This window comes from Moschus berezovskii, chromosome 22 (assembly GCF_049115385.1).
Source record: "Moschus berezovskii isolate FMDL1 chromosome 22, NW_MosBer_1.0, whole genome shotgun sequence".
Lineage (NCBI taxonomy): Eukaryota > Metazoa > Chordata > Mammalia > Artiodactyla > Moschidae > Moschus > Moschus berezovskii.
In genome coordinates this window covers 9,290,343-9,397,870 of record NC_142481.1, presented here as the reverse complement: position 1 = coordinate 9,397,870, position 107,528 = coordinate 9,290,343, and the positions used below count along the sequence as shown (strand labels likewise).

Below are 107,528 nucleotides of genomic sequence, written 5' to 3'. Positions count from 1 at the left end.
GATTGTCGGGGGAGATTGGCTATTCTCCCGTGGATCCCCGGCCTCCTCCCCAAAACCGCTTCTCACGGCTGGGGGTGTCTGCTGCCCTCTCAAAAGAAAAGTCCGTCACCCCCCTTTTCCCCAAGTCATGCACCCTCCCACATCCCCCCTCCCCCAAACACACTATATACACACACAGGCCCCCTCCCCTCCAAGGCATGGCTGGGCTCTCAGAGGTAGTGGAGGCAAGTGGGGGCTCTGGAATGTGAGAAGTTACAGGTCCAAAGTGTGCCTCCTCCAGCTCTGAAACCCCAAACGTCTCCCCTTCCCTCCCTTCTCCAAGCCTCGAGAATTAGCGTCCTCCCAAGGGCCTGAGTGGAGAAATCGGAGGTGGGGGAGGAGGGAGGTATGTCCCTTCCCCTATGCACACACCCACCTGTCCCCCTACCCCCCAGGCCGACGGAGCTCCCTGAGGGTTGGGGGAAGGCCTGAGATCCGTGACATCCTAGGATGGATCGGCCTCCTTCAAGGGCCCCTCAGGGAAGGCTAAGTTCTGAGGTCCTGGGGCACCGGTTCCTGGAAGGAGGTGGGGGTGTTCCTCTTGAGGACCGGGGACTTATGGGATGGAGCAAGGCTGGCAGTCTCGGGAGAGAGATGGAGAGGGTCACAGATGGGGGAGGGTTCTCGGGGCCTCGAGGTGGAAATTTCTCCAGGAACACAGCCAGTAACTAACAGGGCCGAGGGCAGGAGTTGCAGGTAACTGCAGGAGCTGTTCTTTGCAGGAGGACCTGGGGAGGCTCCGGAGGGGAAGAGTGAAGGCTGTTACTGGGGACGGGGTGGGCGCGGTGTGGGGGGGCGATCACGTCCCTGGGGGACGCGAGGCCGAATCCCCGGAGGGGAGGTTGCATCTCCGGAGGACCAGGGAGATGCAATCCCTCACGGATGCAGCGGTCTCGAGGCTGGAGGCCGAGTCCCTGCGGAGGGCCCTAGAAGCCCCGGATGTGGCAGTAAGCCTCGAGGCTGGCGAAGAGGATGTAGAGGAACCAGAGGCCCAGGAAGAGCGCGGTGGTGGCGAGCTTGGGACCGCGCGGGCCGCCTAGCTCGCCGCCGATGTGAGGCCGGCGGCGGTAGAGCAGCACGGCGATGCCCACAAAGGCGAAGACGGTGAAGAGCGTGACGGAGAAGGCCAGCGTGCCGGTGCGCACCTCGAAGGGGCGGCCCTGCACCGCCCAGTACACGGCGGCCACCGACCAGGCCACGCCCAGGCCCAGGAACACGTTCACCGCGTTGGAGCCCGTCACGTTGCCGATGGACGCGTCGGCGCACTGGTCCTGCAGCGCCGCCACCTTGCTGGCGAACGTGTCTGCGGGACGGGGACACGGAGGGTCAGAGGGGGCTCAGCGGGTGACACCCTCCCCCCATCGTAAGCATCCATCAGTCACCTGGTTCCCAGATAGACCCACCAGCACCCCGCTGACCCCGAGGATCCAGCGTGGTCAGAGCTCCAGCAGAGGGTCCCATGGATTCAATATGTCAACTGAATCCTTGCCCCCAAAGCCACCAATGGGATGTCCCATAGAACTAAGGCGGTGGGAAATGGTAGAAACCAGACGATTTCCCTCTTCTGGAGCTTTGTGCCCTTGATCCCACCCGGGGGCAAAGTGAAAGTAATAGTCACTCAGTCGTGTGGGACTGTCTCTTTGCGACCCCCATGGACTGTAGCCCACCAGGCTCCTCTTGCCTGTGGGATTCTCCAGGTAAGAAAACTGGAGTAGGTTGCCATTTCCTTCTCCAGGGGATCTTCTCCACCCAGGGATTGAGCATGATCTCCCACACTGAGGGCAGATTGTTTACCATCTGAGGCACCAGGGAAGCCCAAAGTCAGTTGCTAGACCTGTGCCTGCCGGCTACAGGCCCAGTTGCCTGCTTTGTTATGGAAGGTGTCTGCATCCAATGGAATGCACTTCCTGCTCTCTGGAACTCATCACCTGTCTCTAGGGGACCCACTGCCTGCTTTCTGAGGGATTAATCTGCATGCAATGCACGATCCATGCATTGCATGCAATGTCTGGATCCACTACCCACTGTCTGGAACTCAGCACATCTGTGGGACCTGCTATGTGATTTCTATCAAGTCCTCACCTTAGTCTATGAAAACCCTCTCCCATCACCTGTCTCTTCAATGCCCTGCCACATTATTTGTATGGAATCTATCGTCTGGTTTTTACTATTTCCCACCACCTCTATGGGACATCTCATTATTTGCCTTGGGGAGAGAATTCAGTTGACATATTGAATCAATGGGGTCCCCTGCCTAGTTTCTATTATTCCCCGCCATAGTCTATATTTCTATGGGCTCTGCTGCTTGCTCTATATGGGACTTGCTGCCTGCTTTCTGTGGGATTCGTTGCCTGCCTTCTGTAGAACTCAGTCTACTTCGTGTGGGACACACTACAATATTGTTGTGGAAACCACTTTATTCTGTGGGGCCCGCTGCCTACTTTCTCTAAGACTCGCTGCCTGCTCTCGATGGGAATCATTACCAGTTTCCCATGAACCTCCTCCTGCCTGTTTCCACAGGCCCAGTCACCCCATTGCCACCTGCCTGGACAAATGTCAGGCCCCACCCACACGGCACCTCTTGCCCATCAGTTCCCTGCTTGGCTTCTGTCGAGCCAGGTGCAGCTGCTAAGTCACTTCAGTTGTGTCCGACTCTGTGTGACCCCTACAGCTTCACTTCTCTGGCCTCCAGCCATTTCTAGGTATCTTGCTAAGTTCGCAGGTCTCTAGAGTGGAGGGCAGGCTTCAAAACCGTTCACCGTGGTGGCTTTCTGCAGGCCCCACCACCTGCTTTCTGGGCCTACAGCGCCACCACCTGGCTGGTGAATGCATCTGATGATGAGAAAAAGAAAAGTGTCAGGCTCCGAGCTTAGTCTTCTCCCTCCTGTAGGAATTTCTGTCTGCACCACCTGGTTTCTCAGGGACCCTCCCTCAGACTTGGGGGTAAGTAGAGATTCCTGGCCATGGTGATTCAATAGAATATATGCTGTCGTCTCTGAGTCTTCTTTCTATGGCATTTCCTCCCATATCTGGTTTCTGCTGTGCCCCTTATCTTAGTTAAAGCTTTGATGGCTTTAACTGGCCTGGTTAAAGCCTGGGGGCCCGATTCTGATCAAGCCCAGGAGCAGAGGTCCTGGATTCTCCCATCTGGTTTCTTGGGAGGGGGAGGGGAGGTGAATATTAATATCTTGTTTCTATGGAACTCACTGCATGGTTTCTACGAAGTCCCCACCTTCTTTCTATGCCCCTCCCCTTTCAACATCCGTCTCTTCAACGTCCGGCCACTTTCTTCTGATAAAATCCATCATCTGGTTTCTACCATTTCCTACCACCTTACTTCTATGGGACATTCCACCTGGTTGCTTTTGGGGAGAATTCAAGTCACATGGCTCAGTGGTTAAAAAAAAGAAAAACCCACCTGCCAGTGCATGAGATGTGAATTCAATGGGCCAGGAAGATCCCTTGGAGATGGTAATGGCAACCCACTCCAGTATTCTTGCCTGGGAAATCCCATAGACAGAGGAGCCTGGCGGGCTACAGTCCATGGGGTCACAAAAAGTCAGACTCGACTTAGTGACTAAACAACAACAAATTGAATCCATGGGCTCCCCGCACCTAGATTCTATTATACCCACCTTCCTATTTCTAAGGGACCCACCGGACTTGGTTCTGTGCGATTCTACCACCTTATTTCTGCAGGACCTTTCTCCTAGGCTCCTCCACCTGCCTGGCTTCTCTGAGACCCTCCCCCAACAAGTGATCTCCCGAGAGGTTACCGGGGATGGAGGTGCCCAGGGCCACGAAGACAACAGCGTTGACAGAGTCCTTGAGGCCAACGGTGCAGCCGAAGTGGGAAGCGAGGTCCCCGATGAGGGCGGTGAGCAGCCCGATGACCAGGATGCAGACGCCGAAGCAGGCCCAGCCGTGGCAGTACTCGGTGGGGGGCACGCAGGCAAACAGAACCTTCCAGAACACCGTCAGGAAGTGCATGACGTAGTCAAAGCACGACGGCAGCCGCTCCTCCCGGGACCCGTCCTCCTCCTCCTCCTCGTCCCCTGTGGGCACACGACCCAGCTGGGGCACATGCCCGTGCCTCCTTCCTCGCCTGCAGAGCCCCCCTTCTGTTCAACTTCCAGGCGGTCTCGCTCCCAGGCGAATTACTTTCCCAGAATCCCTTGCGGCTAGGAGACTGTCTGGGCCCAGGTAAAAAATAATCACTTTCCCAGAATCATCTGAAGCTAGAGGAGGCCACGTGCCCAGCTAAAAATATCCAGTTTCCCAGGATCCCTTCTGCTAGGGGTGGCCAGATCCCTAGCTAAAGATATGGCTTTCCCCAGAAGCTTTTACGGTCACTGGCAGTCATGTTTGCACCTGGAAATATTCACTTCCTCTGATTCATCGCAGCTGATGGTAGCCACACGCTCAGCTAAAGGTGCTCACTTTCCCAGAATCCTCTGCACCTAGAGAGAACCCCATACCCCCCGCTAACATTAGTCACTTCCCCAGAATCCCTTGAGGCTATCAACAGTGCTGTCCTCAGATAAAAATATTCACGTTCCCAGAATTCCATGCAGCCAGCTGCAGTCATGTCCTCAGCTAAATACTTGCTTCCCAGAATCCCTTGCAGCAGGGGCCATGTGACCCAGTCTGGCCAAGAGACATAAACAGAGGGTTTTGGAAAGCTCTAGCTTTCCCTACAGGGGTACTTTATCATGAGTGTGTTTTCTGAGTTTTATAAAGAATGCCTCATCCTTAGAGTTGTTTGTGTTACCTATGGTGACCGAATTTAACCCACTTATGACCTGCAGTGATTTGTGTAATGGGAAAGTGCAAATGAAATGTTTTCCTACCCTCACCCGAAACAGATAAGCAGAAAGCAATGAATGAGAAAAAATGAACACATTTGAGTGTGCCAAGAATTACATCTGGAGGGGTACTGATAAGAAACACTGTAACCCCTGACCAGCGGCTCAGAGCAAGGGAATAAAAGACCAGCCACCAAATTATGAAGCCACTTTCCAAGGTCTCACCCACTGACTCCTTGGGATGTCAAGGAGCAGAGGACAGCTGATAGCCATGGAGGCAGAGAGAAACTGGTAGATTTGGGTCATATATCCCTTTCCTGCTTTTCCAGCTCACATAGCCACTTGGCTTAAATAAAATAAGTAAAATGGAATTGGAAATTAGAACTGGAAACTCAAATGCAACAGGCAGTCTGCTCCTTTCTGTTTCCTTGCTTTTTGTTTTTTCCCTGCCTGGAATATGGACTTGTTACCTGGAGTTACAGCAGCCATCTTGCAACCATGAGGGCAACAGCTGAGAATGGGAAAGAGAAATAAAGAAGGAGCCTGGGCCTTTAATGAACATTACTAGGCTGCTGCTAACTTTTTATTGCCTCCTGCAGATTTTTTTTTTGTTCCATGTGAGAGATAAACTAGTGTGCTTAAGCCACTTATGGTCAGGTTTTCTGTTGTCTGTCACTGAATGAATCCCTACCTGACCACATGGCTCAGGCTGGAGCAGGGAGGACACACTTTTAGGAAGGAGGGGGCTGCTATCATTGCATCTCTTGGGGCTTCCCTCTTCCCTGTTCCAGATCCTGCCTTAGCTCCCCATTGCTCTCAGACCCAGGCCCACACTCCCACACTTCCAGTACCCACAGGCTCTGGCCTCTGCTTACTTCTCCAGTACCTCTCATCTAGAGGGAGCTTTATGAGTATGCTGTGGTTCTGGATCTGACGTTTTGGTATCAAATGCTGGATCTGCTGTGTGATCTTGAATCAGTGTCCTAACCTCTCTGAGCCTCCAAATAGCTATTTGAGAAATGGAAGCAGTAATTGGACCTGCCTTGAGAAGGCTGTGATGACTGCATGAGTCAGGCCCTGTGATGTGGTCTCCGTGGGACCTGGCACATGTCCACTGCAACTGTTATTGTTCTGGCCATTGCTGTTGAAGGCCTTTTCCAGTGCCTAGGGGGACTCAAAGACGCTCAAAACCAAGTCTAGCCTGCAAAGAACATTCCACCGAGAATGGGAGGTAAAGGCAATACAAAAGCTCCTCTAAGCGCAAGGTGGGACATGATTCATCCCCTAAGGAAGCGAGAACCAGAAGGCTTTGTGTTCACATAAGGAACCAAAAGCCATTTGTGGAACAAAGTACAAAATGATCAAGCCCCAGCCCGGATACTCTGGGGACACTCATTAAACGAGCTCCCACAGGAAACGGACTTCAGAGCTGCCTGAGGCTCAGCCCGTCTTCCTCGCTATCATCATCATGGTGATCACTGTTACTGTTATTATTATCACTACTTCCTCTGATCTAATCACCCACTTTCTATAGACCTGTGGCCTCCATGACCACCATCTCGTGCCCACGGTTTCAGTTTTATGAACCTTCTTGTGTTCGTTACGTCCCTAGAGACATTGTTCTGGCATCCCACTGTTCTTGAAGCTCAAATTGCTTGCCACATCCTCTGAAACCTTGCCTGACCCATCTCCTGCCAGTTTTTTAATTTTATTTACTTATTTATTTGATCATGTGGCATATGGGATCTTAGTTCCCCAACCAGCGATGGAATCCGTGCCCCCTGCATTGGGAGCCCGGAGTCTTAACCACTGGACCACTAGGGAAGTCTCTCCTGCCAGTTTTGACAGCCTCAGCTCACACCCCCTCCCATCCTCTCCCACTTCCTTCCATAGGCTCTCTCTCTCTCTCCAGAAGCTTCTCTCATTTAAAACATTGCATGGCTCCCCATTGCATCTAAAATGACACCCAAGCCCCCCTCCTGTGGCCTCTAAGGCCTTTGGGGTCTGGACGCTGTTCACCTCCAACCTCACCCCAGTCCTCTTCTTCATGCCTGAAACCAGTCACCGTTCCCAGCTGTGCCGCGATCCCCCACACTTCCATACGCAACACTTCCCTCCACCTGCTACTCTCTTCCTGGCCAAGTTCGATTCTTATTTGAAAACTCAGATCAGAAGCCTCCTCCTTCAGGGCCCTCCTTGACCTTCAAGCTGAGTCAGACACCTGATCTGGGCTCCCCCAACCCAGGCATGCCCACTCTGGCTCATCATTCTCTTGTGACAGGTCTGTCTCCCCCATTGGACAGTGAGCTCTGTGAGACCAGGGCCCAAGCTGTCATGAGCATTTCTTTGTCTCCAGCAATGTCCCTACATCAGACTAGGGCCAGAGAATCCCTTCCCAGGTGGTGCTAGTAAAAAACCTGCCTGCCAGTGCAGGAGACTTAAGAGACACGGGTTCAATCCTTGAGTCAGGAAGATCCCCTGGGGAAGGAAATGGCAACCCGCTCCAGTATTCTTGCCCAGAAAACCCCATGGACAGAGGAGCCTGGTGGGCTACAGTCCATGAGGTTGCAAAAAGTTGGACACAACTTAGCGACTGAACAGCAACAACAAAAACAAGTGTACTATTTAGGTACTCAAAGCTGATTGATTCTAATGCAAATAAATGTACAATAAACTCATGGATGATATATATATATAAAAGAAACAGATGTTGAAAGAAGAATGTGGCTTCAGAGGGGATGCCCCTTCCCTTCTATTAGGCTTACAATCTGGTGTCTCTGGGCCCACTACCTGGTACTTTTCCATCCCTGATACCTGGCTTCTTCTGATCCCACCAACCAGTTTCTTTCCCACCACAGTTCCTTGTGTGTGTTCATTTTCCACCAGGGTTGGCCTCCCTGAAGAAAACCTGATGCTGTGCAAGGGGCAGAAGTCCTGAGTTCCACCCTGGCCCTTTCTGGATTCCCTGTGGGACTTCAGGCCAGTCCCTCCTATGTCTCTGGGCCTCAGTTTCCCCAATCTCTATCACAAAGGGTCTCCAAGATAGCCTGTGAATCCATGTCATCATACATCTGGCCACAGGGGGGCAGTGTGGGCCTTCTGAGGCCTAAGGGGTGAGACCCACTGGGGTGGGAGAGTTGGGTGCCCTGGTGACTGTCTCCATGGTAAAACAGGAGCCCAGGCCCAGTAGGGGAGGCTGCATCATTTAACCTGCTTCCACCCTCCAATTGCCTGAATGCCAGGAGAAAGCCCAGGCTGGGACCCCTCCTTCCCACAGCTCTCCACCTCTGATCCTGTCTCCGCCAACTTACTGCCTCTCTCTCTGGCCTTCTGCCTCCTCCTTCTCTAAATCTTTCATGCATCTGAAAGATGTCTCTGCATCTCTGTCTTTCCTCGGGATTCTGTGTGATTGTCTGTGTGTCTGTCTCTCCTGTTTGTATTCGTTCCCTATCTTTTCCTTTGTCTCTCTGTATCTTGGTCTTTTTCTTTGCGTTTCCCTGTGTCTCTCCTGTCTTCTCTCTGATCTTTTCTCCTTGTCCCTCTTCCCTTCTCCTTTTTATTTCTCTTTTTCTGTCTCTGTCTCTTCATCCCTCTCTTCTTCCTCTCTCCTCCCTCCCCACTTACCTGCGCTCACCGTAATTGCCTCTAAAAACTGCTCTCTCCACGAATGAGTCCCAATCACCAAAGCCAAGTTCGTTTTCTTGATGAGTTTATCCACCGTATTCTGGGGATGAGAGGGTGGGGAGAGACCATGGTCCATGACCACCTTAGTGCAGTTTCATGAGGGGTCCTGGGGATGGAGGCTCACACCCCATGCTCAGGGGTCCTCAACTTTCCGTAGCTGGGTTCTACTAACAAGAAGGGACAGGGAGGCGTGTGCTGCCCATGGTGCTAGCAGAGGGACGTGGAGGGTGCCCTCAGACCTTGGGTGCCCCTCCCTGTGACCCTCATAGTTGATCCCTTCTTGGACTCTCCCCAAGGAAATGATCCAGGTAAGACTCCAGAAAAGTGGGCCCTCAGAAAATCACCTTAAAATCATATGACTCCTCAATGATGACTTCCAGTCGACAGTTTTCACCAAGAACTGGCTTGCCCATTTCTGCTATCCTCCGAGCCTCTTCCTCCTCAGCCGTCAGTTTCCTGTCCCCGTCCCCTGCAGCATGAGAGATGGGAGTTAGACTCCAGGGCACCTGCGATGCCTTCACTACCTCTTCCCTTCCATAGAGAAAACACTGCTCTTCTCTGGGATGCCTCCTTGGTAAGGCTTCCTCAGCCTGTCCCTACCTCCCATCTGACTACCACTTTCCCCAACCAGAGGCCCAGCTCCCACATGCTGGTCCATGAAGTTTGGTTGGTGGACTCTGAGGTTCATATAGTAGAGGGGCTGTGTGACCATGGGCAATGCCTTAGTCTCACTGTGCCTCGGTGTTCATATCTACAAAATGGGTACAATAACTATCGACCTCATAAGGTGGTTATGAGAGTTAAAGTTAACTCATGTGAAGGGCTTAGAACAATGCCCAGCACACAATAATTTAAAAATGTTAGTTTATTATGATCACTGCCATCACCATTACCACCCTGTGGAAGAGGTTTTATATAATTATATATAATATAAAATATATTATCTATTTATATAAATTCATATTGATATATAAAATATATTTATATTGATTATATAGATTAAATAGATTACATATATATAAATAGATTATACTGACCCTTTGCTCCAAGCCCAGCACCGACCCAATCCTAGGTCTCAAAAGAAAGCCACCCACCAACCAAGACCACTCTCAAAACTATGCGTGAGTGAGAAATGACTTTGATTGTGTTAAGCTATTGGGATTTGTGGGCCTACTTCTTACAGCAGCTTGTATTCCTTACCCTGACTAATACAATCTTCAGCCTATCCCTAATCTTAACCCCCAACCTCAATTCTGATCTCAACTCCAAAACTACTTGGTCAGTATCTCCAAGCCCCTGGCCCTAGTCCCAACTCTCACCCCAAATTTCTGACCTTGACCCCAGCCCTACCCTCAAATCCTTCAAACTCACCTCAAATTCTAAACTTAGCTTTGACCTCAATCTGGACCCAGTTCTAATCAGATCCCATCACAAACCCAGAAGCCAATCTCCATCTTAATTTTAGCTCTGCTGTTGCTGCTGCTAAGTTGCTTCAGTCGTGTCCAACTCTGTGCGACCCCATAGATGGCAGCCTACCAGGCTCCCCCATCCCTGGGATTTGACCCAGTCCTAATACTGATCCCAGATCCCAACCCCAACACAATTCTATTTGACCCCAAACCTGATTCCCTCTGATGCCACCACAAACCCACATCAGATTCTGTGACGTACTTTCTTCCCATCTTAACTACAAACAAAACATGATCTTGGCCTTTAAGCCTCTGTCACCCCAATTTCACACTGGTCCCACCAAACTGATCGCACCTGCAATCTGTCTCAAATCTGATCTGGAGGGGAGCCTGAGGCCTGACCCACCCCCAAGACCCTACCTCCAGTGACCCCCGTCCCAAAGCCCAGAAGTAACTGCACTCACCTTGGTTGAGCAGCAGAGCTGGGGAGAGACAGAGACAGAGAAGGTGAGATCTTCTCTGGGAAGCTCAGATCCGTGAACTTGAAGGGTCCACACTGAACCTCCAAAGGTCCCCCCGCCCCGGACCCCTTCCCTCTCCCACAGCCCACCCATCACCCCTCACCTGAAATCCCGCGTTTAAGCCACTGTGGCTGACCCAGCTCGATGAAGAAATTATCCTTTTTCTCATATTCCTCGTCATCAACTATCTTCACCTGAAGAGTTTTCCTGAAGGGAGAGGCAGAATCCCCAGCATAAGGCCCCCTCCCCATAACTCACCAATAACTTGCCCATTAGCCAATCGGTTTCTTGGGCACTTGCTCCATCTCAGGCTCTGTAATCTCATTTCATTCTCTCAACCACCCTGGGGGGAAGGTTCTCTGCTTATCCTCATTTGACAGAGACAAGCTCAGAAGTATCTGAAGAAGCTGCTATTATTGTTCAGTTGCTCAGTCGGGTCCGACTCTGCGACCCACGGACTGCAGCACGCCAGGCTCCCCTGTCCGCCACTATCTGCCAGAGTTTGCCCAAACTCATGTCTGTTGAGTCGATGATGCCATCCGACCATCTCACCCTCTGTCGCCCCCCTTCTCCTGTCCTCAATCTTTCCAGCAACAGGGTATTTTTCAATGAGTCGGATATTGACCTGAGGACCTCCCTCGTGGTCCAGTGGTTAAGATTCTGCACTTCCAATGCAGGGGGCACGGGTTCAATCCCTCTTTGGGAACTAAGATCACACATGTGGTGTGGTGTGGCCAAAACTCAAAGTAAGTATCAACCTGAGGGATCCTGATAAAACTAAAGTTAGACTGGGTGCTTCCTCTGCTCAAAACATTCACACAGACTTCCCTCATGGTCCAATGGTTAAGAGTCCTCCTGCCAATGCAGGGAACACGGGTTCGATCCCTGGCCTGGGAGGATTCCACATGCCATGGGGAACTGAGCCTTTGTGCAACAACGAAGACCCAGCACCACCAAAAAAAACAACAACAAACCCCCCTAAAAAAAAAGACATTCACATGGTTTCCATCTCACAGAGAATAAAAGCCGAAGTCCCAAGAATGGCTCACAAGGCCCCCTGAAATCTGGCCTCATTCCCCTCCTGGCCTCCCACCCCTCTCCCCTCACACACTCACCCCAGCAACATCGGCCTCCTCAGTGCTCTGAGAATGTCATAACAAGCCTGCTCAGGGTCTTTGCACTGGCTGTTCCTTCCGCTGAGAACACTGTTCCCCCATGCTCGTTCCCTCAATTCCTCCGGTTCTCTGTTCAAACTTTACCTTCTTTCTCAGTGAGACCCACTCCCTCCACCTTCTTTAATACTGAAAAGCGTGCCTGGACCTAGCCGAGCACCCGTGGCCCCCTTCCCATGCTCCATGTCTTTGTTGCTCCAAATCACCTTCTAACACACCGCCAGATGGGGTTATCTTGTTTGTTCTTTGCCATTTGCCTCTTCACATTAAGATGTAAGTTTCTCCAAGGCAGCGATCTTTGTTCACTTATGTTCTTTGCTGTATCCCCAATGCCCAGAATAGTGCCTGGCATAGAGTGTGACCTTCATAGACAGCTGTTAACTCAAATTCTTCAGCCTGGAAGACCCTCAACTTCCTGCCCCTTGTTTTCATTTGGAGGGGTAACTGAGCACTAACTGATTTTCTCAGCATCCCGGCTGTCATAGTAACCAGGGAATGGGAGGGGAGAAACAGCCAGAAGTTATCCATCCCCTTCAGGTACACAACAGACCCCCCTCAATTATGAAGACCCACAACCCCACAATAACCCACAACTCTGCCACTAGCAGCTATCTCAGCTGTAGGAACCACGAGGCCTGGCCCCAGAACCCAGAAACACAAACACCCAGCCCACACAGTCACCCAGCAGAGGAAGCACAGCCAATCACACCGCCCACACCCACACACCATCATACCCCGCAGCCATTCCCTGTGCAGTGGCAAAATCGCACGGAACCAGATGCCAATTAGCACAACACCCCCACCACAGCCTGGGCAACAATGCCAACCTGTAAGACCCCTGCTGTGGTTCCATGTAGAGCCTCCTTCCTTATACCTCACTCTTTATGCCTCCGGGTGTCTCTGTTTATTCAATCTCTCCCCGGCTCTCTGCCTTTCTCACTGTGTTCTCCTCTCCCCATCTCCATCTCTCAGCGTCGGAGAGACTGAATGGAACAGAATGGAACAGTCAAACTCGACACAATCTAAGCAAAAGGATCTCAACCATACAGACATATCTCAACACATGAAGGCCCAGGACACAGCGACACCCAAAGATGGACACACAACAGTCACGAGGGAACACACACGCACTTCCACCTTCACCCACTCTCGGTTTCAAGACATTGAAAAGCTTCTGTTGGTTAAAAGAATGGCAGCCCCGCCCCCCCAAGGAGTGGGTTTGGAGCTGTCCATGGTGCTGAAACACTGCAGCCAGGTGGAGTCGTCTCCTGACACATGCTCCTCAGACTCTGACACACGTAGACAGCTGCTGACACACTGAGAAGGTGATACACACACATACACACACCTCTGACACTCATTCGCTTGCAGACGTGTCGTGGTCCACTGACACCCAGTGACAACGTGCACCAATTGGCACTCTGACAAGTGTGTCCTCCCGGGACCCAAAAGGAGGAGAAACCCAACCGGCAGGGGACAGCAAGAGGAACTGGAGCTAGAAGAGGGCAGGACTTCCTGAGGTCAAAGGAAGCAGCTTTAGGACTATGGAATTAACAGATACACACCATGATATAGAAAATAGATAAGCAACAAGGATTTACTGTAATGCACAGGGAACCATATTCAATATCTTGTAATAACCTATAATGGAAAAGAATCTGAAAAAGAATATATATATATATATGGCTGAACCACTTAGCTGCACATGTGACATAATCACAATATTGTAAATCAACTATAGTTCAGTTAAAATCGATCATTTTTTAAAAAGGAAACAGCCTTCCTCCCCAGCCTGACATTCTGTCATCCTCACGCCCTCCTTGTTTCCTGGAAACTCCACTTTCCCACTTCTCACAGGCTCTGATTTCACGCCCAGCCTCTTTCTCATCCTATCTCCCATTCTCTCATGCTGACCCGAACTCCTCTCTCTGCAGCACCAGCAGGACTTTTCCTTCCCTGAGTACCCCTGGGTTCCTCTCAGAGAGAAGAACGTCTCTCTTTACCTCCCCGTACTTCTATTCCTTTCAGTCTTCTTCCATCTCAGTCTCCAATCCCTATTTCCCTCTTTTTTTTTTTTTTGGCCTCACCAGGTGACAGGAGGGATCTTAGTTCCCCCACCAGGGATCGAACCTGTGGCCCCTGCGTTGGGAGCCAGAGCCTTAGCCACCGGACCGCCAGGGAAACCCCTCTTCCCCTCTCTTGATGGGCCCCTGTCGCTCAGCTGCCGCCTCTCGCAGCACCCGTCTCAGTCTGAGTCTCCCTGTCTCGCTCCCGCCCTCGCCTCTCTCTCTGACTCTCCACTGCTCGGGCTCTGCCTCTCCTTCACTAGGTCTCTCCTGTCTCCCTGTCTTTCACCCATCTGGTTGCCTCTCCGTCTCTCTCTTGCATCTCTCCCCTCTACCCCATATCTCTGGGCGTCTCTCTTCCATCTCCGTGTTGATCCTGCCTGGGCTCAGCCCTGCAGCCTGGCTGTTTCTCCAAACATCTCTAATTAGCGCCTGCCCATCAGAGAAAGGATGTGTTTCCCTGAACGCTAATCAGCCTCCTGCTCTCTGTCTCCCAAATCACAGCTGGAAGCCTGGGCGGGGGCGGAGGGCAGAGGGTGTCCCAGTCTGGGGAAGCCGTGGGGGCGGGGGGAGGAGAAGCCCCGTGGAAGCCCGCGGCCGCAGGTGAAGAGTTGATTGGAAGCCGTACTGGACAAGCAGAAAGACAACACCCTCCACGCCCTCTGCCTCTTGGGTGTGAGAGATGGGGCCTGGAATGGTGCTCTGGGCCCTCAACCCAAGTCAGAACAGAGAGAGATGGAAAGGTATGGAGAGTCTGTGACTGAAATATAACCCGAATCAGAGACCTGGATCCTGGGGAAAGAGATCCAGAGATGGACACAAACTCTCCCGAGGGCAAGAGACGCAGAGACGCAAAGGGAGAGGTGAAGAGGCAGGGTGAGCAGCGAGCAGCTGAGCTGGGAGGCCGAGCCACAGAGGCTGGGAGGGGGAGAGGGAGGGGGCGCGGTGGGGGCTCCGCTTGGTGTGGGGAGCGTGGGCGGCAGGAAGAGGGAGACAGACGGGCGTGCGGGGGCGGAAGGGAGCGGGCGGGAGCCGGGATGTGAGGCTGCCGGCACACGCACCGGGAGACTCGGGCATCTGCGCAAGGGGGTGGCCGGGTGTCTGGGCGTGAAAACAGTCCTGACTCTGTGTCCGTGACTTTGCGTGTCTGTATGTGCCCGGTGCGCCCGTTGGTTCTGTCTGTCTGTCTACATACGTACTTAGCCAGCTCCTCTCCGGAGACTCGGTCTCCCACATCCCAGTCCTCTGTTCCTGTATCTCTTCCTAGGCCCCCATATTCCTACTCCGACTTTCCCCAAAGCCTCGCCCACATTCCCCCTACCCAAGAGCTCCCCCCCTGCCCACCTCCTTTAGGGCACGCCCCATCTCCTTAGATCCCGCCCTCTTCCGCTGTCCTCAGCCTTTGCCTTGTGTCCTAGCCATGAAATTGAAGGACGCTTGCTCCTCAGAGGAAAAGCTATGACAAAGCTAGACAGCATATTAAAAACCAGAGACATCACTTTGGCTGACAAATGTCTGTATAGTCAGAGCTATGGTTTTCCCAATAGTCATGTACGGATGTGAGATTTGGACCATAAAGAAGACTGAGCGCTGAAGAACTGATGCTTTTGAACTGTGGTGTTGGAGAAGACACTTGAGAATCTCCTGGACTGCAAGGAGAGCCAACCAGTCAATCCTAAAGGAAATCAGTCCTGAATATTCATTGGAAGGACTGATGCTGAAGCTGAAACTCCAATACTCTGGCCACCTGATACAAAGAGCCAACTTATTGGAAAAGATGCTGATGCTGGGAAAGATTGAGGGCAGGAGGAGAAGGGGACAACAGAGAACGAGATGGTTGGATGGCATCACCGACTCAATGGACACGAGTTTGAGCAAACTCCAGGAGACAGTGAAGGACAGGGAAGCCTGGCAAGCCGCAGTCCATGGGGACGCAGAGTCAGACATGACTGAGCGACTGAACAACAACCACTCAGACTCCAGCGAGTTCCTTGGGCCCCTTCTCTGTTCCACAGGCTCGCCCTCCGCGTCCAAAGGGACCTGAGGTCTCAGGGGACACTCCTCCATTCTACCGGTTAAGCTCGCCACATCCCTCTCCCCAGGCCCCACCCTAACTCCTCTCCTCTCTCCTCACTTGGCCATTCTTCCTGGTGTCCCACTCTCTTCTCCCCACACCAGCCCAGTTCGCGCAGGACCCGCCCACGTCTCGTCCCAACATCTTGACCCCACTCCTCACTCCAGCCTCCTCCCTTCTCTCCTTCGTCTCGCCCCTTTTCTGGACCCTGTACCGCCTCCCCAGGCCTCCCCATTTCCAGGGCTCCATCAAAGCTCCACCCCTTTCCAAGACTGAGTGTGTGTTAGTCGCTCAGTCGTGTCCGACTCTTTGCGACCCCATGAACTCTAGCCCTCCAGGCTCCTCTCTCCATGGGATTCTCCAGGCAAGAATACTGGAGTGGGTTGCCATTCCCTTCTCTCAGGGATCGAACCCCGGTCTCCCTCATTGCGGGCAGATTCTTTACCATCTGAGCCACCGGGGAAGCCCTTTCCAAAACTACGCCTCTCCGAGATCCTCCCACTCGGAGGTCCCGCCCCCGTTCGGACCACGTCCCGCCCTGGCCCCGCCCCTCCCGCGGGCCCGCTGTCGCCTCCCGGGCCCGGGGCCGGCCGGCTCGCGCGCTCACATGGTCTCGTCGTCGCCGAACTCGAGCTCGCCGCACGCGTCCTCGTAGTGCACGCCGCCGCCGCGCGCCGTGCCGTCCACCGTGCGGTAGGGGAGGCGCACGGTGCCGCGCGCGCCCGAGCTGCGCACGACGCGCACGTCCACGGTGCCCATGCACTCGCTCACGTGCAGCAGGCGGTCCTGGAAGGAGAAGATGCCCGCGTGGTCGTCGTCCAGGATGGTGACGGTGGCCAGCAGCGGCGACACCAGCCGCCCCTTGGGCCGCCCGCCGCCGTCGGGCTCGAACATGCCCTGAGCGTCGCCCACGCGCAGGTTCAGCAGCCGCACGAAGAAGTGCTCATCCTCCTCGAAGATGTCGTCGTCGATGATGCCGATCCGCAGCTCCTTCTGCGTCTCGCCCGGCTTGAACACCAGCGTGCCCTCGCTGCGGTGGAGGAGCGGGGAGAGAGAGGGCTGAAGTCGCTCTCTGGGCTGTGGGCCGGGGCGGGGGTCGGGGGGCAGGGTTCAGGGTGGGCTTCCTGGAGGAGGGGGCCGCAGCACCGGAAGAACTTACAAGTATAATGGTGGACAGACGTGAAACAAACAATACCGAGGGTAAATGAAGGTGGGCTTTTCCCGAGCAGGAGATGCAGAGGGGGAACAAGAACCATGGAGGGGTTCCCTCCTACCATGGAACTCATCAGGAGTAGTGGCGGGGGAGGGGCATTAAACAGGTGATGAAGGGGAGATCAAGGCAGGCTTCATGGGAGAAGATTTACTGGGCAGGAGACCTCCTGGCAGAGGGAACAGTACATGCAAACTCTTAGGGTGGAGAGGGAGGTTGGAGTGTTTCACAGCCATGCTTCTTGAATCTCAGTGTCCACAGGAATTCCCTGGGACATCTTGTGACAATGCAGATTGTGGTTCAGTAGCTCCGGGGTTTCAAGGTCCTGCCCAAAGGACCCGAATGATTCTGCAACATGGACCATACTTGGAGTAACAGGGACGTAGGGCCCAAAATTGACATTGTCATACTTCCCGTAAAAACCATTCTGTGCTCCCAGATATCCCCAGGAGAAAATCCACAGCCTTTAACTTGACATCATTCAGTCATTCAACACATGCTTTCGGTGTGGGAACATGGGAACAGCAGTGCCGGGAACACGGGAAGAGCTGCATGGCACAGTCATGTCACGCTGGCACTTACGCATCTCGAGAGTTAATTACAGTCCATTCACTCAGGAGACAGACATTGAGCATCTGCTGTGTGCCAGGCACTGTTCTTAGTGTTGGGGAAACAGCAGCAAAACCAGGTCAGAGTAGAATCTTTGCCCTGGTGGAGCTTCTGTTCCAGGGCAGGAGACGAGTAATAAAGCATATAAAGTCAGGTGGTGATGATGCTACATGGAGAAATAAAGGAGCAAGGGTAGAGAGTGCAGAAGGAGCTGTGTGAAAGTGGTCAGGGAAAGCTTGTCTGGGGGCAGGGGTGCCATCTGAGCAGAGACCTGAGGGAGGGAGCCACGTGGAGGAGATCTGGGGAAGACTGTCCCTGTAAAGGGAACAGCTGGTGCAGATGTCCTGAGGCAGCAGTGGGCAGGAGTGCTTGAGGAAGATCAGGGGATCAGGGAGCAGGGAGCATCCAAGGGAGCAGGGAGGGAGAGGGTGGGAGATGGGGTGACTGGGGGAACAGGGGAAGATGCCGTGGGGCCTTGGTGAGCCACGGTGAAGACTTTGGCTTTCACTCCAGTGAGAGGAGAGCCATGGAGGCCTCCGAGGAGAGGAAGGACATCAGTTGGCTTAGGTTTAAAAGAGTGTCGGCTATGTAAGTTTCTGAAGCAAAGCAAGATGCTCTATAATGGGCTGGGGGAGGGAATGAGGCCAAGACAGTCATCAGGGTGAAACTTGGGCAAGACAGTGATGACTCTGGGGTGTTAACGAATGTCAAAAATCTGTCATTTACCCCTCCCTTCCTCTGTGGGGGAGGTAGAGAGACCCCAGGGTTCTGGCAGGGGTAGAACTGTATGACAAGACCTGGATGGAGGGAATAAGAGCTTCCCGTGGCTGCAGCCCTGGCTCAGAGGGCGCTGTCCATGGTGGCTAAGGCAGGCCAACCGGCTCCAAGCTGCCTCTGCCAGCTTTGTGATCTTGGGCAGTTAGGACTCAGCAGCCCTCTGAGCCTCGGTTTCCTCATCTGTAAAATGGAGTTGATAACCCTGTCTTCCTCATGGTAGTGTTGTAAGGATTGAGTTAATACAGGGGAACTGGACATTGTCCGTAATGGGACACACAGGCATCACCTGCCTTCTGGCATGATGCCCTGAGGACACTTGGATTCCTGCCAAAGTGCATCGCCTGAATCTAATCATGAGGAAACACTAGACAAAGCCACACTGAAGGCTGTTCGAGTAAGTGGCCTATCGTTTTCCAAAGTATCAGAGTGGGACTTCCCTGGCGGTCCAGTAGTTAAGACTCGGTGCTTCCAGTGCAGGGGGCGTGGGTTCGATCCCTGGTTGGGGAACTAAGATCCCACATGCCATGTGGCACAGCCAAAAGAAAAATTCAGACCAAAGTGTTGGTGTCACCAAAGTCACGGAAAGACCGAGGCAGTGATCCAGATTGAAGAAGGCGAAAGAGACATGACAAGCAAATATGCCAGGTGGCTTCTGGATCAGATGGGAAGAGAGGGAGGGAGCGAAAACACAGCTATAAAGGGTGAGACGAGGACAACTGGGGACATGCAAGCACGGACGGTAGATCGGGTCATAACACTGACTCAATCTTAAACCTCCTGAGTGTGGTCAGTGTGTTGGGACGATGTGGGAGTATGCCATTATTCTTAGAAGATGCATGCTTCTGTTGATGGGTGAATGGTCATGCTGTCGGCACCTCACTCTAATAAAGTGCCACCACTATTATTATTTTTTTTTCAAAAACAAATTTATGGTTACCAAAGGAGAAAGGTGGGGGGGCAGTGGAGGGATAAATTAGGAATTTGGGGTCAACGTAGACACACTACTATATATAAAAGAGATAATCAATAAGGACCTACTGTATAGCCCAGGGAACTCAATATTCTGTAATCACTTACATGGGAAAAGAATCTGAAAGAGAATGGATATACGCATATGTAGATCTGAATCACTTTGCTGTACAGCCACAACTAGCACAACAGTGTAAATCAACCATACTTATATCTAAACTAAAAATTTAAAAAGTAAAGTAGCACCTCAAAAAATCTATTATTATATATTGAAGAGTGTGAATGCCCACAGGACAAAATAGGCACAACTGGCAAATATCTGTGTGGAGGTTATATGATGGTTCGCCAGACTATATATTTGCAGCCCTTCTGTAGGTGTGAAATTTTTCAAAATAAAAAGCTGGGGAGAAAAAGGACATGGGGATTTTAGAAACCAGGTATCAGAATCATAGAAGGCTAGGTTCCCAGGACTCATATTCCAACACTGGATGCACAAAATCTGAGAAGCTGAAAATCTTAGAAACATCAGATCAGAGATGGGCTGGGGTACAGATTAGAATACTAAAACCTGGGAATCCTGGAATCTTAAAACCTTCGACCCTTAGTGTGGCAGGATTATAGAGGCTTAAATCTCAGAATCTTGGAAGAGCTGTGCCATTTGGGGGTCATAGAGGTCATTATTAATTTGGAGAAAGTAAAACCCCACAGGACCACCCTAGCCTAGTGATGCCTGCGGGCAAGTTAGGAAAAGGTATCCCTTCTTCAAGACACTTTTTCCGTGAATCTGGAACTGTCATCATAGACACAGAACTCTACAATGTCCACTATGTGAATAGCACTTAGGCACGTTGCCCTTTCGCAGTGCACAACCTCAACAACTGTACATGACAGCCCTACCTGTCCAGACTGAGGCGGGAACTTACCCAAGGAACAGGGGGCAGGGCTGAGCTTGGGCTGGAACTCAGGTGTCCTCCCTCCCAGTCCTAGACCTGAGCTGCCTTGATAAGTGATGCCACTGGGCCTGTGAATATCAACTGGGTTGGGAGAGCAGAGATATATGGAAAGGTGTCAACTCTTCCTAGCTCTGGCTCCACCACTGAGCAGCATTTACTCCTTCACTTCAAACATCTCCTTCCTGAGGTCATTTGCAGGTGAGAAGGCAGCCTCTGATCCCAGCAAGTGCTACCTGTACTCACTTCCTTTTGCAAAGGCTTGGGGTTTTGATGAGGGCAGTGTGGACCAGAGGTGCGGGCAGGAGTGGAAGGATGGAGAGGCTGACTGACGGCAGGCCCTCACGTGCTGAAAGCCTTTTCTTCAGTCGAAGGAGGCTAGAGATGCAGGATGAGGGGAAAGGATGGAGGGAGGAGGTTATGGGTGGCCAAAGGGGTCCCATGCTCCAGGATGACAGAACAAAGATACGTGAACAGTTCAGTTTCAACTTAGTAAGTGAAACCTATGAGAAGATCAGCCATCAGCACTCTATCCTGCATCCTGCTGTATTTTTTCTTCACTCTTCTCACCACTCTCTGATATTTTAATACATTGAATGTATACTTTCTAATGACCTGTCTTTTCCAAGAGAGCATCAGCTGTGTTAGAGCAGGCAGGGATTTCTACGTCTTTCATTTATTGCTGGTCTCCATTGTACAGGTTCATTTCTGACACAGAAAAGACACATAGTATGTGTTATTATTACAGGAAACCACAGGAGCTGGGCTGGATGAAGCACAAGCTGGAATCAAGATTGCTGGGAGAAATATCAATAACCTCAGATATGCAGATGACACCACCCTTATGGCAGAAAGTGAAGAAGAACTAAAGAGCCTCTTGATGAAAGTGGAAGAGGAGAGTGAAAAAGTTGGCTTAAAACTCAACATTCAGAAAACTAAGATCATGGCATCTGGTCCCATCACTTTATGGTGAATAGATGGGGAAACAATGGAAACAGTGAGGAACTTTATTTTTTTGGACTCCAAAATCATTGCAGATGGTGACTGCAGCCAGGAAATAAAAAGACACTTGCTCCCTGGAAGAAAAGTTATGACCAACCTAGATAGCATATTAAAAAGCAGAGACATTACTTTGCCAACAAAGGTCCATCTAGTCAAAGATATTGTTTTTCCAGTGGTCATGTATGGATGTGAGAGTTGGACCATAAAGAAAGCTGAGCACCAAAGAATTGATGCTTTTGAACTGTGGTGTTGGAGAAGATTCTTGAGAGTCCCTTGAACTGCAAGGAAATCAAACCAGTCAGTCCTAAAGGAAATCAACCCTGAATATTCATTGGAAGAACTGATGCTGAAATTGAAGCTCCAATACTTTGGCCACCTGATGGGAAGAACCGACTCATTGGAAAAGACCCTGATGCTGGGAAAGATTGAGGGAGGGAGGAGAAGGGGACGACAGAGGATGAGATGGTTGGATGGCATCACTGATTCAATGGACATGAGTTTGAGTAAACTCCGGGGGTTGGTGATGGACAGGGAGGCCTGGCGTGCTGCAGTACATGGGGTCGCAAAGAGTCGGATGTGACTGAGCAACTGAACTGAACTGAATGGGAGACTTGTACATCAGTTAACAAAACATACTGTAAACCTATAATTGTTGAAAGAGTGTGGTATAGACAGATCTATTGCACAAATACATAAAGAACTTTGTGGTCCCATGAGGACTCGGAAGTTATCTCCCTTGGTTATTCTTCTCTGTTGAACCCTTAAAAAGAATCTGGATGGCAGATGAATAAAAAACAAGGTCCTACTGTATAGCATAGGGACCTATATTCAATGTCCTGTGATAACCATAATGGAAAAGCATACGAAAAAGAATACATATATGGATAACTGAGTCACTTTGCTATACAGCAGAAATGAACACAATATTGTAAATCTACATTTCAGAAAAAAAGTTTTTAGAAACCTCTGGCACTTAGTAGGTGCACAGTAGGAATAGCTGGATAAGGTCACAGTTCTGCTCAAAGAGGGGTGAGTAGAGGGACTGGCAGTGACACACAGGAGGGTTCAGAAGGTGGGTGGTTTTATGATGGGAACCAAAGACCCAGAGACAAGGACACCATCTCTCTCCTCTTTATCCCACTTTGTTTTCTCCCATAGCACTCGCCGGCACCTGAGGTTTTTGGATGTTTCCTAGTTTATAACTTTGTTGCAACTTGAGGGCAGGGACCTTCGCCCTCTTGTTCATGGAGGTATATCCCTGGCACATGCAGTAGGTGATGGATAAACATTTTTAGGACTTCCCTGGTGGCGCAGCGGGTAAGAATGCACCTGCCAAGGTCGGGGACATGAGTTTCATCCCTGGTCCAGGAAGATTCCACACGCCCCAGAGCAACCAAGCCTATGTGCCACAAGTACTGAGCCTTCGAACTGCAACTACTGAACCCTGAGCGCCTAGAGCCTGAGCTCCACAAGAAGAGAAGCCACCCCAATGAGAAGCGCTGCAGTCAAGAGTAGCTCCTGCGAGCTGCGACTAGAGAAAGTGCGTGCAAAAGCAACAAAAACCAAGTGCAGGCAAAAAACACAAAACCCAACTCATGAAAAAATATACTTTTTGACTTTAATAGTGGCGTGGTGGGTGGGGCACTGGTTAGGGGCTGAAACACATCATGGAGCTATAATAAGGAACACAGAGCAGCGGCAAGCACAAGAAGGCACAGGTGTATCATGGACCTGGGAGCAGCAGCCCGCGGCCAGTGGACAGCCACGCTGTCCGTCTTGTCCAGCAGCCTGTGCCAAACGTCTAGAATAGTACCTGGGACAAAGTAGACTCTCAGGAATGAATCAAGAATGAATGAATCCAGCAAGTCTGACCATCGCAAAGTAAGGATAGGCACCAGACGCGGCCAGGAGACGGAGGAGCCTGGAGGCTGCTGGACGGCGGAGCCTGGGACCCGCGGCCGGCCAGCCCTCCCTGCCCGCCCGCCCCCAGACGACCCACCTGTACTCGTAGTCCGAGCCGGCCTTGGCGGAGCCGTCCTCCGTGCGGTAGTCCACGTAGAAGGTGCTGTTGCCCTCGCCGCCCTGGCAGGTGACGGACAGCAGCACGGAGCCGCAGTTCTCCAGGCAGTGGTAGAGGCTGGGCTCGAAGAAGATGCGGCTGGCGCCGTCGTCCTCGTCCTCGCCGGGGCCGTCGGCCGGGGCCGCCCTGCGCGAGGCGTCCGCCGCGTGCCGCCGCAGCACGTTGCCCGCGCCGGTCATCAGCCGCGTGGCCTGGATGCGGTAGAAGGCGCGGCTCTTCTGCTGGTGGAGCAGCGCGTAGTAGTTGGCGATGCCCACCAGCTGCTCCAGCTCCTTGTCCGGGTGCTTCTGCTTCAAGTCCTTGAGGATCTGGATGACCTCGCGCCGGCTGGCGTCCAGCTCGCGGGCCTCGGCGGGGCCCGGGCCCAGGCCGCCCACCTCGCCCGGCGCCTCGGCGCCCACGAACGTGCCGTCCAGCTCGATGCTCTTGGGGGGGTCGCCCTCGGCGCCGATGATGATGCCGCTGCGCGGGTCGGTGCGGTAGCGCTTGTACACGTACTTGTAGAAGAGCAGCCGCTTGTCGGCCATCCAGGCGAACACCACGCACACCGGGAAGAAGACCAGGGTCAGCAGCGCCTCCCACACCTGCGGGCGGCCGCGCGGGTCAGGACCGCCGCGCCGGCAGGGGGCGCGCTCGCCGCCCCCAGCGCCGGGGCCCTGCCCGCCCCCAGCCCCGTCCTCGGAATCTCTGCCCGTCCGGCCTCGCCGTCTCTGCCTCCTCGGTCTCGCTCCGTCTCTGCCTCTCCCAGTTTCTCTGTGTCTCCGGCTCTCCCTCTCTCTGGCTCTCGTCTCCGCTTCTCCCTGCCTTTCCGCATCTTTCTGGCTAGGTTGGCCCTTATCTCTTTTTCTCCCTACCTCCAGTCTCATTCTCTATGTCAGCTGGCTTGTTGTTTGTTTAAGCTGTAAAAGTATTTATTTATTTATAACTAATATTTATTTCTTTACTTGGCCGCACCGGGTCTTAGTTGCAGCATGCGGGATCTAGTTCCCTGACCAGGGATCAAACCCACGCCCCCTGCACTGCAGAGCTCCGCGTCTTGGCCATCGGACCGCCAGAGAAGTCCTTATGTCAGCTGGTTTTCTGTCTTTCCTGCTTCCTTTCCGGTGGCCCCTGTCTCCTTGTCTCCATTGTCCTTTGTGTCTTTTTTAGAGACCTGCCTCTCTCTCCTATGAGATTCTTCTCAGTCCCCCCTGCCTTCTCTCTTTATGTCTCTCCTTCCCTCACCGTTTTTGTCACTCCCTTGGTCACATCCATCCACCGTTTGTCACGCTAAGAACCACAGCCAGCTGCTCAAGTGCAAAAAAAAAAAAAATATCCTCAGCCACCACCAAGTCAGGGACACGCCCCACCCTGAGGCCCCAGCTCCTGTCCAGGGGCAGTGCTGGTCTCTCTCTGCCTTTTTTCTCCCACCTCATTTCCCCTCCGCCCCTCCTAACCCGAGATGCCTCCGCTTCTCCAACTCCACCCATCACCCAGGGTCTGCTCGCTGCTCACATCCCCAAACCCCCCTATTCCTTTCCCCCAACTCCTGCCCCCCCCCCCCCCAGTGAATACAGCCTTTGCCAGATTCTCCTTCCTTAGAATTTGTTTGGCCCTTAGGGATCGGACTCTGACTCTAAAAGAGGCACAAGTTTGGCTCACTGTCTGACAGCCTCATAAAGCAAGTTCTCATGTTTACATGCTACCTCCCCAGAGAGACAGGGCAAGGCTGAGTTTAGATCCCAGTTCTAGAAGAGGGATGCCTGGCCCAGGCTCTTGTGTGTAAAATGAGGACATCCCAAGACTGAAGGAGCTCATGAACCCCTAGCATTCAGCCCTGTCTGTTACTGATACATGGAAGGTTCGCCAAGTGTGAAATTAATGTGATCGTTATTACTAGTGGGCTTCCCAGGTGACTCGGTGGTGAAGAATCCGCCTGCCAATGCAGGAGACCTGGGTTCGATCCCTAGCTCAGGAAGATCCCCTGGAGGAGGCCATGGCAACCCACCCCAGTATTCTTGCCTGGAGAATCCCATGGACAGAGGAGCCTGGCTGGCTGCAATCCATAAGGTCACAAAGACTTGGACACGCCTGAGCCCACATGCACTGTGACTACTTTTATAGTGCTGTCACTATATTACTATTATCTTGAGCTCTTTGCACTCTGGGGCTCAGTCTGCCCATGGTCTGGCAGAAGGCACATACAGGAAACATCCACCAATACCCGACAGTTCTCCTTGAAATATTCATGTAAAGATGCATATGTTACCTTTCTCATTAAAGATAAGGAAGAAAAGATTAAAGAGCATTTACAAATCGGATGGCCCCAGAGGTATCTTTAAAATGAGCCTGGTAGGGAAAATATCTTTAAGCTCTCATTTCACAGCCCCTTGTCGCTGTCTTTACTGCTGGTTCAGAGAAAAATCAGGACTTGGAAATAGTACAACCACACAAAGCCACCGGCAGGTTTGTGAAAAGAAACTGAATTTTCCACGCAAGCTGTAAAATGAACTCTTGCTTTGCGCTCATTGAACTGGCCAGTGTCTACGCTGTGGGCGATTCTCTCTTAATCAGAAGCGAGATCTCCAACACCTGAGATCTGCTTTCTTCCCTGCAGGTAAACAAAAGGTGATTCTAATAGATTCACATCTGCTTTTGAGGGCCCCCACTGGTGTTCCAGGGGCTAAGACTGCACTCCCAATGCAGGGGCGGTCTGGGTTCAATTCCAGTTCAAGGAACTAGAGCCCATATGCCACAGCTAAGAGTTCGCATGCTGCGACTAAAGATCCCGAGTGCTGCAGTCAAATTAATTAATTAAAAAAAAGAGGACCTTGCTAAAATCAGAAATGAAAATAGAGGACCTCATTTAAAGAAGAAGGGCTTCCCTGCTGGCTCTGTGATAGAGAATCTGACTGCCAATGTAGGAGACATGGGTTCAATCCCTGGTCCAGGAAGATCCCACATACCTCACAGTGACTAAGCCCATGCACATCTGTTGAATCTGTGCTCTAGAGCCTGTGCTCTGCAACAAGAGAAGCCACCGTGCCGAGAAGCCCACCCACTGCAACTAGAGAGTAGCTACCATTTCTGTGCAATTAAAGAAAAGCCCTGGCAGCAATGAAGACCCAGTGCAGCCAACGCATAAAACTATTTAAAAGAAGAAGAACCGATGGTCTAGTCCAACCCCTTCTATAGTTCAGATGTGTAAACTGAGGCCCAGAGGGTATCGGCTTTGCCTGAGGTCACACAGCACTTCTGGAGAAAACCCTGAGCCAGACCTATCTCCTCCCTGCCCCTGTCAAAGCATCTAGGAGGGACTGGCATCATCTTGATCTCACGCCCATTCTTTCGGTTATTTCGTGAAAGCATTCCAGAAGTCTGGTCTCCGTGTTACTCCAGAAGGGATTGTCCAGAACCACTTCTGCACCCAGACCTGTGGTATTTCACACTGTCTTCCCTGTGATGGAGCCAGCTCCTTCTCAGGAGAAACCTCCCCGCTACCCGATCCCACCTCTTCCCCACAGTGTCTAAAATCCATTTCACAGTTTTGGTGTAAATCCTTGTCACGGACCACTTGGACAACCCAAGTCAGGATAACATCCTTTTTAAAATAGTGCCTGAGACCGTGTGAAGCATCGTCTGTACTTTTCACCTTGGCAGCCAGGAAACTCAGCACCACAGTCAGGAGTCAATCACAGTAGCCGTCTCCCTTCCTCCCTCATTTCTTCTGCTGCCCCACCTCCCTCTTTGCCTCACTGCGGTTTCTTCCTTCCTTCTGCCTAGAAAACATCTGCAAAGAATTTTTACACTTCTAACTGTAGATCTTTCCTGGAAAGAAACTATAGCTGGCAAAACTTGACAGATATGTCTGAGCAGATTATACACTTGTATAAAGGAATCCTGGGTAGCCTCAAATAAATTATGCATGTGTGTGAGCGAATTAAGCCAGGCCCGTGAATAAATTATGCAAATGTAGGCGGCAATCCTGGGCTGTGGGAAATAAATTAGGTGAACGTTTTAAAGGAAACGAAGCAATAGGCCCGTTAAGACACTGGATAAATGAGAGGCAAGTGGTTATGTGAATGCGGGTGTAAGTTATGCAGCTGTGGATCTAAATTTTTTCTCACTATTGGAATAAATTATGCAAAGTGGTCTTTTTAGTGGGCTGGGTTTACGCCTAGGTTGGACTGGATGGATTACAGTGAAGTGGTATAAATTATCTCAACATCAGAAATCAATTATTAATAATGAATGAACTATGCAAACCATGACTGCATATCTGGCAAATACAAAGCTAGATTATGCAGATGCAAAGTCCATGGGTAAACTATGCAAATTGCACCAAGTTACTCAAATCAATTAGCACTGTCAGAAAACACAGGGCTGGATTCTGCAACTGTAAAATGAATTATGTGAATGGGGGATGTCTAATTGCAAAAGTGGAAATAAATTATGCAAAAGGCAGGGAGTATAGGAAAACACGTGATCATACCTGGCAAATACCTGACTAGACTATCATATGCCTTACACGGATCACTAGGACTCTGTTAGCACACGTGGCACCCTTGTGAGAGTTCAAAGATGCCATTTCCAGATGGGCATATTACAAAATGGCATCTGGTTCTGCGTGGATGAGCTCTTTCCAGAGTTTGCAACGCCATCCAGACCTGGCTTGGGGAATACCCACCAGACTCTAGCCCCAATTTGCCCAATGCCTTTGTGCAGAGCTCGACTTGGACAACCATACCCGGCGGCCCTCTCAGATATGAGCATGGATTTCTGCAAACACAGGCATTGGCTCTCCAAGCCCAGGAGGCCACCCCTCTGGATTGTGCAGACACATGCACCCAGGAGATGTCCATGCATCCTTGCTCACCTGGACCACACCCGGGGAAAAGACGGCCAGGATGAGATAAAGCCAGACGTAGGCGAAGATGCTCCAAGAGGCGGTGACAAAGAAGACCCTCAGGTGCTTGATCTTGCGGCTCTCGCCAGCCGGGATGACGTAGATACACACGGCAATGACCACAAACATGTTGAAGGCAGCGCTGCCCACGATGGTGCCTGGGCCCAGTTCGCCCGCCTGGAAGTTGTGGCCGCAGACCTCAATGACGGACAGCAGGATCTCTGGGGCTGAGGAGCCGAGGGCCATGAGGGTGAGGTTGGACACTGTCTCGTTCCAGATGCGGACGGTGCCCACACTGGTCTCGCCGTTGGCCTTGGTGATGGTGATCTCCTTCTCCTTGGATGTGATGACCTCGATGGAGGCCATGAAGCGGTCGGCGATGATGGACACACCCAGAAACATATAGACCATGGCCACAAAGTAGACCACGGCCCGGGCTGCTTTGTCCCCCAGCGACGGGTCATCGGGCTCCCAGACGGGCAGCAGCACCCCAGGCTGGCAGCGGTTGGAGCCCTGGCAGCCCCCTGAACTGCTGGTGTCACTGTCGTTGGCTGGGGGAGGTGGCAGGGAGGGGGTCGGGGTGGCCGCCCCTGAGCATGGCGGAGTCCCCAGGAGGAGTGCAAACCCCACCAAGGCCAGGGGAGCCATGGAGGGGGGCAGGGTCCTGTGGGGAAGGAGGAGGAAGTCTGGGTGAGGGGAGCAAACCCCTCCTCCCTCTTGCTCAGGAGTCAGGGCTTGTTGCAGGTGGAGAATGGGGGAGAAGCTGGGGACTAACAGAGGGAGGAGAGAGATTCAGAGACAGGAACACAAAGAGACACTCTCTCTGTGCTAGGCAGAGACCAAGAAAGACATAGAAAGATAAAGGCATCATGTGCTGCTGATGGACATGTAGGCTCTATGAGAAACTACAGTTGACATCACGTATCCCAGGACTCAGCAATTCCACTCCCAGGAATGTACCCAGGGAAATAAGTGTTCAACGAAAGACCCAGACACAAGTGTTTAGAGTAGATTCACTGATGATAAAGCTTGAAACAAGCTGGATGCTTACTGGTAAAAACACAGAGAAATATGGGGCAGAAGAATCGCATGGTGGAATATTATACAGCACTGAAAAGGGAGCGGACAACTGATACCCCCAACATTGCAGACGCGCCTCCCAGACACATCCTGGAAGAGTGAAGCCGGGCACAGAAGGACGCAGAATGAAGCCTGTGGCTGCAGCAAGATGCTGGGGGGGGGGGCCCTCAACTGATTCGGTGATTCCTGAGCTTTCCAACTTGGTGCTCGGAGGGCTCCTGCTTGGGATTTGGGCTGTACAGGTGCTTCTTTGTTTTTCCTGTCTCGGGTAGGGCTGGGGCGGGGCTGCTGGCAGTCTCTCACTCACATTCTGCCCCTCAATGCTAGCACGCGTCTCTCTCCAGTATACCCGGTCCTCTGGGAAGTGGAAGATTCCTTAGAAGCTGTGACATTGTGGCCCCCAGTTTGGGTTTTTTGCCCCATTTGTGGATGTGGGGTCACTCCTTATCTTCCTGCCTCTGGTCCTGGGCTTGAGTGACTATGTTTCTGTGTCTAGGTGTCCTTTAAAAATGCAACTCATCTCACATCCTTCTATTTGATCAGAACCGCACCCCCCCCCACCCCGCATGGCTCCGGTCTCACTCCAAACATCAAAGTCCCTTCCCTGGTTCATAAGGTCTCGCACAATCTGGTCCCCTCGTTCTTTCTGGTCTCATTTCTCTCCCTCTCTCCCTCCCTCACTTGGCCTCAGCCACACTGCCTCTTCCCTGCTCTTTGGACAAGTTCTTGCCTCAGGGCCTTTGCACCTGCTGTTCCTCCTTCCTGGGACACTCTTCCCAGCATATCCTCTCCCCCTCCTCCTTCAGCTCTCCACTAAGATGTCACCGTCCCCGACCACTCTGTTTGAAATGACACCCCCCCAACTCTGGGGAGTCCCCAGCCATCTCACGGATGAGCCAACCAAGGCTCAGATAGGCTTAGTAACTTGTCCAGTGACTCCCAGCAGCCATTCTGTGGCTCCCAGTTTCTCTCTCCAAGAGTGGTCCTGACTTCCAACTACCCCGCCCCGCCTTGTGTTGCCGTGGTAACCCAGTAGCTTATAAAACAGGCCTCGGAAAGGAAGGGAGGGATCCTCAGGGCCGCTTGCTCCCTGACCCCTCTCCTGGCCACCAGTTCTCCCATAATATCCATTTCTGTCTGAAAAAGTTCTCAGAGTCTAGCCCACAGCCTACCCCCAATGTGCGCTGGTGTCCTCACGACTCAGAGCCGGGGGAGGGAGGCAGAATGTTGGCAGAACTTCCCTGAGAAGGAGTGAGTGAGTGTGTGTGTGTGTGCGTGTGCGTGTGTGTGTGTGTGTGTGTGTATGTTTGTGTGGGCTGGGTTGAGGGGTGATTCTTAAAGGGCCACCGCACAATTACCCCCTCAGCAAGGCCCCTAATGATATGTCTAATTAGCAGCCCCCTAATTAGCAACGACTTAGGCATAATTACAAACCCACCAGGATCCAAAGCAAAGACTCACGCTCTCTCCTCCCTCCCTCCTCCTCACCCCCTAGCTTCCAGGAGAATCCAGGGCCACCTGGGAGTCAAGAATTCACCCATAGCCTCTCACCCTGTCACTCATGGAAGGACCACGGCCTGGGAAGTTCTGCCTTGCATCCAAACACCTGTCCCTCCCGCCTCGGTCCTCAGGGGAAACCAGGGTCAGCCAACGGGTGTTCTGGCACTTGCCCTCCTTGCCCCAAAGCTGGGCAAAGCAGCCTGGTTCAATTGCTTTTTTTCCTGCAACACCTGGTTTCCTCTCCCTGCAGCCTTAGGAGAGGAGCGGTCAGGGAGAGAAAGCACTGGATAAATATTTGTGTGACGAGCCACCAAGAGGCCAGAGCCCTGGCACTGGGGACAGCTGGGCTGCTTCTGCTTGAGACTCTTGCCGCTGCCGCTCTCGTTTCCCCAGCTGCCCTGAAACCTAAGCTGGGTATCCAGGGGCAAAAGGATCAGGTGGAGGCCAGGGTGGGACTCTGGAGGGCAGATGGCGGGCATCGTCTGTCCCTGGGGCTGTCTCTCCCCTCCCTCCTGGGCCAGTGGCCAGCTGGGTCAGTGGGGAGCGCCCCAGTTCTGCCTTGCCCCCATCTTGGGGCCTCAGGGACCTCATCTGTAGGATGGAGGCTGCAAGCTTGAGCGGGGTGGGGAGGTCAGGCTGGTAGGCCAGGTAGGAGCCCCTCTTGTCAGTAAGCAGCGGGTGGTGGTCCCGAACTGCGCTCAGGGCAGGGGCAGGGGGTGTCTGCTGCCTGCCCCTCGGTGGGGACACGGACTTCTAAACATGCCTGCTTCCTGCCCCTGAGTGAGCCAGGTTCCCCCGGCCCCTGCTCCTGCACACGGTGTCCCCGCTGGGGGATCCCACACAGACACACGCGCAGTCTCGGTGTTCAGGCTGTGTGATACATCCATCGGTAAACTGACACCCGGAGAGGCAAAGGGCTTGGTCAAGTCGCGGAGCTTCAAGTCATGGGCAGGGCAGAGGCCCGGGGCTCCTAACCTGTGCTCGATTTAACCCACCCAGAGCCCCTCATGGGCAGGCCTCACCCCATCACAGTGTGGGCTACAGGCTCAGCCCCACACCTCTCATCTCGCCCACCTCCTCTGGGGCCCCCCTTCCCAACAGGAAAGAAAAGGATGTATCTATCGGCCAGGGACCTCAAGACTCAGAAGGGCCCTTTCCAGAGCCCCCAGGGGGCAGCGGAGAAGCTTCTGAGCCCCTGGAAGACAGGTCTGGGGCTGGCGCACTAGGAGAGGGAAGGAGGCAAGACTGCAGGAAGGACTGGCCCGGCCCGAGCCAGGACCTATTACTGCTCTGCCTGGAGCAGTGAAAGCGGCGCAGCAACTGTCCAAAGCATGAACGAGCCACGAAACGGACAGACGGCAAAAGAGACACGGAAGTGAGACGGCAAGAGGGACGGGGTCCAGTCAATATGAAGAGGAACGGGAGGGTAGGCTGAAGACAGGACCAGTTTGGTCTCCACCACAGAGGGCACGGTTAGACTGCGAGAATACCTCGGGATGCCAGAAATCAGGCAGGGGCGAGCAGAGGAGCTCTGTGCTCAGGGGCGGGATGGGCGGGTGCCTGCTGGGAGGATGGGGTGGGGGAGCTCGGCTGAGGAAGGGAGCGGAGTTTGGGGGACTCCGTGCCTCCCGGGCGAGCCCACTCTGAGGCGGTTGTCGGGGGGAGGTGGGGGATCTTCTTCCTCCAGGTCTCCCCTGGCCAGGGGCGGAGACAAAGGTGTGTAGGAGGCAGAGTCAACCAGGGAGAGGAAGAGGGGAGGAGAGAGGGAGGAACAGGGAGCAGGTGCCTGGAGACAGAGATGGAGATGAGAGAGGAAGGGGGCCAGGAAGACCCGCGCGTGGATGGAGAGACAGAGACCCGGGAGAGCTGAGCGCGCAGACAGACAGGAGAGCCAGGGAAACACACAGAGATGGCGAAAAGGAAGGCAGGGAGAGAGACCCAGGGCTGAAACAGAAAGCCGGACCAGACCCAGGCGTGGAGAGAGTGAGACGGAGAGTCAGGGACTCGGAGAGACAGGCAGACCCGGCGGGGCCGGGACCCCTGAGGGGTGTGGAGGCACAGAAAGGCGAGACCCAGACGCAGGAGGGCGGGGGCGGAGGCCGCGAGGTTGGGGGGGCTGCCCCAGACGGGGCGGGGGTGTGCGCACCCCCTCAGTGCCCAGGAGGCACCCCCTCCCCAGCCCGCCACGCTCCCCGAAGCGCAGGAGGGGCTGAGGATGTTGGCTGCTGGTGGTGGCCCCCGACTCCGCGTTCGGGCCCTGGTACCCGCAATCCAGGATATGCAGCCCCCTACTCTCCGCAACGGAGCCCAGGGAAAAGCGGCTCCTCGAACGCCCCCCTCCACCCACCTGGGGTAGCTCATCCTTCCCCCCAGCCCTCCCTCCCCTCACTGGGGGTCGCTTACCTGCAGTTGCAGCCTAGAGCAGGTTCCCCCGGCACTGGATTGGCAGTGGTGGGCGACTCCGCCCGACCGAGAGAGAGGGAGAGAGAGAAGAGCTGGAGACTGAGAGGGAGAGCTAGGGAGGAGGGGAGGGAGAGGGGACAGAGGGAGGAGAGGCGAGGAGGAGGGGGGAGGGACACGGGGGAGGGGGAGTCGGCTGGAGAGGGAGGAGGGGGGCCGGGGAGAGCGCCGGGAGGGCGGAGGAGGGGCCGGGGAAAGAGGGGAGGAGGAGGAGGCGGGGAGAGGGAGGCCGGCGCGGGAGGCAGGGGAGGGGCCTGCAGAGGGGAGGGGCGAGGGAGGGGGGGATGAGGCCGCCCAAGCCTCCCACCCACCCTCTGCGTTCAGCACCACAGGCAGTGGACAGCGGCGGAGGGCGCGCGCGCGTGTGTGTCTCTGGCGGGGGGCTTCTGGGGGTCATTCAGCAGCATCGTCCACGATGCCCCCGCCCCCCACCAACACAGTCTCTGATCCATACAAGGACCAAAGAGGCGAAAGAGCTACAAATAGTTCCAGGCTCCCAGAACTGGAGGGGGAGGGCAAGAATGTTTTTAGCCAGAGTAGAGATCCAAATTCACATGCCGGGCCTGCAGACAGAGCCCCACTGAGCCAGCCAGAAACAACCACAAAGGCAGCCATTAATAATAATAACAATGCAGCCCTTATTGCGTGCCAGGCATTGTTACAACATTTTTAGTAAGTGCTTGACACGTGTTGACATAACGGACCCGCCTGAAGACCCTGTGAAGGAAATGCTACTCGTCCCATTTTACAGATGGGGAAACTGAGGCACAAAATGGTAAAGTGCGCCTTCAGGTTCTACGCTTCACTTCTACACGACACGCGGTCTCAGACTCAGGGGCTGGCAGGAAGTCAGGAAGTGAGTTGCAAAAGATCGGGCAGCGCCCGGAACACAAACTCACAAATCCTGAGATGGAGAACAGACACAAACACACACATGTGCACACCCATGCACAGGCCTCACAAACCCACAACATCACTAGTTAAAAGCCCCCAATCCGACCTTAGGGTCCATTCCCGCCCAGGACAGGAGGTGACAGAGAATTTCTCCTCTGCAGACAGGCAGCAGGAAGCAGACCCTGCTCTGGCCAGTGGCCCATGCCCACCACCACCCGTCCTGGCTTGACACCCTCGGGCTCCCTGCCAGGAGGGAGAGAGACGACCCAGCTCCAGCTGCCTGTGATTTCCCACGCTTGGGCTTGGGCTCTGGGAGTTGAGGAGAAGTCTGGGGCGGCCAAGAATCGGTGGGCTCCAGCCTCCCGAAGACCCACCGCGGGGCACTGGTAGCCAGCCTGGTCTTCACTGGCGGTGCAGATGGTCAGACTGACGTGTGGACTTCCATGGCAGGAGGTGGACAGATGGCCAGAATGACCATGGTGCCTGCCCCTCCCCACCAGGAAGCAAGAGTCTCCCCTCCTCCCAAACTGCCAGGGACAAGCAGCACCCCATCCCCCAACCAACCTGGACCTCTCTGTCCCCTCCCCTGCCCAGGAATGGGTCCCCAACCCTCCTGACGGGGCTCTATTCCTGGCAATATTTCTCCTGTCACCCCCGCCCTCCTCTGGTCCCTGAGATGGAGGCCTGGGATTCCTTCTCTGGTGCCATGGAAGTGGCCACAGGAGGGACAGTTCCCCTGGGCTTTTCTTTGTTGTATGTTTTTGGCTATGCTGAGTCTTCACTGCGGTGCACAAACTCTCGTTGCCAAGCACGGGCTCTGGAGTGCACAAGCACAGTAGTTGTGGCTTGTGGCACGTGGGCATAGTTGTGGCATCTTAGTTCCTGGGCCAGGGATTGAACCCATGTCCCCTGGCAGGCAGATTCTTAACCACTGGGCCGCCAGGGGAGGTGCCCCACTCCCATTCTCGGACTTTTCAATTAGGACCACCCTTAGTCCTTTCCAGCACAGTATAGCCTGGGTCCTGTCTTCCTGGGGCTCATCTCAGGATTCCCCTATGGGGACCTAGATTCAATCACTTTCTGTAGGGTGTTAACTTTGACCCCTGGTGTAAGGTATGAAAGTAGTGAAAGTGTTAGCCACTCAGTAGTGTCCAACTCTTGTGACCCCATGGACTGTAACCCACCAGGCTCCTCTGCCCATAGGATTCTCCAGGCAAGAATACTGGAGTGGGCGACCATTCCCTTCTCCAGGGGAATCTTCCTGACCCAGGGCTCGAACCTGTATCTCCTGCACTGCAGGCAGATTCCTACTGTCTGAGCCACCAGGGAAGGTGTGAGGTCCAACCATAGTAACTTTTGCTAGTGTCCAACTCCAGCATTATTCACAGGGTTTCTGACCTCAGGCCCTCTGTTACAATTTGTGGCTTCCCCATGAGTCTTTTCTTTAAATATTTATTCATTTGGCTGGGCTGTCTTAGTTGCAGCATACGAGATCTTTTTAGTTACAGCATGTGGGATCTAGTTCCCTGACCAGGGATTGAACCTGGGTCCCCCCTGCATCAGAAGCATGGAGTCTTAGCCACTGGACCACCAGGGAAGTCTCCCACGACAGTCCTTTCCATCCACATCCTTTCCTCTGAGGCTCAATTTCCTTATCATCCCACTGAGCACTCACCCAAGCCCGAGTTTTCCACTGGGGTCTAACCTGAGCTCACGTGCAAACATCTAACCCTGAAGTCTTCCCATGGAGGAGGAACTTCAGTCTTCCTCGTAGGGCCTAACTTCCTTTCTTTCCTCTGAAATCTACACTGCGATTTCACTTCAGTCTCACTCCTGGGTCTGATTTTGGACCCTCAGTCCCCAGAGACCCCTCCCTCAGTTCTTCTAGGGAAATCCGGCTCCCAACATTCAGCCTGGCACATCGTGGGCCCTCGTCAAACGCTTGCTGAACAAAAGGATGGAGACGAATGTGAGTTTGGTTCCTCTGGATATAGAAATCATCGCCACTGACCAATTCACATGGAGGGTGAGATCGTCCCATTTTCAGACGGGAACACTGAGGCACAGAGAGGGCAGTGCAGGTCACAGGGCACGCGGGGGCAGGGCCAGAGCAGGACCCACGGCTCCATCACCCCAGGAATGGGTCTGGGGGGACCAGCCCCTCCTTCAGGATGTTTACCCCGCCGTGAAGGCGAGCGCCCCAAGGCACTACCGCAGACCTAGGGTAGGCAGCGAGTGGATGCTCAGGAAGCCGGGGTCTCGGCAGGCCCAGAACCCACCCTGTCCCCCAGCTTCTGTGGCTGACGTCTCCTCTGCTCCACTTGACGCCGAAGCCGGGTCAGGACCAGCTCCGAGGCCTGGATCAGGCTGTGCTGTGGGGAACGAGAGGAGGAGGAAGGAGGCAGGCAGAGCTGAAATGGAGCTGGAGAGGTGTGGGTCACACCGCCCCCCTCAAAGCTGGAAGCTTAGCCACGATCGGAGGTTGGAGAGAAGACCACCACACGGGGGGTGGGAACGGGTCTCCGTGATGTGGTGAAGGTCAGACTCAGGGGCATGGCCTTCCGTGAACTTCCAGCGGGAGGAACAGAGCCCAGCCCCAGATGTGCGGGTCTGAGGCTAGGACTTGGGTCGGGGGGAAGGCGATGAATCAGAACGAAGGGGCGCTCGAGTTACACGGGAGCAAGGACTGACCGTACAGAGGCTGAGGTCAGACCGCGGCAGATGGGCAACGGCGAGACCCTGGCAGCAAAGGCTAGGCCCAGAGGACCGAGAAGGGGCAGACCACAGTGGGCAGGAGAAGAATGTGTCACCACACAAGGGACGGGGCCAGACCCGGGCTGGAGGGTCTGAGGGTAGATCCTGAGACGAGGGACAGAGTGGGGAGGTCACTGTGCCACGGCTTGAAACAGCGCGGCAAGAGAGGCTAGTGTGTGCGAGCAAGGTGGAGGGGAAGCCCCTCCCACTCTGGTCCAACCTCAGACCCCGCCTCATTCGGGTTTACCCGGGGGTCCATCCTTCATCCCATGCACTGTGGTTCAACCTCACACCTTTCCCCTGGGGTCCGGCCTCTATCTCTATGTGGTTGAATCTGGACCATTCCCCTGATGGCCAGGCTGAAGGAAGAGGCCCCAGCAAAACCTTCAGAGGAGGCAGTAAGGTTAGACTCCAGTAGACAAGAGCTCAGGTGAGACCACATGGGGAAGCAGGCTGGAGTCAGACCAGAGAGAGGGGGAAGGCAAACAACAGATAAGGAGACAGAGATACCTCGTAGCTGAAGGGCAGGTGTCAGGCCATAGGGAGAAGGTCAGAGGTTATACCACACTGTGCTTAGTAGCTCAGTCATGTCCAACTCTTTGCGATCCCATGGACTGTAGCCTGCTAGGCTTTACCTGCTCAGCCATTGGGGAAATCTTGTCGACGTTAGTTGGAGATTAAAAAGAAAGGGATGGTTGTAGGCTGGACCTTGGATCATGGGAATGGGTTGGATGTTAAACCATAAGGGCAGTGAAGCTGATGTGGGAGGGTGAGAGGTCAAAGTACAGGAGAAGGCTGGCCATTTGACAGCAGGTCAAGGGCATGACCACAGTGGAAAGTTCAGAGGTTAGACTAGAGTGGAAGGGCTCGAGGTTAGACTGCAGCAGAAAGCTGGAGACAGGCTGGAAGTGAGACCCAGGGCAGAGTGAAGCGGGTCACATGTGAGGAAGAGGGGGTGTCTCCAGGGGGAGGGCCGAGGTCAGGGGCCAGTGGGAGGGTGCAAATAGCTCACGGGACGGATCCAGGCTGGAGAAGGAACAGAGTCAGACAGAGTGGGGGGACAGAAGGACAGAAGTGCGGGGGGCTGAGGGAGGTCAGGGGGATGGGGGTGATGGATGCCGCAGCCAAGCCCCCTTCACCCCTTGCTATGAGGCCCCACACCCCTTCTCCTGGACCAGCAGGGGCCACACCCCTCTGTCCACACCCAGGAGGAGGCCCGCAGCCAAGACTCCCTCCTTGCCCAAAGGTGGGCTCAGACCCCAGAGCTCCCTCTCCCCTGAGGACACGCCCTCACTAAGGCGGGTGAGAAGTGCTGCCTCAGGGCCCCCGGCTACCTGCAGGATGTGCACGCCCTTCAGGGATACTACAGCCAGCTCGCGCAGCCCGTCCCCGGTCAGGTCCACATGTGCCATGGCCAGCAGGGGGCTGGAGAAGCCCCGCCGCCACAGCAAGCGGAAGCCAGGCTGGTCCCCGGGAAGCCCATGCCCGGGGCCACAGTACTTGTAACAGAGCAGCTCCTGCAAGGGTGGGGGGGTCAGGGTCACACGGTGGGCATCGGGGTCACGGTGGGGGGTGGAACAGGGTCACACAGGGGGATTAGAGTCACACGGGGGATCACAGTTACATGGGGTTAAGGTCACATAGGGCAGTCAGGGTTCCACGGTGGGCTTTGGGGTCATGGGAGGATCAGGGTCACATGGGGGGATGGGGTCACACAGGGGGTTGGGGTCCCAGAGGGGAAGGCGAGGGGCACAGGGTATGGGCCGGGACAGTCCCACCCCATGGGTCCCACCTGTCCGTAGGTGGCCACCAGTACTTCCGGTCGCCCATCCAGATCGATGTCCGTGACCAGGCCACAGAGGACACTGTCAAACTGGTCACTGCCCGGCAGGAGAAGCTGGTCTTCGAGCCCCCGGCTCAGCAGGTCCCTGGGGGTCAGAACACAGCGGGAAGACTGGGGTCAAGTACAGTGCCTGCCACCCTGAGCACCAGATCCTCACGTGTCAGGTTTGGAGGTTCTGTTCCTGCTGAAGCCTGGACACCCTCGTCTCCAAGCTGGCTATCCTCCTATCCACCCAGAAGTGCTCAAGGCATCTCCGATCTGGACACTCACACGGTCCCCTGAAGGTGGGAGCATCTCATTCCCATGTGGAAACCCACACCATTCCTTCTGGTGACCCTGTCGCCTCCAGTCTGGACACCCGCGTAGTCCCCTGGAGTCTGAGAGCTTGGACCCACTACTGGACACCTGCACGGCCCACCAGGTACGCAGAGCTGGCTTGCACTGGCTCACAGGAGGAGACCAGGGCATTTCCAGAAACTCTGAGAGCGTGTTGGCATTGTATCAGTGACTCGAAATCCCACCATGGTGAGAGCATTGAAACGGGCAGATGCTACAAACCAGGACTTTGTCCCACACAGAGCCGGTGGTTAAATACCTGCCAACATGCTCTGTACCCCGGGGAGCTTTCCAGGTGGTGGCAGAGGTAAAAAAACCTACCTGCCAATGCAGGTTCGATCCCTGGGGTGGGAAGATTCCCTGAAAGAGGGCATGGCAACGCATTCCAATACTGTTGCCTGGAGAATCCCACGGACAGAGGAGCCTGGCAGGCTACAGTCTATGGGGATCGCAGAGTTGGACTGAATGACCTAGCACACACCCATTCCAGGGGGGCTGGACATCTCAGCTCCCACCCCGAGGTCTCAGCACACCTCCTATAAATTCTAGATTTAAACACTCGGTGCTTCTCCCCCTGGGACATGGACACCTTTACCCACCCAGCCCTGAACCACCACACCCAAAGCTTTACTTTCTGCGGAGAATGAGAAGGTTAGGCCATGGTGCAAAGGCATGGGGCCAGCCCGCCTCCACGTGCCCCTCACCGGTACACCACTGCTGGCTCCAACATGCTGGCCACCAGCACGCTGTATTCCTCCTGCTGTGGCCTGTTCTCTGTCTCTGGAGAAGGAACAGAGGTGGGGGAGGTGTGAGGGGATAGGTCCCAGGTCCCTCCTCCACACCCCCCCATACCTGAGAGGAACACAGGTTAGACTCCTGGTAGAAAGGCTTGATGATGGGTTGGTTACAGGTAGAGGGTTAGAGGTTAGACCACGAGAGGAGGATGGAGGTCAGAGGTCAGGAGGAGGAACAGGTGTTGGATAACAGTTTAAAAAAAAACAAAACCCAAGGTTAGGGGACTTCCCTGGTGGTCCAGGAATTAAGACTGTGCTTCCAGTGCAGTGGATGTAGGTTTGATCCCTGGTTGGGGAACTAAGAACTAAGGTCCCACATACCATGAGGTGCAAAGTCAAGACAAAATTCAAGGTTAGACCACCAGGTTAGATGAGAATAGGAAAGTCCTCAGATCACTGTAGGGGTATCAGGGGTAAACCACAGGAGGAGGGATGGAAGACAGACCACAGAGATCAGACCAAGAGAAACACCAAGGACTTCTCTGGTGGCCCTGTGGTTAAGAATCTGCCTTGCAATGCAGGAGACGCAAGTTGGGGAACTGAGATCCCACACGCCACAGAGCAACCAAGTCCGAACGCTGCAACTAGAGAGTTTGTGTGTAGCAAGGAAAGATCCTGCATGCCACAACTAAGACCCAACGCAGCCAAATAAAGAAAAAGAAAAACATGAGAGAAGGACAGACCAGAGTAAGAGGAACAGATCAACACGTGGGGGGAAAGGAGAGACTGCGAGTCCAGGGACAGTGCTGAGTCCATGAGAAGAATTTGGGTCTGAATGGCAGCAAGACACAGCGTGACAAGTCCTGAGGCCTGAGACGGGGCTCAGGGGAAGTCACTCAGTGAGGACTGAAGGTTAGAGACACCAAGGGGAAGGCGGAAGTTCAACTTCAGGGTAAAAGTTCAGGTTAAAGGTCAGACCACCACCGGGGCAAGTATCTGGGAGTGAAATTCAGGAGCGAGGCGGGAGGGAGGGGGCACAGTAGCTCCTGGGCCAGAGTGGGGCACCCAGGAGGAAGGGAGGAAGGAACGGTGGGGGCCAGACGTTTAGGGAGAGGGGTACAAACGTGGGTGTGGGGAGCCGAGCCCACGCGCGGAGCTCACCCTCGGGGGCCGAAAGGCTGAACACGATCACTCGGGAAATGGGGCCGTCCTGAAGGATGGTCCACGTCTGCAGGACCTCTGCGTGGAGGGCGAAGACTCAGGGCCCCACCCTCAGCACTGAGCGCCCCGGGCCCCGCCCAAGCCCCAACCCCAGCCCTGAGCGCCCGCCCCGCCCCGCCCCCAGTGGCCCGCCCCCCCTCCCCGTCCTGAGCCCACTCCACCCCAAGGCCCCGCCCCCAAGGCCCCGCCCCTAACCATGTCCGAGCCCCGCCCCGTCATCACCTCGACTCTGCTGGTCCACGTGGGCTACTCGGACGTAACCGCTCTGACACCCCAGAGCTGAGAGTCGCTGGGATGTGCCAGGCAGGTTGTGCACGTCAAGCCACAGGACGCTGGGGGTGGACAGGTGGACAGAGGGGCCCTCGGGCCGTCACCAGGTCCCAGCCCCCACCCCCCACCTCCGCCTCCCTACAAGCATCCACCCCAACCCTCCCCCCAGAAGAGCCTTGGGCCTCCGCTGGACTTGATTTCCCCTAGGCCTCAATTCCCACCACTAGGATTTCTCGGAGCCCGCTTGCTCCGGTCCCTGCTGGCCTGTCGGGGGCTCGCCTACCTACTGGTCAGGTTTGTGAGCTCTGGGAAGAGGTTTTCCACAGGCTGTTCTTCAAACTGATGCAGTCCCTCATTCTGGGAGAACCGAGACCCGCCACCCGCTTGGAGTCAGTGGCTAGTCTCACTCACCGCCCCCCCACCCCCAACCCCCGACCTCAGTCCACTGGTGGCCCCAGCAGGGCTCTGCCCACTACGCCTCCTCCGCCTCACCTCCTTGTACAGATGAATGGCCGGGTCATTCCCACTCAGGAGAAACACAGTCTCCAGTTGATTCCCGACCTGGACCCTGAAAGCAAGAAACGAACCCCAGTATGGTGGACCTTGAGTGTGGTAGAATTCATTTAAAACCCTCCTCTTGAAAAAACTCTTGCTTGCGAGAACACTGTCATCCTAGGCTTCAGACACTGGATCCACAGTGAAGATGTAGAACTGTAGAAACTGACCCTTGAAGAATCACAAGATTGTAGGCCTTTCCAATCTCAGAAACTCAGCACGTTAGAACCTTCTGTTTCTAGAGCCCTCACCTGCTAGAATCCTCATTCTGGATGTGGATTTAGGAATGAACATGGAGCTCTGAGAATGGGCTGCAGAACCTCAGAACACTAGCATCTCTTTACCCTAGAACCCCAGTGTTCTAGAAGTTGTTTTCTGTCTCCTTCCATACACTAGAACTTTTGGAAATTGCCATCATGATATTCAGACTCAGAATTCTGAGGCAGACTATCCAGATCATAGAACCCAGAACATTAGTGGGTTAGAAACTTCAGTTTCTCAAACTTTCATCTGATAGACCTCAGTTCAGGTTGGCCAATTATGACCTGCAGGCTAAATGTAACTCACTGCCTGTTTTGTTTGGCCATGCCACATGGCTTGCACGGTCTTAGCTCCCTGAGCAGGGATTGAACCCATGCCCCGTGTTGTGGGAGTGCAGTCTTAACCAAGGGACCACCAGGGAAGTCCCTCCCCTGTTTTTGTAAATAAAGTTTTATTGGAACACAGCCACACATATTCATTTGTACAGTGTCCATGGCTGCCTTCTTGTTACAGTGGCCAATCTGAGTAGCTGTGAGACAGATTAAATAGAAAATGTTTGGCAACTCCTGTGCTAGGACACTGGTGTTCCAGAATGGAATTCTTATACTTTGGGATCCTAGAACATCAGTACTCTACAGGGTCTGTATTCTGTCTCCTTGAGATGTGATAATGTTGCTGCTGCTGCTGCTAAGTCTCTAACCTTAATATTACAGAATCTCAGAATCATCAAACTGTAGATCTTTCAGATCTTGGAATCTCAGAGCTAATAACTCAAGAAGAAAAAAAAAAAAAGCATTTCTGGATCTTGGAATGCCCTAATCTAGAATATCAAAACTTGAGAGTTCTACACGTCTGGAAATGAGGCACTCAATTAACTCTCAAATTATCTAGTTCAGGGGCTTCCCTGGTGGCTCAGACAGTAAAGAATCTGCTTGCAATGCAAGAGATGCAGGTTCGATCTCTGAGTCAGGAAGGTCCCCTGGAGAAGAGAATCGCTACAACTCAAGTATTCTTGTCTGGAGAATTCCATGGACAGAGGAGCCTGGTGGGCTACAGTCCACGGGGTCGCAAAGAGTCGGACACGACTAACACCATCTAGTTTAGGGATTGTAAAATCGTAGCCCATAAGCTGAGTATGGTCCACGGCTACCTTAAATGCACAATGCTCTAAAAATCAAAACAAGTCTGATTGCCTATAGGTGGGCTTGTGGTCTTCAGTATGCTATATAGCCTCTGCCCTCTCAACACACACACACACACATGCACACACACACTCCTTACTGTATCAAGCCTGTGATTTACTTACTCTGCGTGGCATAGTTGGAAAGGAGTAAACTGGAGCTCCAGGTTCAGGCAGCTCTCTGCAGGGGGAGTGGAGGCAGTTAGGTACCGGGGATGGGACTGCATCCCCCACCCTTTCCCCATCCCTTCTTCCCTCCAGGCCACACTTACGGGCAATGGAGTCGAGGTTGTACTCAGAGCCAGGCTCGTAGTCACAGTAAATGTTAAGGAAGGGGCTGCCCTTGTCCCCAGAATCCTGGGAGAGGAGACTGGCTTCAGGGGAAGGTAGAGGCAGCAAGAGGGATTTGGGGAAGACTCAGTAAGGAGAAAATGGATAGATGGATGGGCTCTGGGTACCTTAATGAACGTGATCCCCACAACCAGACCCCGCTTTGGGGGTGACTTGTTGAAGGTGTCAATGGAGACAATCTCTGCATCCACTGGGAGAGGAGAGTTCAGAGTTCACATTTCAGGCAGGCTTGTGACCCCAATATTTCAAACCACGGTGACGGCTGACCTCTACGGCTCAGTCATCTCTGACCACCACAAATTACGACTGTTGGATCCCAGTGGGTCCTGCTCCCCATCACCAGGGTAGAAGTAATCCTGGTTTCTGAGTCATCCTGAACCCGAACTACTTCAGGCCCATATTATCCCTGTCTTCTGACCCCACTGCCTCCAGATTACCAGCTTCGACTCCTTTCAATCACCATCACCCTGATCACATTCGCCCATCACGGTGACCTGGTCCAAGACAGAGCCTCAGAAACCTTCTTAACACTACGTTCCGAGCCCCCAGCCCGACGGCGCCACGCACCGGGAATGTAATTGAACTGCAGCTCCTTGGCCACGGGCCGGATTTTCTGCCGGAGGTCTTGGTAGCGGAAGCCTAGCACCTTGCCTTTAAGAGTGGCGGCCAGCAGCTCCCCGCGCCCGCCCGCGCCGCCTGCCAGTCCATACACATTGCTCTGCGACGAGAAGCGTGTGAAGCTGTCCTCGCGCAGCGGGCAAGGCCCTGCGGCCACGGCCGCCTCCCCCATCATGTCCCTCAACCACTCCTTCCCAGAGCCCCCACAGCCGCCCGCTCTACCGTGGATCGTCGGGGGCCCGCGGGACGCGCAGACCGATTACGTAAAGAAGCTGCGGTCGTTGCCCTTTACAAAGATGGCCGCCAGCCGGGCTGCCCTCCAGACTTTGCTTCAATGCGCTTGCGCGCTGCTGCTTGGTCCTTTTCAGGGCCGAGGCGACTGCGATTTGCAGATCATGACCTAAAGCCTGGACGTGGTAACCCTTGCTCTGGGCTGTGCTGAAGGCAGAATAAGAAACGTAAAACTCAGTATAACCCTTACATGCCAGGAACTAAGTGCTTATTTATCAGTTTACTTAAAACTCACAAGTAGGCAGATGTAGATACTATGTTTGACCGATCAAGAAATTGAGGCGCAAAGTAATTTGTCTAAGATCAGTTAGAAGCCGAAGTCAGTATTGGAACCCAAACAAGATAGCGACATAGTTTATTGTTTTAATCACATCACTTTCAACTTTTTTGTTTGTTTTGCCTCATAGTGCTGCTTATGGGATCTTAGGTCCCCCATCAGGTATTAAACCAGACCCTAGGCAGTGAAAGTGCTAGTCCTAACCGCTGGACCACCAGGGGATTCTCTCCCATCACCTTTAAAGTGGTGAAATGCATTCTGCTTACCCCAAGGAAACAGTTCTAGCTATCTGTCCTGGCAAATAACCTTCACCTTATTTACTGAAGAAGCCTTGGTGGCTCAGATGATAAAGAATTTGTCTACAATGCCAGAGACCCGGGTTTGACCTCTTGGTCAAGAAGATCTCCTGGAGAAAGGAATGGCTACCCACTCCAGTATTCTTGCCTGGAGAATTCCACGGACAGAGGAGCCTGGCAGGCTACAGTCCATTGGGTCGCAGAGAGTCAGACAGGACTGAGCGACGAACATTTCATTTTTTCTTTCTTTACTGAAAGCTGACTTTATGCCAGTCATGTTGGCTGATGATCTCATTGAATCCTCACAGCTACCCTATTCTTGTTACCCTGCCTTCATTTATCATGTATTGGGCACTTACTCTGTGCCAAGATATCCTTTATGAATTTATCTCAATAAACTCTTGCAACAACCCTGGAAAGTTTATTATCCCAGTTTATAGAAAACGAAATGGAGGCTGGGGGAGAATAAATCCCTTGACTGACGTGATACTAAGCGCTGGAGAAAGGACAAGGCCTTCTGGAATTTACGTATATACATGTTTGTCCTTAGAAGAGCATCAGGGGTGTGGGGACTCTGTGTATATAGGTACGTTATTTCCAGAAGACATGAATTGGCCAGCTGTCCTGGCCACCTTGAATAATAGTCACCTGCTTCCAGGCAGAAAGAGAACATACACACATGCATGCACATGCAGACTGCAAGACCCATGAAGGCAGTGACTGGATCTCCTTTGTTCACAGTCAAATCCCCAGTACCTAGACCACAAGGCCTGACATGAAGTGAGCATTTAGTAAATATGTTAAGATCCCCGAACTATGTACCAGACCCTTTGCCAAGCACCTGGAACACTGTTGCATAAGAGGTATAAGAGAGATCTCCAAGGCAGATTCGATCTGGAAGGTGATGAAAAGGAGTTCGTGTCAAACGCAGGTCTAGCTATGTTGGTTAGTGCTGTAACCCCAGGGACTGCACCAGGGCATGGCACACACTAGGAGCTTAACAGATACTCGGGGATTAAATGGGGGGAGGGGAGTCTTCTTCCACTTCTAAACAATGTTCTCCTCAGGCTTTAATTTAAAAAATTAATTTATTTGGCTGTGCCAGGTCTTAATTGCAGCATGTGGGATCTAGTTCCCCGACCAGGGTTCTAACCTGTGTCTCCTGCTTTGGAAGGCAGACTCAACCATCGCACCACCAAGGAAGTCCCTTGAGCACTTTCAATATGATTTTAAAGCACAGCCAGGGTTGAGAATCACTACACTACTTAGCCTTCTCCAAGTGCCATGGCAGACACTGGTAATCAATCTGAGGTCTCAGGAGTCTTAACTGAGCTTGAGACAGCCATTATCAATTGATTAGAGCTGTGGAAGAAACCGGAGAAGGCAATGGCACCCCACTCCAGTACTTTTGCCTGGAAAATCCCATAGATGGAGGAGCCTGGTAGGCTGCAGTCCATGGGGTCGCTAAGAGTCGGACACGAATGGGCAGACTTCACTTTCACTTTTCCGTTTCACGCATTGGAGAAGGAAATGGCAACCCACTCCAGTGTTCTTGCCTGGAGAATCCCAGGGATGGGGGAGCCTGGTGGGCTGCTGTCTATGGGATTGCACAGAGCCGGACACGACTGAAGCGACTTAGCAGCAGTGGAAGAAGCGGAGGGGGACAGAGGAGCAGGGCAGAGCGTCACACAGAGGCCACTCTCTTGATACATGGCGAGTCTGAACCTCTCCAGAGCTCCTTCCAGGCTCAAGGCTGGAGCAGCTCTCCGGGAAGCCTGCCCTGATTTCCCAGGCAACCCCGGTTCACATACTGATGTCATACCAGTGACACCGAGTCCGCCTTCTGGCGCTGACCCTCCTCCTGCTGTCCTCCTACCCCCAGTGGGGGCGGACCTGGCCCAGGGCCGGCTGGAAGCATGAGCACACCAGACCGTCCACTGACAGAGAGGTCCACGTGCTGGATCAGGAGGTGGCTGGTCCCTGCCCTCCTTTCCTGGGCAAAGGCTTCCTGTTGTTTGCTCCCCTCTCCCCACGCCCACTTGTCCTTGTACTCCACCTGCCAAAGCTGCTCCCTCCCCCGCCTCTGACAGATGGAGGTGCCACTGGGGCTTTTGGCCTTCCCTCCAGGGAAGCGTGGACGTGGGGTGTGAGTCTGGGAGACTTGGTGTGCCTCCTCCACCATTTATTTTTTGGCCTCGGCTTCCCTGGTGGCTCAGGTGGTAAAGAATCTGTCTGCAATACGGGAGACCGGGGTTCGATCCCTGGGTTGGGAAGATCCCCTGGAGAAGGAAATGGCAACCCACTCCAAAATTGTTGCCTGGGAAATCCCATGGACAGAGGAGCCTGGGGGGCTACAGTCCATTGGGTTGCAAAGAGGCCCCGGTAGCGACTGAGTGACTCACACACACACACACACACCTCAAAGACTACAGGATCTTAGTTCCCCAACCAGGGACTGAACCCATGTTCTTTGCAATGAAAGCATGAATTGTAAGCAATGGACCACCTGGGAAGACCCTCCACTCCTCATTTTTAAAAAACATACGGCTGCATCAGATCTTAGTCATGCCACGCACGATCTTCGTTACAGCTCCTGGGCTTAGCTGCCCCACAACCTATGGGATCTTAGTTCCCCAACCAGGGATTGAACCAGTGCCCCCTGCACTGAAAGGTGGATTCTAACCACTGGGCCACAAGGGAAGTCCCGCCACCCCTCTGTATGTTGCACACGTCCTCCTGCAAGCTCGGGGTTGGAGGGGGGCACTGCCATCCATCATCCCAGCTGAGGAAGCCACGGTCCAGAGGGCCCAGGGCTCAAGACCCCAAGCCCATGGCCCCTCCCCAGACCCACCATGCCAGGCCTCCCCTCCAGGTGGCTCTGACCCAGCACATCCTGCCAGGCAAGCCTGCCCTCTTGCTGCCTGCAAAGGGTGCCCAGAGCCCAAGCGGGGTGACGGGGGTGGTCAGGAGGGCCAAGAAGACGGGACACAGGACTGAGGGCGAGGGGAAGAAAGGGGAGGAGGAGGAGGCTCGAGCACAAGTGTTGTCTTTTATTTCCTTCCTCGGGCAGCTGCGGCTTCCCACCAACAACACCTGGAAGCGCGGGGAGGAGACGGAAGGGTGGGTGTGGGGACGACCCTCGCAGCTCCAGGGCTGGGTCCATCCTGAGAGGTCGGGGCTGCAGGAGGCAGGGGGCTCCCGGTGCAGGGTGGGGGAAAGGAGCCACCCTCTCCCCAGCGGTGAGAGTGAATCACGGTGGCTACATGGGCCCAGAGCTTGGCCAGGGAGGAAGAGCTCCCTGGAGACGCTGTCTCCACGAGACGGTGTCTCGTCTCCACGACTCAGCTGGCTGGGAGAGGGGGGCCTGGATACTGACTCCGACCCCCGGCAGCACCCACAGCCAACAGGCCTGCGCCAGACAGCCTGTGTGTTGGGGTGTAGAACGGCAGCTCTGGGGGCTTAAATAAAGGGCAGGGGACAAGGGATGCAGCGAGAACAGAGGGTGACCGTCTGGCCAGCGGGCCTGGCCTCGGGGGCCCCCGAAGCAGTGCCGAGCCCGCGGGGTGGCTGCAGAGTCCTCAGTGGGAGGAGGGAAGGTCTCGCAGCTAGGGTCTTGGGCACCCCTCTCTCTGGACTCACACGGCGATCCTCGCTGGAGGGCCTGGCCAGGGGAGAGCGGACGGGGCGGGGAGACGGGCGCCGGGGGCCCCGCGGGGCTTAGCGCAGGTCCTCCTCGTCGCCCTGGATGGTCTTCTTGATGCGCAGCAGCATGGTGGTGAGCCACTGGTCCAGCCGGGAGATGGAGTCGTACTCCTTGACCTGCACGCCGGGCAGCGGGCTTAGGGTGAGCGGCCGCCCTGCTCCCGGCCTCACCTCCCACCCTGTCCCTGGTCCCAGCCCCATGGGCTCTGTTCAGGATCCTCGAGATGGTCCTGTCAGCCTCCAGTCCCTGAACAGGGGCGAGGGGATGCGTAGCCCTGACCCCGGCCAGAGCGTCTCCCTTCTGTGTCTTTACTGGCTGAGGCATGAGGGTTTCCGTGAGGGGAAAAAAGATTTTATAGCTGGAAAAATAAAAGCTCCAGCTTTCTTGTTTTATGGGTGGGAAACTGAGGCCTGGAAACGTGGCGAAGGCCTGTTCTGAGCACCGCAGCGGGTGGGAGAGGGGTGGGCAGAGAGAACCCCGCCTGGCAGCCCCTCTCCTATCTCCTGTCCTCTGCTGCACAGCTTCCTGCCAGCCGCCCCCGGCCAGCCGTCTGGGAAGGGATGGACCGGCCGAGCTTGGTCCCTGACATCATTCAGGGGTCCATGATTCGTGAGGGGCACCCAGGAAGAGTCACACTGCACAGATCCAGATCCACCTGGGCTGCATGTAACAATTCTAGAATGCTCGCAACAGGGTAAGGACAGGGAGAGCATCTTTGTGGAGAGATTTTTATCAGAGAAGCTGCTGGAAGGGGGCCTCCCAAGGCCACCTCTCCTGCACCCCTAGTGCCACCTGCCTCCAGCTTCCAGGAGGCGAGGGAAGGGGGATGACATGACTAATCCCTCCTTCCCTGCACCTCCAGGGACACCCAGAGTGCCTAAGACTCCCTCCATTGCTCACCCAGGGGGACTCTGAGGGGTGTAGAGACCTCGGCCTTCGGGAGCAGACAGACGTGGGTTTGAATCCCAGCTCATCTTTAAGATGGCGAGACCACTCCCTGCACCTCTTGGGGCTACTTGTGAGGACTCTGGGGTGACAGGAAAGAACAATCCACAGCCAGGGGCTGGGGCCAGAGACAAAACGGAGGAGATTCGCAGGACCATGTCTGACGAGGCAGCCACCCCCGCCGGCCACTCACCGCCTCAGTGTAGCTGTCCACATTCTGTTCCTCGTGGGCTTCTAGCAACTTCTGCGAAACAACAGGGGGTGGGGCTCAGGAGCCAGGCAGGCTGAGGCCCAAGGTCCCCCGCAACACACACTCACTTTCATCAGCTTGCACTCCCGAGAGTCGGAGAACGCGGGGAACAGCTCCTCGTACTTCTGAACAGCGAGCTGAGGGTCAGCGAGGACGGAGGGAAGGAAAAAGGGAACAAGTTGATGAAGATCCCCTGGCAGCTGCAGGGACCTGGGGCCGCTCCAGCCCTAAGTCAGCTGTCTGCACCCCCACCCAAGCCTCTAGAAACACGGGGCTCTGTGCCTGGTGGAGAGGCTCCCCAGAGCTGAGCTCAGTGCCAGCCTGGCTGCACAGACAGCTGTGGTGGGGGGTGGCGGGCAAGGGACAGGGGCCCGAGGAGGGAGGCGGCTTCCTCAGGCCGGCACTCGGGGCCTCTCCCTGCATCCAGCCCCGCCGGGGTAGGGGCACACACTCCGCGCCAGGCCTGACGCCTCATGTTTAGCCCTCATGAGGACCCAAGGAGGGTCAAACGATGGTGACTCCATTTTGCAAGTGGGAAACAGACCCAGAGACGGCGGTGACCCGTGCAGGGCTCAGGACACGTGTTGGGGATCTGAACTGGCCTGACCCCAAAGCCCAAGCTCTCACCTGCCCCAGCAGGTGCCCACAGAGTGAGTGAGGGTGGAGCTCAGGCGCACCACGTGGGTGAGGGCAGGCAGCTGGAGACCCCGAGAAACCCTGGATTCCAGCCGACCCCAGCTCCTCTCCGAGCCCTGACCTTGCTCGTGCTGAGAGGCCCTGGGGACAGGCAGGGCGGGCAGGCAGGCTCCGACTCAAACACCAGCAGTCAGAAAGGTCTGGCCTCCCGGGGCAGCTTACTGGCCGCGTGGCCTTGAATGAGAGACTCTGTCTCAGCCTCAGTATCTTCTTCTGTCAAGTGGGACGACCATGGTGCCAACCTCGTGGGGACTTCAAAAATGCTCCCCAAAAGAAAAAGCCTGGCACTAAGCGAGCCAGGAGTCAGAAACACAAAGGGTACAGAGGCGGAGTGAGTGACATCAAGGATAGAAACGCAGTGAGAACAAGCATTTCCTGCCCGAAAGCCAGCTGCCAGGGCCAGAGAGGAGCGAGGGACCTGCCCCTCCTGAGAGGTAGAGAGGTGACTTGGCATAGTGACACACACGGTGTTCCAGGGGTGCTCACCCTGTGTGTGGGAACTCTGGGGGGCCCCGGGGCCTGGGCTCACCTTGGCCTTTCACCCTGTGTGTATGTGGGGTAACTCTGGGGGGCCCTGGGGCCTGGTCTCACCTTGGCGTTGAGCATGTCAATGCAGAAGTGGCAGAGAGCAGCCTTGAAGAAATAGTCCTTGGCGCTGTACTTGAGGAGCGGGCTGTCCATGGCATTGGTCCCCACCTGTGGGCACGAGGCGACAGGCAGCCAGAGGGCCGGGTCACTGCCAGGCACTTGAGGGCAGCTGGGAACTAGGTCCATGCCCAGTGACGCCCTGAGAACCCAGAACTCTGAGGGCAGGGAAGCCAGAGACCAGGCCCAGGAAAGTCTGTGTCAGGTCTGAGATCCAAGACCGGGGCATGCCAGGGGTGGGCGTGTGGCCCCAGGGCCGAGGCCAGCTGTCCGTGGGCTCCCGGAGGTGCCCGGGCGGGTGATGGGGGTGGCATCCCCGCTGTCAGGCTGACAGGAGGCTGGCACACCGGTGGGCAGAGGGGCGGCAGGCTGCGGAACATGAGAGGCGGCGCCCGCCCCGTGCTCCTCCGAGGCCAGCTGCCTGCCTGTTTCCCGGCCAGGCTGAGCCCACCAGGAGGCTGGGTCCCACCCAGGAGGGAGCCTGCACATCCAGGGGACGCCTCCTCCTAGGCCCTCCCATCCCCTCTGCAAGCTCCTCAGCTGCCACTGGCCATCCCGGGCCTCACGATTCTTTCCGCTCTCTCCCCGTGTGGGAGTGGGCCTCGCTCTGCCCGGGAGGCCCTGGTGAGGAGCGGGGAAGGACTCGTCCAGGGAGAGCGTGACGACACCACACGGGGTTACGGGTGGAGGGTGCTCAGCCAGGCCGAGTCCAAGCTGAGGGGCGGGGGACGACCGAGGGCGCTGCAGAGAAGTCAAGGGGAGGGCAGGAGGCAGGAAGAAGGGGCGCCGGCCAGCAGGGTGGGGTGCAGTGCCCGCCCCAGGGAGCAGGGCTCGGGCCCTGCTGTCCCCACCTGCTCGTAGATGTCGATGGCCTTCGGGTACTGTTCCAGCTGCGCCGCGTAGCCGGCCACCTTCAGCAGACACTTGTTGGCCGAGCTGAGAGGGACAGACAGAGGGGCAGGGGTCAGTGGCGGCGGGGTCCGGGGCCCTAGCCGGGGGCGGGGGTGGGCAGGGGCGCCCGGGTACCTGTTGGACTCCTCGCCTTTGTAGTAGTCTGCAGACTGCTCGTAGTGGGCGATGGCCTGGGGGGACACGGGGCAGGGGGTTCAGGCGGCCTTCGTCACCCGCGGGCCCGGCAGCTCTGCCACGCCCCAGGCCCCCAGCCTGGTCCCAGAGGACTGGCCGCAGCAGCCCTCCCCACCACTGGCCAGGCTGGGGCCCCTGCTGCCCACCTTCTCAATGTCCACCAGCTCTGTCTCGTAGATCTCGGCGATGGAGATGTGGTGCTTGGCTGCGATGGTGAAGCGGCCCTGGGTGAGACGTGAGAAGGGGGCCGTCAAGGAGGTCCCGAGAGCTCCGCCCAGCTCAACCACACACCCTCTGCCTCAGCCCCTGGTCCCCTGAAACTGGACTCTCAGCCCTCGGCCATCTGTGGGAGGTGGGTCTGCCAAGGAGAGTCCCGAGAGGCATGAGGCTTACGAGGGAGAGTCTTGACTGACAGGCTTGGGTCTGAGTGCTGCCCCGACCAGGTGGCCATGGGCATGCCTCCCACACCCAGCCTCCATGGGGGCACAGCAGATGTGGTGACACCGGAAATACGGGCACCGGAACTGGCCAGAGGCCCTGGCCCGGGGCACATGTGACTCGTCCAGAGAGGCAGGAGGAACAGCCCTGGACTCTGGGCCAAACGTCAAGAGTCCCCGCTGCCCAAGAGAGAGCCTGCCTCCCGACCTCCCCTCCCGTGTGGTCAGATGGCCCTTCTCCCCACCCGCTCTCCAGCTTCCCCCGCAGGCGCCCAGGGAAGGTAGCCCGGCTCCCAGGGGGCTGATCACCTCCTGCCAGCCTCCACCCAGTGGCGGTCCCAGTGCCTGCCGCTCCGGAGACCGAACCGCCTAGTGCAGCGTCTCCTGCAGCACCCGGCGGGGATAACTACACGGTAACAGCGAAGCCAGGACCCGCCGGGGCAGGACAAGCGTCTGCTCGGGGTGGACGTGACGTGGATGGGGCGTGGCTTCGAGCTTCAGGCTGGCTCTCTGGGCTCGGACCAGCTGCCAGGCCTCATCTGTCGATGAGGATGCTCCCCGGGGCAGGCGGGGGCTGAGCTCACTCTGGGCCAGGGGAGGCTAGGGAAGGAGAAACTCCATGGACACGTGAGGGCTCCAAAAGTGGGAATGCCTCCAAGTGGGGACAATGATGGCTTATGGGGGGCTGGAGACAGGACCTGGGGAGGGGCCGTCCACCCCTCTCATGTGCTGGGAGCTGCCACCAGGAACTAGGCTGGCACAGATCTGTGAGGACCCAGCCAGCCCAGCCAGCTCCGGTGACAGTCCCGTCCCCCTCTGCCTCCCTGCCCAGTCTCTCACCTGCTCTCGGGGCCAGGGGATGGGAGGGAAGGGGAGGGGAGGCAATATGGCAGGACTTGAAGCAGGGTAAGGGGAGGGAGGGAGGCGGGACACGCGGTGACCCTTACCATGTCTGTGTAGATCTCAATCGCTCTCATCAGGCAGTTAATGGCCTCTGCAGAGAGAACAAGGGAGGGGAGGCGGAGAAATGAGAAGGTTAAGTCATTTCAGCAGCAGCCCCGGAGAGACGGGGGCTGCCGCGGAGGGATCAGTGGGCATGGGGGTGGGGCAGGCCAGCGATTCTGGGCACGGAGGGGAGACAGGGGACCCTTAGTCCCAGGAAACTCTATCTGACTCATTAATACTGCTGTGACCTGCTGGGCACGTGCTTTCAGGGGAGCCCTGCCCATATGGCTGCCCTCTGCCCCAGGGTCACCACGATGTCACCACCTTCCCAGCGACCATGGGACAGGGCGCAGCCAGCCTATCAGATTCCCTGGGGGTCTGAAGCCAGACCTGCCGAGGCCCTGCACTCGGGGATGAGCTGCTGGCAGACGCAGCCAAGCCTGACACTGGAGGGACACCCAGGTCCTTCTGCCACCATTCCATGGTGGGACCTTGAACCAGCCGTGTGCCCTGCCCCTGCCTGGCCTCCATCGTGGCAGGAGGTGGCGGGGTGCCGTGACCCCGAGGCCCCCGCTGTGGGGTCTCTGCTGTATCCCCATTAGCCCGGCACCGCCGCCCGCCAACTCCTCAGACCACAGGTGTTGCCGACAAAACACACCACCGGGGTGGTGCTCGGAAGGAGACCTGGGGTACCTCTGTTGTACTCTCTCACGCGACGTTTTAAATTTGGAACTTTGAGAAAGGTTGTTTTTTTTTTTTTGACAAGTTATTTAGAAGCGAGAGAAGCATGAGTGGGAGGCATTTTCTAGCAGATAGAGATGAGCTCTCGGGTGGATGTTTTTTTAAACGTCATTTTAATGCATCTCGGGAGGACAGGGCATCGGGGGAGGTGGGAGGAGGACAGAGCGCCTAGAGAGACCACGGCACGTGGGCTCTGAGCTGGGGCTCGGCTGAGCGTCCACCCGCAGTCCGGGGCATCAGGAAGGCTCCCGGCCTGCCGCTAGGGCTTCAGTGTCAGCAGGGCCCACGGGGCTGAGATGCCACCAGGAAGGCCCAGGCCCGGTGCCTGCCTTCAAGGGGGGATCAAGGTTTCATCGCCCAGGGAGATGCATCAACAGAGGCTCTTAGCCTCAGATCTGTGGTTCGTCCTTCAGGGAGTCCACAAGCCCCACCCTCACAACTCACAGGCCAAAAGGGGGTGTCTGAGAGCTATTCTTGGGGACAGAGGCTTGGGAGATTGGGTGCAAGGCCTTGGAGGACCCCCAAAACATTCAGAGAATGTACACCATGGGGTGAAGGTCGTGAGGCTGACAGGTGGAAGCCTGGGGCAGTAGGGAAGAGGAAAAAGGAACAGGAGAGGAGGAGAAAAAGGAGAGAACGCCACAGACAAATGCAGCCGGAGGAAGCAGTGTTACCGGCTCACACACACAGACACTCTCACACGCTCTGTGACAGAGCATTTCCCTAAGTGACTGACGAGCTACCAACGCAGCAGTAAGGATGCTAAACAGCCAGGCGGCAGGGCTGCAGCGTGCCCCATCTGCCCCGTCCTCCACCCTGGGGGGCTGGATGTGGCCAGTAGGGGCCTCCCTGTAAGCGACTCAGGGGCTCCCTCTCCTGGAACGCTGGGGCGCACAGCGTGGTCTCCACAGGCCACGGGGGCAAAGGCTTCCCTTGGTGAGGTTGGAGCCTTGGAGGCAGAGAGGCTGGAAGCCCCTGGGCAAGACAGGAACCCCCACCCTGCCACCACCACCGCCACCACAGCTGCCGCCCAGGGCCCACTGGCACAGGCCTGAGTGCTTTCAGCCAAAGGGCCCCTGCAGTGGGGGAGGACAGTGTATGAGCGGCTGGCAGTGTGGATTCACACAGGGTTGAGGCCCCTCGCTCCAGGACAGCTGTCCCTGGAAGCTCAGGCTGCCAGCTGACACCCCAGTTGGCATGCTAGCGGACAAGCTGCTGACACGCGGCTACAACCAGCTTATCTCCAGTCTCTGGGACCCCAGCGTGGACAGCCCCACACAGCCCTGGACAAGCATGGCAAACCCCAGCAACCTGACCCCCACCATCCACCTGCGGAAACTTGGAGCCCTGGGAGGCAGGTGGGGTGAGGGCGGTGCTCAGGCCCAGACAGGGGAAGGCACTGGCCTTAGGGGGAATGGACTTCTTAGTAAAACGGGGACAGATCGAAGAACCCCACGAAGCAGCGGATGGGTAAAAGGAAGATGCCGTGTGTCTGCTACACAGCAGACACCAGAGAATGGCAGTGAGGTTAGGGGAGCAGACAGGAGAGGTGAGGAGGGGTGCATACGCACACACCCCTGTGCCTGGCCACCCAGCAGGCAGGGTAAGGGGCCTCCCTGGCCTGAATCTACTCACAGTGGCCGCCAGAACCGGCTGGGCAACTCTGGGGAACCAATGACAGCTATGGCAGCACCTCCCCACCCCCAGCCCCCACGGGGGCGGCAGGCCACCCCCGGCCCACACTCAAGGCAGACTCTAGACTGAGAGCGAAGGCAGGCGCCAAATCCCGCCATCCGCCCTGGCAGCCCCGAGGTGCAGGCTCAGCTGCCTGTCTGGGGGCAGGTGGGGGGCTTCCGGGACTCCTGCAGGAAGCACTGGCACAGTGGAGGTGTCTGAGGCAGGTGAGGCCAGCAAGGCCCCGGGAGCCGGCCGCCTGCTTGGGGAAACCCGACAGGGCTCCACGTGGGCCCTCGGGCTCTGATTCCCAAGGCAGGTGGCCAGGCTGGGGGCCACCCCTTCCAGACATTTATCCCACGCTGATGTAGGCCCGTCTGTGCTTCAGCTCATATGTGATCTCTGCTTTCCCTGACCGGGAAGTGGAGACCCAAAAGATGTTGCTGACGGCCCCAGGTCACAGGGGAACAGGCTCCCACAGGCCTCGGAGACCAGTGAGCCCCACCCTCCTTGAGTTGGGGGGTGGTCAGTCATGACGCAGGGGTGCTGGGAGCCCCTTCAACATCACTCCCTGCTCAGCGACAAGAACCTCCAACCCCGGCCCTGTCCATGAGGCTCTCCCCTGTGCCACGGGGCCTTCCGTTCCCTGAGAGCTGCCCTCAGTGCCAAAGCTGCCCCCTCCCAGCCTCCGCATCCAAGGCAGAGAAGCGGGCTGGCTGACGCTGAGACAAACCAAATCAAGTCACCCTCTGAGCCCCACGATGGGCACGTCACACCCAACCACACCGCCTGTCCCCGACACCTCAGCCTTCCTCTGTGCTTCTGGAAGCCGGGCACGGGCCACACCCCGACCTGGGCCCAAGCGCCCCCACACAGGCTGCAGAGCCCGCTGCCAGCTGAAAAGCCTCAGCTCAAAAGCTGGGAAAGGATGCCACATGCTAGTACCCTGTGGCTCCTGTCCACCAGAAGCGCTGGGGCTTCTTTAAAGGGCAAATCTGCCCTATGCACTTGCTGAGAAGCCCAGCCTCAGCTTCCACCCCAGGAACCAGTCCTTCCAGTTACTCGGGGGCAGTGTCCCAACATCTGTCACGGGTGCCTGGGCAGCATTTCCAGGTTGACCAGTTCCCCAGAGAGAAGGCAGGCTGGGGGCAGGGGCGGGACCCTCTGAGGGGGATGCACAGACTTTCTGGGGTGATTCAAGCTGAAAACAAACCCACGGTCATCATCGTGTGACCCGAACCCTGGCTCATCACCCCATCACCACGTGGCCTGCTGCAGCTCAGTGCTAACCAGCCAGGTATGCTCAGCTTTCAGCAGAGTCACCAGGACACACCCGGTCATGAGTTTTCCCTCATGGGAACCAAAATGTCGCAGTGGTGATGACAAATTCGCCACCAATGTCCCCCGAGCTGGCATGTGAACTGGGGCTCACAGATCCTTGGAAAGACCCCGGGCACTGGTCCAAGACGAAGCATCTCCCCATTTTTTGTTTTAATTAATATTTGCGTGTTTCCCATTCTCTTGGGAGTGGACAGTGACAATAGACGGTCATTAAAAAAAAAAGCCTTTTGCTTGTTAAAATTAAAAGTTGGCAACCCATGTCTGGCACCAAGATTAAAAAAAAAACAACTAGAATTCCAGTTCCCCCCAAATCCAACAGTCTGGTACCCACTGGGCCGGGCATCTACTTTAGATGAGCCCAGCGGGGGACAAACATGGTTTCCTCACAGTGAGTCAGCCCCAAACTGGGCTTCGGTCCCCAACACGCTCTCATCTGAAGGAACTTACTCTCTGGCAACCACATCTCTGCTCGGTTCTCTCCGATCCCCCCACCCTGGGGGTAAGGGAAGCCAGGTTAGGATAATTTCCGCTCCTTTTTCAGCAGAGACTCCTACCTGGCTGGTCTCAGAACCCCCTCCCGCCCCCTCCGAGTGTTAATTCTGACAACAGAACAGATTTTCCTCTCTCCTGGGCATGCGGTGGGTCTGAAATGTAACTCCCACTCTCACATGCTCCCAGGCTCCGGGAGGGGCGCCATCAGCTGCAGGCACAGAGCAGGAGGGGGAGGCGGAGGCTGGGAGCCAGAGAGAGGCAGACGGACGCCAGGCGGAAGGGAGCCAATTCTCGAGTTAAAGTGCAAGCACCGCCTGGCGTGGTGTGGCGGAAAACCTGAGGCCTTCTCTGGATGGGCTCAGCTGGTGCTCGGGGTCCACTAGGCCCACCGGGGTCCGCAGAGGCCCTCACCTTGGGGGTCGGCTTTCTTGAACGCGTTGCCGGCGTCCACGAAGCAGGTGGCTGCGTCGTGCTTGCTCTGCAGTTGCAGGTGCAGCTGGGCCGCCTGGCAGAAAGCGCTTCCGGCAGCTGGAACAGAAGAGGGTGATCCCTGCCTTAGAGAGGGGCTCCAGGCTCTGGAAGCTGCTCAGACAACGCCTGCGGAGGAAGCTGAGCTCTTGTGAGTCCCTGAGAGAGGAAGAGACTGGCCTGGGGGAGCCGAGATGCAGGCCTGGACCTCAGGCCACCTGATCCCAGCGGGGCCCCCCACCCCCACCTGGAAGCTGTCCCCCAGCCCCGGGGAGCCTGGAACCAGCATTCCAGATTGCATCATGGGATGGGGCCAGGTGGGGGTGCTGGGGAAGAGAGGGGCAATCAAGACCCAGCTGCACCACACGCCCCACCACTTCCCCCTTTCCAAGTCTGACTTCACCTCCCCCAACGGCTCCCAGCCCTTCCGGTCTAACTCCCCAGCTCCTCTGGCCCCATTCCAGTCTCTCCTGGGGAGAACGCAGTGTCCAGTCCCCTAGGAGGTTCACATCCAGAAAGGGAAAGGGGATGTGGACGCCGTGAACTTGAGTGTGTACATGGGTTCTCAGTCCCTCAGTCGTGTCTAACTCTTTGCTATCCCATGGACAGTCGCCTGCCAGGTTCCTCTGTCCATGGGATTCTCCAGGCAAGAATACTGGAGTGGGTTGCCACTTCCTTCTCCAGGAGGCTCTTCCCGATCCAGAGATCGAACCCACGTATCCTGCGTCTCCTGTACTTAACCTCTTAACCTCTGAGCCACCTGGGAAGCCCCTATGAACTCGAGTGCGTGAAGACAATGCCCACGGATGGAGGGCAGCCGCAGCAACCACAACTGAAGCCTGGGCTGTCCTGTACTCAGCCGCCCCGTCACCTTCCACAGGTCTGTTCTCGCATCTCCATCTCCTAATTTGACTTGAGGGAGGCAGAGGGAGCCCTCCTCTTCCAGGGGTGGGAGTTGTGCTAACTGGGAGCTCCAATGGCCATGTCCAGCTCTGTCCTGAAGCCCCTGCCCTTCCTCCTCCTCCAGCTGACCCCGAATCACGGAATTCCTGAGTTGGAGGAGGCCAAGAGGGCCCGTACTGTACTCTACCTTTAGAGCAGGAAACTAAACTCAGCCACCCAGGTTTTCACTGTGTCTGATTTCTTTCCTATTTTTAAGGGCTCCAAACTTGAGTGCAGAATTTCCAGAAAGGTAGTATCATTGGGGAAAAAAAAGACTATCTGGGGGAGGGAGAGAGGTGACAAATTTTAGAAGTAAAGCAACATCCACGTGATTGAAAAAGAAATTTTTCTTTTAACAGTATTTTGTTTTTGGGGTGAGCATAAAAATACACACAGAATCTGGCTCCAGGCACAGTGTATGCTGTGAAAGCTCAGGAGAAACTCTTCTGATTTTCAGGAAACCAAAAATACTCTTGGAGGAGGAGAGTCCATTTTGCCCAGTGCCTCCACACCCGCCTCTGTAGCCCCGTCCCAGGTTCCATTTCTTTTGCAGTCTGAAGTCAGAAGTTCCTCCCTGGGTTTCAGCACTGTCTTTGCTTGCTTTTCTTGATGCGATCTTGCTATTTCTTTTTAAACTGGAGTATCACTGATTTACGATGTGCTGTTTTGTCAGTTTCAGGTGTACAGCGACGTGGATCAGTGATACCTATTACGCATACATGTTGTTTTCCAGGAGCTTAGTTGTGTCCGACTCTTTGCCACCCTGTGGACTTCAGTACGCGAGGCATCCCTGTCCTTCACTATCTCCTGAAGTCTATTCAAATTCACATCCATTGAATTGATGATGCTACTGAACCATCTCATTCTCTGTTGCCCCCTTCTCCTCCTGCCCACAATCTTTCCCAGCATCAGGGTCTTTTCCAATGAGTTGGCTCTTCACATCAGGTGGCCAAAGTATAGGAGTTTCAGCATATATACACACACATATAAAAACCCTCTTGATGAAAGTGAAAGAGGAAACTGAAAAGGCTGGCTTGAAGCTCAACATTCAGAAGACAAAGATCATGGCATCTGGTCCCATCACTTCATGGGAAATAGATGGGGAAACAGTGGAAGCAGTGTCAGACTTTATATTTCTGGGCTCCAAAATCACTGCAGATGCTGATTGCAGCCATGAAATTAAAAGACGCTTACTCCTTGGAAGGAAAGTTATGACCAACCTAGATAGCATATTAAAAAGCAGAGACATTACTTTGCCTACCAGGGTCTGTCTAGTCAAGGCTATGGTTTTTCCCGTGGTCATGTATGGATGTGAGAGTTGGACTGTGAAGAAAGCTGATGACCGAAGAATTGATGCTTTTGAACTGTGGTGCTGGAGAAGACTCTTGAGAGTCCCTTGGACTGCAAGGAGATCCAACCAGTCCATTCTAAAGGAGATCAATCCTTTAGATTGATTGGAAGGACTGATGCTAAAACTGAAACTCCAATACTTTGGCCACCTCATGCGACGAGCTGACTCACTGGAAAAGACTCTGATGCTGGGAGGGATTGGGGGCGGGAGGAGACGGGGACAACAGAGAATGAGATGGCTGGATGGCATCACCAACTCGATGGATGTGAGTTTGAGTGAACTCCGGGAGTTGGTGTCGGACAGGGAGGCCTGGCGTACTGTGATTCATGGGGTTGCAAAGAGTCAGACACGACTGAGCGACTGAACTGAACTGACTGATATACACACACACGTTTTTTTTAGATTCTTTTCCCATATAGACCATTACAGAGCATTGTGCAGAGTTCCCTGTGCTATACAGTAGGTCCTTACTAGTTACAATCCTGCCAATGTTTGAAGCCTTGTTATGAAATTAGCCCCAGAAGGGCTCAAGTATTGGCTTTCTGAACCTCTCCTCCAGGCCCTCAGGTAGTTCCCAAACAGATCTCTAGCCCCTCAGACCTCAAGGAGCCCCTCCCTGCCTGCCCACCTCTCCTCGGGGGACACGGCTCAAGCCACAGCCTTGCCAGGGTCTGACCATAAACTTCCTGGCCGAATCAGAAGGGCTACTCCACCCACCAAAACAGGCCTGAGAGTCTCTGGAGCCATGGGACCTGGGATGCGCTCTTCCGGTAGAGGCCCTTATGATGCTGTCCATGTGTGCGTGCGTCCTGCTCCAACTGGAATGAGCGTGCACAGATGGCCAGGGACCTGGTCAGCGCTCCTGCAGTTTGCCAATCTGCTGACCGGAGTCCTCAAAGGGCTTTCTCGCCCCCTCCAGAGGGAGGGGTGCTGCTGACACGAGTGGAGTGGAGCTGCCACCGTGCTGGGCCAACTGCCTTGCGTGGGGACGGCTGAGCCCACACCACGGCCCTGCGGGGTCAGGACTGTTACCTTCCCTGCTGTCCTCTGAGGAGAGGCCAGTAACTTCCCCAGGGTCACGTGGCCCCAGTCTGAGCTGGGACACAAATGCCAGTCACTTGGGATTCCAAAGGTCAGGAAGCCACAGGGAGCTGTTCAGGGTCCAGAGCCGGAGTTCTGGCTTCTGAATTCTGCTTCAGCCACTCACTCGTCGTGGCGTGCTGGGCAAAGGGCTGGGCCGTGCCTCAGTTTTCAAGTCTGTGAAATGGGGACATTAATGGTTCTGACCCTCATGGTGCTGCTGTGACGGTTTAATTAAACAACGCCTGCCTGGCGCTCAGGGGAGTGCTCAGTAAATGGAGCCGTGGTTAATGTTACTGCTGGACCCACCTGAATGTCCCTCAGCCCAGAATTCAGAGTCTGATGGAAGAATTACAGAATTGCTTCCGGGGAAACCTGAAACCCTTTCCTATTTTGTAAGTAGATGCGTGTGTAACTTATAACACTGTGTTTGTCTCAGCTGCACAGCAAGGCGGGTCACTTGTCTATGTGCCTCTCCTGACTCTTTTCCATTACGTGCTATTATGAGACAGGGAGCACAGATCCCTGTGCTGCCCAGTCCATCCTTGTTGGAAACCTGACATTCTGAACTTAAGCAGAAACCCCTTAAAGAGTTCACCAATCCACATGGGTCTATCTGAATTCAATAATCTACTATTGATCCTTATCATCTAAGTCCGCTCTCCCGGGCCCTGGGACCCAAGCTGTAAAATAACCCAGTGGGCTCAAAACAACTAGACGGCAGGCCAGAGGGTCTGCAGAGCCGGCGATGGCATTAGAGAACGGGGCCTGCAAGGCTGACCCCTCAGCCAGGCCTTTGGGACGGGGAGCCGAGGGGAAGGAGGAGACAAAGCCACGGAGGGGCTCTAACAGGGATCACGTACCACTCCAGTTTTTGGCCATTTTGAACATGTTCGCTGCTCTGGCATAGATTTCACATGCTTCTTCTATTTTGGATGAGCCTCTGGGAAAAGGAAAGGAAAAAAAGGTGAGGAGAAGATCTGACCTGGAACCAAAGAGGAAGCATGGCTTCTGCCCCAGCAACAGTGGATGTGCACCCTTATGTATCTGGACGGAGGCCCCCACTTCCCTGAGGAGCCAGCTGTGCGAGTCCAGCTGCAGCTCGGCCTCTGTGTGTGCTCAAGGGAGACAGAACCGGCTGCCCCCACCCGCTCCCGCAGTTTGTCCCGGCCCTCCATGGGCCGGTCTGGGCTGCACCCTCATGGCGGGGACCCTTCCTGACCACCCCCAGAAGCCCCACATCTGATAGTCTCCTCCACTTTCTGCAAATCCCTTTCCCCGTGAGATTGCAAAGCATTCTGGGAGACGAGTCCAGCCATGGATGCTTAGTCCCTTCCGCAATCTTAAACCTATGCCTTGCACCCTGCAGCTGCTCAGTGAAGGCCTCTCAACCCTAAAAGCGTGTCACCACCCATTCACGACTTGGCAGGTATGTAATAATACATACACAGAAAGAAATACTGTTTTTAAGTAAGTACACAGAAAACTCGCGCTTGTGTTAAAACAAAAAAGTGAGACCAGAAACATACATGTAAACAGCGTATTACTAGAAAAATACACACAGAAAACAGTTACCATATTTTTCTCTAAGGTGGGGTCTGTAGAACTGGGTACCAGGTGTGGGGGACAAACTTATATTCCATTTTAGTACTGTCTGAATTTTAAAAGCATCTACATATTTTACCTATTTGAGAAAAAAAAAGTGCATGTATTTAAGCATTAAGGTTTCCATTGGGTCCCATGGTCCAGGAGTGAATTACACTCCTAGCAATTTATCCTATAAAACTAAGGTACAAGGATGCTCAAAATAAGACTGTTTAAAGTGGCAAAACCATGGGGATTCCCTGGTGGTCCAGTGGTCGTGCTCGGTGCTCTCACTGCCATGGCTGGGATTCAGATTCTGGTTGGGGAACTAAGATCCTGCATGCCATGTGGCGAGATCATAAGTAAATAAATAAAATGGGAAAATAACCACTTTCATAAAACTTACTGTGAAACGGCAGGAACCTGGAAGGTTCAGGGGAAGTACATTTTTTTCAAAAGATAAAGCTCCCCGTGTGGGCAGCTTTACTCAGCTTTCCAACCTCCAAGCGGTACAGATGAACCTCCTCCTGAACCAGGGGGCCCTCTGTTAAGCACCTCATCCACAAGGCCCCTCCTTGTCCTTCTGTTGTCTCAGCTTCACTAATCCAGCCAGGCTGAACACACAAGGTGTGAGTGGCTGTGTTCCAACGCCCACCACCCATATAACTCAGGAGAATGAAACGCACAGGCTCAGGAGTCCCAACAAATGGATTTTACATTCTCTCCTCCCTGACATCAAGCAGTGTTCCGCTTTGAAGGGAAGAGGTGGGTATCTTCTGATGAGACAACACAAAATCGTCTTCACTCTCCCACCCCTCATCTCTGTCATCGACTGGCCCTGGAACCTTGCTGACCTCAGCTGCAGAGAGCGAGGGTGTCTGGGGTGATCCTGGGTGCTGTGCAGGGAGCATCCCTGCCCTCTGCATTGCTAGTGTGGGGTGGCTAGCCCGCCAATACTTTGGACTCATGTCAGATGTCTGCTGCAATAATCAAGCCGGAGCCACCCTCCCTGGAGACTCCACTCAGTAGGTCTGGGCTGGGACCTGGACTCAGGATTTGCAACGATGGTCCCAGATGACTCAGCCGATCAGGCGAGTCTGGGAAGAAAGAAGCTGACCCAGACTGATCACTTGGGAAGCAGTCACCAGTGACCTGTCCTGTCAGGTGATGTTGGAAGGCGATAGCTCCAGGGCCGGCTGGCCGGGACTGGTACCCTGGCCTCCTGGATCCAAGTCGCACCAGCTAAGGGTCTTCTTTAGCTGAAATGTCTCCCCTCTGCCCTGTGGTCCCCAGGACACACTCCCCCACATTCGTCCTGCTGGGTCCCACTGTCTTCCCCCGTCAGCTGCACAACACACTGTGGGCCTGGGCCCGTCTGGAGCGATGTCCTCAGAACCCACTTCTGGCCTTGGAGAGGCGATGAACTTTGACCAGCTTTGGGCAGAAGAGATTTCAGAAGGGTCTCCTGGGGGACCATCCCTGGCAGGTTCTCTTGGAAGAACCAGGTACATTCCCTGACCATGCTCTCAGGTCTGCCCCCCTCCCACGGATCCCTGAGGGCATTCTTCCCTTTTCGGTACAGTGAAGTCCCGTCCAGACCCCATTGTCCTTGGAGAAACCTCAGGCTCCCAGATGAGTAGGAGTGGCCCGTCCCAACGCAGTGAGGCCCGAAGCTGGTGATCAGCCACAAGCAGGGTCAGCCCCGGCCAGCTCCCCGCGGCTCAGTGGGACACAGCAGACTCAGACACAGAGCCTGCCGGCTGCCGGGCTGAAATCCTATGAGCCCAGGCTAAGCTGGGCCGACCCCTGCTGGGTCAGTCATTCTAACCGTGGGGTGGAAAAGCCAGAGGGATTAACATCTGCTCAGGCCTCCAGGCCGGCCTCCTCAATGCTTGGGTCCCGGCCAGGTCCCTGGCTAGGCGATGACAGGAGGCTCTCTGGAGTGCCAGCCTCTTGGAAGTGGAGACACTGAAGGCGAAAGTCCTTTGCCTCAGGTCCCTGGCAGAGCCCGGAGAATAAGTCACTCACACAGCATTTATTCACTGGGGGGACAAACATCTCTGCATTGAGGGTGTGCCAGGCACTGTGGGGAACAGCAACAACAAAGGGGAAGGACCTGACCTTGGCAAACAGGACACCAGCAAGACCCTCCCAGAGGGACCGAGGGGCAAGAGGCTTCTCTGAATGGGCAGGTCAGAGAAAGGCTCTGCGACTGTTGAGATTTTCAGCTTAGTCCTCAAAGATGACTCAGGAGCACCCATGTGAAGAGGGAAGTGCATGGCAGGCAGAAGTCACGGCATGTGCAAAGGCCCTGAGACACAACAACCCCGGCCAGGTCAAGGAAGAGAAGGAGGCCGTGATGCCTATGCTGCAGGCAGTGGCAGGCCACGAGGCTGAAGAGGCAGGCAGGGGACCCCAGGCTGGCATCCAGGAGAAGGGTCCGGGCCCTATAACAAGGAGGGTTCTGGAGAGGAAAGGAGGAACAGAAGAAGACCCCAGCTCCTCTGCTTTTCCAAGCTGTCTTCCCACGTGACAAATCTGTATGGCTCACTGTAGGACTCCTCTCCTCAAGGAGCTCGGCTGTCAAGAGTTAGGTCTGGCCACTTCATGTCACTTATCCAAGGGCGGCCTTCCTGACAAAACCCGCCAATTCCCTGAGGGAAGGAAAGCAGGCCTCCCTCAAACCCCTGCCCAACCACCAGAGAAGCTGGCCAGCCCAGCATCACGGACGAGCCCGGGGGGCGGCGCCTGTGACAGCTGGTTGTCTCTTCCCCTCCGATCCCCCCCAAGCTGCCTGTGCTCCGTGCTTCCCATCCCACGGCTCCTCTGAGCCACGCTGGGAATAGACAGAACCGGTTTGGGCCGGCCTGGAGCAGGGCGGTCTATAATTACCCCCTGCTCAGCTTTGCCTCCTCCCCCCTCCCAAGGCGGAGGAAGCGTCTCAGGTCTCCCAGGCACGGCCACCAGCCTCCAGCGACCGCCATATGGAGGGAGGGAACCATGCCAGGAATGCACAGACGGGCCAGTGGGACCCAGGCCAGGGGGTCTGCAGGGCAACATCTCAGCCTCCCTCCTTCCTTCCTCGGTCCCCTGGGCACTTCCTGGAGCCCAGAAACATGTCACACGTCACAATCCACCCACCCGCAGTCTCTGGGGTCCTCGGAAGGCAATGCAGATGGAGTCACTCCCACTTGAAGTCCTCAGTCACATCCGACTCTGTGACCCCATGGACTATAGAGTCCATGGAATTCTCCAGGGCAGAACACTGGAGTGGGTAGTTGTTCCCTCCTCTAGGGGATCTTCCTGACCCAAGGATCAAACCCATATCTTGCACACTGCAGGAGGGATCTTTACTAGCTGAGCCTCCAGGGAAGACCTGTCCTTCTGTGGTGCCCAAGCCACCTGCCCCGGGTCCTCTCCTCAGCCTGGAGGTCCCCACCTTGATTCTCAGCCACTGCCCGGGGGGTCAGTCTGGCCCTCCCCTCCTTCTCCAATGTCCATCCTCACGACTCCGTACAGTGGCCAGCTGGGCACTGCCTGAAACAGCACAGCGATCCCCACAGTCGCCCTCCAGGTCTGAGCCTGCAGACAGAGGCGGCGAGGGCTCGCTCAAGGTCCAAGTCTTTCGCTCACTCAGCGATCCGGGGGCCTCCTTTCCATGTCTGAGAGTCTTTTGGAAAAGCAGGGGGCAAGGCTCCTACCTGCTCTGGCCTTGCCTCTTGATTAAACAGCCAGCACTGCTCAAGCTCCCCTCACTTGAGGAGCAGATGCTGCTGTCGGCTGGGGTTGTTCAGTTGTGTCCAACTCTTTGCGACCCATGGACTGCAGCACACCAGGCTTTCCTGTCCACCACCAACTCCTAGAGTTTGCTCAAACGCATGTCTACTGAGTCAGGGATGCCATCCAACCACCTCATCCTGTTGCCCCCTTCTCCTCCTGCCTTCAATCTTTCCCAGCATCAGGGGCTTTTCCAGTGAGCCAGCTCTTCGCATCAGGTGTGGCCAAAGTATTGGGGCTTCAGCATCAGTTCTTCCAATGAATACTCAGGGTTGATTTCCTTTAGGACTGGCTGGTTTGATCTCTCTGCTGTCCAAGGGACTCTCAAGAGTCTTCTCCAGCACCACAGTTCAAGATCATCAATTCTTTGGCCTTCTTATGGTCCAACTCTCACATCCATACGTGACTACCAGAAAAACCACAGTTTTGACTATACGGACCTCTGTCAGCAAAGTGATATCTCTGCTTTTTAATGGGAAGGGATTCACTAAGCCAAACCCCTCCCCACGCCCTAGAGCCCGAGCCCTCCTTGAGGTGCAGCAGGTGAAGGAACATCAGACAACAGAGAAGGCACCCCCCTGGCCAAGGGAGCAGCAGGTGGTCCCCAGCCCTGCTCCGCTGCTGACTGCATAGGGCTGTCCAGAGCCAGAGCCAAAGGGTCTGTGGTCATCCCTCAGCATCTCCGTCCATGAGCCCTAAGCCCCTCGCTGGCTCTGCAGTGTGTAAAAGATCCCGCAGAGCAGGGCCTGGCCCCACCGTGATTGCACAGGTCCCAGGAGGAGGGAAAAATCCAGTGTCTTGCGCTAACCACCCAGCTCTGAAATGCCTGGCTGGGCAAGAGGGAGAGAGAGAATGGACTTGGGGGCCCAGACATCTGGGCTGAAATCAGCCCCGGGCACTCTGCAAGCGGCGTGACTTGGGCAAGCGACCCCTGCACCTCAGTTTCTTTATCTGTAAAATGAAAACAATGAGCCCGACCTGGGAGGTGTTTCTGTGAGGCTCAGAAATGACAGAGACGCAGTACCCGGCGCACAGCACAAAGCTCGGCTTGGAGCACGCACCGTTATAGAAAGGAGGAGAGAGATGCTCCAAGGGCTGCCGGAGGCAGCAGAAAGTCTAAAGTTGCTTGGGGTCGGTGGAAAATCTGGGGAGCGCAGTCAGGCAGGCCTGGATTCCAGGGCCAGCTTGTGGCGCCCCAGCCCCTGCTTCCTCATGGGGAAGTGGGGAGAAGACTCCACCCCTGCAGGCCTGCTGGAGGCAAGAGGAACCCCGCAGGCGGCACCCAGGAGAGTGCCCACGACACAGCAGGTGCTGAGCCAACGAGAGCGTCACTCTCACCAGGCTGGGGGAGAGAGCAGATTCCTACTGTTCACTTCCTACTGCATGTGGCATGGGTTTCATCTCCCCACCCCCAGCTAAGCCAAGGCGTACCCCTCCCCTGGTTTCCAGAGAGCCCGGGGCCTCCCACCTACTCCACCCCCAGCACATCCCAGCACCCTCCTGACCATGAGCTCAAAGGCAGGGGTTCTTACGCTGCCTGTGGTTCTTACGCTGATCCCCTCTGCACCCCAACAGGTTTCCTTCATCCCAGTCAGAGAGCCCAACAGTTCCTGTTCTTAAAAGATATTTCTGGGGCTTCCCTGGGGGCTCAGTGGTAAAGAGTCTGCCTGCCAATGCAGGAGATTCGGGTTTGACCCCTGATCCAGGAAGATCCCACATGCCGCAGAGCAAGCAACTCGGCCGTGGGTCAGACCAAGATAACTGAGCCTGTGCTCTAGGGCCCAGGAGCCACACCCACTGAGAGCTCGCCCTGTAACAGGTGAGTAGTCCCTGCTTGCTGCAACCAGAGAAAAGCCTGCACAGCAAGGAAGAACCCATAACTAATAAATATTTACTTAAAAAAAAACAAACATGTTTCTGAAAGAGCCTTGTCACTTAGTGAAGTGAAAGTTGCTCAGTCGTGTCCAACTCTTTGCAACCCCACAGACTATACAGTCCATGGAATTCTCCAGGCCAGAATACTAGAGTGGGTAGCCTTCCCTTCTCCAGGGGATCTTCCCAACCGAGGGATTGAACCCAGGTCTCCTGCACTGCAGGTGGATTCTTTACCAGCTGAGCCACAAGGGAGACCCTTGCCTCTTAGTAGCCCCAGCCGAACAGGAGCATCCATACCTCTGTGTGACCACCTCTACCAAGAAGGGCAGAACCCTCAGCCTGCAGAGACATGAGGGCCGGGTTCCTTGGAAACCCTGGGTCCCTTCAGGAAAGCCTCCACTCTGAACCTGGGCAAGAGCCGCTGAGTTCTGAGTGGGGGATCCTGGCAGTTGGCAGGGATCAGTGAGTCAGTGCCCAATTCACTGGCATCAGAGGTTCTGAATACTCTGCAGGCGGAGAGCAGTCTGGAAGCCATCACTCCCACCCCAGCCTCAGCCAAGGGCCCGGGGGACACCCACCTGGACCTTGGCCCCAGTCTCTGGTCAGGCAGGTCTCAGGAAAGCCAGCCTCTGGGGCTCCTGAAGGTTGCTAGTGCCCAAGGACAGTTCAAGCAGGAACCGTGTCACCATGATCTCCTGGCTGCTGTCCGTATACACAACACGGCACCCTGTTATCTCTAGCTCTTCAAGACTTCAGGCTCAACTTCTAAACACAATACCTAATATTAATAACAGCAGCAAGCACTTAATAAGCACTCACCAGGATTGCAGCACTTTACACGCATAACCTCAGTCTCTCCTTACAACAACCCTAGGGAGTATGTATCACTCTGACTTCCATTTCACACATGAAGAAACTTGCTAAACACATTGGTATCTGAGTGAAAGGAAATTTTTATTTTGGATGCGGGAGAGGGAGTCAGGGAGGGGAAAGCCCTGGGGTACAGAAGCACTGTCTGAAATCCCGAAGGGGCACAGCAAGGAAGTCTGGGTCCACTGGGAGCCGGAAGGAAGAAAAAGTGCATCTTGCTTTTTCCCTCTCCTCTCTCCTTTCCCACAATTACACTGCATTTGGGAAATTGCCACCTTTCTGCTTCCAGGGCAGAAGTCGGGGCTGCTCTCCCATCTCCTGAGCCCTGTCTGGGAGCTGAGGGAGGGGAAGGCAGCAGGAGGGAAGGAACAGAAGCAGCTTGGATCTGAGAGCTGGCTGGTACCGCCTCCCTCCCAGGCTGCTGGTGCGCCAAAGCCCCCTAGTGTCTGGCGGCCCTGAAACAACAAAGGGTAAAGGGCTTAACATCCCAGGCAACCAGGCTGCCCTGGATCCCAGGCAGACACGACCCTGCCTGGCCCTTTTGATCTGACCAGAGACCTCTCAAACTGGAATGCTTCCATCACTGAGGTTCCTGAAAGGGGAAGGGGGAGCTGGAGGGACGAGCTGAGCCCTGATACTCCCTCCTGGACAGGGGGGCCTTGAGAAAAGATGGCTTGTCAAATGTGGAAGCCAAGCAACCCTAGCTCCAGAGGGCAGGTGTCAGGAGTGGTTCCTGCCCGCAAGGCATGTCCTCCTGGGCTAGCCTTTAGGGCAGACAGGCTCTGGCATGTTGGTCTTGGTCTCCGTCTGCAACCCCGCCCTGCACCACTGCAAGTGCTCTTAGAGCTGAAAGCTCTGGGATGAACACACCTGCTCGTCTTTCTTTCAGACATTTGGAGAAAACTGCCATGTGGGTGGGGAAGATGGGGAAATCAGGGGAAGGAAACTAGACGCCTAGTTTGCCAACATCCTCCTAAATGGAATGCCCAGAAATGGGCCTGAGCCTCAAAGAAAAACTCTGGACGGCAGCAAGAGGGCTTTGGGATGAGACAGGCCTGGGTATGAACACCAATGCCCACTTAGCGGAAGACTGGGCACAAAGATCCACAACTCTAACCCCGACGCGTCCACCTCTAGAGGACGCTGTGAGGACCACATGAGAGGATGCACATCAAGAGCCTGGTCCAGGCCTGAGCCAGAGGCAGAGTGCGCCCCTAATAAATGTTATCACACGTCATCAGTCACTGTCTTCACTCTCCCCCACACCAGCCGCGGGAATCCATTCTAAACAGGTCTTCAGCACTGGCCCTCCTGTGTCCCCTGCCAAAACTCGGGTGTTGAAATCCTAAGCTTCATGGTGATGGTGTGAGGAAGTGGGGCCTTTGGGAGGTGACTAGGTCATGAGGGTGGGGCCCTCGTGACTGGGATTAGTGCCCTTACAAAAGACACCACGAAGAGCTAGTTCACCCCATCTCCAGCCCTTCCACAATGTGAGGACACAGTGAAATGACAGCTGTCTGTGAGGCAGCAGGCCCTCACCAGGAACCAGACCTGTAAGCACCACGATCTTGAACTTCTTGGCGTCCAAAGATGTGAGAAATAAATTTCTGATGGTTATAAGGCACTGAACTTATGGTATTTTGTTACAGCAGCCTGAACAGCCTGAACCAGGCCATTAAAACCCTCAGTGCTCTCCAGCACCTCCGCAAATCCAAGCCTTTTCTCAAAAAGCCCTCTGGGACAGGGCCTGGTTCTTGTTCAGTCTCATCCCCTTCTGCCCATTCTACCTTTACAGGCTGACAAAGAAGCCCCTGGAGTAAACCTTCAGACACTGACCTTCACACATCTGGGCCTTGTTCAAGCTGCCTCCTCTGTTGGAAGCAGTGCTCTCCCACCAGAGAGCACTCCTGGAACGCCTGCTCATCCTCCCAGATGGAGGCTTCTCCCTGCAGGGAGCCAGCTCTGGTCTCTCTGGATCTCAGTTCCCCATCATTTCTGGACAAACCTCCCCTCACCCTAGACCTCTGTTCACACAACTCCCACTGCCGGGAACACCCTCTCTAGCCCCCACTCCTGTGGCATGTCCCAGGGTCCCCGGGGGCCCAGCTCATTCCTCACCAGGGCGTTCCTTAAGCTCATGCAGCTTCCTCTCAGGTCAGGAACCTCCCACCAATGATAAAATGCAGCCCTTAATCACATGTGACAATTCTGCTTTACTAGTGTATTAGCAAATCTTCATCTTGCCTTCCCAGGCAGGTGACAAAGTGTTTCAGGCCCTGACTTGGCTGCTCCTTCCAAGCATGGTCCAACAGTACACTAATCCCCAGTCCAAAGGGACCAGACACCAAAAGCCACCCAGTAAAACCATGACCTGACCAAAAACTGAGCTCTTGGCCCCACCCCAAAACACCGCACTTGAATTTCTCCCCTTGTGAAGGAAGCAGAAACACAGACACACTCTTCCCACTCTCAGGCTCTAAAAGAAAACATTCCTCACCTAATCAATACAGTCCATCAGCCCCGGCTGTTTTTCTACACTAGGTAGGTCTCAGCCAGGTTACTCAAGTTCTTGCGGTGGATAAGTAAACATTATCCACCACTTGTAACAATGAGCAGTTCCCATCTCCTCTCCTGGGAAGAACCCTCCTCATTTCTTACCAACCTCCTAACACCCTCTCTCCTAAAACGCCAGAATCCCCCCCGAAAACCCCTTCCCCAGCCTCTGCCTCTCTGCTGCCAGGTTCCATGGCCCCTCCTCACAGTTCCTCCTAACTCGATACACCCGCCTGTTCCCCTGCAGCTCTCCTCCCAGTTTCAAGAGCAACACAACCTTCCTCAGTCCTCCCTGGCTCTCTCTCCACTGGAGGTCTCAAGCCCCCTCCCCTAACCCTATCAAGTCCCCATGGCCCGAGTTCCTTCCCCAAGAAGCTCCTTAACTCATCACACTGTCTCTCCCTGCTCTGACAGCCCCCCACCCCCACTTCTCCCATCAGACCCCCACCTTGACCCCCATCAGTCCCGAACAGGCTCCATACCTGTTTCCTTCCTGGAAATGACACTGATGGTAGCTAACACTACCATGATAGTGTTAACCACATCCCAGGCTCAATTCTACACCCTTTACATGTGCGCTACTTCAATGCTAGTGGCAAATGCCTGAGACAGGTTTCTCTAAGACACCGCCCCCCCCAATAATAAGGGAAGTTAAACAGCTTGCCCAAGGTCAAGAAATGGCAGAGCCTAGGCTTCTGACCTGAGCTTTTGACCCTCCTCAGCCACTAAAATTCCTCAAAGGACAGTCATCAGAACAACTTTTATGAGCCAGCATGAACTCATGTGAAATGTCTGCCACAAGCATTAGGTGTTGGTTCTGTTTCCCAGCCCCCTTCAGCCCTAACCTGGGCATGCCAGTTTCACCCTGCTCACACTGCACACCCCATCTTTACTCAAACATCACACAGCAGGCCTCTGGCCCCTTAGGTTTTCTTATCTCCCCCATCTCTCATTTTTATCCCACCAGTTCCTAAACCAAGCTTCACCCCCACTTAGTCTCCAGCCTCCCTGCCCTCTTCAGCCTTCACTCCATCACCCCAGAGATTCCTCTGTTCAGATCTCACTTGGCAGTCAGGTCTCCTAACACTAGTCACCTGAGACACCTCACGCAACTCAGACTGGGCTCATCTACCGTAGGATCATCTTAGCCCTGACGCCCAGGCCAGAGTTCACATAAATCCATCACCCCAGGTCTCGGAAAGGGGACGCCCTCGGGCGTAAGTCCTCAGGCTCAGGCCCCAAGACTCCCGTCTGGGATCTTTCAAATAGGCTCTCCTTGAGCTCCAAAAGGCTTCCTGGTCTGGCTTCCCTCCAGGCTCCCTGGGTCCCCGCAGGCCACATTCCCTTCAAGGCCTGAGACTGTATTCCCTCGGCCCTTTGGCCCGTCTTCAGCCTGGGGCCCCTTCCTGCCTCAAGATGGTTTCACCTCGGCCTAGGTGTCCTCAGCCCACGGCCCTGCCACAATCTCGGACGGTCTCTCCTCAAAGTACGCTGTCATTGCCACAGTCCGGCGTCCTGGCCATGGCGTGTGTCCCCTCTGCTGCCTTAGACGATATCCGTAAGCCCGCAATCCCCCGCGTCCTCTAGGCTCGAGCCCTTCGTCTCTACGGCCGCCCCAGAGCATGACTCCTCCGGCCTCTCAGCCGAGGTCCTGGCCGACCCCTGCGGGCGGTTCTTACCCAAAGAGACCCGAGAAGAAGGACTGCGAGTTCTTCACTTTGCGCTCAGCCTCGGCCAGCAAGGCCATCGCCTCCGCCTCCTTCCCGGAGTTGTCCATAGCGGCCGCGAAAGTATTCAGCAAACTGCCGGAGCCCGGCCCTCGGAGAACTCAGCTACGGCCGGGTCGCAGGAGACAGGTCCGGGGAGCTTAGTGGGCTGCGTTGACGTCGCACCGGCGCGCGCCTCCTGCGGCCAAGAACCACGTGATTCGAGCTGGCCAACCAACGGCCTCGTAGCGCGGCTTGCGCACTGCAGACCACGCCCTCTCCAGCCGTAGCACGCCGCCCCGTGATTCACCGCCTCCAATCAGCGACCCGATTTTTAACGCATGCGCATGTGTCTGCCTAGGGCGCCTGGTGCTCTGGTTGATAGCCCACGTGACTCCGCATAAGCCAATCGTAGCCCTCACCGCCAAGGACCCGCCTCGGGGGGCTAGCTTTCTGGCTCCTCCTCCACCAATCAACTTCAGCCTTTGGCTCCGTCTCTGACTTCCCTGCGGAATTTAGACCCTAGTCAGCTGATCACTGATCGTCACGTGATAGCTCCATGCCGGAAGACGCTGCCAATCTTCGCCTGGGTTTGACAGCTCTTTTGCGCAGAGCTTAGTCCCCGCCTCCTATCTTTATCTACTGAAGGTCTCTTTCACTTGGAAAGGCGTCAGTGGGTAAGAAGGAAGGCGGTCTCTGTTTTCTTGCGCCCTCTGTCGACCTATGCTGAAATTGGTTTGGGAAAGCGAGTGAAGGCAGCATTATCTCATTTTATTGTGCTTTGCTTTCATGCCCTTCCAAGATACAATTTTTTTTAAAAAACAAATTGAAGGTTTGTGGCAATCCTGCATTAAGCAGGTCTCTCAGAGCTGTGCGGTTTCCCAAACAGCATTGGCTCACTTAGTGTCTCAACGTCATGTTTAATAATTCTCACAGTATAAAGTTTTTTGTTACTCATTAGGATGAACTGTGATTGGTGACCTTTGATGTTATTATCAGGACTGGCTCAAATAATGACCAGAATTCTTTGGCAATAAGTTATTTTTAAATTATACATTTCTAAAGTAATGCTGCTGCACCTTTAATAGACTTAAGTATTCTTGCCTGGTGAGTTACATGGACAGAGGAGCCTGGCCGGCTAAAGTTCATGGGGTCTCAAAGAGTCGGATGCAACTGAGCGACTGACACACACACATAGTGTAAAGGTAACTTACATGCACTGGGAAACAAAGGGAAAGTCACGTGACTTGCTTTAATTATTTATGAACTGAACCTGCAATGTATTAGAGGTATGCTAGACGGGAGCAGAGGTTGTCTAACTCTCAGTTCAGTTCAGTCGCTCAGTCATGTCCAACTCTTTGTGACCCCATGAATCACAACACACCAGGCCTCCCTGTCCATCACCAACTCCAGGAGCTTACCCAAACTCATGTCCATCGAGTCGGTGATGCCATCCAACCATCTCATCCTCTGTCGTCCCCTTCTCCTCCTGCCCCCAATTCCTCCCAGCATCAGGGTTTTTTCCAATGAGTCAACTCTTCACATGAGGTGGCCAAAGTATTGGAGTTTCAGCTTTAGCATCAGTCCTTCCAATGAACACTCAGGACTGATCTCCTTTAGGATGGACTGGTTGGATCTCCTTGCAGTCCAAGGGACTCTCAAGAGTCTTCTCCAACACCACAGTTCAAAAGCATCAATTCTTCAGCACTCAGCTTTATTCACAGTCCAACTCTCACATCTATACGTGACCACTGGAAAAACCATAGACAGACCTTGACTAGACAGACCTTTGTTGGCAAAGTAATGTCTCTGCTTTTTAATATGCTATCTAGGTTGGTCATAGCTTTCCTTCCAAGGAGTAAGCGTCTTTTAATTTCCTGGCTGCAATCAGCATCTGCAGTGATTTTGGAGCCCCAAAAATAAAGTCTGACAATGTTTCCACTGTTTCCCCATCTATTTCCCATGAAGTGATGGGACCAGATGCCATGATCTTAGTTTTCGGAATGTTGAGCTTTGAGCCAACTTTTTCACTCTCCTCTTTCACTTTCATCAAGAGGCGTTTTAGTTCCTCTTCACTTTCTGCCATAAGGGTGGTGTCATCTGCATATCTGAGGTTATTGATATTTCTCCCAGCAATCTTGATTCCAGCTTGTGCTTCTTCCAGCCCAGTGTTTCTCATGATGTACTCTGCATATAAGTTAAATAAGCAGGGTGACAATATACAGCCTGGATGTACTCCTTTTCCTATTTGGAACCAGTCTGTTGTTCCATGTCCAGTTCTAACTGTTGTTCCTGACCTGCATATAGGTTTCTCAATAGGCAGGTCAGGTGGTCTGGTATTCCCATCTCTTTCAGAATTTTCCAGTTTATTGTGATCCACAGAGTCAAAGGCTTTGGCATAGTCAATGAAGCAGAAATAGATGTTTTTCTGGAACTCTCTTGCTTTTTCGATGATCCAGCTCAAACTACCACACAGTTGCATTCATCTCACACACTAGAAGGAAATGGCAACCCACTCCAGTGTTCTTGCCTGGAGAATCCCAGGGATGGGGGAGCCTAGTGGGCTTCTGTCTATGGGGTCACATAGAGTCGGACACGACTGAAGTGACTTAGCAGCAGCAGCAGCAGCACACACTAGTAGAGTAATGCTGAAAATTCTCCAAGCCAGGCTTCAGCAATGCATGAACCGTGAAATTCCAGATGTTCAAGCTGGTTTTAGAAAAGGCAGAGGAACCAGAGATCAAATTGTCTAACTCTGGTTTCATTAAAAAAAAAAAATAGCTGCTGAAACTTAAAAATTTAGGTCCAACCACATCTAGCGCCCAGATCTAGTTTTTAATACTCTTTGTTCTCCAATAAAAGGAATGAGAGCTCCTTGGATAAAAGGTTGGTTCTAGGACATTGCACAGGATGAACCTGGAGCATCTTGTAGTTCCAGAAGAGAAGTATCCTGGTCTCCATCTCTTTGTCTCTCTGCCTCCACCCCCCACACACACCCCCACACATACCATGGAATCTCCTTCTCTCTCCCTCCCTCCCTCCCTCTCTCTCTCACACACACACACACACACACACACACACACACACACAAGGTATATCAAAGAGACAAAAGCCAACTGAAAGAGCTCCCAGGGTCAAAGCTGGAACAATCTGAGCAACAAGCAGCACTGGATTATAACCCTGGCTATAAAATCTCCATGAGCTCAGAGCTCCCAATAGTCAAAGCTGCAACAATTTGAGCAACAAAGTAGCACCTGATTATAACCCAGCCTATAAAATCTCCATGAGCTCATGCTGATGTAAATGACTGAACAAATAAATGGTGGAGAATAAGCAAATATTCCGTGCATAATTCCAAGTAATTTATGTGGATATTCCATTCTCTAGATGGAATATGACTCTTCACTCCTTGCATGTAGACTGTGCACAGTGACTTTCCTCCACAGAGGACAGTGTTGGGGGTGGAGGTACTACATTTACGGTGTAGAAACCTGACAACACTGTCAATCAGGTGATGGAGGTTAACAGCAACAGTGCAAGTCACGCTGATACTACGTACTCAATAATGTGTGATGACAGTGGCCTCTCACCTCTGCGGTCTTCCTCAGGCTCCGATCAGGAGAAAAACATCAGACTAACCCTGGCTGCGGCACACTCTCCAAAATACCTGACCACGACTCCTTGTCACTGTCATCAAAAACAAGGGAAGTCTGAGAAGCTGTCACAACCGAGAGGAACCTAAATGTGGTGACCTGTCTAGGGAGGATCCTTGCACAGAAGAGGGACCTTAGGTAAAAACTAATGAAATCTGAATAAAGGATAGACTTTAGTTAATAAAAACATAGCAATACTGGCTCATTAACTGTAACAAACATACCATACTAATGTCAGATAATAGTAAGGGAGGACTTCTCTGGTGGTCCAGTGGTTAAGAACCCACCTGCCAGTGAAGGTGACCCGAGTTCAATCCCTGGTCTGGGAAAATTTCACATGCCGAGAGGCAACAAAGCCCTTGCACTGCAACTAGAGAAAGCCCTTGCAGCAATGAAGACCCAACACAGCCAAAAATCAATGAATAAATAAAAATTTTAAAGATAATAATAGGGGAAACTGGGTGTGGGGTATTTGACAATTCTGTGTAGCACTTTCCCAATGTTCGTGTAAATCTAAAACCTGCTCTACTAAGAAAGCGTCTTTAAAAAAATTTTAAGTCCCAGGGCCCTACCTCCAATGATTCAGATTATGAAAATCCGTGGTAGGGCACAAGAATGTGCATTTTTTACAGGACCCTCAAACGATCACGATGGATATAATTCAGGGTTGTTGAGAAGACCCTCTTTTCTGAGGGTGGAGTTTGGCTGAGGGGAGGTAATGCACAAGAAACCTTGCCTGGCTCTCTCCTTAAGTTCAGAGTCTCTTTGGGACCACCACTTGTGGTTGCCACTGCATTCTGACCACAGATAAGATTGGGGGGGAGCGAATCTGGATAACCACAAGCAGTTTGGGTTCCCTGCCCCTGTAAGCAGCACAACTGTAAAAGTTTCCATTTCTTTTAAGCCATTAAGTTTCAGTTTGTTACACAGCAGTGGATACCTAACATACCACCAGACCATGAAGCCAGACACTTTCATTTCTACAGTCAATGGGCCGCACTTGTGAGAGGGTGGGTCCCCACCCCCACCCCCACCCAGTGACAGCGACAGCATCTGCACCTGATGAGCAGCGGCTGCTCAGGTCACACCGGGGACCTGCTAATACCTGATTTCCATTTTCTCATCAACAGGTACGTGGGGGTGGGCATTTTCCAGTTACGGAGGGAGATGACTGAGACCCACACAGGGGAGCTGAAATTTGCCCAAGGTGGCAAAGAGGGACAGGGAGCCAGGCTGTCAATCCCGGATCATCCGATGCCGGGGTCCTTTCCCTTAACTGCTGTGTCTACACTGCTTCAAACTCAACTTCCTCCTCTGCTCTCCTCCCGCCCGCTTTGCACATTTACTGAGCTGAAATGGGGCCCCCCTGTGAAGTCTCCTTGTGTGTGTGTTAGTCACTAAGTCATGTTCGACTCTTTGTGATCCCACAGACTGTAGCCTGCCAGGCTCCTCTGCCCGTGAAACTCTCCAGGCAAGGATACTGGAATGGGTTGTCATTTCCTCCTCCAGAGGATCTTCCCTATCTAGGGACTGAACTCAGGTGTCCTGCACTGGGGGGCAGATTCTTTACCACTTGAGCCACCAGGGAAGTCTCCTGACACCACCCTGTACCCTGCTCCCCGAGCCAGTCCCTCAGAAGGCAGCAGACACAGTCATGCCTGAGGCCTTCAATCCTCTGATGGGTCCCTCTTCCCCATCTCAGTTAACAGCGTCTACTCAGCCGCTCCTTTTCTTTACCAGCTGTCTATGGGATGTGTGACCCGTCACCAAGTCTGAGTCTGCTTCTAACACGATCCTTAATGCCTGTGCTCCTGGCTCTCTTCACTGCAGCCTCAGACCAGGTCGTCATCTCACCCTAGAGCCTTCTGGCTTCCCGACTTGCCCGCCACAACCTCCACATGGCAGCTGGAGCTCTGAACCACCTGCCCTGGTTCCCGGGGCAGTCTGTGCCCCACGCTCTGGCCTGGAAGCCAGGTCTCAGCATCAGTGGCGTCCTTTCCATCCACCCACCAGCGCCCGCCACACCCTGCCACTCCCTCGGACTTGGCCCCCAGCTGTTCCTTTCCTTGTGTCACTTTGGGGTAGATACAAGGTCTGACTCCACAGGAGCCATTCCTGCTTCCTCTTCTTTTCCTGGCAAACGGGATTCCAGTTTTGATTGCGTGACAACAAACTTGAGGCAACACATTGTTTTTTCTACAGGCCCGGAGACAGATCCCCAGTGTCCAGGATAACGGCGGCCGTTTCCTTTCCTGCTGTCGGGGATCAGTTTAGAAAGATCACAGGCTACAGTTCTGGCCAAGGAGGTACGAGGCGAGTTCTGCTGGGCGCTGCTACAAGGGGTTTGTGTGTGTGTGTGTCTTCAGTCATGTCCGACTCTTTGTGACCCCATGGACTGTACCCCATGGACCCACCAGGCTCCTCTGTCCATGGGATTTCCCAGGTAAGAATACTGGAGTTGATCGCCATTTCCTTCTCCAGGGATCTTCCCAACTCAGGGATCAAAGTCACCTCTCCTGCGTCTTTGCGTTGGCAGGTGGGTTCTTTACCACTAGCGCCACCTACCTGAGAATGTCCTAATGTCCCTGGGAAGCCCCACTACAAGCTTCCCTCCCTCTAAGGAAGGGAAACAGGGCAGGGACCTGTACCCTCTGAAGGTTGGCGTGCTGGTGGAGGAAGCGGGGGTCCTTGCTCTTGCCAACACTGGTCACTGCTGGCAGGCCTGAACCTCACAAGAGAGCTGCTCGCATCACTGCCACATGTCCCGAGAGCTTAAACCTACGCTGTTACTCCTCTGTTACTATGGCCAAAACCACACCCACGATCGATATCCAAACTGGTCTCTTTGCTAACTTATCACTGCTGCCTTCCACTCCTAAAATGTGAGCTCTGTGAGGGGAGGGGCCCTGTCCCTCCGTGTCACCATGTCCCAATTGTATGGACTGGGCACTGTCTGGCCTAATAACAGCAGGTGCTTAATAAATGCTGGCAGGGGCTCAGCTTACTTGTCTCTGTGGTTCCTGCAGGGGCAGGGGCTCCAGCCTTCACGGGATCAACACATGAGGAAGCCGTAAGAGAGCTGCTTAAGAACCCAATTTAATAAGATTTACAAGTTGACACGTACAAAAAAAGAAAAACCAAACCTAACAATGTACAAGTCATGTCAAGACTAGGGGTGGAATCTAGAATGCAGAGAGACCCTCCGCAAGGGGCCCCGGCGCGGTGGAGATCTGATGGTAATTCCCACTGATTCTCTACCTCTCGGCCTATTGAATAAACGTAACCAAAGCCTGAAATGGAGGCTAAGATTGAAGAGCTACCCAGACCTAACCTGTTCCCTCCCAAGCCTTGCTACTCCAGGAAGAGTGGAACTGAAAGAAGGGGAGCAACTATGAACCTAAGAGAATGGAGCCTCCAATACAGCGGCAGGGCCTTCACAGCGGTCAGATGGCCGTGCGTCCTCTGCTCGTGACCCAGTGCCCGCCGTGTCTGCAAGCTGGGCTGGCCCCTGGAGACAGGGACAGGTGGGGGAGGCAGAGGGGCACCTTGGGGAGACTTGCTGCTTTGCCCCCGCTGCCAGCCCACCCTGAATCACCACTGCAGGGGCCCGATGTCTGCCCCCAGCTCCTCCTCCTCTTCCTCCTGCAGCTGGAAGGGCTTCACCGGCCACTTGACCCTGACGATGGGCTCCACGTGGTCCTGCAGCCGGTGCCGCTTCATGTGGGCATTTCGACTCTTGATCTTATCGAACACCCTGTGGAGGCACCAGAGGACATGGGGATCAGAGCAGGGGAGGCGGGCAGGGGGACCCTGAGAGGATGGAACGGGGCTGAGGGCAGGTGGTGCGGGTGCCTCCAGGGAGCCCAGTACCTCTCACACTCCCGGCAGGGAAAGGCGCCCTGGCCCTCCACGCTCCCTGGTGCCTCGGGGCTCCGCTTGGGGCCGGTGCTCAGGCTGGAGTTGAGGATGGACTCCCTCCTGTAACTCTTGGTCTTTATCTTTAGTTCGGGGGTTGGACGGTGGCTGGGTCTCTCCTGAGGGCTGCAAGTGACCTGCAGGGGTGGGCAGAGATAACAAAACGGTGCTGAGCCACCCCCTCACCCTGCTAAGGCACCAGCATGGATCCAGAGCCCATGGGAACATCGCCCTGGGAAGCCCCTCCCGCTGGGAGCACCCCTACCCCCGCCCAGCGCGATGGGCACCAGGCCTCCGGATCGGGCTGAACTCCAGACCCCCTGCCCCGAGACCCCCTACCTTGGCTTCCGCCCTGTCTACTTCATCTGGTTCCCTCCTGACCCTCTTTTCTGGCCCTGGGACTCGGCCACAGTCAAACTTGATCATTTTTTTCCAGATATAATAATACTCGACACACTGGGCTACAGTCTTTGTCTGGATCTGATGAGGGAAGACAGAAGCCGGCTGTGGACAGCGCCTCAGGAGCAGTAGTGAGTGTGCCTCAATGCCCTAAAGCCCCTCCCCATCAGGGGGCCAGCTGCCACTGTTTGAAAGCCCTCCTGAACTCTCTCCTGCTATGGCTTGGCAGGTCCCTTTGCTAAAGGGGCAGAGAATCACAGACTCCTTCCAAGGGGTGAGGGGCTCAGGGAGGAAACCACCAGAGCCCACACCAGCTAAGCCTGCATGCTCTGAGCAACACGGCTGGCCAAGGAACCCTTCCCTCCAGGGATATGCACACGGAGGTACACGTTCACTGTGACACAACGTGGAGCCACATGTCTAATGACCAAGACTAATTAAAGCAGAGCACCCTCACGCAGTGGGCACCTCCTGGCCTCTGCGACAGCTGGGCAGGGCCCGACAGTGAGTACTGAGGGAAAAGGCCCACAAGAGGACACACAATGGGACCTCCTTAGTGATCCAGTGGTTAAGAATCTGCCTGCCAATTCAGGGGATACAGGTTCGATCCCTGGTCCGGGGAGATTCCACATACTGGGGAGCAACTAAGCCCTCGCACCCTAGAGCCCGAGCTCTACAATGAGGAAAACCCCTGTAATGAGAAGCCTACAAACTGCAACTGGAGAAAGCCCACGCACAACAAGGAAGGCCTGGTGCAGCCCAAAGGGAACAGTTTTAAAAAGAGAAGGGGACACACAATGGAATACTCCTCAGCAATAAACTGAGGAATTACTGGCACACACGACAGCGTGGATGAAGCTCGAAACCGTTACGCTGAATGTGAGAAGTCAGACAAAGCAGAGCACACGCTGCGTGATTACTCCATTTCTATAAAGCTCTAGAAAATGCAAACTAATTTACAGTGGCAGGAAGCAGAGGTTACAAAGGCGCAGGAGGGAACCCAACAGGCTTCTCTGTCCATAGGATTTTTCAGGTAAGTATACTGGAGTGGTTGCTGTTCCCTTCTCCATGGGATTTTCCCGACCCAGGAATCGAACCCACGTTTCCTGTGTCTCCTGCACTGGCAGGCAGGTTCTTCACCTGCTGAGCCACCAGGGATAGGTACATCAAAACATCGAATCATACACTTTGATTATGTGCAGTTTTGTGGACAAGTTTTTTAAAAAAGAGCAAAATAATCAGGAGGATATCAAATATACAATCTCATCATTTTTTGAGAAAGTGTACATATGTGTGTAAACTGTATGGACAGTAAATGCCTGTCAGGTTACTGTCAGAAGTAGGACAGTGGGGTGGGGCCTGGAGGGCTTCATTTTGAACATGGGCTTCTTTTCTGTACTGTTTGGGGCTGTTCTCAGTGATGACTTTTTAAAGTTGTCAGTTGTTCACAGCAGGAGCAGAGGGTCGCTCCTGACAGGCCCTGAGGCTCGGTGAGGGTGAGGGAACCCTTGTCTATGCCAGCCTGCCGCGTGCGCCTTACCGTCTTGTGTATCAAGTTAAAGTCCTTCTTGTGGGCACAGAATGCCTTCTTAAAGAGCCTCTTCTCCATGGGGGTCCAGATGTCTGAACCTAGCAAGAAACAGCCAGGGGGCATTTCTTCCTCTGGGACCACAGTCCCGGCCCCTCCTTCTTCAGGCTGCCGTGACCTGGCACCGATTAGATGCCAGGATCTCTGCTAAGCCCCTTTCTTGCTTGGTCTCCTACAATCCTCACAAAACCTTAGCAGGTAGGGGTTATTACTATCCCCACTTGACAGATGCCACAACTGAGGCATCCCCTGGTTAAGTGACTCACCCAAGGGCAGGTGGACTCCAGGGCTGGAGTGCCTGCCCCCAGCCCTCCTTGGCACCCCCTTTCTGGCCAGGCAGAGCCCAGGAGAGAATGAGTGGACAGAGGGTAGGAAGCAGCTACAGAAGAGTGCCCGTGGAGTCCCCTGGAGAGAGGACAGGCCCTCCTGGGAAGGCAGCTGAGACCCTGAGACGACACCACTCTGCCGTGGAAACCGGCTGGCCCTCGGGGCCTCAGCTAGGCCCACGCCACGCCAGCAGTTGCGCTCCGCTCACCCGTGTAGCGGTAGTTGGCGAGAGGGTGAGTTCTCGGCTTCTGGGGTCCTCTGAGTAAGAGGGTCTCCAAGGCAACCTAGGACAGAGGAGTGGGGGGCGACTCTGAGCGAGGGCACGGGAGGTGGAGGCCCGCCTTCATCCTTTCATTCATTTGGAAACCCCGGGCAGCCTGCCCTAAAGCCACGCTCACCCCAGGGCCACGCCGAGCCAGCCCACCTGCTCACCTGCCCCGCGCCCGCGCCTCACCTGGACATCGCCCTGGGCTTCGTGCAGGCAGTGCAGCGCCAGCTCCAGGTTGGTGCCCCCGCCGGGCATCACGCTGGAGCAGGCCACGTTGCAGAGCTCCGTCACTGTTTGCAGGAGGGGAGGGAGTGGAGACACCGAGGGTCAGGAGGCCAGAGAGGAGGCCTCCCTGAGGGCACGGTTAGGGTGGGAGAGGCTCCTTGTCACCACCTCCCTCTAGCAAAGGCAGGCTGAGGCAAGGGAGGGACCTGGAGGAAGGACTGCAACCCTGCTCCTGGCACCTGCTCTGTGCAGCCTGCTGGCTACCCGGTGAGAGGTGAGGTGGGCCAGGTACCACAGGCGGGAGCAGTACTGTGCTGAAGGCCGCCTCTGTCCACCCCTCACCCCCCACCCCTGCACACTGCTTCTTGGTCAGGGTGGGAACTGGGAGGAGAAACTCCCTGGAGATAGAGGAGGGGCCCTGGGACCCTGGCCCCAAGGTCTCGGCCACCTCTGTCCTGTGTTTCCGGGTTGCTCATCACATCTCCCCACGGCTTCCAGACCAGAGAAGCGACATGCTCGTCAATCCCAGCCAGAGATCTGTCCTGGAGCTCTGGAATTTCAGCCTGAAACCGGCTTCCTATGTTGATGTGTCTGAAACGAGGCCACACCCACAGGTGTATAAGACTTGACCAAGATGGGAAGTAAAGGAGAGACGCTCCCAGAGCCCTGCTCTTGGGCCACGGCCCTGCTCTGTGGACACCCTCTGCCATCTTTCAGACACATGGAGTGTTCATTACCCCGACAGACACACGCAGGCGTTCCAGAAACCTCCTAAGGGACACTCAATTCCTTCCTCCGATTTTATCGCCAGGTTTCTGGCCTCAGCTGTCTGAGGTCTAGGACGGGGGAGGTGTGTGCTGATACCTGGCCTGCTTCTACATCCAAGGTCCCCTTCATCTAGCTACAGTCCACGGTTCTGCATGAGTGTCTCACTGTGTCACTGGCAATTCTACCCAGAACCCCAGGGTGCTGAGGCTTCTGTCCTAAGGGAGCCAACTATGCTTTGTCTGGACGGGCAGAATGCGGGGGGGCAGCCGGAGAAGTCCAGCATGTCTCCCCTGAAGAGGCGCGGCACCCAGACCCGGCTGCCCCGGGACGAAGGCACTGACAAAGCCACATGCGGGTGCACAGAGGCTGAGAGCGGCCCATTTTGGAGGGACCCTCAGGTTCTAAGTCTGTCCCAACTCACGGCTCAGTGCTGATCTTGGTGTCGTCCTTTACCACACAGACGCCCAAAGAGCCCTCCAGGGGACCTGGAAAACACGTAAAGAAGAGCCTCAAAAAGGCTGGCTACAACTGACCTGTGAGGCCCTTTCTGACTGCCTTTCCAGAGTAGCTAAAAGCAGCTTCTTTAACATTTCACGGTACAGAGCCACTGCTGTATATAAATAATCAACAAGGACCTACTGGACTTCCCTGGTGATCCAGTGGTTAAGGGTCCGCCTTGCAAACCAGGGGACACGGGTGCGACCCCTGATCTGGGAAGATCCCACACACCACGTGCGCCACAACTACAGAGTCAGCTTCTGCAGTGTGTGTACCCCGGGGCTGTGCTCCGCCCCAAGAGCAGCCACCGCAGTGAGGAGCCTGCACAGCACAGCTAGGGCGCAGACCCCGCGCCCCGAGAGAAAGCTGCACGCGGCGGCGAGGACCTGGCGCAGTGCAACAGACAGAACAGAAAGAAACCCAAGGGCCTACTGTGCAGCACAGAGAACCATACTCAGCAATCTGTAATGATAGCCACACTCAATGATCTTCTTTATGGGAGAAGATTCTGAAAAAGAATAGATAAGCGAAGACCTAAACCACCTTTGCTGGACACCTGAGACTAGCACAACATGGAAAATAATTATGCTCCAGTGTACACTCCAATAAAAACTACACTCCAATATAAAATGAAAAATTAGAAAAAAAACACTGCACGGAATGGAATTATCTCAAAAATGAAAACTAGAACTATCATATGGTCCAGCAATGCCACTTCTGGGTATTCATCCACAAGAATTGCAGCCAAGATCTCAAAAAGACATCTGAACTCCCATGTCCACTCCAGCAGTAGTCACAGTAGCCAAGATGTGAACACAACCTAAATGTCCCCTGATGGGTAACTACATACATAAAGGAAATGTGGTATGTACCTACGATGGGAGACTACTCAGTCTTAAAAAAGGAAGTTCTGCAGTGCGCAGCAGCACAATGAACTTTCATACGGTGCTCGTGGGAATGTAAAATGACCGTTCTGGAAACAGTCTGGCAGTTCCTTAAACAGACACCCTATGGACCAGCAATTCCACCCTAAGGCATACACCCAAGAGAAATCAGAACTCAGGTACAACAAAACTAATGCCTAAGGGTTCTTAACCAGCGCTCTCTGCAATAGCCAAGGGACAAAAACAGCCCAAATGCTCATCAACTGATGAGTGGATAAATTAATGGTCACCTGTCCAGACATTGCAGTATCATTCATTAATAAAAAGGATGAAGCCCTGATGCATGCGACAACAGGGGTGAGCCCTGTAAACATTACTCCAAGTCAATAAACCAGACACAAACTGTCACGTATCACAGGACACCAATTCTATGAAACATCTAGAGAAGGCAGACCCGTAGAGAGAGAAGGTAGACTGGCAGGTGAGTGGTGCCCAGGGCTGAGGAGCTGGGGCTACAGGGCCTGTGTGCAGCTGCTCATGGATACAGCACGTCTTCTGGGGAGATGAGCGTGCTTCAGATCAGACTGTGTGATGGGCGCACAACCCTAGGAATATTCTCACAAACACTGGACACTTTAAACGGGTGGTTCCTATGATCTGTAAATTATATCTCAGTAAAGCTGTTTAAAAATTATTCAAGAGACCGGGCAGAAGAAGAGTGGCTAGCTTAAATGGCCTCTGTTTTCTTTCTGCCTACAAAATTTCAAGCACCTAGAAGGCTGCTGGACCCAGATGGTTCTGGAATAGTTTTGAACAGCAACAGGACCGCCAGACCGATGCAGCCATAGGCCAGGGAGAATGGCTGGACCGCATGCTACCGGAGGGGTGGGTCTGGCCTGTTGGGGCCGCCGGAGGGGGTGGGGATCGGCCTCACTCACTGAGCACGGTGCTGATGAGCCTGTCGGGGTTGGCCTGAGCGGATGTGGAACAGTGGGTGTTGAAATAGAGCCCTGAGCCCTCCCGGATGGGGCTGAGCATGGGCGGCGGCGTGTAGGGCGAGCACTGGAACAGCCCCTTCAGGAGGCGGTCCACCAGGAACACGGGGGAGCGCAGGCGGCTCTGATGACACGCCCCCGGGCCCGGCTGCCCAAATGTGGAGGGCGGAGGAGGGACGAACAGCGCCTTGGGCTGCGGGCGCTTCTTCCGCTTTCGGTGCTGGACGTTTTCCTTGCTGTTAATCTCGTCCCCATCCTTCTCCTGTCCCTGGACAAGAAGAGGCTTCAGAATCCTGAGGGGTCACCTGAGGCCACCTGCCCCAAGCTCAGTCCTCAAGACGGCAGGAGAGCAGGACAGGTAGAGACCACAGAGACGTGTGCCCGGCCTGACCGTACCCACAGACCTCAGCAGAGGAGGCCGGGCAGGGTCACCACGCCTGTGCCAGACCCCAGACCCTGAGCTGGGCAGTGTGCGAAGCTGGAGCCTTCTCGTGCATCCACACCCCCAAGGAGAGGCTCTCCCTCAGACCATTCTGGAAACTCACTGATGGCGTGATTCAGTATGCTCTCTCTCACCTCCATGCAATCTGCCCCCCCACCCCCCATCTTACTTCTCTCACCTCCATGCAATCTGCCCCCCAGCCCCCATCTTACTCCTTCTCGTCTTCCAGACCTCAGCTCTAACACCCCCTCCTCCAGGAAGTCCTCCCTGGCCTGCTCAGGCTGGTCTCTGGTGCCCCTGTGGGGCTCCCACAGCTCCCTCGGCTCCCCTCCCAGCCCAGCCCAGCCCACTCTGGGCGTCACTGTCTGGGGATGGGGGCTCTCCACTCCGCTGGGCCGGGAGCCCCAGGAGACAGGCTGCTGTGGTTGCTGCAGTTCCCCCAGCACAGGGTCAGACACAGAGGAAGTCCAGTGGAGGGTGAATGAACGAATGGATTTGAAACTAAGCTCTTCCTGAGTCAGGAGTTTGGGGCTTTTCCCACGGCTCCCACTGGAGGTAGAAAGCGGCGAGATGGAGGTGAACTGATCAGCACCCACCTTGCTCCCTGGGGGGCGGTTTGCTGGGGCCACAGGCACTGATACAGGGACCCCCAAAGAGGCTTCGGTTGGGTTGTCCAGGTACTTTCTGGCTCCCAGGGGACTATGCCCAGCCCCCTCTGGCCTCAGCACCTGTCTTGAGGGCTTGCAAAACTCCATGCCAAACACCTGCACACAGAGAAGAGACAGTCCTTTAAGGGAAAGAGCATGTTGGGAGCAAGGGCCCCTCCAGAGGAGCACCGCCCTGGCTCCCAGCCCCCAGCCAGGCCCCCACCGCCCCCCAACTCCGGCAAGCTACATGCAGCCTCACGCCCCTTCACCTGTGGATCCTGCTTCCCTCGAGGTGATGGCCACTGGTCGCTGTGAAAACACATGTGGCTGTTCAGCCCCTTCTCTGTGTAGAACATCTGGCTGCAGTTCTTGCAGACGTGAGTGCTCCTTGGCTCTGCCCAGTCTGTGGGGCCCCTGTTGTGCTGGTGACTGTGGGGAGATGTGTCAGGAGGCAGGAAAGGGAGAACGGGGCTCCATCCCCAAGCCCGGCTACACTGACAACTCCGGGAGAACTGAAGGAACGGGGATGAGGCCCTGCTTCCCCACAGCCTGGTGCTCACCCCTTCAAGAGGGCAGCACCCACAGCCCACCCCCTGGGCCGGCAGGTCAAAGCCACCAGAGGACTCCCAGGGGTGCTGAGCTCCCCAGGCCAGGCAGGGAGGGGCTCCTGCACTTACCAGCCACTAGCCATGTTCTCCTCTTTCATCTGGTGGGGGAGCCGGTAGATATTTCCACCCTGGAGATGAAAACACCCCTGAGCCAACAGATCAGAAATGAGGTGCAGGAGTGAAAGCTGTAAGGCGCTTAGGAGAAAACAAGGGTGTAATTCTTAGTGACCCTGAAGTAGGCCACAGTTTCTTGGGTGACTCCAAAACCAAAGACAGAACAAATCAGCAAAACTTAAACCTTCTTTTTTTTTTAAAAAAAAAAAACAAACTTAAACCTTCTGTGCTTCAAAGGATACCATCAAGAATTGAACAGTCACAGGCTTTAAAAACAAACTTATGGTTACCAAAGGGGAAAGGTAGGGAGAGGGGGTTTGGGATTAACAGAAACACACAACTATATACAAAACAGGTAACCGACAAGGACCTACTGTACAGCACAGAGAACGCTACTCACCATTCTGTAATAACCTACAAGTGAAAAGAATCTGAAAAATAACGGATGTGTGTACATGTATGGCGGAATCACTTTGCTGTACACCTGAAATCAACACAACATTGTAAACCAACTATAATATAGACTAAAATTGTTTTAAAAAGTGAAAAGACAGAATGGGAGAAAAAGAGTTGCAAATCATGTATCTGGTAAGGGTCTTGTATCTGTAATACACAAGGAATTCTCACAGCTCAAGAGTAATAACGCAAACCAACTTAAAAATGGGCAGTCTCTGAGTAGAATTAACCAAAGAGGATGTATCAATAGCGAAAAAGCACATAAAAAGATGCTCAAGACTGTTAGCCATCAAGGAAATGCAAATCACACCATAATCAGGTTATTGCTTCCCATCCACTAAGGTGGCTGCATTAGAACGAGACAACTGGACAAAACAAGTGTTGGTTAGAAGCTGGAGCCCTCAGACTCTGCGTGGGAAGCTAAAACGGTTTTTGGAAAAGTCTGGCAGTTTCTGAAACAGAAAGGATTACCCTATAATCCAGCAATTCTGGTGTTATATCCCAAGAGAAATGAAAACAAACGTCTAAACAGTAACAACAGCAAACAATAGCAAAAATAGCAGTACTATGATAATGGCCAAGAAGTGAAAACAACCCAGATGTCCATCAGCTGATAAATGGACAAGCAACATACGGTGTATTCATACAATGGACGATTACTGAGCAATACAAAGGAAAGAAGTTCTGATCCATGCTACAGCACGGATGAACTCTGAAAACATTGTACTAAGTGGAAGAAGCAAATGACAGAAAAGGCCACATAGTGTATGATTCCAATCATAGGATGTGTCCAAGACAGGCGAATCCATGGAAACGGAAGATGGACTCATGATTGCCAGGGGCTGGGAGGAACGGAGAGGCTGTGGTAGACAAGTAAGGGTATGGTGTGTCTTTTGGGGGTGATGAAAGTGTTTAGGCAAAGAGCAGTGAAATACAAGGGTGCGCAATCTTGTAAACATACTCAAAAACCACTGGATGGTTCGTTTTTAAATGGTGAATTAGGGACTTGCTGGTGGTCCAGTGGTTAAGACAGCATGCTTCCAATGCAGGGGGCACGGATTCAACCCCTGGTCAGGGAGCTAACATCCCACATGACTCACGGCCAAAATAAAATAACCAAATATAAAACTGAAAACTTAATCTCAAAAAATAAACAAAATGGTGAGTAAGATAGCATGTAAATATTAAAGCTGTCAAAAAAAAAAAAAAGAGGATGAGATAGCTGTGGCCTGACAGGAAGGATGCTGGACCTCAGAACGTCAGCAGGAGGCGTGGCCAAGCCCTCTACTCCCGGGACCTCGTGGGCGCCACATGGGAGGACCTGAGCGCTCCATGAGGGCGGACCAGTGCAGGGCCAGCAGCGGGGGGCCAAGTCAGACCTGTGACCTGTGACTCACGACCAGAAAAGGCACGGCATTTCACACAGCAATGTCAAGGGCCGAGGAGCTCTACCTTTACATCCTCTGAAGACGTGAAGGAGGCAAATCCAAAAGGAAGCGAGAGGGAGAAAGGAAGCAAACAGAAAACGTGTCAAGAAGCAACGTGACGCCAAGTGTCTCTCCCAACTCGAAAGTCCTGTTTTGTGTGTGTGTGTGGTGGGGTCGGGATTGGGGGATGATGGGAGGGACCACCTCCTCTCTGAACCCTCCCTTCCTCTCTGTACAACTGCATCTGAGAATTCGCTGAGGTTAAATAAGGTGCCTGGATAAGTCAGAAACCCAGAAACGGGTAATGACAAGACTCTGCCTCCTGTATGATTAGGTCTGTGAGATGGCCCTGGTACCTGGATCCTGTTGAATATCGTCAGTTTGGACTTGGAGTCCCTGGAGGGGTCTGTTGGAGGCCCAGCTGACGAGAAGGAGGCCATGGCCACCTGGCTCGGGGAAGCCGCACAGCACATATCCATTTTCACCTTCTCCTTCCGGAAGCCTGAAAAGCGCTGTGCTCTGGAGTTGCCAGAGAAGAGCCTATAGCCTCCACCCCGGGAGCAGGCCGGGCCCTTTTCGGCTTTCGTGGCCCCGGAGGCCATGCCATTCTCGGCCTGGGTCTGCTTCCCTGGGAGGTGGGTTCCTGATGGCTCGTCCCTTCCTAACTGGGTCTGACGCAGGCCCCCAGGAGAGAAGATATCCCCCAGGTCCAAGGTCCCTTTTGAGGATCTCAGCTGCTTGGCCAGAGAAGAGATGTCTGGGTTCCCGGGAGGGTCCAGGGACGATACTGTGAGGGCTGGTGGAGCAGCAGCCACTTTTGGTCCACCCTTTGCATCCCGGCTCATACTGCCAGGTGAGGCCTCCCTGGGGAAAGTGGATGCGGATTTTCTCCGGCGGGCTGGGGAGCCCTCTGCCTCAGGGTTCATGGGGCCAGCATGGAGAGAGTCAACAGTGGGCGTCAGAGACGGGGGCTGCTGTGGCCATGGCCCCTGCAGTGGCTTCAGGGGGCCCTGCTTGCCACTGGGAGTGGGGAGCTGGGAGGAAGCAGTGGCCACCTGGGCATGGGAGAAGATCCGCTGGGACTTGGTGATCATCTGGAACACCTGCATCTGCTCGTGGCTCACCAGGGACTCCTGCGACTTCAGGAAGAGCTGCCGGAAGAGTGGCGTGGCATCCGATGAGAGGCTGCTGGGCCTCGAGCCAGAGTCCTGCGACCCAGGGTCCCCAGGTTTCGGCCACCGGAAGGAGTCACAGTCAAACTTGCTCTTCTTGGGAGCCCAGCAGTCATCATCCCCATTGGCACTGGCAAATCTGGGGTCCCCCGAGGCCTCCCCAGGACACTTCAGGAGCATGGCAGTGAAGGGCGGCACGTCCTCTGGGCTGGGCCCCAGGCCAGCCGAGGGCTCCCCCACTGGGGAGGCGCTGTTGAGCCCAGGACCAGGCTCAGAGCCCTCCCGGGACGGTGGCTTATGGATAACAAACATACTGTTCCCTTTGCTCTTGGGGCAGCCCGACAGGTTCTGGAGCCACTGGAAACTGTGGCCTGATGGCTGGGAACCAGTGCTGGGGACTGTCTGGCCACGGAACAGAGGCAGGCAGGAGGGCAGAGGGGCGCCCTCGGGCCAGCCCTCCAGGGAGGATGAGAGCTGGAGTGGCTCGAGCGGGGCTGGGTCGGGGCCGCTGCTGTCCGCCGCCCGCGAGTGGATGGCTGTGAACACGTCAGCGGCAGGCTCCTTCCGTGGGGGCCTCGGCTCCTCAAGAACATCAGGGCCCAGGGTCCCCGGGGCACTGGCTGGGCTGCAGCAGGAGGACCCCGAGGACGACGGGCAGGAGCAGGCCACGTTCCTCCCCTCACCGCTGTCCGCAGGCCCAGTCGGCCCCGGGGAAGGGATCTTGTGGTGGACGATGCTGTTCACGAGGCAGCGCAGGAGGTCTCGGTTGGGTAGGAGGGGACCGGGGGACCTCAGGCCGGATGGTGCGGGCTGGCCTGCCACCTCGTGCATGTGGGGCGAGTCCCCACAGGCCTCCTCCTCTGGGGGTACCTCCTTGAGGATGCACAGGCCGTGCTGGACCTCGTAGTGCCGGCGCAGCGAGCGGTAGTCGCAGTAGCTCTTGCTGCAGCCCTGCTCGATGCACACAAAGGGCTTGGTCTTCTGGTGGGTGAGCATGTGTCCGGTCCTGGAAGCACAAGGGGACAGGGTCATGGGGGGTCTTGGCGCGGGTCGCCCATCGCAGGAACCCAAGCACATCCCCAGGGGCCAGCAGGGCAGAAAATGGGCTCAGACCCCCTGAGGAAAGACCCCCAATAAGGTCAAAGTCATCCGGAATGGGGGCTCTTTCCCTCACCCTTAAGCAAACCCCTAATCAGAGAAAAAATCGTGGGAGCCAAGTCAGAGTTCCCCAGTCTCCAGAGCTGTTCCCTGCGGACTTGGGCTCAGCTGGCAAGTGAGTTTCGAAAAAACACTGTTTACTTCTTGGATGTTCATCGTAGCAAAGTGGAAAGCCACAGAATAGATAAAGTGAACCTGTTTAACTTTCCATGTCTCTCCAAGTTATTCGCCCACAGAATCACTTTTTTTCAAAGAGCCCCTTTTAGCATCCCTGAGAACCAGAGTTCAGAGAATGCACGCGAGGAAGCGTTAACTTGGGGGTGCTCCTTCTTTGAACAAAGGAGTCTCTGCCTTCCCATAGGATTCCTCTAGAGAGCCACCTGCCACCCCCATCGCAAAACAAAAAGAAAAAAATTACAGATGCCCAATCAGTAAAGCCTCTCTAGAAAATAGCCAAATTTGCCTATAATTTCTGCAAATATGAATGAATACAAATGTCTTATATTTATATCACGCTTGTATCTACATTAATTTATTATAGAAATAAGCAAATGGGTAAATCACCCTCTGGGTTACCAGCAGCCCTACTCTAGATGGTTCTAATAGATGTGGCACAAAAATAAAAAAATTCTCCCCCCAAAGGTGGACCCTTTGCTTCCATCTGAGGGAAGCAGCAGAGAAGGGATCAAGAGACCCACTTTCTAGCCCTGACTGTTACCATCCTGTGACATGAGCAAATTACTTCCCATCCCTGGCGGGGGAGGGGGCAGGGGGTTAGGAAGCAAGGACAGGATGAAAGTGGGATCCGCTGATGCTCTGCGAAGGCTGTGCTCCTCAGCTGCTCAGTCATGTCCGACTCTTTGCGACCCCATGGACTGTAGCCCGCCAGGCTCCTCTGTCCATAGGATTTTCCCAGCAAGAATACTGGAGTGGGGAGCCATTCCCTCCTCCAGGGGATCTTCCTGACCCAGGGATGGAACTTGCAGGTGGATTCTTTACTGCTGTCTCCTCTCCTGGCAAGCCTGGGCATGCTATCAAAAGGTGAAGGATCATCCTTCCCACTTACAAGTCTTTCCATTTGAAAGTCTGTCTTCCCTTTCTCAGTAGCAAGAAAACCTTATCATTTCTAAGGCATGAAGAACAAACATAATTCTGCTCTAACACTGGGCTTGCTTTTCAAAATCAAGAGTTAAAAAAAAAAAGGGACAGTGAACATTCCAAGCATTTCATAGCCTCTCAGAGCCTCTTATCCCAGCACATACCCCTCACGGAGCACAGATCCATTCTCTTCAGGCCCCTGCTCCAAATCTTTCTGCACAGAGTTAGCCCAATTCCCTCCAGGACAAAACTGCCCCTGGGGTGTGTCTTTAAACAATCGCAGCGGCAGTCTCCTCACTGGAGTGGATCTGGGGGCTGGGGCCGTGTGGGTCTGGCCCCAGGAACCCTGGCAGCTCAAGGAGACTAGTGTGTGCCTGAGCACAGGTTGCACAAAGCTGGGGACCTCGACAGGGCGGGGTGCAGGTTGACGGGAGGGGATGCCAGCCACCCGGGCGCGCCCCTGCCCCGAGCAGGCGCCCCCGGCCCTACGCACAGGTGGTCCTGCCGCTTGAAGGCCTTGCTGCAGACCCTGCACACGTGCTTCCTCTCCTGGCTGTGCGTCAGGTAGTGCTTGCTCAGCGAGCTGGCGCTGCTGAACACCTTCCCGCAGAGGCTGCAGTCCAGGAGCGTGTTCTGTGGGGAGCTGTGCTGCCGCCTGCCTTTCCGCGCACTCCCCGAGGTGGCCCGGCCTCCTTCATCCGCCTCTTTGGGCACCTTGAGGGCGCCCAGCCCCAGGTCTAGACGGAGGGAGAAGGCACAGGTTCTAGACCTCCAGTGTCCGCCACAGCCCACCAGGCCCGGGCCCCGGGGGCACGGCCTCACCTTGTAAGGAAGTCTGAGACTCGGGATCTACATACTCCTCCAGCAGCTTCATGGAGTCGCTGTCCTTCCCTGAGTACAGAGACAGGGTGTCCAGGTTGTCCTCCAGCGCCTCGCTGGGCGCGCTGGGCGCCGGGAAGCTGGGGTCCAGCTCCAGGCCTCTCAGGCCACCGTAGAGCAGGTCCCGCGTGCCAGGCCCCAGGTCCTGGTTGAGGGCGTCGCTGCAGGTGAGCGCCTGGCTCTCGGGAAACGAAGGGAGGTGCATCTCGGAGGGAAGGGCGCCCTCGTCCCCCAGGCTGTACTGCTCCATGGCTCCCCACCGCCAGGGCTCGGCCAAGAGCTGCTCTCCAGACAAGCAGGGCTGTGTGCCGAGTCAGGGAGGAGACAGCGGGTCCTGATGGTGTCTAACTTCTGAGAACGAACCAGGAAGAACCACAGTTACAAGAAGGCAACATGCACGGAGGACAGAGTGTGGACTTAGAATTCACACAGACACGTATTGGGGTCTTTTCTCCGCCACTCAGCAGCCACGTGACCTTGGGCCATCACTCAAGTACCATGAGCCCTAGTTTCCTCATCTGTAAGGTCAGCATAAGAGTACCTCCATCGTGAGACTGTTGTTAAGGAACAAATTAAAAAGGTTTTGGCGACATGGTGGACTGAACTGATCTCTCTCCAGCTATAAACTCACAACATACAATTTTTAGTAGAGAGCCAGGCTCAAGAGACAGGTGAGACCCCAGGTGCCAGCAACAATGAAGAAACCCAAAGCCAGAGGTGTGAGTCGGCCCACGAGTGGGCCCAAGGTGAAGTCAGTCTCCTATACGGGGCCTAGAGCTCTCCTCCAATATGGCGTCCACCAGTGAGTAACACGTGGTGATGAAGCACTTGAAAACGTGGCCCCAAACCGAGACCTGCCGTGACTGTAATTCACATACTGGATTTGGAAGACTCAGTACCAAAAATAACTCATTTTCATACTGATTACACATTGAAATGAAAGCATTTTGGATCTACTGGCTTAAATATATTAAAACTAACTTCACCTACCTATTTTTCTTTTCTAACATGGCTATGAGATTGCTTTAAATTACATTATCCGGCTCATATTATATTTCTGTTACAGAACACTATCCTGGAGGCTGTAACAGACAGATGAAAGAAGAAACAGGGCCTTGAGTTCACAGGGAAGAGCTGAGGCCCTGGAAGAGTCAAGCCATTCACAGGAAAAATAAATAAAAGAAAAACCCTACACACGAGTCTAGAGAGGCATTCCAAGGACTAGTTAATAACAGGATGAGTGACAACAAACCCAGTAGAGAAAAGAAGACACAGGGGCAGGGGCGCTTTTAAAAATGAAGAAAAGAAACTTCTAGAAATGCAGGTTCTAACTCAGAACTCGCTCAGAGCAGAGTGGACCTGGAGAAGGCGTCTGTCAACAACATTCAAGGCGAGGGACGAGCTACTGCAGCCGGGGGCAAAGGATACTCAGCTGAGACTGACCACAGACACCAGGGAGACCAGGGTAAAAGCTGGAGAGTGAGGTGCTCTGGGGAAAAGGGCTTCGAAAGACTTCTGTACTGGCGCGTGTGCTCAGCTACTTCAAGCATGCCTGACTCTGTGCGACCCCATGGGCTGTAACCCGCCAGGCTCCTCTGTCCATGGGACTCTCCAGGCAAGAATATTTGAGAGGGTTGGCACGTCCTTCTCCAGGGGATCTTCCTGACGCAGGGATCGAACCCACGTCTCCTGCGACTCCTGCACTGCAGGTGGATTCTTTATCGCTGAGCCACCAGGGAAGTCCTTCTGCACTGGTAGTTTCTTAGAGAGCTAAACATAAACATGTGTCTCACCATACGATCCAGCCATCCCATCCCTAGATATCCATCCCAATGAGCTAAAAACTTACAGCATCTTTATGACTGCCCCAAACAGGAAGTAACCAAGATGTCTCTCAATAGGGGTGTGGATAAACTGTGGTTAGTCATATAATGGGATATCATCCACCAATAAAAAGCCAGGAGCGAGTAAGCTACAAAAAGACATGGAAGAAAGAAGCTTAAATGTGTATCGCTAAGTGAAAGAAGCCAGTCTGAAGAGACAGTACATTTATAAGATTCCAACTACATGATATTCTGGAAAAGGCAAAACTATAGACATTAAAATGACCTATGGTGGCCAGGGTTCAGGGGTAGAAAAGAGGGATGAACAGATAAGCACGGGAGGGATTCTCAGAGGAGTAAAGTTATTCTGTATGGTATTGTAACGGGAGATACACGACATCATAGATTAAGTGAAAACCTACAGAGCTACACAACACAAGGAGTGGGTCCTAAGGCAAACCATGGACTTCTGCTGATTTAAAAAACCAAAACAAAACCTTTCACACATTCCATATTCCAGGGAATCTAGAAGGCTGCATGCCCAGGGCAGGCCAGTGCTCAGAAAAGGCCTGCGAAGGCTCTAGCTGTCACCTCTGGCTGACCTGGGTTCTGTGCAAGCAAGAAATGAAGGTGAAAGCAGAGTTGTGAACTGCCTGCTGAACATCAAAGGCCTGTCTCAACTCTCACCCAGAGGCCAGCTGCAAAGACTGCGAGTTGTCTGAGGTGGGGTTTGTTTGGTTGTATTCCCTTTGGACAACTGAAAGGAATCTCTGTCAAATCTCTTAACTAACAGAAGAGAGACTTCACTGACCACACACGACCAAAAATACAGTCTTTATAAAAATAGCCCAGAAAAGTCACTAAACAATTGCAACACACAGTGGACATCAGCACAGCCTGGAATGGGGAATCTGATTACCAGAGTCACCACATTATAATATTCAAAACGTCCAGTGTTTCAACAAAAAAAATTAGGACACATGCCAACAAAGTATGGAGAAGGCCATCTATTGCCTATGAATGGCATCAAATAATATGCAGCCTTTTCTTCCTGGCTTCTTTCACTAAGCAGAGCATTTCTGAGTTTGATCCCCCCCGGGGCACGAATCATCACTTTATTCCCGTTTATGAATGAACGCTATTCCACTGTCTGGATTTTCTCCATCCATTCATCTGTGGGTGGGTATTTGGGTTGTTCTGAGCTATCAAGAGCAATTCTGTCCATAGTGAGACATTTAATAAACACCTGATGACTCACTGATAACAGATGGAGTGGATCCTAGAAAAACTGGAGTTTGGGTCTAATTTCCTAGGCCATAAGTGTCTGTTGTTTTTAAACTTTTCATGATGCAATGTAACAGAACAGTTGCACCCTCGTCTGAGTGTCACACTACACGTCCACCTGTCTGTGTAAGTAGCCTACTGAGGGCCCTTGAATTAAGGCTCAGTGCAGGTCAGAAATCCTGCACCAGAACTCAGGGACCCAAGTGAGTCTCAGAATTCAGAATCTGGAGTGGGAGAGGTTAGAAAGGTAAATCAATGCATATGCCACATGGTGAGCAACCCCCGGGGGCCCAGGGCAGCACCTGGTGACCAAATCATTCTTTCCTCATCGATACCTTGACCACTCCGGCTTCCCTTGTAGCTCAGTTGGTAAAGAATCTGCCTGCAATGCAGGAGACCCGGGTTCGATCCCTGAGTTGGGAAGATCCCCTGGAGAAGGAAATGGCAACCCAGTCCAGTATTCTGCCTGGAGAATCTCATGAACAGAGGAGCCTGGCAGGCTACAGTCCATGGGGTCGCAAGAGTCGGATTTGACTTAGCGACTGAACTACCACCCGCACACCCTGATCACTCAGAGTAAATGAAATAAAGACAGCGAAGAGCAACGTGTGAGTTCAGGTATGGCCACCAAATGAGGTTGCAGCCACCTCAGCATTCTCAGAGCTTTTGGGGATTCTAAATTGCAGACAAGAGAATGTGGATTACAGAGGTTTATATTCCAGGACAAAGGGGATTTCTCTGCCAGTTCCAAAGTTGCTTCTTCAGGGCTGCTATAAAGTGTTCTCAGCACTCCAAGGAGGGGGGAAAAAACCCATTGCTTTCACCTCCCATCAATAAAAAATGAGCGAATAATACAAAACATAAACCATTATTTCAAAGAAACAGAAAGCAGTATCTTACAAAGTCAAATCATAAACGTTTTCTCCTTGTTAGACATCACACTAAGTGTTCTACGTTTATGAATTCACTCCCCACAACATCCCGGAGGTCGGTTCTATTATTACCCCCCCCACCTTTTTTTTCCACTTCCATTTAACAGAGAGGAAAAGGGACTCTGAGCAAGTAACTCATTTATCGGAAGTCACACACCTAACTGGGAGTTGAACCAGATCTTAAACCCAGATGTTTGGACTTTAGAGCTTGTGTTCTCAACTGCTACGCAATACTGATTCTCTGTCAGTTAAACTATGGATGGCACCGCACCACTTATACTGGAAAACACGACAGGTGCAGGATGTGGGTGGGCGGGAGACAGGCTACACCTCTGACTTCCCCAATGCCCGGCCGCCTGCCTTCCAACATACTGGTTCAGTCCATGCAATTAACTGGTCTGGTTGCAACCTTGGGCAGGCACGCCTGAAGTCCAAAGGCCATGCTTTGATATCTACATCCTTTTCCAGAGAGTAAAGCAACCCCCTACGCAACCAATATTGAACTTGCTCTTGTTCTGTCAACAGATAATTCAACAAGTTTTAGCATCTGCTAGGCAGAGAGCTCCCTCCTAGGCCCTGTAGGGCAGTGTGTCTTGTCCCTTGGAGACATTCCCAAACGTCCAACTACTCTTTCCAAGAGTTCAGTTATTTTGTGCTTTCATTTTGAGAACAACCTAAAAGAAAAACATCTTTATATATGGATTATTGCTTTATCACCTAGGGCGTGCGCAAGAGCGTGCTCAGTCACGTCCAACCCTTTGCAACCCCATGGACTGAAGCCTGCCAGGCTCCTCTGTCCATGGGATTTCCCAGGCAAGAATACTGGAGTGGGTTGCTGTTTCCTTCTCCAAGGGATCTTCCCGACCCAGGGATGGAACCCGGGTCTCCTGCACTGACAGATGGATCTTTATCACTGTGCCACTTGGGAAGCCCCTGATCACTGGTACTACTACCACTTGGTTTCAACGCCCCAGGATAGGTTTATAATTGCACTACCACCAGTAATGCCCAATGGGACAACTTTAATTGCTGCAGGCTAGAGAAGAGGACACAGGTGGATTGGGCTCATGATAACGCTTTGGGGCTCAACTAAAGCCAACAGACATCATGGTACAAGTGGAGGTTTCGCTGCTGTTGAAACTGAGAGAAGGGATAGGCGATCTGAGACACCACAGGGCATGCTAAACCCAAAAGGGCTCAGTGTGGCAGTCTGCAAAAGTCATTGTCTCAAGGAAGCAGTTAAGTTTTGGCAAAATAGCATCCCTCTCATTAAATTAACATTTGTAATATGAGTTACATTAGTTTGGTTGCTTTGTTTGTATTTGCAAGGTGACTTTGGCTCTACGGTGGCATAAGAGCTGTAAGCTTCAGAACTTGTACACTTTATCATCACATAAGCTTTGTTCATTAGTTTCAAAAAAAAGCAACTTAAAACAACACTGGGGATCCAAGGTAATTTTAATTTTTACCTTTTAAAAAGACCCATCATTCCACGACTGGTGGGGGTAAGAAGACAAAGGGAGTCTCCTGGGAAATACTACAACCTCTGGGGAAAGTAACCCACTATAAGATTCTAGACTGCAGCCATAAATCCACAACTAACTAGGTAAATAATATCCACAGCAGCTCTGTGTGGCAGGGAGGGAGGGAACAATCTGAACATCTACCTGGCTACAAAGATGTTTTATTTAGTCCACAGTCAATTTCATTATTTTTCAATTAGTTATCGGGTTGAAAAATCTGCAGGCGTTCTTTCGGACAGAGTGACAGTGAAATGTGAAATGTACTAGTGCTCAGTCCCGTCTGGCTCCGCGACCCCATGGGCTGTAGCCCGACCAGGCGCCTCTGTCCATGGGATTTCCCAGGCAAGAATACTGGAGCGGGCTGCTGTTTCCTCCTCAGGGGATCTTCCCGACCCAGGGATGGAACCTGCATCACTTGCGTCTCCTGCACTGACAGGCGGATTCTTTACCTCTGAGTCACCTAGGTTTCTCTTTGGGGCAGATATTCACGGTCTGAAAGAACCTTCTGCGCCGGGGGCGATGCTCTAAATCTGCACTGTCCAGTGACAAGCACTGGGCACGTGCAGCTAACAAGCAGCTGGAAACGGAGCTGGTGCAACTGAGATTAGGTTCCCTGCTTTATTTAATTTCAATTAAATTAGCTACAAGTGGCTAGTGAATGTCACATGGGAAACTGCATTAAGAGAATGTTTTCTAACTCCTACCTAAAAACCTGGGGAAAAAATCTGACGCTCTGTCAACGCTGAGTCTACAGAGCAACAACTGGCTGGAGCTGCCTTTCTTTATCTATTTATTTTCTATTTTTTTGGCTATGCCGTGCAGCATATGAGATTTTTAGTTTCCCTGAGCAGGGGTCAAACCCGTGCCCCCTGCAGTGGGAGTGCGGTCTTAACCACTGGACCACCAGGGAAGTCCTCACAGCTGCCTTTAGACGCAGTGCAGTTGTCAGTTTGCCAGAGTCCCTACCACTCCCTAGTAGCTCACAGCCCCCCACCCCACTCATTTACCTGACTGCCAGGCTCCTCCAAAGAGGGCCTGGCAAGACATCTGTACTTTTTTTATTTGTTTGGCTGCGCTGAGTCTTAGTTGCAGCATGCAGGATCTTTTCTTTTTAGTTGTGGCATTCAAACTCCTAGTTACGGCATGTGAGATCTAGTTCCCTGACCAGGGACCGAACCTGGGCCCCCTGCCCTGGGAGCGCAGAGTCTTAGCCACTGGACCATTCAGGTGTCCCAAGACACCTGAATTTATAATGGCTGACTTGTGCGGTTTCCCTTGACCACTTTCTCTCCACTCGACTTTACCAAATGAAACCCTTCAAAATCAGACCGAAACGGCCCCTCCACTTCGGAGAATACTCCCAACATAATTAAGTCAGAGATTATTTCTCCCTCATCAGAACTCTGATAAGCAATTGTCTGACAATCCAGTTAACACTTAACTCAAACTTAAGAGTTTAATTCTCTCTCAGGTTACCCCAGACAATAAGCTCCAGCATGACTTCCAACACTGCCTCATGTGCCTATACTTCTCACAGCATTTTGCCAGGCACAGAACTCTGATCAAAGGAGCTCTCAGCATCCCTTTCCTTGATGAGTGACAGGATTCCATTGTGCCACCTCTGGCCCTCTTTGAAAAGTCCTAACCTGCTAATGCGTCAGCCTTCCCCCTCTCCCCCTGCCCCGCCCAAGCACCACTTCCTCTTTCTCTCTCTGCATCAGGGTCACCAGGGTGAGAGTGAACATGTCTGGGTAACATCAGGTTGTTGGGAGCTGGAAGACAAGAGAGACTTCCAGCTTTTACCCTACCTACACCAATTCTTTCTTACTTTTCCACACCAAACACTGCTGTAAACTCTAGGCCTATTCTATTTGACCTACACAGTGTTTTAAAAAATTAGATCAGCAACATTTTTTTATGTTTCATGGGGAAGATCTCAACTAGATACGTGAATTTCTGGCTTCTCTTGAAAATGGTTAGATTTGATATTCCCTGCTAGTTAACAACAGGACAGAGTGAGGGACAAGAGGTTTCCCAGGTGACTCAGTGGTAAAAAAAATCCACCTACCAATGCAGGAGACACGGGTTAGATCTCTGGGTCAGGAAGATCCCCTGGACTAGGAAATGGCAACCCACTCCAGTATTCTTGCCTGGAGAACCCCATGGAAGAGGAGCCTGGCGGGCTACAGTCCATTGGGTGGGAAGAGCTAGACACGACTGAATGACTGCGCATGCACACATGATGGGCAATGGCCATCTCTGGACTGGGTGATGGCCTCCAATTCCCGTGGTCCTCACTTATCTTCCTGCCTGGCCCCCATAATCATCAGCATTATAATAATGATAGCAGCAAACATTTACTGAAGATTTATCATGTTCCAGGCTCTACTGCAATCATGTATATATCATTTAATTCCCACAGCGTCCCTAGAGGCATAAACTATATTATTAACCCTATTTTATGGGTGAGGTAAATAAAAGTCCAGAGAAGTTAAGTAACTCATCCCAAATCAAAGTTAGGATTCAACGCCGGGATGTCTGGCTCCAAAGCCCTTCAAAGACCACTCACCAGCCCACTGTGCTGTGATTCCACACTCAATGCTGGGACTCCTGCCCTATATTTTGCACTTACATTCTTAAGTTGAACAATCAAGGAAAAATCTTCCTCTAGACATGTAACCAATATAATTTTAACTATAAAGTTAACTCATTTCCACTGATCACTCGTTGGAAAAGAGAAAGACATCGAGGAATCAGAAGGCCATGACTGCACTTGCCAGAGTGAATTCTTACACAGAATTAGCTAAATGAAGAAAAGAGACGTCCAAGTTTCTCACTCCACAAGCTGATCCTAGCAGAAAATGCAGATAATCATTAAAAATCTAGAACATTTTCACAGTGAGGACAATGAGAGGACCCCTGGGGCCCTCAAGCGTCTTTCAGGGAGTCTGTGAGGTCAAATATTTTCATAATAATATTTACATATTATCTGCTTTTCTTATTCTCAGTGAAACTTTAGAGGATTTATCTCAAGTGGTTGCATGCAGAAGCAGATAAAAGACACCAGATGACTCTAAAAATGTAAAACAATGCCACTTTTCTCACTAAATGTTGTTTTTTGAAATAAAAATGCCAACTAGGTTAACATATAATGGGTTTACTATTGCTATTTTTAAATGAATTCATATTTTTAAAATTTATTAGTTTAAACTCCTAATACAGCAAATATCAGCAGATATAAATTCTTCAGTCACCTGCTGCAAAGAGCCGACTCATTGGAAAAGACCGTGATGCTGGGAAAATTGAAGGCAAAGAAGGGGGTGGCAGAGGATGACATGGTTGGATGGCATCAGTGACTCAATGGACATGCATCTGAGCAAACTCCGGGAGATAGTGTAGGACGCAAAAGCCCGGCATGCTGCAGTCCATAGGGTCACAAAACGCTGGCCACAATTTAGCAACTAAACAACCACAGTTCACATGCACAAAAACACCCTGGGTGGGGTCTTCAATAATTTTTAAGTGTAAAGGGCTCTGAAGACAAAAAAGTTTAGAACTGCTGCTCTGAAGGGAAAAGGTCTAGCACATATGCATGGCCCAAACATATATATCTGTATGTGTGTATCTAAACCCCAAATTCCAAACTAGTGGCCAGCAAACACGCTTTGCAAGGGCCCCACACTGTATTTAAAAACTTGTTAAATTGGTTCTCAACATTTACTGATCAAAAGATTTCACATAAAGACAGCATTATGGTTTCTTCTCAAAAACAAAAACTTCTGGCAGCAATGTCCTGACATTTCTACTTGGCCATTTCCACTGGCTGGCATCACTACATGGGGAACACAATCTTTGTTTCACCACACTCTGGACCTTTACCTGCCCATCCCCGGTAGGCATCTACATTGCTGAGCTAAAAAGATTCCTTTGCAATAAACAATGAAACACACATCAATCTAGTAAATGTCTGCATTGCTCCAGATCAGTCAAAATGTACAATAAGTGATCCTTTTCCTTATCTGATCTCCTAAAGCAGCAATTCTGTAATGGTTTCACCAGGGATACCAAGACCCTTGGAGCAATCAGAAACCCTTCTGAGAAAAAGGAATCCATCTGAAAAAGGAGACATTCTCCAACAAGTGCAAAGCAAGGAAACTCACCAGGAGAAGAAGGAGTGAATCAATCCCCAGGGAACAGGGGGACCCAGTTTAGGCCCCACAGAGAAAGGGGTTCCGGTGACAATCAGATCACTGGCTATTTCTTCCTGGAACACTGGATAGTAAATTCAGGATCCTTATTCAACTTCTTCTGCCCTGAAAGCAGGTGATGGAAAGGAAGGGGCTGTCAGAACCTGGGTCCCCAAAGAAGCAAGGGCACAGGTGTGAAACTGGAAGCAACTGGTAATTTTTGAAATAAAGAAGAAAGCAATACTAAACTGGGGAGATCTAGGTAGGAAAACGGATTTTGATGTTCAAGGAGTTAGTTTTTCTTTCTTTCCTTATCTTCCTCCCCTTGGGAAGGAACCTGGAGAGCTTTGCTGGGAGAAGCCTAACTGAGGTGGAACAGGTGATGAAAAGGGGTTTGTGTTGGGATGGCTGGGTAAGAGAGTTGGAAAAAAAAAAATTAGACAAGAGAGAGAACGGAAGGACTGAGTTGGTTTGTTATCAGTGGAAAGATATTCCAAACAGGGGGGCTCATGGTGGGAAGAATTTTTGCTGGAAAGTGATGCGCAATGAGAAAAAAATTTTTTTTTGCTAGAGGAAGTTCCTAAGAGCCTCGAGGGGGAGGGGCGAAATCAAGGCGTCTAGGCGGGCTTCTTGGTTTTGCTGGAAGATCCTAAATAGAAACAAATCTGGGTCCTCTAAAGTGGGGATCTTTGGGAGGAAAGCGGATTTTTAGCACCAGGGTCTGGAAAAGCGGAGGGCAAATGCAAGGCCGAGATGCAGAAAGTGCGAAGGTCGGGTAGGGCCCGCGGCGCGAGCTGGGGAGCTGCGAGGGGGCAGTTGGGGCCTGGGGGGCGGGGTAGGAAAGAAAAAGGGGTGCAGCGAGCCAGGGGCCTTTGAGGAGAGTTTTCTCCAAGGGGGAAGGGGCTGCGGGGATGCAGCGGGGCCCAGAGCTGTTGGGGTGCAGAAGGTGCGTGCGTGACGCGGGGTGAGGGGCGCTCGCCGCGCCTGCTGCGCCTCTCGAAAGGGAGCTGGGCCCCCCTAGAAAAGAAACATATAGACGAATTAGATTTTAAAAGAGGGAGGGGTTGACGAATGAGGAAGGGGCGGGAAAGGGCGGGGAAGGAAGGACGGGGAGGGGGCAGGGGCAGCAGCAACCGGGTTTTACCCGCCCCCGGGGGCTCGCGCGCAGGGCCTCGCGCCTCGCGGGCATCCCAGCGGTCCCCCGTCTGCCCCCGCGGGCCGGGCGCGCACGCGCAGCCGGGCCCGCCCCTGCAGAGCCCCGCTCACCCGCGGCACGGGCGCGCGTACGTGGCCGCGGGGCGCCTCGCGCCGCCCAGAGCGGCCTCGCGCGCGCCTCGCGCCGCCCGGGCTCCCGGCGCGTGCCGGCCGGCCGCGCGGTCTCGGCCGCTAGTCGGCCGCGGCAGAGGGGGCGGGGCCACGCGGGGGCGGGGCCAGGCGCGGTCAGGTGACAGGCGGCAGGCGGGAAAGCAGGCGGTTGGTCGCCATTTTGGGAGGAGGGCGGTTGAAGGCGGGAGAGTGTGAAGGCGCCCAGGGAAGGGGCCGCGGGGGAGGGGCCGGCGCCCCACGGCCCACACGCTGAGACACAGTGGGGCGTCTCCTTCCATTGTTCCTGGAGGGCGGCGTTAGAACGCAGCACGGGGAGCCGGAGTTCCCGCGGGCCGCTCTAAGCTGCAGCCTCAGAGAGTGTTGGGGGGGAGGGTAGGTGTGAGAGCAAGGGCCCCTCGCAGCGTCGTGGGACCCTCGAGGCGGGCCCTGTGCTCTCTCGGGGCCACCGAGCTCTGCCTGCCAGGGCGCTGGGAAGACGTGGGGCTGGAGGAGCACGGCCTCCTCTGCCTCTTCAAACCCAAATCCTGAGCCGCCTGTAGATCGGGCTCTGAGCTGAGCGCTGTTTCCGGGCCGGGAAAGCGGAGGAAACCGGGCGCAG

At 54.0% G+C, this 107,528-nt stretch overlaps 4 protein-coding genes, 1 long non-coding RNA gene and 1 other non-coding gene across 18 annotated transcripts; 1 reads left to right on the top strand and 5 right to left on the bottom strand.

Moving 5' to 3' along the window:
* Positions 1-594: 594 nt before the first annotated feature.
* On the bottom strand, positions 595-29,023 carry SLC8A2 (solute carrier family 8 member A2). Of its 9 annotated transcripts, none has more exons than XM_088829997.1 (10): positions 28,223-29,023; positions 23,287-23,951; positions 16,378-16,800; positions 10,562-10,665; positions 10,398-10,419; positions 8,873-8,984; positions 8,469-8,568; positions 8,055-8,057; positions 3,816-4,094; positions 595-1,342 (listed from the first exon to the last, which is right to left on the bottom strand). In XM_088829997.1, exons 1-10 carry the CDS (start codon positions 28,898-28,900, stop codon positions 966-968), a joined length of 2,763 nt encoding a protein of 920 aa, XP_088686123.1. In that variant the 5' UTR covers positions 28,901-29,023; the 3' UTR covers positions 595-965. The 9 variants fall into 9 exon arrangements, with proteins under 9 accessions (XP_088686123.1, XP_088686122.1, XP_055267032.1 ...); XM_088829996.1 differs by having other exon boundaries at positions 8,873-8,997; positions 10,402-10,419; XM_055411057.2 differs by lacking the exon at positions 8,055-8,057 and having other exon boundaries at positions 8,873-8,997; positions 10,402-10,419.
* A 6,682-nt stretch (positions 29,024-35,705) lies between these two features.
* On the bottom strand, positions 35,706-44,575 carry KPTN (kaptin, actin binding protein). Of its 2 annotated transcripts, none has more exons than XM_088830217.1 (12): positions 44,259-44,575; positions 43,799-43,881; positions 43,613-43,697; positions 43,467-43,521; positions 41,837-41,912; positions 41,628-41,701; positions 41,297-41,406; positions 41,015-41,092; positions 39,824-39,899; positions 38,733-38,868; positions 38,275-38,457; positions 35,706-36,553 (listed from the first exon to the last, which is right to left on the bottom strand). In XM_088830217.1, exons 1-12 carry the CDS (start codon positions 44,482-44,484, stop codon positions 36,395-36,397), a joined length of 1,341 nt encoding a protein of 446 aa, XP_088686343.1. In that variant the 5' UTR covers positions 44,485-44,575; the 3' UTR covers positions 35,706-36,394. The 2 variants fall into 2 exon arrangements, with proteins under 2 accessions (XP_088686343.1, XP_055267719.1); XM_055411744.2 differs by having other exon boundaries at positions 35,718-36,558.
* On the bottom strand, positions 35,709-35,783 carry TRNAQ-CUG (transfer RNA glutamine (anticodon CUG)). The gene has a single exon. It is a non-coding gene; the product is annotated as a tRNA-Gln (tRNA).
* Positions 44,576-48,203: 3,628 nt separating the features above from the next.
* On the bottom strand, positions 48,204-74,554 carry NAPA (NSF attachment protein alpha). Its single transcript, XM_055411743.2, has 11 exons — positions 74,308-74,554; positions 62,833-62,912; positions 58,540-58,656; positions 53,883-53,929; positions 52,645-52,722; positions 52,439-52,494; positions 52,264-52,348; positions 51,359-51,463; positions 50,140-50,208; positions 50,015-50,065; positions 48,204-48,992 (listed from the first exon to the last, which is right to left on the bottom strand). Exons 1-11 carry the CDS (start codon positions 74,403-74,405, stop codon positions 48,891-48,893), a joined length of 888 nt encoding a protein of 295 aa, XP_055267718.1. The 5' UTR covers positions 74,406-74,554; the 3' UTR covers positions 48,204-48,890.
* Positions 74,555-79,008: 4,454 nt separating this feature from the next.
* LOC148774327 (uncharacterized) lies at positions 79,009-81,057 on the top strand. The gene is made up of 3 exons (XR_016035900.1): positions 79,009-79,117; positions 80,190-80,293; positions 81,014-81,057. It is a non-coding gene; the product is annotated as an uncharacterized LOC148774327 (long non-coding RNA).
* A 45-nt stretch (positions 81,058-81,102) lies between these two features.
* ZNF541 (zinc finger protein 541) lies at positions 81,103-106,963 on the bottom strand. 4 transcript variants are annotated; one of them, XM_088830531.1, is made up of 17 exons: positions 106,871-106,963; positions 105,578-105,730; positions 95,799-96,206; positions 95,470-95,713; positions 91,905-93,726; positions 89,621-89,679; positions 89,213-89,372; positions 88,893-89,060; positions 87,798-88,122; positions 85,899-85,962; positions 85,158-85,300; positions 84,671-84,774; positions 84,425-84,500; positions 83,842-83,930; positions 82,242-82,382; positions 81,858-82,039; positions 81,103-81,741 (listed from the first exon to the last, which is right to left on the bottom strand). In XM_088830531.1, the coding sequence occupies exons 3-17, from the start codon at positions 96,103-96,105 to the stop codon at positions 81,579-81,581; spliced, it is 4,047 nt and encodes a 1,348-aa protein (XP_088686657.1). In that variant the 5' UTR covers positions 96,106-96,206; positions 105,578-105,730; positions 106,871-106,963; the 3' UTR covers positions 81,103-81,578. The 4 variants fall into 4 exon arrangements, with proteins under 4 accessions (XP_088686657.1, XP_088686660.1, XP_088686659.1 ...); XM_088830534.1 differs by lacking the exon at positions 82,242-82,382; XM_088830533.1 differs by lacking the exon at positions 106,871-106,963 and having other exon boundaries at positions 105,578-106,015.
* Between the last annotated feature and the right edge of the window lie 565 nt (positions 106,964-107,528).

Bases quoted from the DNA above. Each gene is read 5' to 3' on its own strand.
- SLC8A2 (XM_088829990.1), bottom strand. From the start codon at position 28,900: ATGGCTCCCCTGGCCTTGGTGGGGTTTGCACTCCTCCTGGGGACTCCG. The intron at 23,952-28,222 runs GTGAGCAAGGAT...GGCCGCCCGCAG, and splicing joins TTTCCCCGGGTGTGGTCCAG to GTGTGGGAGGCGCTGCTGAC. The intron at 1,343-3,815 runs GTAACCTCTCGG...CCCGTCCCGCAG, and splicing joins CCTGGGCACCTCCATCCCCG to ACACGTTCGCCAGCAAGGTG.
- KPTN (XM_088830217.1), bottom strand. From the start codon at position 44,484: ATGATGGGGGAGGCGGCCGTGGCCGCAGGGCCTTGCCCGCTGCGCGAG. The intron at 41,913-43,466 runs GTAAGTAAATCA...TCTTGCTTTCAG, and splicing joins TTCCAACTATGCCACGCAGA to GGTCCAGGTCGGGAATCAAC. The intron at 41,702-41,836 runs GTGAGGCGGAGG...CGGTTCTCCCAG, and splicing joins CCATTCATCTGTACAAGGAG to AATGAGGGACTGCATCAGTT.
- NAPA (XM_055411743.2), bottom strand. From the start codon at position 74,405: ATGGACAACTCCGGGAAGGAGGCGGAGGCGATGGCCTTGCTGGCCGAG. The intron at 62,913-74,307 runs GTAAGAACCGCC...TCCTTTTCCCAG, and splicing joins TTCTTCTCGGGTCTCTTTGG to AGGCTCATCCAAAATAGAAG. The intron at 50,066-50,139 runs GTGAGTGTGTGT...GTTGTTTCGCAG, and splicing joins GGGAGTGCAAGCTGATGAAA to AAGTTGCTAGAAGCCCACGA.
- ZNF541 (XM_088830531.1), bottom strand. From the start codon at position 96,105: ATGGAGCAGTACAGCCTGGGGGACGAGGGCGCCCTTCCCTCCGAGATG. The intron at 95,714-95,798 runs GTGAGGCCGTGC...CCCTCCGTCTAG, and splicing joins GTCTCAGACTTCCTTACAAG to ACCTGGGGCTGGGCGCCCTC. The intron at 85,301-85,898 runs GTGAGTTGGGAC...GCCTCGTTTCAG, and splicing joins ACCAAGATCAGCACTGAGCC to ACACATCAACATAGGAAGCC.